Here is a 121,896-nt window from a genome sequence, read left to right on the forward strand (position 1 = left end):
GGAGAATCTCCGTGTTGTGCACAGAATTCCAAAATTCCTCCAGGCGCAGGCTTATTATAGGCGCTAAAACCTGCACAGACCTTGAAGGGATTTGAACTTGAAAATAATATTTACTTTTGAGTTATTTTCAGCGACGCAGGTTTTACCCACTTGCATGTCTTTCGCTTTTTTTTTTCACTGGAACCTCGTGCCTTAATTACAGCGCCTCATTCCACCACGACAAATTGTCAGGCATAAGTAATCAATTAAGAGGAGAAATACGGAGCAGGACTTAGAACACCTTACTTATCTTTTTTATACTTAATCAACGAGAGGTGCGAATTTCTGCTGCCCACACAGATGCATGGAGACACGGAGGATATTAGAAATGTCAGTGGATGATTAATTATCACATGTATCGGGTATAGCTGAATTGATACTAACTATGACAAAGGGATTGTGGTGAAGGGTCTTCTGTAATCTGGTGAAATGATGATGTGTGCTAAACTTTCACACACCTGTAACCACTCTATTATCACCCTCTGCGGCCTGCTTTCTGTTTTCCTGTGTGCAGATAAACACATCCTTTTGTTCCTCAGAGCCACAAAAAAGCATTATTATCAAAGCAGACAAAACAAACCATTTTCCTGTATGAGTGTTTTCCGATTACATTTTGAACAGGGAGCAAATTAGGCCGAGGAGACGGCTGCTGATGAGGTGCACGCGTCTGGGTGCCAGGTGCTTTGCATATCAGAGAGGTGCTGTTATGAGGTGAGCCTAGCGTGCATGCGTGCGTTCGTGGATGGGATGACTGAATGAGGGCCGACACAAGCTCAATGCAAATACACACCTATGCAGTAGCAAGAAGGTGGAAAGCGCTCAGATGGCGATTATGTACTGTTTGACAGCTGGCAGGGAGAGAGCGAATGGTTCCCCATCTCCATTCAACCTGCTCTGTCCCACCATACATATTCAGAAAGTCCAACTGAAGCCATGCCACGTTCGTTAGCAAATGAAAAGTAATTTAGCATGAGAATGAGCTCAACAGGTCACATGGGGACAGTGAACAAATTCCACCCCAGGTCGGTAATTGGTCCAAGACTGGAGAGGAGCAACAATTCAAAGAGGATTTTTGTTGTTGTTAGTGTTGTTGCCTGGATCTACGTCTAAGTCTGAATGGCTGAATGGAACATCTGTTTGCATAATGGAGCCTTTGTTATTAGCCTGAGCCATCTGATATTAAAATCACACAGGCATTGGTTTGCAGCTGGGCATCAGTAAAGCTGTCTTCTCACTTTCCATGCTGCGGGATGATTAGTCGCACACAGTTAGTTTTACTCCTCAACAGAGTTGGTTGAAAGTTGCAACCAAAAGAGCCAGGAACAGTTGAACGATTGATGTCACCTTTGAACCCGGTAACCTCACTCACTTTGGGTCATGTATGGTATGTATGCAAGTATGGGGATGTTTACAGGGTATATGGAAGAAAAAGAAGGCTGAGAAGTGTCTGATACAACATCCATCCATCCATCCATTTTCGAGTGAGTACACTGTCTATACTCACTCATTATCAAACTTTGTCTATGGTTATATTGCCTTATCACTTTCCTAGGTACTTACAATAGGCAAGAAGTACATTTGGAATACAGGAGTTGAACAAACGCATTGCAACTGATGTGAAACGGATGAGGGGTAGGATTAAATAAGCTGTGCTTCTTCCTACTCTTTTTTTGGACATGTATACATGTGAACTGTATTATGTGATGTGCTCCAGTGTAAATTGTGTGCATGTTCAAGATTAATTTAACCATTACTATACTGCATGTCCTCACAAGGGTATGCTGGAGCCTATCCCAGCTGTCTTCGGACGAGAGGCGGGGTTATATCTGATACACACTCAACAAAAATATAAAAGCAACACTTGTTTTTGCACCCATTTTTCATGAGCTGAAAAAAAATGCTACATCAGACCGTGTGTTCATTGTCCATAACATACGCCATAACCCCACCACCACTATGTGCCACTCAATCCACAACGTAGATGCATTTTATTGATGGCATACTGAATGATGAGATCCTGAGGCCCATTGTTATGCCCTTCATCTGCATAGCATCATAGTGCACTGCCCCATGTTGCAAGGATCTGTACGCAATTCATGCTCACCGGACATGTCACCCATTGAGGACGCTCTGGATTGGAGTATACGGTATTTTTGAGGCAAATGGTGGTCACAGTAGATACTGCCAAACCCTCAAACCTAATACAGTGCACATTTTGGAGTGACCAGTCGAAGGCACACCTGTGCAATAATCATTCTGTCTAATCAGCATCTTGATATGTCACACCTGTGAAGTGGATGAATTTTGAATGTTAACTTACACAGATTTGCGAACAATATTTGAGAGACATAGGACTTTCATGTACATAGAAAAAGTTGTAGATCTTTGAAGTTAGCTCATGAAAAATGGGAGCAAAAAAAGTGTATTTATACAGTACAGTATATTTGTTAGGCGTACTTTATCCTGACTTTAATTAATGTATCATTATAATAAAATAAGTAATAAGTTATTGTTTAGTTTATACACTGAATTTATTTGGACGGTCCATTATACAATGTTTCTGTCATTTGTTAGTCTTTTATTTATTTATTATCTTTAATTATTCACATGTACTTTTTCTTTTATTTATTTATTTTAACTAACTTTTTCTGATTTCTTTTTTCCCCCTCTCCTTCATCACTGCATAGGATATATTTGTATCGTTATACATTCTGTGTTTGTTTCTCTCCTTATTAGAAAATGGTAACATTTAAACACAGGAAGTGAACAAACAATCTGAGAAACGCTGCGACACGGAGAAGGGGTAGGATTAAATAAACTCTGCTTCTTCCAACTCCTTTGTGGACTTGCTGAATTGTGCAAGTGCAGCTTGTAAAGCATGCCAGAAACAAAACCATGACTATTACCATTATCTTTCCATTAAATAGAAGGGGTCGGGCGGGCAGGGAAGAACCCACCACCGCCCACCCCCACCTCCCTGCTAACTGTGTAAATACAGGTACGTGTTCATACGGGCCTAGACGCTCTCAGAATGCTGGAGACATCGACATTGCAACTTTCACAGGCGTCATCCTGGTAGAGCATGTGGTTTGCATGTCTGCCTCATAGCCGGGTGGTTCAGGGTTCAAATCTCGGCTGACCTGTGTGGACTCTGCCTGTTCTCCTTGTGCTTGTGTGGTTTTACTCCGGGTACTCCCACATCCCCAAAACATACATGTTATTGTAATTAGAGAATTTAAAATGGTTGTTTGTTAATATACAGCATGCCCTGTATTTGACTGATGGGGTAGACTCCAGCTCACTGTAGAAAATGACCTAGTAAGGTGGTGATTGTGTTTTTGCAAAGAAAGGTGTCATTGTTAGCACATTTATGAGTCCCTGTCCTCCTTCATGTTATATTTGAAAATCCACTGGTGCAAATAGGAATGTAGCAGCAAGCTAACATTAGTCCCAGATGTTCCCTCCAAGTTCAACTCGAGCTCAACAAGACCACTACTGATCAGTGATCAAGATCAACAGCAGTCTTATCCAATTTACACTCACTTTGAGAAGAGACCACGCTCCACTGCTCCCCCCAACACCCCTACAAACCACCTTGTCTTTCTTTGTCCTTTTTTCTCTCATACACTTTTTTATATGTAATCTCTTTGGCCCAAGTTGTCCATGGAGCAGAAAGTCATTAAATGCTGGAGGGGGTGACGGCACAGTGGTGGTTCAGCCTGAAAGAACACAGTCTGTAAAAGCCAGGCCATCGCCACCATGGCTACATGGATTAGCTCATTACAGGCCGCGTGTGCCACAGCAGAAACTGAATACAAAGGGCAGCAGGTGAGGTCCTCAAATGTACCATTTTATTTGCAAGTAACTTTTATTTCACATTTTTCTTATACTTCTGCAGTGCGTTTGCAGTCACTTGCTGAATTCTCACATCCATGATGTCTGCACGATGCGGTTACATCCTGTGCAACAGGGGTCACCAACGTTTTTCCTTGTGAGAGCTACTTTTACAAAATGAAAATGGCCAAGAGCTACTCATTTTTGTAACATTTATTTTCAGAGCTTATTTTAAACCCAAACAAAGCGAATATGCTTGTTTTACCAGAACATGAACAAAATGCTGGTGTCCACAACTCACATTTTGTATTTCAGAATGCATTTCTTTCTACTGTTCTTTCATTATTAACTGAAAACCTGAATGAAAAGCAGGCTTGCGGGCACCTCATGTGGTCGTGGGGGGCTACCTGGTGCCCGTGGGCACCGCGTTGGTGACCCCTGCTGTACAATATATGTCAGAGATGTCTTCATTTTAGAGTATTTTTGTAGTGGTGTAGAATTGTACTGCATCATACTGAGACATAAGCAACATAAATACCGTATTGATCTAAATATAAGACGTACCTGAATATAAGTTGACCCCTCTTTTTCAAGACCTTGTCAAGTACTTTTTTCAAGGCCTGGCCTTCCTCCTCTTGTTGTTTGCATCTTCTGGTGTAGCCGTTGTACTTTTGTTCGTAAAGTAGTCTATGCACAGTCCACAGTGATACCTTAACCTCTGCCCTCTGCAGGTTGCTTCTGATGTCACTGAAAGTTGTTGTAGGGTCTTTCTTTGCATCTCTCACAATGTTTCTGTCATCAGCCGTTGATGTTTTCCTCCGTCTACCTGTTCAACGTCTGTTACTTATATATGTAGTGGAATAGGATGCACCTGGACATAAAACGCACCTGTTTGTCACGTGTTCCAATATTCCTGCTCACATGAAAAATGAGTGCATTCAAACAAAAGGTGCTATTGTCTGGGTTGGATCCAGATGTAGGTACCTGGAAATAAAAGCTGAAATGTTGCTCTCTGGTGTCCTATTCATTTTTGATGTCAAACCCAAGTGTTTTCAGTCTGCAGAAAAAATAAAGTAATTGACCTCACTCTTCTACTACCTTTGGACGGTACTGTGTTCAGGTATTCCATACACAGAATGGTGAAGTGTAGTTCTGCACCATTGCAATATACAACTGAATTATGAACAATAGTGTTAAATAATTACAGCGTCTATCAAGGCTTTCATGTTTTCAAGACAGAATTTGAACAACTTGAGTATGTGGTGTACCTAATGTAGCCAATGAGTACCCTTGGAGTGTATAGACAATATTTACATTAAATTTTCTCCAAATTTGATGCTAAAATCTAGTCGAACGTGCCTGCCAGCAGCTGACATTTCCATGTGCGTATGTGTGTGCGTGTGTATACATTCTGTGTATACATCATTAGGCACACTCCAGAGAGAGCAGCCAGACCAATTACACTCAATTCTCATTTTTTGTCCTCCTCATCCTCCTCCCCTCTTCATGTCTCCTTGCTTCCATCCCTAACACAAAACAAACACACGCAGCCTTTTTAGCAAATTGCTTAATGGATTGCAAATCACTCCGACCCGGCAAAATGAGCTTAATTGAAGCGATGCATCACGTTTGTCGTCTGATTTAAGGGGGACTAATTGTTTTCAATGTAAATTTCAAACATTACTTTTCATGTGTGCTTACAGTGAAGAGGAGCTGGAAAATAGGGGAGGAAGGCCCATACACTGAAATGTTGCAACAACTGAAGTGTTCTACACCACATTCTCTGGTACCTGTGTTAGGACGGAACCCGAATTAGAATCCCTCATCAATCTATTGCTGGGTTTCAACCACGTGACCTGGAACCAGTTTGCATCACTTCTGGTGAACAGACGGGGTGCAAATATAAACATAGGCACTCAGTATGTTTGTATATTTTGGAGATTAACGCAAATAATGGTGCATGTGGTTGAAATTATTTGCTCCAACTGTGTGAGTGTACATGGTGAGATCCACGAAGACATGAAATAGCTGAAAACAAGACGATTGAAAAGTAGAAAAGCTTATCTTAACTGTCAGGCATAATGAAAAAAAAAATGGAAAAAATGCTTCTAACATGTCTATTTGCGTTCTTAAACCAAATCAGTCTGCATGAATACATTGTTGTATGTGTCCTTCATGGTTTCGTCACACTGTTTGGCAAAATGTGATCTCCATCGCCAATGTTCAGCCGGATTTTTCACACTATTTTTGGACTGCTAGAAGCTAGCTAACTAGCAAGCCACACTTCCAACCCCTCCGTGGAGCATTGCTGGACATTCTTCCAGGTGGAACACCTCACAGTTTTAGCCAGGGTGCTGGTCTGGAGTTCAGGAGAACCAGTGTGGAGAGGAGCCAGGGACACCTCGGGGATCCGCATTTGTTTCATCATAGGGCGGCAGTGACCGTGAGGCAGGCCGAAGTGCATACGTGGAGAACCCGCCGGATTCAAGCGTGTGTCAACAACGCAGTCGCTTCACAAATTCCAATATGTGTTGCAGACTTTTCGCCCTCTTTTATAGGCTACTTTTCCATTTTGTTTTCTTGTGACAGAGCAGGCTTTGTAGTCTTTGCGGTATATTTATACTTGTAGTGTTTATTGAATCATTGGGCACTTATAGAGCTGGAACATTTAGATGACGCGGTTTGAGGAAATGACAAATGTACTCTGGTTTCTCCCCGTGCGTGTGTGGGTTTTCTCCGGGTACTCCGGGTTCCTCCCACATCCAAAAACATGCATGTTAGGTTAATTGGTGACTCTAAATTGTCCATAGGTATGAATGTGAGTGTGAATGGTTGTTTGTCTATATGTGCCCTGCGATTGGACCAGTCCAGGGTGTACCCCGCCTCTGGCCTCTCAGCTGGGATAGGCTCCAGCATGCCCCCGCGACCCTAATGAGGAGGAGCGAAATAGAAAAAGAAAGGATGGTGCAGCTAGATAGAACTGCATGCCATCAACCCTACAATATATACTGTATATTCCTGTTTTGCTCAGTTTTCCTTATATCTGCAAAAAGAGCTGTCTTTATTTTAAATGGTTTCTGTTGTAATTAGCATTATTAGTTTGTTCGCTCCCATCATTTTCATGTGATGCTTTTAAAACACAGAATTTATTTTCCTCAGTTAATGATGACAGTAAACCTTTACGAGTCCCCCAGGGGCAAATTCAGTTGTAGAATGATCTAAAAAATAAATAAATAATCAATACATGTAACAGAAATACAAATAACACCGTAGCAAAGCATATTAAGTAACATAAATAAGTAAACAAGGGGTCGTTAAAGTGTCGGTGCTGCTTTTAGAATGACTTACAGTACACATGATGCATTATTTGTATTGTGTAAAGTGTACACCAGCGTGTGTGTGTGTGTGTGTGTGTGATATTGTCTGCAGCAACAAACAAGCATTTGATGTGTGTGTGTGTGTGTGTGTAGGTGTGTGTGTGTGTGTGTGTGTGCTGCGGTCACTTTTCTTTGTAAAGAGGCAGTAGTTCACTGAGTGAAAAAGTCAGGTTTAAGCATATATATATATATATATATATATATATATAGCAAGTAGTTGGAAAAAACAAGTGTCGCTAATCTATTTTGCAAGGAGAGATTGGTGAGAAGCATCATGTCATACCACGTGTGTGTGTGTGGGTGTGTGTGTGTGTGTATGTGTGTGTGTGTGTAGTAGGTGTGTGTGCTGTGATGGCCAATTGAAACCCAGAGCGAGCAGGTTCCCATGACCCTTATGTTCCACACACTGACTGTCAAAACACTCTGCAACATTCAGACCTGTTTACTTGTGTCATCACTTCATTAAACCAGTTTGTACAACTGCAAAAATCTTGACCATGTGGCTTGTTTTGAGTCATTTAAAAAATTGATTTCTATCATGTCTTTTATTATGCAATGTGGTGGTTATTGTTAACAACTGACTGGAGAAGCAATATGTTGTTTTGTTGATGTGTCTATGTTGCACGCATACATGTGCCCGTGCGTGACCAAGTCTACGTTGGGCTTTGAAACTGTTTATTATTTTGAGTCATTCTGTTTACTTCCATGATGAAAGGAAGTGGTTATCAGTGATCACATGAAGGATCTGATACGTCTAAGTTGCATGCTCATATGTGCTGATTAGGTGTGAAGTGTGGCCAAGCACTGCAGGACTGATATCCTTGTGTGAGTGCACCTTAATCGCTTTCATTCCATCAGTCCCCCAGGAGAATTCCCAGCCCGGTTCGATTGGACACACACTCAAAAAGCCAAGACAATTTTATTAATAGCGTAACCTCACATGACAGAAACGCTTCATGGGTAGAATGCAAACGAGCGATGATAATCATTAAGTTGGATGAAACTTTTTGCGCCAAGATTCTTTTGTCAGAAACACTCCACTCTTGTTGTCGTCATCCAAAATCTTCCGTGGTTATCATGTGAAAGGACATGAATATTCATGAGGCTAGAGCAATGAGACACGGTCATATCTTTAAAATATGAATTTCCTAATCAGACCTAATAAATATTTGACTTGTGGAGACTATCTCGCAGATTAATAGATATTCAGCGCTGAATTGTTAATGCAAGGAAGGCTATACAGTATGGCTCGGCCATTAGGAGTCAAGCCATCTCTGTCACATGACGTCAATGTCATTTTGGATTCGTCACATTTTGTCAAAAGTATATTTATTTTTAGCATTCCTCCAATTACCGGTACATTTGCCGACAAATCCGTTGAGGACTTTCAAATCCATGCTTTAGAGCACAACTACACAATACAAGTGTAACGTTTTTGTTAGGGTTTGGACCCCAGATGCAGAGTCAAGATGTTTGTGTGTTTTATTCCCAAGTCTTTTTAATAAGGAAGCGGGAAAAATATTTAATTTTATTTTATTTAATAAGTGCAAAAACCCACAAGGCGATGGTGTTTAACAAAAAATGAACAGAGAATTACACCATGGGAGCATAGGTAAAAAAAAAAAAAAAAAAAAAATAGCAGATGAGCTGGTTGGATGGCAAGGAAGCTGCTAGGCTAACCTAAACTAGCCTAAGTCAAAATATAGCAACCGGTAATCCAAAAAAGCCGAGAGGGAGTCCACGTGTGGATGACAAGGTGGCGTCAGAACAAAGAAAAGGGATTGTTCGGATTTTTTGACATGAAGTTGTACGACATCCTCATTAGCAGTGGACGATTTCAACAGAGACTTACAGCCACATTTGGTCCCCCGACTCCGTTCTGATCGGATTTCCGTGACGAGAAACGCAGTTCTGAAGATGCATCTTCTTCCGCTGTGGAACACACGTAAACAAGATGGCTGTGGCGCTCCGCGACAGTGCGCAGGGATACGGTGGGAGACAAATATAATGCTGAGCGATTTGTGAGGTCTGAATTTTTTTTGGAGGAGGCATTTTTATGATCTCTTTTGAACGCACGTTGTTTTGAGAAGGCAAACTATTTACTTAAATGACCCAGCAACTAAGCAGAACTAAGTTCCTCGTCACAGAAATCCGACCAGAACCGGACTCGCGGCACCAAGTCAGTCCACTGCTGATGGGGATGTCATACAACTTCATGTCAAAAAATTCGAAATATCCCTTTAAATGGGGGGACGAGCAATCAGCATTAGGTGTGCCGAGCCTGCCCGCTTCCAGCCCGCTCAAGGGAGCCACGAGAAGACAACAAGAGCTCTATTAACACCTTTAGAAGACAATACAACTCAGCTTGACTGACACTGTTGGAGAGGTATTAATAACACGCGGTTGTATTTGATAGTGGTCTAGATGCACTGTATCATACTGGGAGCTGTTCCTAATAATGTGGTTATTACACGATTAGCTGCTATTTTTCCTTGAATATCTACAGTAAGGGGATGTTCTCAACTACTTACTTCAAAGCACCTCCATTTAAGCCACATATTTTGTATAATAGGACACAGTAACTTCAAAATGCGGCCAGAGGGAAGATATCTGTATAATTTGTTTTGTAACACCCAAAGTTAGAACCCAAAATGAAAGAAGACCACATCCGGAGTGGAATAAACCAGTGGATTATTCATGTACTTTATTCTAACCACTGCTCAATCCCTTTAGGAAAACCAATGAAGGAAGCAAAGGAGGGGGGTAAAGTAAGGTTATAAAACCAGCCAGTGTGTCACCGTGTGCAGGTATCACAAAGGTAACACCAATCAGACAGAAACCGAAATAGCCCGCAAATGTGTGACCACCAGCACAACAACACAGGACCCCCGTGTGTCTAATATGTGTCTTGTCGTGTATTCAACAACAATCTATCTTGAGAATGTACAGCTAAGGTAACAGAGGTCAAATCAGCCTCCTACTGTTATAGTGGATATCAACATGCTCCATTTCACTTCAAGCAGCATTATGTAGTAATTGTACTTTGAAGTCATGGCTTCAACTTTAAGTTGAAGTTACAGTAGTGTGTCTTTGGTCTTTTCACTAGCTTTGTTGTTTTCATAGCAGTCATTTTGACATAGTGAAACACTCAAAATAGCATCGACCCCCGGTCCTACATTTGTGGGTCTAGCGATTCATACATCCAAACCAACAGGTGGAGCCAAACAACTCCTCTCCATGCAAGGCAGAACTTTTCTTCCCGTCACTCACACATACCATTGACTAGGAGAGATACACACCAGTGCTGATCAATGAAACCGAGTTTAACCAATACAGTTCAATTGCACATTGTGGAGTGTCCTTTCATTATGGCCAACCTAAGGCACATCTTTGCAATAGTTATGCTCTTTAATCAGCATCTTGATATGCCACGTCTGTGAGGTGGTTGAATTATGAGCGCTCATTAAAACAGATTTAGAAGATTTTGAAGACAATATTTTATAGAAAAAGACAGTTTGTGCAGATAGATGAAGTTTTACATATTTGAGTTCAGATCACAGAAAATGGGAGCAAAAACAAAAGTGTTTTTTTTTTAGCTTATTTACCATTTCACATCTGTAGCAGGAGCCTTGCAGCAAATATACAAAATTATTTTAATGGTTTATGTAGAAAATATTAACAACCCTACTACTGTACTAAGGAAATCTCTGTCAAACGTATTTTACTTGACATTTGCCAAATGTGGATGGATTTGAATGTGAAAAGGTGTATAAAAACTAAGCAAGCTACTTAAATGCTATATATGTGGTAAAATTAGACATGGAAGGAAACTGCTGCGACTCCCTGAGCCCTGACACACGAATCAGTGAAGTCAGCCCTCAATCGGGATCAAGGTTACGATAAAAGAGCTTTGCTGTGCTTAAAAGAGCACGCCGCCATGGGCGATGTAAATCAGATGAATGAAATCAGTCGCCCCGCCATCTCCCTCTTCCCCGTCAAGCAAACACATGCATGACTCATGAATTTCAAAAAGTCACAACATCCAATAAATTCTGTGAATAGTCTGCCAATAGTCTCTCTTGCCCCTATAAGCAAACAATAACCTGCTACCCAAAAACATCATACAATCCTTCTCAAGAAGAGAAGAGTTAAAACACAACTTAAAACACATATACGAGAACAACCATAAAAACCTTTAACTTATCAGTATGAGGACTCACGTTATGGAACGGATTGCGCAAAGAGCTCAAACAATGCACTAAAATGAAACAGAACAAGCGGTTAATATTTACAAAGTACAAGGAAGAAGAGTCCTGAACCACTGTGTACAGTACATACAATGCTATGTCTAGCCACTCTTGCACTTAATGCTAACTCTTCATTTCTATGTGAGTACATTGTCTTTACTCACTCATCATCCAACTCTTTCTGTCAACCGTTAAACTTTTCATCAGTTATTATTATATATGTATTATTATTTATTACGACGGTTATGCAATTTATTTGCAGAGATTATAAACCTTGACTCCTATTGCACCCACGGCATCGAGCATTGATGGGAACCCCGACTAACATTCCAATTTTCTCTGGATTGTTCATTTTTTTTAAATTCCGATTCCTCATTTAGATGAACGACCAGCCCAAAAATGACTGCCTAAAACCAACGAACAAGAAGCGTTTGTGTTCATCCATTTCAACCAGTTTCCGGACTTCTTCCAACCAGTCAGGTAAGAAAAACAATAAATTATGTCGATCTTATTACAACATTGAAGCAGCAAACAAATCTACTTTATACTGTGAATAAGGTGGCCAACTCAAATATCCAGCTAACGTAAGGCTGTGTACTTTTCCATACACAATGCTAGCTTTGGCCAGGAAGTTGAAGAACACCAAGTGTTACTCCATTCACTGGACTTGTTTGATATTGTGCATGCAGGTTAGTAGGAACTCAGCAACATGGTTAAGTTACACTTTTTCTATTCTTATCATAAGACAATCTCCAGCACATAAACAACAGGAAATGTGTAATTGTTTTTTCATTAGGTTTTCAAAAATAAAAATAATTTGTGAACGTGTACTCCTACGTAAAGAGACCTCAAAACATTTATGTTCAAGTTCAATGGTTTGACATTTGAAAATAGCCCTGTGAGAAATTCACAGTACAGTCATGCACAAAAAGTTCATATAATGTTTAAAAAATAACGGCGACATACAGACATTTCATCCAAGAACTTTGGTTCGCACCCTCATTAAAACCATGCACACTTTTATGACCCCACCTCTGAAAAGAATCGGAATTCAAGACGAGGAATCAGAATAAGAACCCGAATCGCTCAATTCGCTAATTGTACCACATTGTTAAACTGCCTTATCATTTTCCTACGTATTTAAAATCGGCAAAGAATACATTTGGAATACAGGAAGTGAACAAGTGTATTGTAATCAATGTGAAACAGAGAGGAGGTAGGATTAAATAAGCTACTCCTTTATTGACATGTGGAACTGTGAATTGTACTATGTGATGGATTCTAATGTAACTTGTATGCATGTTCAAAAGAAATTAAACCATTACCATTATATTTACTGCACACCTGTGACGCCAGTTGTGTCTAAGCTGCCATACGATGGAGAATAAAAAACACACAAAGTTGCACCCTGAATGTTCTGCTGAAGTTGGCGAAGAGACAATGAGGAAAAGTTACACTTAAGTCAAATTCTCGCTAAATTCAAAGTGTCTGAGGGTTACTTGGGTTCAGCTCTGTCGCCGTAGTGCCACTCTGTCCCGCCATCCTTTTCCTTTCTCTCCGTTTCATGTGGCAACAAAGCAAATCCAGCAGTATGCAACATTTGGGTTTGGTGCTGCCGTACTTCAAACGCATCACCTCACCTATTCCCTGAACATGTACACCGGAGAAACACACAAAATGCAGAGCTGGATACACACAGATGAGCAGCTGTGCACACACACACACACACACACACATGCGCACACTATAGAGTTGACGAAGAGATACACGTTTGTGTATGCTCTAGTTGAGCTGGAAGCACAACGTTATTTAATTATGACTTGGCAGTCTAGAATGTTGGGGCCTACCTATATTATCTCACACCCCTCACATTTATATATACACTATACACTATAGAAACGAAACTAGGATATACTTTAGAGTAGTCAGAGTACAGCTTGTATAGCAGTATCGATTTATTACTATGCACGAAAAATAAATCAACGCACAGTCATTATTGTCTAAATAGCTGGCAACACAAGTGAACGTGTGTGTCCAAAGTGAATATTATGAATAGTGTGAGCACCATTATTCTGTAGCACTGCCTTAATCCTCCTGGGCATGGAATTCACCAGACTTACCAGGTCGTTGCTGGGATTCTCTTCAACTCCACGTCACTGAGATCCAACCTTCCTTCCACTTGAGGATGCTCCACAGGTGCTCATTTGGGTTCCGGTCTAGAGAAACACATGTCCACTCTGTCACCTTCAGCTTCCTCAACAAGGTGCTTGTCATCTTGGTGGTGTGTTTGGGTTCCTCAGCGTGTTGGAAAACTTCCATGTGGGAAGGGATCATGCGATCAACGGTGGAATTCACATTTGTCTCAATGAATTGTAGCTCCCCAGTGCCGGCAGCACTCATGCAGCCCCAGACCATGACACTTCCACCACCATGCCTGACTCTTGCCTGGGAAGACAAAATTATCTTGGTACTTATTTGTATTGACTGCCATTTAGACCGGTGATTCCCAACCACTGTCCCACATCACATAGTAGTGTGCCATGAGTGATCATCAGGTGTGCCGCAGGATTTCATTTCACTTAATTGCAATCTGTCTATGACAGCGAAGTATAGACAGAACAATTAAATGCTCTTCCAGTGGATGGCAAACCTGTGTATCCACCTGCTGACATTCATACAAAAATGTATTTAGGGTGTAAAGGTTGGGAAACACAACCATGGCTGTGTGTGGAGTCATTTTCAGTGGATCTATACTGTTATACAAGCTGTGCACTACTCTAAAGTATTTGACGGCATAGACATTGACCAAAATAAATGTCTCGGGGTCACAATAGATGATAATATGAACTGGAAATGTCACATTAAAAATATACAACATAAAGTGGCTAGAAATGCCTCAATATTGAATAAAGCTAAATTTGTTCCAGACCAAAAATCACTCCATACTCCCTTCTGTTGTCTGGTATTACCATATCTACGTTATTGTGTGGAGATATGGGGAAACAACTCTAAAAGTACACTACACTCATTAACTATGCTACAGAAAAGGTCAAGCCATAATGCCGCTTACAAACCCTTTATTCCTAAAATCACAATTATTAAAATTTGCTGATATGGTAAACATCCATCCATCCATCCAGCCATCCATTTTCTCCAAACAGCTAAAATTATGCATAAAGCAAACAATAACATGTTACCCAAAAACGTAAACCAATTCTTCTCAACAAAAGAGGAGAAATATGATCTTAGGGACAAATTAAACCTAAAACGCTCATATGCACGGACAACACTAAAAACCTTCAGCATGTCTGTGTGTGGAATCAAGTTGTGGAACGGATTAAGTAAGGAACTCAAACAATGCACCAAAATGAGCGATTTCAAGAAACAGTACAAGCAGTTGATGTTTATAAGGTACAATGAGGAAGACACCTGAACCACTGTGCACATACAATGCTATGTCTAACCAGGCTTACATTGACTACAAACCTTCATTTTCCGTATGTACATTGTCTGTAGTGTACTCACTCACCATCAAACTGGGTCGCTGTCAACTATTTCATCAGCTATTATCCATTTCTTACCATGATAACGTTGGTTGTACATTGAACAAATGTATCGTATGTGGTAGGATTAAATAAGCTTTGCTTCTTCCTACTCCTTGAATTGAATTGTGAATTGTGTTATGTGACAAGCACCAGTGTAATTTGTGCGCATGTTCCAAATGAATTAAACCATTACCATTACCAAACTATATCCACATTTCATTTCTATTGTCCCTTGAGAAGACACCATAACACTGTTTATAATACTTACAGTATAATTGTGTATATTGTAGTAGTGTGTGCATGTTGCTCCTAAAACAGAGCCCCGAAGTTCAGCAAGATATGCAGTCTAAGATTCATGAAGCGCCTCCTGTCTCAAAGACATAACAGTTGCGCTGGGCGAGCACACACAAGGTGGGAGTGAGGGATGAGAGCTAAAATAGTGGAGGGAAAGACAAGGTGAGCTTTGAAATACATCCATCAAGTCCAAATGACTCAGCTTTGTCTGAAATTTAAGCCTCAATGAAAACTCATATAGAAAGGGAACGTAAGCTTGTGGGTAACAAAGGCGGGTGCATATGTTGACATTTTTGGTTTCTGATATTTTAAGACTTTAAAGCTTGCCTCTGCACTGACAAATATTGATGCCTCATGCGAATTCTCTCCAGCCTGCGCTTCAACGTCAGTTCGCCTGTTTACCCTCAAGCTATAAAGCAACACATGCATAAACACACACACACACACACACACACACACAGATGGGCCAGAACGCACAATAAGAAGTCAATGTGTAACACCATGATAGTGAATGTTCTCCTGAGGGATTTGCAACTGAATGCTCCAAAGACAGATACCAGATAAAAGAACGTATTGAACGTATACTTCTGCAACGTATTGATTAGCGAATACTGAAACACTTCAGCGTGCATCTTCTTCAACGCACCCCTGGAAATTTTGCAGCTGATTTGAGTTGTTGGACAAAAAAGGGGCAGACAAAAGGCAAGTTTAAAGGGTCAGGCTGCTTCCGTGCCTTAAAGCAGTGGTTCTTATTATTTTCTGTCATGGCCCCACTGGGAGACAGATTTTTTTCTCTCTTACTATTGATAAACTGCTAATATCGATTTATTTATCTGTTTTGAACAGACTGAACTCGAAACTGAAACCAACGAAATGCAACAAAATGGGGAGCAGTGACGCATACAAGCATATTCAAGAGCAAAATTGCATGCTGAGTACAATAAATTCATCCATGTTGGCAGGTCTGCACTAATATTGAAAGTCCTCCCTGCCTCTCACGCCCCGCCTGACGGTTTACCAAAGCCCCCCAAAGGGGCCCGCCCCACTATTTGAGAAGTACTGCCTTAAAGACATTAGCTGACATATTACGTCCTATTAATAGTTGTGTTTTTTTCATTTCCTTCTCCCAAGTTACAGATCCTCCAACCTCATTGATTCAAATGAACATGCAGATGTAACTGCAGAGTTGCGCTATCAATCTCATTCATGTCCTAATTGGCTGTCCCCTGCAGCCTCTCGCTCGTCGTCGTCCTCAGCATTTTGTGCCACCCTTCTTGTTTGACATCATCCATTCTTTATAGGGCATCATTTTGGATTCTAAGCACTTCCCCTTTTTTATGTAAATGCTGATATGAGTATCTGTCACTTCATGCAAAATCTTTGTGATTAATGTATGCTGCCCCACATATTCGGTTAACATTACACACACTTAGTCCTCATAGCCTGGTAGCGCAGGGTTTTGATCCAAATGGAAAAGCAAGCATGTTGTTTGTTTTGGGCCTTTAGCAGCGTGCTCAACACTTCTGCACTGGAATTCTCAAGGATAAATATGGAGATGCACATTTAAGAGATGTTTTCTTCTAACGTCTCCTATGTAGGAGAAATAGACAATTCCAGTGATCTTTACAACACGTCTGCCAGCACTCTTGGCTTTTTTTGTAGGCCACACTGAGTGTGACTTGTGTGTCAAATTTTAAGTTAATCACGCTTGAGAGTGAAATACAGTTTTTTTTTTTTACATAAAGGGCTTTGGCTTTATGGCACCCCCTATTGGCCGTTTTTTCAACAGCTCATCCAGTATGCTGTATGTCAGTCCACCAAGGCTGCTTACAACACTTAGTAATGATATTATTAAAATACATAACAGAAATGCCACATAAGCTATTGTATATGCACTTAAGACGGTGGCAGGCGGTGCATTTCGTACCTGGTCCTTCATTGGGTACTTAAACGACCCAGTCCATCACTTCATCACCTCTATCGTGTCGAAATCCTACACACCAACAATTTTAATAAATCGCAGTATAACAATGTGTGGCATTACATAGGTGGGGGTTGAATAACGTACAGTGACACCAGTGTGTGGCTGCAGGTGAGCAGCCTTGTGGGTTCTCTGTTTGTTTTTGTTTGGTTTCTCTCGGTTTTTTTTTTTTTCAGACGGTGGACTTAATTGAGGGGAGGAGCTACCTGACAACCCACAGGTGTTTCAGATCAGGACACCCCTTTTTAGTCACTCCTGTGGTGGCAGGAAGGCGTTAGTTGATTACTCCCTGTGACGCACGCCACATGCTACTCATCTTCACCTTCCAAGACGGTTAATTGCCAGCTCCTTTTTATGCGCGGTGCAGTAATACTCTTGCGGTACTTCCCTTTTTTGCCTTCCTGACAGTTTGGTAGCTGCTCCCATTTAGCTATTTAGTTTTACCACCTTAGCCTTTATTTTTTATTGTCTTTTTCATGGTGCCTTTTTGTTGCTTATGTTACTACTGCACCATAGATTTTGGTTGGTGTATATTTTCATTTTGGCCTCTGTGTTCTGCTGAACCGCCATTAAAAGACTATTTTATTTCACTCAATCCTGCTTGTCTGCATTTTTGGAGTCCAAATGACTTTGTGGCGTGACAGTAACAGACCCACTTAACACTTCATCTTCAAATACATTGTCTCTAAATGACTCCGCACCTGTTCTACTCTACACCATCTGGAGCAGTTCACAATCAATATTTATTTAATAACATGACAAAAGCATAGAACCTTTCAATAAAATACACCACACTCACCACTCACTTGTAAGCACTGGTCTGGAAGACTTCCACTGGAAGCGGTGAACAGGCTGACATATATACAGTCAAACCTGTCTTAGCGGCCACCTTTATAGAACAGCCACCTGCCTATAGCAGCCACTGAAAAATCCCCCGCAGCAAATTTACATGTTATAGACCCTGTGTATAGCAGTCACCTGTCCAACGCAGCCAGCGGCCACCCATTTTGTCTCCCTTGGTCAATATCTGACTGCATATAGCGGCCAAATTACCAACTCAAGTAGAAGCTTCATGCACGAAAAAGTTTCGTTTTTCAATCAATGAAGCCGTCGTGTGTAGACTTTAATTACTGAGTCCTAGCTCAGTCACAATCATTCACAAGATCCACACAAACTGTCAGTTGTTCCACATAAAAAAGCCATCTTCTTTTGAGTTTGCTATTTCCTGGTCAAACATGTAACTTTAAGAGCATTTGCACCAAAACATTACCGCAAAGTAGGCTGGGAACAGGACGTGCTCCCAGCGACGCTACAATAAAAAAAAACATACGCTAGCATGCATGCGGCAGCGGGAGCAAAACTGAGTTCGGTTGTACTTAATTGAAGTATTTTAGAATGTACTCACGTTATTTTTCATCAATCCTCATCCACAAATCCATCAAAGTCCTCATCTTCTGTATTCGACGCAAACAAAGTTGTCTTCTTTTCCGTTCGCTACTAGTCTGTTAACTTGTCAGTGTTATTCAGCTCTGAAGCAAAGAAGGAAACTTCTCCTGTTGCTTCTGCCAACTTTATTTATTGAACGCGGCCACCAGACAGCAGCTCAGAACACACACACATCTCTCAGCATCGTTTCTCCTTCCTGCTTGCCCACAAGGCAAAGGTTAAACAAGCCCCACTACATAGCTGTCCCGGCAATGCCTGTAAGAAATGACACCGTTTATTTCCTGGTGTTCACTGGTCAATACTGTAATGCCGCTTGTTGTGGGGAAGGAGAGACTCACGTCGCCGATGCACTTTAATCATTTTATTAACAGCGGAGAACACTGCAGGACTTTACATCCACGCCAACATAAACACACTTCCCAACTCTCTCGAAACTCACAGCTAGCACTTAGCCTAGCTCTCCTGCTCGGGACGCCCACCGTCACTTCCCGTCACTACCTGATGAACTAAAGCTGTAATGACACTCTGCCGTATAAAAAGTAAAATATAAAAAACAAGCGTAAGACATTACTAGCACAGCTTTGTTCTGTCGGTCGTGGATATATTCTATCAGTTAATATTAAGCCTCTAGCTTCCTTTTAGTAAGTAAAAACCTTGGCTATGATTGCACTACATTGTCATGTAGACCTACAAAGTACACTTGGAAGAACAAGAGGTGAATAAATGTATTGCAACTGATGTGAAACTGATGAGGGGTCGGATTAAATAAGCTTTGCTTCTTCCTACTCCTTTTTGGACATGCAAAATTGTGAATTATACTATGTGATGTGCTACTGTTTGACTCATATGCATGTTCAGGATGAATTAAAACCATGAACCATGAACCATGATAATAACAAGCCTAGTAGTGCTGTACAACTTTTATCCGCAGTCCGCAGTGCCCTCTACTGGTCAACATTATTATTACTTTTTTTCCCTTTTTTTCTTTTTTTTCCTCTACTGGTCAACATTCAAACTGGATGCCATCCTGTCTATAGCGGCCACTTTTGCAGACTCCCTCTAGTAGCCGCTATAGACAAATTTGACTGTAATATACCATATTTAAAGTCACTTTTACGTTCATATAACTCACACAGAACAATGAACAACACCATTTCTGTCTCTTCTCTTCATGTTGGAACAGGATCAATTAAGCACTGCGTTGTTCATGTGATGAGACATTCAAGCGCAAGTGTTAGGCATGAGCTTTCAGATGTCAACCAATCGGAGGATGAAAAAATGCTGATGTTACTGTGGACCTTGTGAGGGACATCTGATTGGTTAAACAAACAGTGGCATTGCTAATCGTGTTGAATGTGCCATGGGCCAGCACTACTAATTCTGAAGGCCCTGGGCAGATTAGATAAAGCTGAAATCTGATTGGACAAAAAAAAATCTCACCCATACTGGAAGCAATGCAGCTGGAATACTACAATTTAATTTGTAAATGTAGATCAGTGCTTCTGATAGTGTTTAGGCCAGCAGAGAAGGCCTTGCTGGCCCTGACTGCACACTACTGACTTTAGATCAAATCCAGCAAGGCTGACATCTATGGTTTGGATACCATTTGGAACGAGAATCATTTTTAAAATCACACTTACTAGAGGAGGGACAACACAATGGTGCATTTAAAAATACAGTAATCCCTTCCTATATTATTCGACTTCTAAATAATAATTCATTAAATAAATGACAGCCGTTTCGTGGTTGACCATGGCCTATTATTTGTCCAAAAATATTGAAAGACAAGTTATATGTAGTATTCTGGTCACTCGGCATGAGTAATTTTATGAGAGATGACGTTAGATTAAATTACCTTTCACACTGCTTGGAAACTGACTACTGAGCCAGCACAGCCGAGCCGTCATATCATGGCTTCGATCGAATGAAAATAAGGTTCTCCTCTCATTCCGTGTGGAAGTGGGGGTTTTTTTGGCTTCTTTGTCTTCCTTCACCAGTCCGTTTGAAACACTTAAATTCAAGAGGCTAGCTAGCTAGCTAGCTCAGTAGCTTGCACACCAGCTGTCTGTTATGTCCCTGTACCGATGTGGTGTAAACAGAAAATACTGTAAAGGTGTCTATTGGGGTGTTATTTGATGTCTACTTGGCTCTAATAATGTTAAAACCTGTATTTCGAAAGTCATAAACAGGATTTGTATGTTGTAACTCCATTCCATTTATTAACATTGATTCATATATTGTGGAAATTCATTTATCATGGTCGGGTCCGGAACCAATTAACTGCAGTAAACGAGGGATTATTGGATATATTTTAGAAGCTTTCTTTTTAGCTCGTAAGAAAACACACATCTAAATGGAAAAACTCATTTTTGATTAATTGGATTTACATTCTATCCTATGGGAAAAATTGCCTCTGTTTTCGTACGTTTCAGTTTTTGTCTGACAAAGTCCTATCGAAAAGGTACCACTGTAGCGCAGTACATGCATATGACATTAAAATAAAGTCTAGGATGCCAACACAGTATCACTTATGAAGGATGTTCTTCTTCAGTGTCTTCTTCTACACCATCCCTCCTCACAAGTACACATATGCCCGAAGCGTGCAATTACCTGCGTGCATGTGACTAACTGGTGGCGGTGTCATCACAGAGCTTTGAGGATATTAGCACCAGCAGGAACGTCTGACATCTCAGTGTGTGCCACAGGGCTGTCTAACAGTGCAGAAAATAAAGGCTGGCAAAGTCATCAAGACTCATTTACAGTGTGCTGCTACTAAGTGTTCTATTTTGGACCTGACTCTACCAACTGTGTGCCAGCATGCAAGGTGAATTTACGCTCCAGCCCGGCATGCGTTTAAAACGATCCCCTTGCTGCTAGTAGAGGGAGAATAAGAGGGGGTGCATCCTTTTAAAGTAAGATAAGCACCATATGTACAGTAAATATGGCTCTGCAAACTCCAACCACAGTAATAAACATGTTGTGAAATACAAATACCTCTCTGACCGTGTCAATCAAAATGTTTGTCTTTTTCAAGTGTTTTTGATACTACGCTTACGAGCTTAAGAAATTCATTTGCCATTATGGGCCCATTGCCTCTGGAGAATGCTAGCATAAAATTGCACAGGTAATTAAACAAACACAAGCACAAGGCACATATGGTCTCATCGTGGTGGGACAGAGTGCTTACTATTTAAAAGAAGTAAGACAAAAGAGCTAGGTAAACAAAAGCAGGTGCATGTCAAATCTATTCCAATGTTTTAGTTTTTAAAAATGTTTTTACATGGACAGGGCTTGAAAATCCATGCCAAATTTTCAGCTAAAATGATTGTATTTCACCTTTTCTTATATTTTAGTTGTGCTTTTTAAAGAGGGATTGTAATTCCAGGCCAATTTTCAAGCCAAAATAATTGTCCAGTCGTGCTATGTGTCATTAATATGAGACTGACAGTTTCGACAGCACCGTGGAGCTCAGACATTAGGCAAAGCGCCTCCATTGCCAGGTTCTCACCTGGGCAGCTCCTCAAAGCTCATGGCAGCCTTGGTGGAGAGACCAGAAATAGCAACAAGACACATGGCCAGCACTACTCCCAGAAGAATCTCTTGGCACCATCACTCCTTCATAACTTTGTTTCGTGTGCTATGTTGAGCACGGTGACTCTGAAATGTTGGGAGAGGAAGAGTCAAAGGTGGTCTCCCTGAACAGAATGCTTTGCAACTGCGATAATGAAGCAGATGGGAGATTAATGGACGGGAGGATGATTTTGGTGCTGTTTAAGCACGCTTGCACCCACAGATAACAGAATCTCCTGCCGGATATTGTCGATTAAGAGATAAGATAAAAATAATTGTGCATGAGAGGCAGCCAAGGTGGTGCATGTGTCGTGCAGAAGTATCACACTTTTGCCCTCATTTGGATCACTGTTGGATCATGTCATTAAAGAAACATAATTTCTTATCAGAAAGGACACATTCAATATTAAAAAATGTGATTGTGATGGGGCCCCTCACAATACAAGACATACATACTTACAGTTAATACATGCACACATACATTATAATAGTTGATTTTAAGGGGTGCCACATGTTCATCATGCTTGGTACTGGTACTGGACAGTGGACACGTCTCACAATTGTTTCTGAATAGATTATCATCCCTCAGCCTGACATTCAAGCTACTCTATTCTCTGCTATCATCATCACTGTCATTATCCTAATTTTCACTCCCAGAAATGTCATTTGTGTTGATGAGGATGTGAATGTACAGTATATGCTGTTCATCCAGCAAGCTTGTGTGTGTGTGTGTGTGTGTGTACATTTACTATAACTGTCTGCAACAAGAGATTTTTAGTACAAGTAACTGAAAGACATTTATTTGTGTTTTTTTGCGGCTGTATTCAGTTCACTCCTCGTAATACAACCTAAGCCATCCTCAGTCATCCAGTTTGGTAGTACACTAAGTCCCCAACCAACGAACACAATTGGTTCCAGATGACCGTTCGCATGTCGATTTGTTCGTAAGTCAAACAAAAGGTAATATTACCTATGATATAGGTACTACATGTACGTGTATACATATACAGTATATGTGTATGTATGTAAATATGAGTTTGGATGCAGTAGTAATATGAAACAAGGATAATTAAGGAAAAAAACAATAATAATAAAAATGACATAATAATACGTAATGATAAATGTTATTTACCTTTGAAGAGGAGTGGTCGCGCATACGTCGTCGTGGTGGAGGAGGAGGAGTTATGAATGTTCGCATGTCGGATGTTCGTAAGTTGGGGATCTAGTGTACTCTCATTGGCCGCAACATTCTGTACACCTCCTCAATTGAATGAAGAGCTATAGAAAATACTTCCTTATCTTCCTAATATAGTGGCTACTATATTGCCTTATGCAGTGGCAGGGGGTGTTTATAGTTTTTACTCAAGCACTACTGCGCTATTAGGGGTAAGGCACTTATTCATGTAGAGGTTTTTACATGTACAAATGCAATTTGACCGCAAATAATGACAACAGTGGTACCTCAGTTTCCATGATTAATGTGTTCCAAAAGGTTTCATTTGAAAACCTAAACTTTTTCCCGTAGCAAATAATGTACATACAATCAATCCGTTCCAGACACACGATATGAACAAAAACATATTTTTTTTATATTTTATAGAGAATAATTTGTTTTAAATGCCGAAAATATTGCAAAATGATTATAAATGACAAATGGATGGAGCTTATTGTTGATGTCGGATTCCCGTACATCACCTTTTCTTTATCACAGTGCTGTCACTCGCATCTTTCTTTGGCCCCATGACATTTAGCAGTAATACCATACAAAAATGCACGAACAGTGAAGGCTGAATTATGCTATAGCAATGTCTCCATTTATAGCTCTTCAGCCAGGGCGAGCACTTAAGGTGCAATTCTCCACCAAAGCGCTAGGGGCAGCGTGAGTATCCACAACTCTGTAGTTTCCTTGACTTCCTATTTAGCTTCTGGTGTCGTAGTAAGCGGTGGTGACTGGCCGCATCCACATAAAACTAATGCACTGTTGGTGTTGTAACATTCATTCATTCATTTTCTACGCCGCTTGTCCTTGTTAGGGTCACGGAGGTATGCTGGGGCCTACCCCAGCCAACTGTGGCCGAGAGGCGAGGTACACCCTGGACTGGTGCCAATGACAGGTGTTGTAACATTGACGTTCTGAATTCTGAATGCACCTCCCCGTGAATGTTATTGGTGCATGAATTGGTGCATGAATGTTGTTGTCAATGTTGTTGTGGAGAGGAAGAGATGTGTATGGAGTTTAAAAAAAAAACTCAGAAACACACAAAACATGTTTTACTCAACGATTCACAAACAAACTCAGTGTGGTTTGCAAATACAAGACATCATTCACAAACCAATGCATTTTGTTTTGCAAATAAGAAACATACTGTACCTATCAAACAAATACATCCTGCTTCAGAAACGAGTACAGCATGTTTCACGCATACAACGGAACATATTTCTTCAGTTAAGAAAAATATCCTTCAAGTACACACAAAAATCTTTCAAGTACAACATTTTTTTAAACCCTTGAAGTACAAAAAAGATACACAATTTGAATAGTATAACTATGTAAAAAAAAAAGCAAAATTTAATTCTTTACTCTATTTCTAAATAAAGCCTCTTCAGGGCAGCCGAGCTGTAGATGGGTTGAGTCGATTTTTCACAAGCTGTAGGTAGGCCTGTGACGATAACAAATTTTGCTCAACGATAATTGTTCTACAAATTATTGTAGATAATTGATATTATCAACACATCTTCTTTTGCTCGGTTATACAGTTCAGGATTTGCTTTTTCTGACATGTATGTTCTCCCAGGCAATTCCTACTTTCTGTCAAACATTTGTAACATTTCCCGAAATGTTGCATTTCATTTGCAATGTAGCGAGCAACACTGACTGACTGTCTGGACAAAGGCTTCTTTCCACCTCCGTTTTAGGTGTGCATAAGTTGGTTGCATTCGCCTTCTTCCTTCGTCACTACTTTCGAACAAAAGTACTTTTCGATGAAAAGTGTTCATGCGCTCACCTTGTTCATTCTGTTTAAAACCAAAATATTCCAACACTCGCTCTGTGGTATTTGCCTTAGAAACCATGGCTTTTGTGCCTTCATTCATACTGGCGTATGCTTGCTCACAAGGCTAACTTGCTGCTAGCCAAGATAGCCCCACGTCCACATACTGGGACAAAGCTCATAGCCCATAGGCAGCTGAGAGGAAGGTTCACTCATTCCACTACAGCACCAACGTGCACAGACCGTTGCAGAGTGAACCGTCTTGTCATCCACCAAAACAAACACGCATGCGTGCACATGTCAGTTTATCGAGGCTGGCAAAAATGATCGACTTAGTTTTTTTTATCGTTTGATTATCGATTATTCTAACAGGCCTTGCTGTTTTTGTATCTTTAGAACAACATGTGTGTTTTTGCCTCACATAAGGATTGTGGATGCAGAATTCCAAAAAAAAAGTGCATGTCTCCTTTAAGTCAGCAATGCGTAGGGCGCTTTGCTTGGGCACTCGATTTCATGGAACGATACAGTGCAGAGCATGCACTAGTTTGTTACTTGCAGTACTGTACAAAAACCCAGACAATGTACGAAAACAAGGCATTAGTATTAAAATAGTGTACAGTATATAACAATATAATGTGTATTATAATAGTTCATATATTGTATTATATATTCTACAGCAGGGGTCACCAACGTTTTTTCTTGCGAGAGCTACTTTTAGAAAATGAAAGTGGCCACGAGCTACTCATTTTTGTAGAAATGATTTTCATACCTTATTTCAACTCAAACAAATCAAATATGCTTGTTTTACCAAAACATTCACAAAATGCTGGTATCCACAACTCACATTTTATGTTTCAGAATACTTTTCTTTCTAGTGTTCTCATATTATTAACTGAAAACCTGAATGAAAAGCAGGCTTGCGGGCGCCTCATGTGGTCGTGGGGGGCTACCTGGTGCCCGCGGGCACTGTGTTGGTGACCCCTGCTCTACACTATATGCTTTGGTTAATTTTTGAAGGCTTACCAGTAGTGTTGCTACACAGCCTTACAGATGCCATTCAGATGGTGGTGTCATATCAATAGTAATTACACCCATGTTATGTTTTTTTTTTTTTTTTTTCTCAGGGGGAAACTGGAGGCGTCTATTTGAGGCTCAGTGCATAATTTTCCAAGTGGATGCGCCTTGCGATTAATTGGGGTGAGCCGTACAAAAGCGTGGAGGCCACTATTTAAGGAAATACTAGTACTTCTTTAAATATGAGAGGGTCAAAACATTCAAAACCATTCCCATTGTGCTAGACTGCACGCACAGTAATAAACACGTTCATAATGTCTGTCAAAACAGTTATATTTGTGAAGGCTCTTCTATTAGATTGCTCAGGGGTACCTAATGTTTTGGCCAGTGATTGTAGCAGCAAGTCGATGGTTACTGTATCTTCAGCTGACAACTATATGCTTCATTTTAATAATCATTTTATTACAGTAAAGAAACTATTAAATCATTTATACCTATATGTATTCAGGGTGTATGCTCGCCTCTCACTCAAAGTCAGCTGGGAAGGGCTCCAGCTCACTTGTGACCAGAATGAGGAAAAGTGGTATAGAAAATGAATGAATGGCTGATATTATATATTATGTAATTTTTTAAAAAACTGTACATCTGCTTGCCAGAAGGTGTTGCTGAAAGGAATATTTTCATGGAGGTCAGTGTGACATTCATACGCAGGTGTACTACACACATTTTAAAAACAAAAATTCTGTGACATTCAAGCATCTACTTGGTGCGGCTCCTTGCTCCTGGGAAAAAGAAAAATTAATAGTTTGGTCTTGCGACAAATGAAAACTACTCAGGCGCTCATCACAGAGTTTTCTCATTACAAAAAACAGGACAAGCCTTGGATAAAACATAGTCTCGGTCTGACTCAATTAAAACTCGCCAAACTATGTCAGATAGAACAAAGTGTATGTTTTAACAAGTCAAATATGTGTTTTAAACACGGAGGGAAATTCCCTCATTGGCTGTGTATTGATTTGACTGCAACGTGCACTAGCACTTTGGGACTAAGTCGTCCTTCTTATGGAGACCTCTCAAATAACACACCGTTAAATACGTTAAACAGTTGATGTTCTCCATGTATAATTAACCCCTTAGTATTCTATTTTTTGGGCTAAAAAAAGTTATACTCAAAGTAAATATAAAGCTGTCATTGAACAATTTGGTGTATAGCAGGGGTGTCCAAACTTTTTCCAGCGAGGGCCACACACTGAAAAATGAAAGGATGCAAGGGCCACTTTGATACTTTGTAAACCAACACATGTATATACAAGTATGCAAAGAATCTATATGTAGCTTAAGAAAAAACTGCCTTTCACCTTTGTAATACAGGTGATATGCTAAAAAAAAAGACGTTTCTTCCAAAATAATACAAGTTTATTCTTGTAAAATTGCGACTTTTGTTCTTCATTTGATTATGACTTTTTTTCTTAAGATTTTGACTTTATTCCCGTAAAATTACAGCTGTTTTTTTTCCATCGCTGCTGTTTTGTTTTTTTTTAAATTTGCCAACTATTTCATTTCAGCTTTCCTCTTGTAAATTTTCTTGTTGTAATTATAATTATATATCTTTTACAACAATAATGTATTTTTTCTTTATTTCAACATTGTTACTAACATGATATTTTTCCTCATTTTACAAGTTTATTCTCATTAAATTGCAACTTTTTTCTCATTAAAAAATTGTTCTCTTAATATTTTTACATAACTCTGGTCATATTTCTGCTGTTGATTATTTTTGTATTCTTTCCAAATATTTCAACTTTCTTCCAATATTTTTGACTTTATTCCCATGTTATAGATTTTCCCCCAACCTAAGTTTCCAAAAATAACAACTTTATTCATTGTTTTGCACTTTGAAATACAAAAATACAACTTTTTTTCTGTAATATTTCAACCTCATGTTACTAAAATGACGTTTTTCCTCATAGTATTACTTTATTCTTGTGAAATGATGGCTTTTTTTCCTTGCTAGATTACAACTCTTCTCTTAATATTTTGGTTTTTGATTGATTTTCCCATTTTTGCTGCTGGTGTTGTTTTTTTTTTTTTAGTTTCCTTGTTAAATTGCATTTTTAGACTGTGCTGCAGGCCGCACTTTGGACACCCCTGGTGTATAGGCATAGCTTTGGGCTCCTTTGATAGACAACCAGTTGTCAGAGTGTCTAAATGGTACTGACACTGATGAACAGGAGTTTTAATATGCTGAAAAGAAGGATTTTTTAAAAGTTTGCCAGTATTTTTTCAATGTCATTATCAATGTCTTCAAAATAAATAGTTTGTTGGTATCGACTGGAAAACACAATGGATTCATAGCTTGAGTTTTGACCTAATTTATTTTCAGATTTGACAATGTTACTACAAAAACTTTGTATTTAAGTTAGGATCAGGCGTGCCAAAGGTATTCCATTTGGAGACCTATGGGCACACTTGGTCAGAGTCTTCGACTTAACTCCATGCCAACGAAGCTCCATGGCTTCTTGACACTGGATTCAAAGAAAGTTTTTCATGATTGTTGGTAAAATTAAAAAAAAAACTTCAAAAGGTGCAACATTGATGCACCGTTGACGCACAGGCCTCATTTTTATTTTGTCCTTCATGCAGCCGTTCCTTGCTCTTATGCCAAAAGCCCACCCATCAACCAGCATATCAGTGTTTTGGACCACTGTCAACCTAGCAGGACCTTACAGTATCTGTTGGAATTGAATGCGCTTTTGGAGTATGGTGATACTTAAAGGTGAGTTTCATTCATGTTTATGTCGTGTGTATGCTATGTTCTGTTTTGTTATGTGTTCACAAAGCCTGCAGTTCTGATTGTATCCTGGAGTGGCGTACATCCGTGGATTCTCAGCAGAATACGTTCTCCAATGGCGTATAACACGCCCTGGTATGCCAATAGGGGGCGGTGTAAAACCCTGGTTTTGTCATGAAACTAGTAGACGGGCAGTGAATAACTAAGTAAATAATGAAGTGTCTGAGTGAGAACGTAAGTGCTTGAGTGGGAATAAATGAATCAACGTGTGAGTGAATAAATGTATTTATCAGTGTGAATGGACAAGTGAGTGAATGAATGAACATGAGAATAAATTATCGTAATCACTGCGTAAATGAGTGACTCAATGAGTGAGTAAATGAATTAATATGTACAGTAAATTAGTCAGATTGAACTAGTGAGTTGAATTGAATTAGTGAGTAAATGAATCAATGCAGAAATGAGCGAATGAATAGATTAATTAGTGAAAGAATGAACAAGTCAGTGGGTGAGTAAAAAGTAAGGAGTGTGTGAACATGTGAGCAAATGAACTAGTGGATGCGCAAGTCACTAAGTCACAAAATGAATTAACAAGTGAATCAGTGAATTAATGAATGTAAAAGTGAATGAGTGAGTCAGTAAGTAAATGTATTCATTTTGAATGAGTTTCAGATTGAATGAGTGAAGGAGGAATGGAGTTTGGGAGTGAATGAGTGAAGAAGTCGGTGAGTGAGTGAGTGATGACATGGTGCAGTATGTGTGCATTGATTGGTGATCTCCATGCTGTGCTCCTGCTCTTATTGTCAGAATGCTACTGCAGACCGCCTCATATCATTAATCAATTATTCACCACACGCCTGTTAATGTTTCATGAGTGAGGCTGCTGCGGTCAATTACTAATGAATTGTACGAGTAGTGAGAAAGCTCAGATGAGACCACAAATCACATACTGTACTATACACAGCATTGTGTGTGTGCATACAGTAAATATCTGGAGCGCATGTGTTTGAGTGAACTATAAATGATGGCCTTTCTTTGCATGAAAATTACTTCAGAACTTTCACAGAAAGCAAATGTTTGAATTTTGCTTTTAGATGTGACATGAAACTCGTTACTTAAAAAAAAACAAAAAAAGACAGTCTTAAATGCAGTTTTTAACATCAGCAGATGAACAGGAGACAGGTCAGTGCATGTCCCGTTAAGTGTGTGTGGTCCTGCAGTCTGTTAGCCATGCCTCTGTAAACAAGCTAATTAGTGAGACCTCCTGTTTGGAGACACACAACAGCCCAAAACAATATTACCAACCATATGACACTCCTAAAATGAAATGATCATCGCTTTTACAATGGTATTGCAATGGATGTTCTTTCTACTGGCATTGTTATGTTTCAAATTCATATTTTTACATCTTACACCAGAGGAGGTCTCTGAGAGGCCAAATCAGTCAATGCGCTTCTCCTACCTTCCTATCGCTGTGCTGCAACTCTTATTTGGAAAGACTGTTTACCCAATCCAAGATGTGACACGTATTTGGGGGACAAAGTAACCATTATGGAAAAGAAATAGACAAAACGTATTAAAAAGAAATGTAACTTTCAGTCACTATATTTCATAATTTTGTATCATGTAAGGCTTGAAAACAATGTATGTGGTATATAAGGAAATCACATGTCAACATACCATACCATCCATCCATCCATCCATTCATCCATCCATTTTCCATCATATTCCCATACGCCAACAGAGGCGAGGTACACCCTGGACTGGTCGCCAGCCAATCACAGGGCACATATAGACAAACAACCATTCACACAGCATTCACATTCAAACCTATGGACAATTTAGAGTCTCCAATTAACCTAACATGCATGTTTTTGGAATGTGGGAGGAAACCGGAGTACCCGGAGAAAACTCACGCACACACAGGGAGAACATGCAAACTCCACACTGAGATGCCCAAGAGGAGATTGGAATGCAGATCTTCCCGATCTCATGACTGTGTGGCCAACATACCACCTACATAGTTTTCCCTTGTATGAAAAAAATGCAAAAGTGGCCACATTCTAGAGTAAATCATATAAGCCTTATATGATGCACAATGTATGAAAGTAAGCTAAAAATATATGTTACACCAGTAGAGGGAGACCTGGAGTCCATTCTCCCACATTTCCATTGCAACAGTAATACCATGCGGTCATTTAGTTCCAATATTTTTTCAAGCTAAATGCTCACCGTAACAAGATAACAAGATACTCTAGTTATCAAACTGACATTACTGTACGTTAGTAGGGCAATCCAAACATATTAAATAGGAAAGACATAAGGACACCCAAGTACAGATGTGATGAGATGATAGAAGGCTGGTGAGGAGATGAAGGATGTGGAGGAGGGGGATGCTTGGGTGTGTCATTAATTACCATGTTATGGACACATTCTTGGAAAAAGACAAAATTGATGTTTTCAATATCAGTGAAATAATTCCTGGTAGACGGCAGTAAAATAGATGTTGGGGGGCTGTGACTCCGCACGGTGGCCGAGTGGCTAGCATGTTGGCCACGCAGTCGGGATATCAGGAAGACCTGGGTTCTAGCTCCGCTTGGTCATCTCTGTGTGGAGTTTGCATGTTTTCCCAGTGTGTGCGTGGGTCACTGTTGCCAACTTTTCAGTAAGGAAAGTAGCTGTTGGCTGTCCTAGAAGTCGCTAGATGATGTAATCATCTAATTTGCGTATCATTTGCATGCAATGCTATAAAATGCAGTTGGAAAAAAGCATAATCTCGTAGGAGAGACAAAAAAAGTGAGTAAAAACACCTTAATTACGTTTAGAACTACAAATAAACGTGATTCTTTGTTTGTATAGCTAATATTTTAATTCGGCCGGCGCCTCTCAAAGTTCTCCCATCTCATCTTAGCAATTGAGAACTTTTTAAAATTAGCACAATTGAACAGCGAATAACAGATTATGCTGCGATTTATTCTATGGCTCACATTAACATGACAGATGTGGTTCGTGAGTAGCACACTCTTCTGGTGAATATATGAAATAGCAATTCATTTGCACTTTAAATGCCACATCACCACCCGCCGCTGCTCAGTGAGAACACAAAATGCAGAACAATACGTGCTAAAACTCCCCAGCGACGTCAGAAAAAGTCACTAGATTTGTCACTAGTCGCTTTTGAGAAAATATGTCGTCAAGGGGGGTTGGAATGTCGCCAGATCAAGCAACAAAATCGCCAAGTTGGCAACACTGGCGTGGGTTTTCTCCAGGTACTCCGGTTTCCTCCCACATTCCAAAAACATGCATGTTAGGTTAATTGGCGACTCTAAATTGTCCATAGGTATGAATGTGAGTGTGAATGGTTGTTTGTCTATATGTGCCCTGCAATTGACCAGTCCAAGGTACCCAAAGTCAGCTGGGATAGGCTCCAGCATACCCCCGTGACCCTAATGAGGATAGGCGGCATAGAAAATTCATGGTTGGATGGATGGGCTCTGAGTAAACTTAACTTGGAAATTGTTGCAGATGCTATCTCATCTCATGTTATTCATATTTTTTTTCATAGTCAGGTGACTTCATGTCGAATGCTGGTGCCAGCAACTCATGCAGTGGTTTGTACAGACAAGTAAATAAATAAATAATTATCAGGTTCTCAATAGTATTTCAATTTGGGGGTTTGGGGGGAGTGAAGAAGGTTAAAGTTATGTAGGGGGGACTTGACAGAAAATAATTGAGAGCCACTGCTAGGTCAATGGTGTGTGTGTGAGTGACAGGAAAAAATGCATTGATTCATTGAGGAGAAGTCATTTGGTGCTGCCAGCTGATTTGGATGTAAAACCCTGAATAGAGGACCCGTCTTATTGAAAAGAATACCGTCTTCTGTTGGAGTCAATACAGTATTTAGTACGGATGCTCCGATCAGAGTTTTATGCTACCGATTCTGATACCGATCATTCATGAGTGAGATTGGCCAATACCAATGCTGATCACATGAGTAAATTGCAAATTTTTCAATTATGATGAGTGCTATTAGCCAGGAGCGCCGTATAGGGGGAAAAGTTAGGACAGTTCCAAGGGCCCCTGACTGGTAGTGACAGAGCAGTAGAGGGATAACAGTCACTGATAAAGGCTGGTCATGTAGTCTGATTAACTTATTTTTTGGGGTTATTTGCTTAGCCTTCTGACGGTCATGCATATACGGGCGAGTGATGACTGTCAGCTGCCGTTTGACTGATGCTGCACCGTGAGCCTTGAAAACTCACTTTACTCCGTCAAGTGTTCAATTGTCTTCAACATGCTACCCCCACAAGAGATTTTATCCTGTATTGGAGGATGCAAACTTTACATCACTCTCACAAATAGCGGATAAGTTCCACATGACAGACATGTTTGCTTTGGCTTGCGGCCGCATGCCCACGCCGTGTGAAGGAAAGAGGGAGGGGGACACTATCCAAGACATTAGAGCAGGACACTACACTCTACACAATGTTCTCTGCAGGCTGCAATAATACGAGCCACGGGTGATTTTTGTGATCAGCATTGAAAGGTATTGATCGGAATATGCCGGTCACTTGCTTTTCCGTGGAAATCGGTTGATCCTGATCGGTTGCCGATCGCGCTGAGCATCCCTCTTATTTAGTGTACTTGGCCACATCAAAACTGACCACTTTGACCAAAGTCAGTGAGAGCTGATGGTCAGTACGACTCCACTGTCTCACCAACACTGGGCACACTTCTGAGCGCACTCAGCCTTCTGTGTGCAGCTTCATCTATTACAAGGCCAAGACAAGGAGCGAGGACCATGGGAAATGAAGCATGGCTAATTCTATTAGCGCATGGACACAAACAATCTGTGGGGAATCGGGGAAGGAACCAAAGTCCCAGTGGACCTACTTCCTGCTACATGAACTGAAGCAGTTCATGGCAATGAGGCGAAACATCACATTCCGGCACACATATTGCAGCCCAGTTGTGCCATGTGGGCTTCAAATGGTCCGTTTTTATTGACGATCATCAGTATAACGTGTCTTCCTAAATGATCTCCTGCAATAATGTCTTTCTTTTCCTCATTTTTTTCAGAATTTTTTTTTTTTGTTTGCCCAAGCTGTGTGCCTATCTATGGGGAAAGATTGGGCACAAAGCCCCCTCGCTGAGGGACCCTTATGGGACAAAGCTGGCTTTCTGGGCTTGCTGCATATATGCATGCCATGCAGACAATGAGGCCCTTATTAGAGTGGCCAGCATCTCTCTGAGCCGGAGCGGCAGGGAAGAGGGATGCAGTCGGGGGAAAGCTGTGACTGACACTGTGCTCAAGTGTGTGCATTTGAGAGCGTGTATGCTCTTCCCACCTCATTCTTGTGCTCACGTGTGGTGTGAAGTAGATGCTCTTAGCCTTCTCTGGTCAGTTAGGTAATCAATCACTCTCTCATCTACAGATTTACCATCACTGAAAGTTTCCTTGCACTGCCTGGTGGTGCATAATATCAATACAAGTTTCGTAGTTACAGCATAGAAAACCTCTTTTTGACTTTCACAGATTTTAACATTATTAGAGCCCTGTAGACATGAAACAACACCCCAAAAGTCCCTTTTACACTCCTACCATTGTTTGTTTATATCAAATTGTGCAGTCTACAGTATCACTGCCGGGACATAAGAGATGGCCGCCGCTAGCATAGCAAGCTACTGAGCTAACTAGTTAGCCTCTCCATTTTACTTATTCTAAACTTAAGAAAGTGTTTCAAAGGGAGTGGGGAAGAAGGACAAAGAAGCCCAAAACGTACTACTTCCACACAGAATGAGAGGATAACCTGTTTTTTCACTTGTCGGCTCGGCTATGCTGGTTTAGTAGCTCAGTAGCCAGTCTCCATGGAGTGTGAAAGGTAATGTAAGCTAGTGTTGGGTCTCATAACATTACTGTTGCCTAGTAACCAGAATAGTATGTATAACTTGTCATTCAATATTTTTGATTAATAATAGGCCATAGTCACCCATAGTTTCAGTACTATACATTTGCGCACTTGGTGACTCGTTTGACTTTTTTAATGTGATGGGAATCTCAACATTCTCCTTCATGTTATTGTTAAATGTTTATGATGTGTTTAACATATCACTGCTCTATTCATTTTGTTTTGGCTAACATTAATTGGACATATCACCGTTTCATCAGGCTAATATCACAGAAAAGTATTTTTTTTATTGAATAGTAACCATTTATTACATGTTTTTGGGTGTTTGATATGCTTCATATTTTTTAACAAATACATTTTTTTCCAGTTACATAGATATCATGATGTTGTATTTTTTCCCCCCAAATATAGTGGAAACTGGAAAGTTCAACACTGTGACACAATTTGTTCTATTGTTAAAATCAATTATGATAGAAATAATCTGTTTCAGAGTCAAACAGTCGCCATCGTAAAATATGTTTAAACTGTACAGGTAATATGATTGATAGATAGATAGATAGATAGATAGATAGATAGATAGATAGATAGATAGATAGATAGATAGATAGATAGATAGATAGATAGATAGATAGATAGATAGATAGATAGATAGATAAACACTTTATTAATCAACAAGAGAAATTCACTTTTCCAGCAGCTCTGCAAAAATATCACAATGAACTTAATAACTTAACCACAAAACCTTTGGTGGAGCAAGGCAGTGATAGTAATCTGCCACTGAAACTGCTCTTCTGTTGGGATATGGTGCTGGTTGTCCATGATGGAAAGCAGCCTTCTCACTTTCCTTTGCTCTGCCACAAATGTCAGGCTGTCCAACTCAGTGCCAATGACAGAGCCTGCCTTCCTCACCAGTTTGTCCAGGCGTGTGCCGTCCTTCTTCTTGAGGCTGCTCCCCGAGCACACTACTGCATACAGGAGGACGCTAGCTACCACAGTCTGGTAGAAGATCTGTAGCAGCTTCTTGCATACATTGAAGGATGCCAGCCTTCTGAGGAAGTATAGACGGCTCTGCCCTTTCCTGCACAGAGCATCCATTTTGGCAGTCCAGTCCAGTTTATCATCCAGACGCACTCCCAGCTATAAGTGCATAAAGAAGTTAACCATTAAAATGTCAAAAAGAAAGATGTTAAAAACAATAAAACACTTTCTTCAATCTCAATTTCTGCTTGATTGTTACTGCGGTCTTATCTTATGCTTATGCTTATGTACATTTACATACGGGCTCCCATAAATTAATTAAAAACTTAATTATGGTCCTTAAACACAGGACGATAACTAGTTACAGTGCAATGCGCCGTCCACAATATTAGTTGCATTTCTTTCAATCGTTTTCCTGCTGTGGCCATCACTACGGATAAAAATTGTATTGTCGCGTCTACCCGGACATTGTAACGATGACGAGGAGGCGGTCGATCAACAATCGCTTTTTTACAAAAACAAAACAAGCCAATGTCATCTGAACCATCTGCATACACAGTCAGGACACGTTCACAGATGGTCAGAAATCACAAAACAATATTTTACACATAACTGCCAGGTTCCTGATTCTCTGAAAGTAACAGCAGGGTAATCGTCTTATTATTGAGATGTAAAGGTCACCAGTGCTTTGGCTTTGTATTCTTGTATTTAGTGTTTGTTTGAAGTTCTTCGTGTGTTCTGGGTACAATGTGAGTGTCTTAAGAGTTAATTTAGGTATAATTTAGGTGTAAGACCCAACTTACAACAAAACTTGACTTACATCACACTCAAGGAACGGAACCCGTACGTAACTCGAGGACCGCATGTTTAAGTGCTAATGTACATTAAAACATGTTTTTTGATTGATCTTTTGATTACAAATGACAACACACAGAACAGCTCGTCAGCCGCTTGAGCTACCAGTAGCGGTGGGTGGAAGATGAGGTTCCACTCTATATACAATAGCCCTATCACTGTTGTCAGAATATTAAACTGTTGTTGAGTTAATGTGGGTTTCAATCCCCCTTAGTGTCCCACACTGCATTTTGATAGAAGACATGAGCAGCTGAGAAAGCCAGTGACCTCTGCCTCCTGTAATCACACAAGTGCACAGAAAAAGAGTTGGCAAAAGCAGCATGCTTTAAGCCTTTAGCTGCAATCAGAAAGTGCTCCAAGCAAGCTACTCAGACAGTGTATCTGTATGCACTTGACTAACTTTACAATACAGAAATCAGGCCTCTCCACAGTACGTGAGTGTGTGTGTGCGTGCGCGCGTGTGTGTAGAGCGAGGATGCTCTGTGACTCAATCATGCATGAAGAGGATTTTCTGTTCAATCGGCACTGCAGACTTGCATACTTGCATTCTAATGACTCTGTGCGCATAATCATACAAACAAGTTCAAATCCACAGATTGCGCGTGCGTGTGCCTTCATGTGCTGTTGTCAGGCCGCATGCATGCATTCCACAGCTCTCAGCGCAGAGTTGGATGACTTCAGCCTTCAGATTTCAGACTGTGTTGTCATTTGTGAGGGTGGTTTAGCTTTGGATGCTCTGCTCTAAATCTGTGCAAACAAATGGCAGGTTTGCATGCATGCACGTTTCTTTGCTGTACTGACAGCATGAATATTTATGTGTTTAAAACATGACACTAAAAGGCTCTAATTCTGTAATTCTATTTTTTTTTGTCATTTTTAGTGGACTTGCAAAAGGACAGATGGATAAATATGGAGATGTGAGAGCCGTCCTTCACTCACTCACTACTTGTGTTGTTGATCAGAGTGGTAAACATGTGCAATGTGTGTGTCTGCATGTGTATGTGTGTGAGTATGGGGGGTGAATGGCTAAGTTTTCGTTTTATCCAATAAAAATGTCTTCTTGCAAGATCGATTGTTGTTGCTAGGAGACTGAAGCATCCTTTGGCAACGGGCTACAGCTCACCACGTCTGTTGTTTCTTCCCCCCCTCTCTCGCTCTCTCCCATATTCACACACTCTCACACAGACACACACTTTCTCTCTCTTTCTCTCTCTCTCGCTCACACACACACAGCATCATCCTCTCTCTCAGCGCGACTCCTCCGGGGGATCGGGAGTAGACGCTCAAACTTCCAGCAGCTTCCCATTTGTGCACAACCTTTGAGAGGGGATCCACGACGACGACAACAAGGTGGGTAAAAACCAACAACATGTTCCTCACCTGTGTGTGTTACTCTTACATGTTTGTTTGTTTAAAGAGAAAAGAAATGAGTCATTTAGCGGGTGTTGAACTTTGCTTCAAATGTGTGGATCTCCTTATGCGATGCTTCTACTGGTAGCTGGATTAGGTGATGAAGAGACCCACTTTGCAATCTCTGCATGATAACGAAGGTGAAATGATGCAGTCATGTGCCAGGAGAAGTTCTTTGGCTTTAGACAGAAGCACACGTTCTGCAGTTTTTTTTGTTATTTCTTCTGGGATTGTGGAGACATGCATACAGGTGGATCATCTGATAACTGCATGTGGTCCTGATACAACAAGCCTAGGAGTGCACCAATCCTTTTTTAGGGAGAGGGTGGGGGTGCAATTAAAAGTGCAGACGGAGCAAATTTTGCATTAATAGGGATGGCTCTCGATGTGTTCTGTTATGGAGGCTTAACTTTTCCCCTGCGAGTGGCTGATTAGCGCTTAGTTAAGGTGTTGCACATTTAAGTTGCAGTGACCAAAAATGTACTGTATGCTCTGCCTGCAGAGAGGTGTGTCTTATTGTGTGACCTTGCATTCTCCTCATACCCTTAAAGTACTTTATAGAAATGCAAATTCTGATTTTATTACATAGTATGGTTAAGGCCACAACATTAGGTATGCTGAATATAACAAATATATTGTTTTCTCAAAGTCTGTCAATCAAAACTGAGCATTATCATATTTGTAAAGGCTGTTTAATATGCTTAATAATGCTTAATACACAGTGCAGGTGTAATGTGAATGTACAGTATGCCACATTGAGCACCAGTAAATATGAAAACTCGTCTTCAAATAACATATAGACTGTATTTCTCTATAAAACATAAGTAAGACAAATTGATAAAATACATAATCAATTATAAAGCTTCTCTGTCTTTAGTCACATTTTTTTGATGCAATATTTTTTGTATTGGAATTTGGCAGGTGTACCTAATGTTGTGGCCTGCGAGTATATGCATAGAATATTATTTTTGTGCTTTGTGTGATTTCCTACTAATATGCATTTTTTGATGGTATGTCTGATATAATGATATTTCTGTGTTATATACTCATACAGTATATACAGATTTAAATACCCTAGTACATGTTTTATTTGATTATTTTATTAGTGCGGTAATGGTGGGTCAAACAAAGTGGAGGTGTGGGTGGTCAAACCTTAAAGACACCTTTGTGTTCTGCATAAATGTGTTGTTAGTGTGTGTGTGCGTGTACTCAAAGGCTGTGTATTTATGTGAGGAGGCGAGTCTGCAACATGGCCTTGTGTTTCAGCATTTCTGTGCAAGTGAATATGCTTACATGAGCTCCTGTTTGAGCACCTTGGTGTGTGTATGTGTGTGTCTAAATGGCCTTGTAGCTTCCACACAGCACCTCTCTCTGGACTGCGTGCAGTACACAGCTACATGCACAGCAGTGGAAAAGAACCCAAAGCAGTTTGTTACAAACTTTTGGAAGGTTTTGCATCATGACTATCCAGGTTTTTATAGTGAATTCGAGTACATTTGTGTTCTGAAGGAATACATGCTGCAGAAACCAAATTGCACAGGAATACTGTTTATTGTGTTTACAAGAAAGGAAAACCTTTCATGACATGGTCTCGACTGCAAATACCCCACCCCCGTGCACAGAAATAGTCCATCCATCTATTTTCTATGCTGCGTAACTTAATTAGGGTCGCGGGGGTATGCTGGAGCCTATCCCAGGTACACCCTGGACTGGTCGCCAGCCAATTGCAGGGCACCATTCACACTCACATTCATACCTATGGACAATTTAGAGTCTCTGGTTAACGTAACATGCATGTTTTTGGAATGTGTGAGGAAACCTGAGTACCAGGAGAAAACCCACGCACGCACGGGGAGAACATGCAAACTCCCCACAACATGCTAACCACTCGACCACTGTGCGGCCCAACAGTAATAGTGCATCCTTAAAATTGTTTAAACACGATTTTTGGAGCAACTCAAGGTTTTGTGAGTTAGTAGTTTTGTGCAAGCTCCTCAGATCATGTGACGCCTCCAATGGTGTATGGCTTCTGAAGTAAGCAATGGGCTGGGACAGGCGTAATGACCAACTTAATGGCGCACAATAGCTACTGTAGGCTATATGGAGGAGAAAGAAGTGCATATACGGTCATACACAGTTTATACAAATGCAACATTCAGTTCAGTAGTTTTACGTAACTAGTACAATGGGATGCATTTGATTCTCTTTTTTTTTGCCGGGGGGGGGGGGTAATATGCATCTGAAGTTGGACAAAATAGTTTGGCTTTTCCACCACACTGATTCCAAAAGAAGAACCAACCTCAAGATTTGTTATTCAAGTTCAGTTAAGTTAATTATGTGCAATATTAACAGTTTCACTTATTTTTACACTTGCATGTAGGCCTGTCACGATAAATCGATAATTATGAGGCCCTCGATAAATTGCTCGTCTCTCTGTGCCACACAAACTGAATGACAAGAGGGTTCACTCTGCATCTGTCTGTGCGCATAGGTCCCATAGTGGAATGAACGGAGAGAGTGGGGTAGTAGCTAGTAGCGGGGCTACTAGCTACTACCCTACTGCCCTACAACCAGTTAGCTTTGTGAGCCAGCATACACTTGAATGACGGAACAAAAGCGATAGTTTTTATGGTGAATTCCACAGCCGCAGTGTGGGAATATTTTGGTTTTAAGCAGAATGAACACGGTGAACACATGAACGTCGACGACCGACAAGGACAGTTTTCTCAACTGGGAAAAAAAAAATATTGATGGAGGTGCTCAAGCAGCGGAGCCTTCGTCCCGACAGTCAATGGTTACTGACGCGTTTGGTCAGCAAATATAAACAAAACAGTACAAAATGGGGTGCACTCACAGACAGTGTCGCTGGCTTTATTGGACAAACATACATACAAGCAACTTCTATGTCAAGCTAATGTCTCGCACAGGTACACCATACACTATACTTGAGTACCATCTAGTGGTTCAAATGTGAATTACACCTCTCATGAAAATAATTAAAGAAAAAAATTGTCTCACAAATTGTTGCCAGTAATATCAAATATCGACGGTAATTTGTAGCACAATTATCGACCAGCAGAATTTGTTATTGTGACAGGCTTACAAGCATGACAGTTGACATTCATATGACATGAAGTTATATCTGACCAACATCTTAGGAGAAAAATATACCTGAAACAATCGCTTTCATGCGGTGTAGAGGCTGTGCTGTGTGTTGGTCTGGATAGTGATGCAGGAAAGTGTGTGTTGGAATTGAGCGCTGCTGTTGGCGTTTTAAGGTTGCCAATAAAGTTTCAAAAGTGCGTTAGCCTCTGTGTGCACTTGTTGCAGATGGCTTAGTTTGCATTAATTTAGCACCAAAATGAGACGATGACAGCTACTTAGTTTTTTGGTCCGGTCACTAGCGTTTATGCATTCCTAGTGATACATAATACGCAAGTGGTTAACTTCTTTTTAGACTTGTGTGACACTTACAAATGTTAAAAAGAGGCACAAATGGATTGCATTATTGTTTGGTCAGAAAGTGAACTTATTTTTACAACTTTTTATTGTGACGGTTTTACCCTGGAAAAGATTAATTCCATTTCCATGATTATTTCCTATGGGGAAAATATAAATCAGAGTTAAATTGTGTGTTGACTGTATTTGTGTGTGAATGCTGAGATGCTACCACTACACTGAAAAGGACAGTAATAAACCAAAGCCCTTAAATGCTTGTTAATTCATTGCAGCAGTTCAGATAAATTGCTCTCCTAGTGGCTGTGAGCAATATAGCAATGACGAGCAATATGAAATAGAATCATAGATGTAATAAATGCTCTTGTCACATATACTTTTGACTGCAGTATCATGTTTAAAGGAGCACTCCACTCATTTTGTAAGACGAAGTAAATCATCCTCCAGGTTTAGAGGTTCCACGTGTAAACACTTGTGCATCTTCAACTGTTTTGATACTTATGCCTAATCGTCTGATGCTCTGTTCTTCCTGTAAGCGTTGAAAGTTGTTACTGTCATGCCACTCTAGTGTTAATCAGCAGGCAGCTCCACTGGAATTCCATCTTTAAAACTAATTACCTCTTTTTCCCTTCAAGTCCTTCAAGGCTTCCTCCTCAAGTGCTCGGCTCGTCAGGTTTTTGTGTTGTGATACTTTTGGTGTTGTGCCACTTTGCTCTACGTCGCCACTACGCCAGCCCTTCTGACAGCGTCTTGAGCCTGTTGTAGCACTTCTTTACTTGCAATTCTTTACCAAAGCACTAGGGGCAGTGTTTTCCTGAACGTGAACAACCACAACTCTCGTTCAGTGGTGCCAATTTGTTGCTAAATCTGGCGACATTCCAAACCCTCTGGGAGACATATTTTCTTAAAAGCGACTAGCGACAAATCTAGCTACATTTTCTGGCGGCGTTGGAGAGTTTTCTGGTATTTGGGGAAAGCACGAGAAAGTGAAAGCTTGTATTGATTTGCAGTTTGTTTTCTCACTGAGCAGTAGCAGGTGCTCGTGAGAGGTCTGGTCAACCCACAAAGTAGTCACAAGCCGTCAGCTCCCGCTGCACACTGAGAGCATAGTGGAGCTCCACGTATCCATGAATCACGCACGCTCAAAGCGCGATGCCAGCAGGGTGGATGTCACCCTGTTTTACAGAGCGAGATCTAAAACGTAAATGTTTCTTAATCGTCATTAAATTACCACTCAAGCCTCATTGGGACTCAATGATGAGGTCACTTACCTCTCGGTGTGTCAGAACGTGTGATGGGAGAACGATGTGTGATAAGTTAAGCAAGTAGTCCCAACTACAAGATAAAACGTGGGGGCTGGAGGTGAGTCCGGATGTAATTATTACGCTGTCTAGACTTTGAGAATTGCTGGCCGAGATAAAATATAAAAAATATATATATTTTGATGAAGTGATGGCCAATATTAAATTATCAAACTAAGAATCAAGTTTACTTGTAGTTGTACACATAATTAAGGTGTTTTTACTCACTTTTTTTGTCTCTCCTACTAGGTTCTGCTTTTTTCCTACAGTATCTGTTACAACATCATATGCAAATTAGCCGTTGACGCCATCTAGCGACTTCTGGCGACTTCTAGGACAGCCAATACCTGCTTATCATACTAAGGAGTTGGCAACAGTGCTCTCCTTGACTTGCTGTCGCGCAAGTGAACATCCAGATCGTTGTTGGAGTTGGAACTAATCAATGTGGAACATCAGTCACTTTTATTGTACACGTTGTTCCAAATCTGTTCATATTTACGTCGTATTTATATAACTGCTCATATTTACAAATTGCATACTTCTTTGCTGAGACGCTCCTCAAGCTGCGCCATTGTTACTTTTGTTTTGCCGGACTTTTTCGCAGGAGGGAAAAAACAGAAATTATGTGCTAAAAAAATGCAGACCAAAAGCAGCTCTGCAGTCCACGTCGCCATTGACGCGAGGTTGCTTGTGCCGGCGCATTGACATTGTAGCATAAGGAAGCCTTAATGAAGAGAGAGAGCAAAGTGCCTGAAGATCACTGCTGCTTCCGTCTCATCCACACACACACACAGAGGGTTAGCCCTGCACCGCCACACCCCCTCCTCTACATTCACAGCCATTCATACACAGACATTCACTCAGTGGATGAGGCGGGAGGAAAGGCCAGTGGGATGTACGCCTGCAATGTCTCTGAGAGAGATCAGACTCTTGAATAAATGATGAACTGAAGGAGAGAAGCTTGGTTCATGTGTCTGTGCGTGCGTGTGTGTGTCGTCATCTGTCAGGTAAATAAGTCTTGAGACATTTGTGGTTTGTTAAACAGTGTCAGAGGGGGAGGCGACAGCTGAGCCTTTGCGTCGTCTGAGAGCTCAGAATTTTGTCAGCTCGCCATGATACTAATTGGACCAAAGGGTGCAGAACTGGGTCAGTGTTTGGGATGAGCAATTATGATAACAACTAGAATCAACACGGGCAGTCTCTTGCATTAGAAATTTGGTTTTGCTGGTAGAGTTTGTGCAAGTGTTTGTCATTTTTACATGATAAATGCATCGATAATATATATTTGTGGGCTGCAGGGATGATGTCAAACAACTGTATGTTTAAAAAAAGAAGAGCGCTATTAATAGTTCATGATTAAAGAATAAAGTCATCATTTTAGAAGAAAAAAATGTATGTTAAAAAAATCCTCTTTTTTTCTTGTTAACGCATGGGATTTTTAAAAATATACCATATTTCCCAAAATACAGTAGTAGCCTCCACTGGAATAGACGCCATGATTAGGCGAATTCAATGATTAGCCGGATGAGTCATAAAAAACACAAACAAAAATACTGAAGCCATCAAGTACAATGCCTTTGAATACCAAGAAAAGTGTGATATCAAGGCGATGTATTAATATTATTAATATTATGCATACATTCTAAATTTATATTATTATTATTATACGTTTATACTTTCAAAAATGTTTTTATCTATGCCACTTCTCCTCATTAGGGTCGCGGGGGCATGCTGGAGCCTATCCCAGCTGACTTCGGGCGACAGGCGGGGTACACCCTGGACTGGTCTCCAGCCAAGCGCAGGGCACATATAGACAAACAACCATTCACTCACATTCATACCTATGGACAATTTAGAGTCGCCAATTAACCTAACATGCATGTTTTTGGAATGTGGGAGGAAACCGGAGTACCTGGAGAAAACCCACACACGGCGAGAACATGCAAACGCCACACAGATATGCCCAAGGTCTTCCCGATCTCCAGACTGTGATTGTATGACCAACATGCTATCCACTAGTCCACCGCGCGGCCCAAAATGTTTTTATATACATGTATATTTATATATATATATATATATATTATACACTATTGTCCTCACATACAGTACAGATTAAACTGATAACTGTGGATTCCAGCTGCTAACTTTGATGCTAACCACAAAAGCACCACACTTTGAGCATTGTAAAACGATTCAGATGCATCAGAGTGGGGTGTCTTGGCATCTGCCACTCAGATATTGTAAACGAGTTTCCTGTGCAGTTTTTAAAATTATTTAACGTCATGCGCATATTAGCGTTCATTAATCCAGCCTGCCTAGGTTATTGCTCTGTATTTTCTTTAAAATAGTGTTATTTTGCAAGAAAGAGTTTCTCTTGACTTAGAGTAATATAAATTATTTTATAGAGCATCATTATACTGTATATATATATATATATATATATATATGTATATATATATATATATGTTAATATATATATACATGTATAAATGTTAATACTGTCAATAGACTGCAATTGAGTAAATAAAAACCTATGGCCACTGTATGACGAAATACAGTAGGTGGTCAAATTATGTCATTTTATTATTTCAGATTGTATTATCACATCCACACTGATTATGTCATGAAGAAATTACAGGCACATTAATTGTGTATTTCATTCATTTTCAGTCAGATGTAGAGGTGCGCTGTGACTCACACTCCACTTTGAACCCTCTCAAAGCTTCAACTCAGCTTTTTTCCCTGCTACCAGCCACACACCTGGGAATTACTGTGCATTTGGAGCTATAAATATTTCTGAAATGTATCATGAATAATCATATATACCCTCAGCTTACCAAAAAAAATGAGTGCCATTTTGAAGCAATATGAACTATAATGAAACTCAACAGACAGCAAACCTCCACAGTTTTGTCCACAGTGGATCCTCGCATATTTGCGATTCAGCATCCACGACCCCACCCTCATTTCTTTTTTTTTTTTGTAGCAAAAACCTCCCCATTTGTGCTTTTGGTCTTAAAAAAAAAGGCTTTTTTGCTGAAGACTCATTACCTGCTAGACTTACCCTAAATTGGTAATAATTATGATTATATTAAATTTGTGATAATGTAGCATAAAATGTCAGCATAGTTGTAATATAATAACATAATACTAACAGTAATATTGCATTCTTTGCGAGTTTGAGTGGCACAAGAAATTGTCAGAGGAAAACTTCATTTTGTTTCAAGAAAGTGCTTTTTTATTTGGTGAAAGTAGCTTAGCAAACACTCCCCCATACAGCAACACAGCACAAAAGAACAGAAGGTCATCAACTCAAACCACTATCTCACTTAACACAAACACAAGGCATGCTGGGAAGCCCATGTGCACACTTCCCCAACACGCTGCCTTGTACTTCCTGCTGGTTGCGGCACATCCACAGGAACGGAGCACCAGAAAAAGGTAATGACACTTTTGGATCTGTTAAAGGAAGGAAAAACATTTGCCACACTCGCCATTATTAGAGTGAATGAAGGAGGGACGTCAGAAGCACTGCAAAAGCAGGTTTTAAAGTTTAAAGCGTCAGATCGCGTTGTGCCGTACATATTTTCATCACCATCATCATTGTACGCTGTAGTTCATTCGTGGTGACTACCTGTACATTTTAACATTTTAAATACTTACTAAGGTTGTGATGCAAATTACAGGGCTTACTTAAGCTTGGATTGTTTTATTGTCGTGAGCGAACAATGGTAATGACAGAAATGGGGAGGGTTCTGGAGCTGAATCTAATCTAACAATTACAACAGTCACTTTTATCCTAGTGTCGTAACATACATCAGCTGATTCTGATTATGCAGTGGTTCTCAGCTGGTTTGTCTGTGAGACCCACCATCACCTCCAAAATGACAAGCAGCGACCAAAATTGCTGACATTTTTAAAATAATATTTTTGTATATGTAGCGTGTGGGAAAGCGTCGCTACTACAAGGTTACCCAGCATGCTTTGTGACTTGTAAATATCGGTGTGGTTTTGAGAGTATGTTAGTGTGTAAGTGTAATAAAATCTACATCAAGAGGTTGCCTACAGCCACAGCTGTTAATGCCAATATTGTTGACTCAGTGCTAATTAGAGACCTCTGCGGTTATTTGCTTTTGGAGACTATGCACCAGGCATCTAGGTGGTGAATTGAACAGAGGCGTTAATTGGAGTATTCACGGTACGTTCGTAATGGAAAAGACGTTGGTCAGATTCTGCGCAAGTCAAGTATTCACACCTATGAGCGATTTAGGGGCTCAAAATTATGTGTGAAACAATATACAAAACCTGGCAACATCAAAGCTTTGTCTACCTGCTCCAGCCACTTGCTTTATTTCTTGTCTGTTCATGATGCCATTGTTTACGCTCTTACAATCCATTGTAACCTCCATAGCACCTTGTGTTCTGGCCGCCCGTAGGACAGACTGCAACGGTGTGAACATGAATTAAGCAGGAGCCAGCGGCGCTAGTGCCACGGCTCATTTGAATGATGCTCCATGATAGCTCCCAGGGTCATTACATGACATTTACGTTGATAGATGTCATGCACAGATGGGTAATTCTTCCTTTGACAGGCCAGCCATCATCCACCACTGATGAAATAGTCATCTGATGAATGTGGTCTCTTTTTAGGCAAACCACCAAAATGAAGGAATTCACACTGAATGGAGCTTAAAGTGGAGGACAATGTCAGACAAATTAGGGGCTGGCACATATAACTAACCCAAGCCTTACAAGGCTTGCATTGATGGTCACTTTTTGTGAATAATTAAATGATATTAATTAAATGTTCAAATTTCTAAACATTTTTTCCCATAGGAAATAATTAGAAGTTTCCTGATACAACGTTTTCACTTCCGATATGATACGATTGCAGCCTTGAAAATCGACATGGGCTCTATCTGGGCGCTGCTCGATAGAAGTGCTGGGGCTGATTCTGGAATGGACTGCTTGTATCGGAGTGCTAATATGAAAATGTTAGTTGCAGGCCATTATAATCCAATACTCATTTTTTTGCTGATATTGGGCTGATAACAATATCGGATTGGGACCATCCATATTCTGTGCCGCTTATCCTCACTAGGGTAGCGGGGAGCTTGCCTATGCTGGAGCCTGTCCCAGCTGCCTTTGGGCGACCTCATACCAGTGGACAATTTAGACAATAGACAGTGGACAATAGAGGGTTGCGACATGCATGTTTTTGGAATGTGGGAGGAAGCCGGAGTACCTGGAGAAAACCCATGCACGCATGGTGAGAACATGCAACCTCCACACAGAGATGCCCAACGGAGATTCGAACCCAGATCTTCCAGATCTCTTGACCACTAGGCCACCGTGCAGCCTCGGATTAGGGCATTCCTCAAAATCATGTCAAGTCACTGATTTTGGCTGAAACTGTTGTCATCACAAAATATATATTAACTGTACAGGTAACATTTTAGATAACATTTTCCTGTCATGCAAGCATAGAATTAATTAACCATTATATAATACAAATACAAAATAACACCCCTTTTCACCTCTACACTTGTATTACCCAATGTAGTAGGCATAATAAGACAACATTAGACATAAATAAGACAAAACATAGACTCACACGCATTGGGAGAGTTGTTTTTTCTGGACAGCATACTTCCTGCTGTGGCTATTGTCTCATCAATGTAATTACTGACACCTAAAAGGCCGTAGTCAACCACAAAACAGCAATAATTTATTAATTTATTTTGAAAAAGCATGATAGAGTGAAGCAGCAAAAATGCAACAGCGAAATGGCGAGGGGCGATTGTACATCACTCATTATGATCCAGTGCAGTTGTACACCAGTGCAAGCTACCGCCACAATAATAAACATTTTGTTAAATAAAATGTGTGATAGCTAAAGTAAAACAGTGAACTCCTATTTAAAAATTTACATATCCAATTTGCTTAACACAAAGGAACAAAGCTGCACATATTTGCCATCAAGTATCCCGAATGTGACGGTGAAACAGACTGCTAATGCATAGCTTTAATTAAGGCGCACTTGTTTCTATTGTTGGTTGCTAACATAGCTTTTGACACTCTTCCTCTGTATCTCTAATGAATAGACTCTGCTATTCACATCAGTGCTGCAGCAGTGGCTTCCTGAGTTGTTTAAAAAGGATGCATGTGGAGGAAAGCAAACAAAACAGACCAGCATACTAGGCTGGGTCTTGTGGGCTCTGCTCTCTTAGTGCACTGCGCTCCATCCATCGACCCTGCATGACTGCCCTCAGCTGGATGCGTGTCCTCCACAGCACCCCTGCCTGTTAAAGGGGGTGCAACATGGGAAGAGAAGGAGGTGGATGTGGGGGGTCGGGGCATGCTGTGGTGGTGCCATGGTGTTCAGTTACTTCAGACTGGACAGTGAAATCAGCCTGCTGCTCCAGCTCATATTGTTTATTCTGATTTGGTTGTTTACCCACTTCATATATGTCTCTCTTTAACAGGTGTGGTAATGTTGCTGCATGCCATTTGCCATCTGTTCCTGTCCCTGTCCCTTTTAATTCAGGTAAGACACTGTTTTATGATTGACACGCTTGTAATAAGCAAATATACACTCATAGTCTACGCGTGTTTTATGTGTTTCATTAAACAATTGTCTTAGCTTAGTAGGGTGTCACAAGACACCCAACTCACCAGACGAGGCGATCCACGAGATTGGGTTCATGAGTCGAGACGAGACAAGATTTTAACATTAATTTGAAGAAAAGTACAATGAAAAAATACGACTGGACAAACAGACTTTTATTTTACTGAGTCCAAAAACAATGCAAGTGCGTTTTGAAATGTTTATTGCCCCACAAATTGACACTCAAAGATATTGTCAACATATTTTGAGACCAAATAAACCAATGTTATGATAATATACAATAATAATAATAATAACAATAAATAATGATGATAATAGTAATAATACAGCTCACTGTTTTTTGCTTTTCTACTTGTCTTTGTCTAGGGGCTGTCCAGCTGTCCTTTGATAGTTATAACTAAAACAAATATATAACTAAACAGTATAATGAAAAACATTATATATTTATTTCAAGTAAAATCTTTGTCTTATTATTAGTTATTAGTATCACAATTTTAGCTTTGTGAGGTCTTTTTGCTGTATTTTTCCAATTTGTGGGGTTTTTTGTTTTATTTTATTCCTGCAATGAGCCAGTGTCAACAGATGGCCCCTGCGCCACACTTTGGACACCCATGTGTGTTTTGCCAGGAAGGCGTGTGTGTTCACACCCGAACATCTATGCGGGTTGATCTGACAAATCTTAAGTAAACTTGATCAAATGTAAAATCACTACAGCTTCTGCTTGGACATCAACAAATAACAGAGTGACGCTGTGATCACCGGGGTAGGTTGGATTGCAAGGTGTGCCTAAAGCACTGAATGTGCATTTCCAATGATGCCTTGCACACCGCAACTTCCATATTACTGCATTATCATTCTAGTAGCGATGCCATAGTTCACAGTCTGATTGGCTTCTGGCTGCCCTGTTCTCACGATACAGCTTTTCTTCTAACGAGAAATCTCATCACGCTTTAATCGTGTGACGAGATCTCTTGACACCTCTATAGATTAGCATAGACTCTAACTAGGCAATACTATTCCAATGACACACTTTGTCTTGACTTAATGGTGATGTATTGTTCTTCACGTCTGAAGCATCGAGCTATAGAAATGAAAACACTACAAATCATATCAATCAAATCATCAAATAACTAATGACCTATCACATGATCAAACATGTATATATTTTTAAGAACATAAGGTAATATAATAATAATATGTGTGAGTACCAGGAAGAAAAGCTCTGACTCGATTAGGAAAAGTGGTTTGGTGCAAGCTATTGGTTTGCATAAATGGATCTCTAGACCCCGAATATAAGACTGTTTTTGAGACTCAGAGTCTTTTCTAGGGAAGAAATACCAACTTACACAAGTAAATGCTGTACATTGCAGACGTTTGCAATATTTGCCCACTCTTTTTTGCAATGGCTTTCACAATCTGTCAGATTGCAAGGGCATCTCATGTGTGCAGGTCACCCCACACATTTTCAATTGGGTTTTTTCCGGAAAAAAACATATTAGGCAGGAAAAAAAGAATGTGTTTACATGCCCCATTTTTACCTGATTTGCATGCTGTTTAATTAAAAGAAACATGCAGTGTCACATTACTAAAAGTTGCCTCATTTTGATAGCACAGTCAGATAGGTCCCTCCGCGTCCAGCCTTTATGCTAAGCTAACCGTCAGTTGGCTCCGCTTGCTTCATATTTAAATGATGACATCTCAATCAATGCTCTCCTGGCGCTTTGCAGATCCAGAGCAGGAGAGAGAGAGAGAGAAACCCAAACACGTGTTGAAGCATTTGTTTAAAGTCCACACCTGTGTGTTTGCATTTGCATTTTATAAATGGCACAGAGGGTTTTTAATACCATAGTACTTTACAATTGTAAAACTAAACAAAATCCAATACACCTGTATACAAGTATGCAAAAGGAAAAAGTGTTACTTCTCATTTCACATTTTTATTATTTTATTTTGTTATTAATGACTTTAACAAATTCACCATTCACCATAATGCCATTTGTCGTTATCACCTTGATAAATTTCATAAGATCAATTTAGAGCAAATTTGCCTGTGGATTTTGTAGAATTTTGCACAAAAACTACAAGATTGTGTTGAGTATAAATCAGGTTTGTTTGTGTCAGAATGCTTCACTTTTTTAGTGGTTAATTTTTGATTATTCACAGAAAGGAGAGGAGAATTAATCCATTCGTCTAATATAGCAAAGGAAAGTTTTGGATGTAGTCTAACTTTGAAACAAAGGGCTCAACAATAACTCAATGGTGGAAGTGCACTTTCACGTTATTTCTGCACGGTCTGCAATATTTTTGTTCATCGGGAAAAAAGTATGGTTTCCTGGCATGTACTTTGCTTTGCTCTTGTAACTAGACACAGTGTTTGGGTATTTTCCAAGACGTTCTAATGAAGCAAGCGTTCAATTTCAGTGAACAAAAGAACGCCGGGAGATACTATTTTGGCCATTTCTAGGAAATGATTTCATGCGCACTGCTCAAGAGAGGCCTCTTATTAGAGTCCCAGCTGCGTAAATATACACTTTTATATAACAGCGCACACATCTGCATCTAAGCGCTGTTACGTAAAATTAAACACAGCATATGCTCGTCCTTGTTTGCAGCATTCTCCCCAGACCCGTCTGAGAACAATGGATGTTACTTTTGATATTGTTTGTTTCTCTTTTCCCCACTTTCCTTGCAGCCTGTCTCCTCCTGCAAAGATTGGAGTTAATGTTCGTATCATCAAATAAATGTCAACTTGCCTCCTGTGGGATTCTGTCAGGAAGGCAAATCTTCTCCACTTGATAGAGACGAGAGCAACTTCATCATACAAATCGTGCTCAAAATGTTATTAGCGCCACGCTTCTGTCTGTAATTATCATTCATCTAGGTGTCCTCAACATTCCCGACATCTGTTGAAGAAAAGAGGGAGGTAGCAAGACATAGAAATAGTCTGCTTTTAGGTCAACTCCTGAGAGAAGCAGAGGTGTGGGTGGGGGTGGGGGCGCTGTTTGTCTTTACGCGTGTGTCATATTACAGAGTAGAGTGGTAAAGATATGGCAGCTGCCTGAAGAAAAATCTCAGCTGCCTGCATCCGAGGAAAGCTTTCATCCTCCTACCTGCACACCAAAAGAGGGCGGGGGGCATACACTCTCTCATGTACAAGATGAGAATCAGACCACAGATGCCTGCAATCAACTGAAATTTCACAACAAGCTTGCTGAATTGAATTTCATAATCCAAACCTCAATCCTCTGAGGACTGTTGAGATAGCCTGAGAGACTGTTGCAAAGAAAACCTCTATTTTGTATTTGCAAAAGTGGATATACAGTCAGGGCCGCACGGTGGTCTAGTGGTTAGCATGTTAAGCAGCTTTGTCAAATGATGGGGTGCAAAATGATCCGGACTGTGACCCAGGGGTTGGGCACCCCATCATTTGACAAAGCTGAATCTTGGAATCAATGACTTCTCATGCCCAGTGCATAAAAGGTCAGAATCAATGTTGCGAATGTTGCTGAATTGTATCAGCCACTTCCACACGTGATATAATACACACACAGCACACTCCAATCGGGAAGCTGATCAGATCGATCCATGCTGGCTTGGTTGTCCAGTCGGCATTGTAATCACAGCCCAGTGTAAGTGAAATGTGCAGATGAAGGTCACAATCAGCCAAGGAATCAAAAGGTCAGGTCTTCCCCCCTCCCCCCCACCGAAAATACTAACATTTAGCTGCATCAGCTCTCACATCTGATTTATTGCCTCGGATTGATCACAGCAGAGCCTCCATTCATGTAGTGGTAATTAATGCTTTTGGACCTGAAAGTGATCTTATTCTCAAGAGCAAAACTGTGGGGTCAGCAGTGTTTCTTCTGTAAAGTGTTTCTTCATTCATGTTTATACTCAGTGTTGAACTTGGCTTTACAGAGAGAGATTGCTTCTGCAGTTTGGTTTTTGTCTTCAAATACATGAAAACCTGTTTACGATCTTCTAAATATGGGTTTTAACATTATTAGGACCCTCTGGACATGAAGTAAAACCAATATACTCACCTTTACACTCGTAATATCCATTAAAGTAGATATAATCAGAGAAAATAAGCCATGCCTGATACAACTAAAGGAACATTTGTTTGGACAAATATAATGATGATAACAAATTTAGCTCATAAGAGTTGAATTTAAGAGCTGATATCTAGCAACATCCATGGTTTTCTTGATAATAACCAAAATCACTTAAGTTCTCACATGAATAGCTATAGCATTGTACTGACAAAAAATGTAACTCTTATGAGCTATTTTTGTTGTCATTGTTATATTTGTCCAAACAAAGGTACCTTTAGTTGTATCAGACATTAAAATGAATAAGAAACTGATGAAAGAAGAGTGGTGTAATACTTTTTTACATGACTGTATGTAACCTATACATATGTGACAAATTCAACTGCTTGTGTGTGTTGCAATAAATGTGTTCCGGACATGTGGACAGGAAGTGACGTCGGGGGTTCAGACTTGAGTTTTAGCTGGATTACGGCCACAACAGTATCCCATGTTATTATTATGATGATTATTATTATTGTGCCTGTTGTGATATAATTCAAATCTGCAATACAATCCTGTTGTCTGGAGCTTTTGTGTTTCACCTACTGACACCTAGTAACCTGTGTACAATACTGAACCGCAATATTGAACCGCAATGTGGCAAGGGAAGACTTACCTTAAATAGGGTGTCAGTTTCTGTCTCCTCCTTGCTCAGAGTTGCTCACAGTCACTTCCTTAATCACGCTTAAGCTAAGATTACTTGCTCGGAATTTTTAGGCTAAGTTAGAAGCTTTCTGAGAGGACTCTGAGAAGCTTTGTGAATACGGGCCCTGGTCTTGACTTGGTCAAGCCTCCTCATACAAGTGGTATTGATTCCTTCAAGGCTTGGTCTAGACTTGATGTCAACTCCTCAAAGTCTCAGTCTTGACTTAGTCTGGACCGCTCAAACTCTTGGTCATGATTCCTTAAAGTTTGATCTTGACTTGGTCTGAATTTCTTTGAGTCTTGGTCTTGACCTTGTGCCAATCCTCAAAATCACTAAAGTCTGAGTCCCTGAACCAAACCATAATGCTTGCAAACAGGGCATAATATAAGGAATAAGCCTCCAGTATATTGGATATACAAACTGCCAAAGTCTCCAAACCGCTATTGACGCAATCTTGAGCTAAAAAAAGTTACCTCAGTTGAAGCCACAGGAGACACCATAGCATTTAAAATGTATCCATGACTCATCGATTTACATAAGAAAATCTGTAGAGTGAAAGTGAGTCCATGTCTATTGAAGTATTTCAGTGGTGGTTCATATTAATGAACAGTGCAGTCAAAAAACAGACTGATAGCTTTGATTGAGTCGTGAACTTGGTAGTATCAGATGTCCTTGTTGTCAAACACACACACACTCGCTAGAGGAGAGCGGCAAAGTGTTGCAACAAAGATCAGATTAGAGCAGCTTTTGTGATTGGTGGTATGAGAAGTCTCATGTATCAAGCAGCCATCTGAGCTGGCTTATCCTGATACAACTAGGGGCAAACACACACACACACACAAAACCCACACCCTGAAGAAGAAAGTTTACTGTGTGATCTAAAGGATAGCCGACTGGAGATCAGCAAGGCACAATCTCCAAACAATTCAAAATCCCCTTTAGTCATGGCTGTAAGGCAGATGGAGCAGTCCCTACTCTCTGATATGAAGTACATTATTGTATCTTTAGGGCTGCAATGGCATTGTGGAGGTATCCTCTAAGAGGGTGATTATCAACTGGTGGGTTGGGACCTAAAAGTGGGCTGCGGATGCTTCCTGGGTGGGTCACAGACATCGAGTCAACAATTTTTTATCATTGTTAATGAATTCATTCATTATTAATTAATAATAATTATTACTCAAAAGAGTTGCATGACGGGCCGCACGGTGGCCTAGTGGCGACACAGTCAGGAGATCTGGGTTTGAATCTCTGTGTGGATTTTGCATTTTCTGCCCGTGCGTACGTGCATGGGTTTCTCCGGGTGCTCCGGTTTCCTCCCACATTCAAAAAATATGTATGTTAGGTTAATTGGCGACTCTAAATTGTCCATAGGTATGAATGTGAGTGTGAATGGTGCCCTGCGATTGGCTGGCGACGAGTCCAGGGTGTACCTCGCCTCTCGCCCAAAAGTCAGCTGGGATAGGCTCCAGCATACCCCCGCGACCCTCAAGAGGGTTAAGCGCCATAGAAAATAAAGGAATGAAAGAGTTTTATGATGATCACAGGAACTCAACTTTAGATATTTCACTGTAGAAATAAAAACAATACAATAAAACACCCTTATGTCCACACTATATGCATATAGAGAACATACAAATCCTTAAATCACAATTATTAACATGTGCTAATCTGGTAAACTTTCAAACAGCTAAAATTGCGCATAAAGCAAATAATAACCTGCTGAATTGTAATATGTGATGTATTCCAATGTAACTTGTAAGCATGTTCAAACTAAATGAAACCATGACCATTACCATATAGCACTGGTTATGTACAGTTGGGTAATTGTAGTATTTTAAAGTATTTTATCCCCTGTTTAAGATTACGCCCTTAGTAAGATATAAAAGTGCAGAATGTTTATAGGTTTATTGTAACAGAGTCAGAATGTAATTTTTTAAAAGCACTAAATAAAGCGGTTATGTGCACATAAAACACATAAATTAGTCTTGTCGCTTTACAAAAGTACTCCTAAGGTGAACTTGTCATGCGGATAAAAGGCACCTGTCACAGAAACGTCCATCCAAACCTATCCACCACCACGGGCAAGACCAAAGAGCTGTCAAAGGACCTCAGGAACATACTGTACACCTGCACAAACCTGGAATTGAGTCAAAGACCATCAAGACCATCACCATCAGCTTGGTGAGAAAAAGACCACTCTTAGTGCAATTATTTGTAAATGGAAGAAATACAAGATAACCGTGTGTAGCCATCGCTCAAGAGCTCCATGGAAGAGTTCACCACGTGGAGTAAGGGTGATTCTGAGAAAGGTGAGGGACTCGGCCAGAATTACAGAGGAGCTGGTTAATGATGTCGAGGGAGTTGGGACCACAGTCACCAAGAAAACAGTAAGTAGCATAATTCACTGTAATGGATTGAGATCCCCCTGGGGGTCCATCTCAATGACTTGGAAAAGCCGAACATGACCCCAACATTGTCCCTACTGTCAAACATGGAAGTGGAAACATTCTGCTTTGGCACTATTCGAAGACTTCACTGCATTAAGGGGTGAACAACTACAAGAAATGTCTGACCTGTGCGCTTGCCGAAAAGGGTTTCTCCACCAAGTACTAAGTCATATTTTGCTTGGGGGTCAAATACATATTTCCCTCAATCAATTACAAATCAATTTAGAATCTGGATTCAATGTTATGTTTTCTGGGACTTTTTACATGCTGTCTCTCTCTTTTACAATAAACCTACCCTGAAAATTCTGTTCATATCTTCGTAAGGAGGCGACTTACAAAATGAACAGGAGATCAAATACTTATTTTCCCCACTGTACCTCCTTCTGCTGGCCAATAATGTGTGCTAATTTAGAGGTTATGCTTAGCTCTCCCTTCACGTGAAAGATAGTCCACTTGAAGCTTCGACAGGTCTACTTTGTTTTCTTGAGAAACTCTTCCAAAAGTGTTTCATCCCACAGCTCCTGGCTTCTTTGAGATTGATTCAAATTGTGTTTTCTCTCTTGCAGGACTGATGTCCACATGGTGTGTCCCTCAATGTGCCCTCTTCTCTCCCTGACCATTTCATGGGCCTCAAACCGACCCCCGCTGCTCCACTCTCAAGCCTCACCCTTGGACCCTCACCCTTAATCTTCACCTTTAACCCTTCACCTCATCCACTCCGTCCTCTCCTCTTATTTTGACTTCCACCTAAAAAAAAAACCCTCTCCCCAACCCAAACATGGTTGCCCGTGCTCTTGTTATGGTCATGATGTGTCGAGGCGTCCTGCTGTCCGTTGGAGACCCGCCTCAGTCCCGTCGGGAGATTCGGATTGAGGGCGACCTGGTGCTGGGGGGCCTGTTCCCAGTGCATGAGAAAGGATCCGGGATGGAGGAGTGTGGGCGTGTGAACGAGGACAGAGGGATCCAGAGATTGGAGGCCATGCTGTTCGCCATTGACAGAATCAATATGGACAACACTTTGTTGCCTGGCGTCTCCCTCGGCGTCCACATCTTGGACACATGTTCTCGAGATACTTATGCACTGGAGCAGGTTGGTCTGGACACTTGGAAGACACCACTATGTTTCAAAAATATGCTTTCCAAAATACAAACATAATAATGGTCATTTTTATCAGGTTACCGTATTGACTCAATTGTAAGACGACCCTAAATAGAACTCAACAGTTGAGTAATATTTTTGATATTAGCATCATTAGTTCTTTGTTGTGTCCTAACTTGCCCAACCTTTGACACACTTTGTCAGTGGGTTTCCCCAAATCACTGGTGAATGTGAGTGACAGGAAGAAAAGCTCTGACTCGCTTGGGGAGATGTTGTTTGGCACCACCCGTTGGTTTATGTGTATATATTTGTAGACTATAACTATAAGACAATCTTATATTTGGGTCAATATGGTAATCAAACTGTATGATGCAAATGCAAGGCTTGGCTTTGAGAATATGAACTGTGGTTGTCTTTTAAAAGGCGCTGGAGTTCGTCAGAGCGTCCCTCACCAAAGTGGACGACTCCGAGTTCATCTGTCCAGACGGCTCCTACGCTTTACCGGATGACAGCCCGCTCGCCATCGCCGGTGTTATTGGAGGGTCCTTCAGCAGCGTCTCCATACAGGTAAGACAATTACTGTTACCAGTAAGTTAACCAAGGAAAAATGTCCAGCGCAGGAATGCATCCATATCTGTGTCTCCATATTCAAGCTCTGTGTGTTACCCCAGCGTTTCTTGGCTGTTGTCACAAAGCAGTGTGATTTGCATAGTTTAGCATAAAACCTCCTTCTCCTTTACTCCTCTGTGACTTCACAAAAGCCTCATCCTATCGTGCTTTAAATCCCTCATTTCTCCACCTGTCATCTCCTTAGCCTCGTCTCTTCTTCTCACGTTTTAATGATGCCACCAAGCTCATTTTGTTTGTTTGTATTCCGGCAGGATTGTGCTCCAAGTACCATTACGACTAATAATGATAATAAACTACCAGGCCAAATCACCTTTTATTTGGTGGATTATTACATTTGAATGCATGCGTGTTCATTGACTTATCAGGATGTACGCTGTTAAATAGCTGAGTTCACCGTGGATAAAGGATATGATATATCATCGAGGCTACACTGAAAATAAAAAAATATGTAGTAAAGTTATGACTTTATTGTCGTAAAATTGCTGTTGGGATTTGGGTAACTTATTGAATAGAAATTGGACCCAAAAGCAGACATAGAGGCGAAGTTGTCCCAATAAGCAAAAAGGTAATTTATTATAACAAACCAACACTGAGGAGGATAAAGAACACAAAATTGGTGACCAAAACAAAAGGAGCTAGCCCTGCACAGAAGTAGTAGCACAAACATCCAACAAGAAGAAAACTAGCAAAGGATGCTAGACAAAAATAATTAAAGGGGCTAGTAAAGGGCAAAAGTAGCAAAGAAAAGAGGAGGGCGGAGCAGTGAGGCAGGAAAATAGGAACAAACACTTGGAACAAAGGGCAAACAAAAGTGCAAAGCAGAAAGCAACAAATCAAACTACTAACTAGCACTTGAGAGTCACACAAAAATAGTCAGAGTCAGAACACAAAAATACAGGCACAAGATATCCCGCAAATAAAAGGTATAGGCGGAGCTTAGAATGAAAAACGGAAAATATCCGGCGTCAGACCACATGGGAGAGGAGCTGATAAGCTATCCTAATTGCAAATGGCAGGCAGGTGTGCATCACTGCCCTGCTGACGAACAGGAGAAGGCGCTTCTGCAACAGGAAGTAAAGGTAACGACAGTAAAGACGGCTATACTAAAAAATAAAAGTGCAGGATAGGAAGTGCAGAAACCCAGCATGACTATTTGCGCCTTTTTTCTCATAATATTATGATTTAGTTCTTCTATAATGACTTGACTTCATTCTTTTTTCTTTTATTTTTTCCTTTTCTTTATTTCAATAAAATTACAACATTATTCTCAGAAAATCACAACTTTTTTTCCTCATAAAATATCAAATATTTTTAGGGATGACCGATAATATCGGCCTACCAATTTTATCGGCCCGATATTGGCATAAAAAGGTAATATCGCTTGATATCGGTATCGGGTTTTTCCCTATAATGAAAACCGATAATAAAAAACTGCTGTGTATATGGGCTCCCATACTTGCCGTCATCGAGGCATCCAGCGGCGCCAATACATGGAAATATTTAGTCACGCCCTGTGTTATTCTTTGCAGTAGGAACCGGGCTTGATATGTTGAAAACACCGCAGATAGCACCGACGTTAGCTAACTTGCTAGCTTGTAGCGGCGTGGACACGGTCTCGTTGTCTCTGTTGTCCGACAACATTTTTATTCACTTCAAGGGTCACCAAATGTGGAGATGCGATTCACAACGAGACAGGAGTGGAGGCAGGTGGCACCAATCAGTTTACTCTCCACTGAATTCAACAACAAGCAACAATCCTTTAGCAATAGTTAAGTGGATACAACAAACTCATGATCCGGAAACGGAAGTACACTTGGTAGAGGATGGATGGACGGATGGATACATACATACATACAGTCAAACTTGTCTAGAGCGGCCACTAGAGGGAGTCTGCAAAAGTGGCCACTATAGACAGGTGGCCTCTATAGACAGGTTGGCGTCCAGTTTGAATGTTGACCAGTAGAGGGGAAAAAAAATTTTAAAAAGGGAAAAAAATAATAATAATAATGTCGACCGGTAGAGGGCACTGCAGACTGCGGATAAAAGTTGTACAGCACTACTAGGCTTGTTATTATCATGGTTCATGGTTCATGGTTTTAATTCATCCTGAACATGCATGAGTCAAACAGTAGCACATCACATAGTACAATTCACAATTTTGCATGTCCAAAAAAGAGTAGGAAGAAGCAAAGCTTATTTAATCCGACCCCTCATCAGTTTCACATCAGTTGCAATACATTTATTCACCTCTTGTTCTTCCAAGTGTATTTTACTTTTTATACGGCAGAGTGTCATTACAGCTTTAGTTCATCAGGAAGTGACGGGAAGTGAGCGTCCCGAGCAGGAGAGCTAGGCTCAGTGCTAGCTGTGAGTTTCGAGAGAGTTGGGAAGTGTGTTTCTGTTGGCGAGGATGTAAAGTCCTGCAGTGTTCTCCACTGTTAATAAAGCGATTAAAGTGCATCGGCGACATGAGTCTCTCCTTCCCCACAACAAGCGGCATTACAGTATTGACACACATTGTGCACATTGTCTCACACCAGGAAATAAATGGTGTCACTTGTTACAGGCATTGCCTGGACAGCTATGTAGTGGGGCTTGTTTAACCTTTGCCTTGTGGGCAAGCAGGAAGGAGAGATGATGCTGAGACATGTGTGTGTGTTCTGAGCTGCTGTCTGGTGGCCGCGTTCAAGAAATAAAGTTGGCAGAAGCAACAGGAGAAGTTTCCTTCTTTGCTTCGGAGCTGAATAACACTGACAAGTTAACAGACTAGTAGCGAACGGAAAAGAAGACGGCTTTTTTTGTGTCGAATACAGAAGATGAGGACTTTGATGGATTTGTGGATGAGGACTGATCAAAAGTAACGTGAGTACATTCTAAAAAACTTCAGTTAGTACAACCTAACTCAGTTTTGCTCCCGCTGCCGCATGCATGCTAGCGTATGTTTTTTTTTTTTATTATTGTAGCGTCGCTGGGAGCACGTCCTGTTCCCAGCCTACTTTGCGGTAATGTTTTGGTGCAAATGCTCTTAAAGTTACATGTTTGACCAGGAAATAGCAAGCTCAGAAGAAGACAGCTTTTTTATGTGGAACAACTGACAGTTTGTGTGGATCTTGTGAATGATTGTGACTGAGCTAGGACTCAGTAATTAAAGTCTACACACGACGGCTTCATTGATTGAAAAACGAAACTTTTTCGTGCATGAAGCTTCTACTTGAGTCGGTAATTTGGCCGCTATATGCGGTCAGATATTGACCAAGGGAGACAAAATGGGTGGCCGCTGGCCGCGTTGGACAGGTGACTGTTATACACAGGGTCTATAACATGTAAATTTGCTGCGGGGGATTTTTCAGTGGCTGCTATAGGCAGGTGGCCGTTCTATAAAGGTGGCCGCTAAGACAGGTTTGACTGTACATACATACAGGTATATACATATATACTTCATTGTGTAAATGTCTAAAAAAATATTGTGGGTCACCACAATGTGTTAATTCCATGACAGGAGGTATGTGATGTTAACCATGTCGGAATTGGAAATTGAGAATTGAGAATTGGACAATATCAGCAAATTGGTTATCGGCAAAAAAAGCCAATATCGGACATCCCTAATCTTTTTCTCTTAGCATTACTTATTTTTGTCAAATAAACACTTCTCATGTCATGTTAAAACTTTGTAACATTATGACTTTCTTCTCATATTATTATAGCTTTATTCTTGTAAAAGTTTTTTGTAAAAAAATTTCTTTTGATTTTTACATAATATTCCAGATTTATTATTATTTATTTATTTATTTATTTATTTTTTTTACATTATGATCTTGAAGTACCATCTAATTATAACATTATTCCTGGAAAAGTAGAACATTTTCCATTGTAAAATAACACATTTTATTCTTGTAATATTACAAGGTTTTTTTTTCTTGTAACGTTACAGGTTTTTCACATAAACTTTTTAACTTTCTGACGTAAAACTACAACATTTTTCTGGACTTTGTTTTGCTGATATTATTTTAACTATACTGTATTCGCTTTTTTCTTCTAAAATTACCAGTTAATTCTGTCAATGTTTGAAAAATTCAGACTTTTCCCCTTTTTTCTCATGAAATATTTATTTTAGTCTTGTAATATTTTTAATATTTTCTGCCATATGTTTTCTGTCCATAATACTCCTAACATAGCAGGTATATCAGCTTTAGGAGTGCGCACTTACATCTCCCAGACCACACAGTGGTTAGCTAACCTGCTAACATGTTGGTCACACAGTCGCAGTCAAGAGATCGGGAAGACCTGGGTTTGAATCTCCCTTGGGCATCTCTATGTGGAGTTTGCATGTTCTTGCCGTCCGTGCGTGGGTTTTCTCCGGGTACTCCGGTTTCCTCCCACATTCCAACAAGATGCATGTTAGGTTAATTGGTGACTCTAAATAGTCCAAAGGTATGAATGTGAATGTGAATGATTGTTTGTCTATATGTGCCCTGAGATTGGCTGGAGACCAGTCCAGGGTGTACCCCGCCTGTCGCCAGAAGCCAGCTGGGATAGGCTCCAGCATGCCTCCGCGACCCTAATGAGGAGAAGCGGCATAGAAAATGGATGGATGGATGGACTTACATCGACCCCTCCTGACACTCTGTTTTTTTTGACTGGTTATATGCGTTCAGAGGCCTCCCTCCTGGCTATTTGGAGACTATGCTGACCTCAGCCACCTTTCTTTTTCGTCTTTTCCACCTCCTCCTCCATCCTGGGGCAGCCTTTGTTAACAGCCTTGCTCGGTCTCTTGTTCTCTGTCATGTATAATCAGCCCTTGTTTCCCAGAAATTTTTTCTTATTGGCAACTCTGTGTGTTTTTTTCTTTATGTTATCTGAGGGCAGCGACCCAATTTGTGCTTTTCTTGCTGATCTTGAGTCAGTGAAGTCAATCCAGCTACTCGACCTTCTAAATGAAGCCATCAGCAAACATTTTATGTCGAGTAATTACATAGCAGGTATGACTGGCCCACGCCTTCCTCCTGTACATGTGTGCGTGTGTGTCTGTGTGAGTCCGTGTGTGACTTGCATTTCAAGCAGGAAACACACAGCACCTCTCCACTGCACCATTTTCCCCCCCCTCTTACTTTTTCTTATACGCATCTTTCATAATAGCCCCATATTCCTACAGTATATTTCCATCCCCGCTCTTTGGCTGCTTTCATGAACTCTACATGTATCCCCCCAGACAGAACTCTTAACGGGCAACTGGTCATTGTTCAATGGCAGCTAATGGAGCAATGCAGTTGTAGCGTGACCTTCCCCGACATTTAAATCAATTGCCATCTTGAAATCATAAAACCTGCCCACAATATCATAAGCAGCCATCATCAATGTGTGTGTGACTGTGTATGTGTGGTAGCAACTTGTTCCTGCGTGCATCAGTATATATAACGTGCCTACTAATCTAGTGCATTATTAGTCCAATGAGATTCTGACATGTTGTCAAAACAGCTCATCAACACAGCTGTGAATGAAATGTAGAAAATCTTAGGATGATGCGCTCTAAAAGGATTTAACGGAGACGACTGCAGAATGGCTGTGTGTGTGCTTCATGGTTTGCCTGTCTTCAAGGTAAGGTAATGATATTTCCACCACTGGTGTTCCACTATCTGAGACAAGCCCAAATCCATGGAAAAAGGAAGACTATTGATCCGAATATAGGACAACCACAAATTTTCAAGACATTTCAGTTTTAATATCTGTGAACTAATAAATGGTCGATTGATTGAGTCTTGGATTGCCGACTAAATCTTTGATGACTCTTCGTCACCATTATCTTAAAATTAGTATCATAAATCCTACTCTGATGTTTGATAACTTACCCAACTTGCAATGAGTCTCTTACAGCGCTGTGGAGAAATTTTGGCCCACCCATCTTTGCAGAATTGTTGTAATTCAGCCACATTGGAGGGTTTTCCAGCATGAACCGCCTTTTTAAGGTCATGCCACAGCATCTCCATAGGATTCAGGTCAGGACTTTGCCTGGGCCACTCCAAAGTCTTCATATTTGTTTTTCTTCAGCCATTCAGAGGTGGATCGCTGGTGTGTTTTGGATCATTGTCCTGCTGCAGAACCCAAGTTCGTTTCAGCATGAGGTCACGAACAGACACTCTGTCCAAAAAGTTCACCTTTTGTCTCGTCAGACCACACCGTATTTTGCCAAAGGTCTTGGGGATCATCAATGTGTATTCTGGCAAATTGAGACGAGCCTTAATGTTCTTTTTGTTCAGCAGTGGTTTTCATCTTGCCCAGTGTCTTTCTTATGATGGAGCCACGAACACTGACCTTAACTGAGGCAAGTGAGGCCTGCAGTTCTTTGGTCATTGTTGTGGGGTCTTTTGTGACCTCTTGGATGAGTCGTCTCTGCACCGTTGGGGTAATTTTGGTAGGCTGGACACTCCTGGGAAGGTTCACCACTGTTCCATGTTTTCGCAATTTGTGGATAATGGTTCTCACTGTGATTTGCTAGAGTTCCAAAGCTTTATAAATGGCTTTATAACCTTCTCCAGACTGATAGACCTCAATTACTTTCTTTCTAGGGTGGGGGGGCAACCACGGGGTCAATCATTTTTTCTCACAGGGCCATGTCGGTTTAGATTTTTTCATCCATCCATCCATCCATGCATCCATCCATCCATCCATTTTCTTCTGCTGATGCGGGTCAGACTTCTCGGTCCCCAGCCACCACTTCCAGGTCCACGGAGAGGACACCAAGGCATTCCCAGGCCAGCTGTGAGACATAATCGCTCCACCATGTCCTAGGCCTTCTCCTGGCTGGGCATGCCCAGAACACCTCAATTTCAATTTGGATATTTTTTCTCCCTTAATAATAAAAAGTTTAATTTAAAAACTGCATTTTGGGTTCAGTTGTGTTGACATTGACTGATATTTAAATTTGTTTGATGAAACATCTGAAACATGTAAGTGTGACAAACATGCAAACAAACATGGAAAAAAATAAGAAATCAGGAAGGGGCAAACACTTTTTCACACCACTGTATATACAGCGAGGACTCATTGAAGGGGTTACAAAAGACCTCGCAACAACATCCGAAGAACTGCAGGCCTCACTTGCCTCAGTTAAGGTCATTGTTCATGACTCCATAAGAAAGGCACTGGGGAAAAAACGGCCTGCATAGCAGAGTTCCAGAAAACATCTTGTTGATCCCCAAGACTTTAGGGAATATACTGTGTAGTCTGACGAGACAAAAGTGTGTGTCCCCTTACAACTGGCGTAAAAATAACACCACATTTCAGAAAAAGAACATCATACCAATAGTAAAATATGGTGACGGTAGTGTGATGGTGTGGGGCCGTTTTGCTGCTTCTGGACCTAGAAGACTTGCTGTGATAAATGGAACCATGAATTCTGCTGTCTACCAAAAATCCTGAAGGAGAATGTCCGGCCATCTGTTCGTGACCTCAAGCTGAAACCAACTTGGGTTCTGCAGCAGGACAATGATCCAAAACACACGAGCAAGTCCACCTCTGAATGGCTGAAGAAAAACAAAATGAACACTTTGGAGTGGACTAGTCAAAGCCCTGACCTGAATCCTATTGAGATGCTGTGGCATGACCTTAAAAAGGCGGTTCATGCTGGAAAATCCTCCAATGTGGCTGAATTACAACAATTGAGTGGGCTAAAATTCCTCCACATCGGTGTAAGCGACTAATAGCAAGTTATCGCAAACACTTGATTGCACTTGTTGCTGCTAAGGGTGGCCCAACCAGTTATTAGGTTTAGGGGGCATTCACTTTTTCACACAGGGCCATGTAGGTTTGGATTTTTTTCCCTCACTTAATAAAAAAAAGCTTCATATAAAAACTGCATTTTGTGTTTACTTGTGTTGTCATTGACTAATATTTACATTTGTTTGGTGATCTGAAACAATTAATTGTGACAAACATGCAAAAAAATAAGAAGCTAGGAAAGTAGCAAGCACTTTTTCACACCACTGTATACAGTACATATATACATGTGTGTGTGTGCATGCGTGCGTGTGTGTGCGCGCGCGTGCGCGGTTGTGTGTGTCTGTTTGTGTGTGTATGTGCTCGTCCCACTTTTATCTTCAAATAATCACATTATGCATGAAGCTAATTCCCGTCAGCAGCAACCTTCCGGATTTATATTGACATTTCATCTTTGAATGAAAAAAATACATTAATTAAACGATCATTTATTTATTTTGACACGCTTTTTTACACTCTGTGCTGTTTTGACACTGGGCCAGTCAGTTTTTGATCAAACTTTTATTAGGAGCTTAATTAAAAAGCTCGACACACATCTGCTCTAAATGTAGAGGGTGAAAAGGAAAGAAAACAACTCAAATCAGAACCAATAAAACAGTGTGTTGTAGTACATTTTCATAATATTTTATCTGTTTTGACATTATTGAAACACATCATTAGTTCCATTGTGGGGTGACATTGTGAATACAGATGTCTTTTTCCGTCTAACAAAGACAAGCTCCCAGAAAGAAGCATGGTGGAATTTTCTGGTTGTACTATTTTAGATGCTTTTGGATTTGGTTTTGTTTTTGTCCTCCTTTCTCCCAATGGGCTATATTAGAGAGTTGTCAAGAAACTAAAGGTACACTGCTTGTATTTACTTGAAGTTCTTTATCGTGGGGAATGCCAGCGGCCACTGTTTGCAAATTCACAAAGTGAAATCCACATTGTCAACCAACTAGGGAGCTTTTTCATCATAATAACTCAAATGTCTATTTTGCTTTTGAGATTATCAACCCTTTACTAGTTTTTTTCTGTTGGCATCATCTATTGTGTAACATTAGCTTTTTGCAGTTTTATTTATGCAGTTGAACACCATAAGAGTCATTCTACCAAAAATGTTCTTGATTGGCTGTCGGAAATTTTTTTTTTAATGTACACTAGTTGCCCAATACGCATTGCAGAGTGTTGACATAGCATAGCATACACATTACAAACAAATAAAAACAACCAACTGAAGTCTCTCAATGCCTTCTATCATGTTGCCTCTTTTCTGCTTCCAGGTTGCCAACCTTCTCAGGCTCTTCCAGATCCCCCAGATAAGCTACGCGTCAACCAGCGCCAAACTCAGCGACAAGACCCGCTACGACTACTTTGCCCGCACCGTGCCCCCGGACTTCTACCAAGCAAAAGCCATGGCTGAGATCCTGCGCTTCTTCAACTGGACATATGTGTCTACTGTGGCGTCAGAGGGTGATTATGGTGAAACGGGCATAGAGGCCTTCGAGCAAGAGGCCCGCATGAGGAACATCTGCATTGCCACTTCAGAGAAAGTAAGGCTTCCAAAGTAATTCAGTAGGTCAAGTGTTCATTTCCAGTGTACGTAAAAAGATGAGTAAACTTTTCTCAAAGCTAGACCCTAAAATGTCTTTCATCTGCAGTGTCACACGGATGTATAACCTGGGAGATAACACTGACAATGAATGGGCTACTATGTTTGCAACCGGAGTGGCTTATCCCAATGACTAATGTGCTTTTTTATACAAATAGGATTCATATCACAGTGAACATGTCAACAAAAGCATAGCTCAAATACAGTGGAACCTCCAAACTCAAACACCAATGATACAATTTGGAGTTCAACCATAATTTTAGGATGCCATCACATAAGTGTGCTGGTGATGGCAAATAGAAAAAGTGTAATGATAACCGTAAAACCAGAAATGGAACTGCGACATGGGAAAGTGTGGCAGTGCAAGAACATACTGTAAATACACTTATTATACAGTACACAAAGTGTATCAATTCCATCCATCCATCCATTTTCTTTTGCTTAGCCGGGTCTGGCTCATGAGGGCTTAATCTCAGTAGGGAAGCCCAGACTTCCTGGCCCTCTCTTCCAGCTGCATTGGGGGTACACTGAGGCATTTCCAGGCCAGCTGCGAGAAATAATCCTTCCAGTGTGTCCAAGGTCTACCACTGGGCCACCTCCTGGCTGGGCATGCCCGAAACACCTCATTAGGGAGGCGCCCAAGAGGCATATGGACTAAATGCTCGAGCCACCTCAGCTCACTGGCTGGCGATGTGAAGGAGGAGCGGCTCCTCCTTCACATCTCCTCAGCTCCTCACCCTATCTCTTAGAGTGAGTTCAGCTTAGTGGAGGAAAATCATATCAGTCTCTTGTATCTGCAATCTTGCTCTGTCGGTCACTTCCCAAAGCTGATGACCATAGGTGAGGGTAGGAACATACTGTAGATCGACCTGTAAATGGAGATCTTTGCCTTCTGGCTTAGCTCTCTCTTCACTAGGACGATCCGGTACAGCCACTGACTTACAGCAGACGCTACACCGATTTACCTGTCAGTCTCACATTCCAGCCTTTCTTTACTCATGAACAAGATCCCGAGAACTCTTGAACTCCTCCAGCTGGGGAAAGACAACACTCCAAACCCAAAGGGTGTAATCAACCCTTTTCCGGCATGGCCTCAGATTTGGAGGTGACGAGTCTCATCCCAGAAGCTTTATGCTAAGCTGTGAACTGCCACAGTAAATGTTAAACATCACAGCCTGATGAGGACATCAAGACCATATCATCTGCAAAAGCACAGATGAAATCCTAAGGCCCCGAAACTGGACCCCCTCAACACCTTGGCTGCGTCTACAAATTCTGTCCATAAAATTTATGAACATTATGCGTGACAAAGGACAGCCTTGGCAAAGACACTAAACAAGCTTGACTTACTGCTGGTAATGCTAACCAGGCTCCTGCTCCGGTTGTACAAGGCACCAAGTAGCATGCCAGGAACCCCGTACTCTCGGAGCATCCCTCACAGGACACCGTGAGGGACACGGTTAAATGCCTTATCCAAGTCCACAACACACATGTGGACTGGATCGGCAAACTCCAATGTACCTTCCAGTACACTGGTAAGATCTGGTCCAATGTTCCATGACCACATTGCACCTCCTGTAGCCTTATCTCCAGCACTCAGGAATAGACTTTTGCCGATAGTTCACTCTGCAAACACCTTCTTTCCCTCTTCTTTCCCTCTCCAATACATGTTTGTGCAGGATGTTTTACTTTTTTTTTATTATACAGTGGTTAACATGCAGCCATTAAACCTGCTTGGACCTTTAGGGTTCCTCTGTTACTTTTTACAGTCCAAATGTCAAGTCAGTTCAAATGCTGAGAATGTTTTTTAGAAGACGTTGCAGGATGGGCAGCAGATTCAGAAAAATAAAACATTTCCATTCAACTAAGATCTTCTTTCTCTACAGGTGGGACGTTCTAATGCCAAGAAGTCTTACGAAGCCGTGATCCGCCAACTCCTCCAAAAGCCCAACGCCCGCGTTGCCGTCCTCTTCTTGCGCAGCGACGATGCCAGAGAACTGCTGGCAGCTGCCACGAGGCTGAACGCTTCCTTTATCTGGGTGGCCAGCGATGGCTGGGGGGCACAGGAGAGCATCGTCAAGGGAAACGAAATCACCGCCGAAGGAGCCATCACGCTGGAGCTGGCAGCCAATCCTGTCCCAGAGTTCAACCGCTACTTTCTCAGCTTGAACCCGGATAAAAACTTCCGAAACCCCTGGTTTAGGGAATTCTGGGAGCAACGATTCCAGTGCTCCCTGGGAGGTGGTGGTGGAGGAGAGATGTTGCTGCCCCCATGTGACAAGAATTTATCGATGGACAAGAGCAACTTTGAGCCTGAATCGAAGATTATGTTTGTGGTGAATGCAGTGTACGCTATGGCTTTCGCCCTCCATAATATGCAACGGAACCTTTGCTTCAACACCTCCAAGCTGTGCGACAGCATGAAGGCCTTGGATGGGCGCAGACTCTACAGGGACTTCATCCTTAACGTCAGCTTCCCAGGTAAGACAGCGTGGCAAAACTGAGTCCGAATGCAGGGATTTTAGGATGGAAAATTGAAGTGTGTCCTCATGAAAAACTGTTGTTGGGCTCTTGTTTTCATCAGCCTGAGCAGCCATGATCAGAACATAAAAAGTGCAGAGACAAATCCGCTTAATTTCCATGTATTGTTAAGCACCAGTCTGCTATTGACGACTATTACCCATGACACAGCACTACTAAGTTGCTTTGAGGAATGAGGGCCATGGTTAATCCACGGAGCATATTCTTCTCTCTTGCGCTAATGAGATTGTGTGTGTTATAATAGCTCCTATAGCAGGCTTCCGCTGCATCTGTCAGTCTCAGTGGAGTTGCCAGAGAGGAAAAGGGGGAGGATTGTCTTGACTGACAGATAGCAGTATAAATAAACTGCAGTGTCTCGGGGACTGACACAGGTTTAGAGGTGCTTATTCCTCCACCAAGCGTGACTAGGAGAGGACATCAAAACAGCACTAGGTGGACAGCTTTGCCTTGGCACTCTGGGGAGACTGAGCAAAGGGGGGGCAGGTGGCTGGAGGACAAAGAACTGCCACAATTGCTGTAACTTTCCAGCAAAGTCTGACCGTCTCTTGACGTTCCACTCTCACTTCCTGCTAGTGTACCCACTACAGTGGAACCTCGTTTAGTGTCCAGCCCGGTTAGCGTGTTTTTTGGTTAAACATTTTTTTATAGTTTTACATGCATAAAACAATTCTAAGTGCATATAAATGATGAATGAAAGGGAAAAATGAAAATTTTAGATTATTTTTATCTTCATTGAAGACATCACTGACATGTAGTGGCATAGACATCAACCACCACATTTTGTTTTCAGTCACGTCAAGAATCATGTCTTCATTAATCATTTATATTAGGGGTACGATTCGTTTTAATTTCGATTCGTATCATGATTCGTGGTTGCCGATTTGATTTAAGAAACAATTTTGGTTCATTTAGAACGATATGAATTGATCCAGTAACTTTTCATCCAAAAATTCAATCAGTGTGACTGAAATAAATACCTGGATACCGGACAGTGCAGGTGAAGTGTCCTAAATTTACATAGTTGCATCGATGTAGTGAATTAATTGTATTAATTGTATATGCATTTCAATTTGTTTTATGCATGTAAAACTATAATTGTAAACCCTTAAAAATGTGTTATGTGTTAACATTTTTGGCTTTCTGGAACAGATTAATTTGATTTACATTATTTGTTGTGGAAAAAAATTGTTCGGGTAACATCAGCTTCGGTTAGAGTCGGACCTTCTGGAACGAATTAATGACGCTAACCAAGGTTCCACTGTACTTAATGGCATGGTTCAGATTTTTTGACATGAAGTGGTATGACATTCCCATCAGCAGTGTACTACATAAATAGTGACTCACCCCCCACTTGGTGCCGTGAGTTCAGTTCTGGTCGGATTTCCGTGACGAGGAACGTATTTTCACTTAGTTGCTGGGACATTTAGGTAAAGAGTTTGGCTTCTCAAAACAATGTGCGTTCAAAATCAGACCTCACAAATCGCTCTGCGTTATATTTGTCCCCCGCCGTATCCCTGCGCACTGTCGCCTCTCTATTCTAGTGTGTGAGACAAAGATGCTCACATCTTTTGCGAAGGAGCGCCGCGGTCATCTTGTTTTCGTGTATGTTCCACAGTGGGTGGCTTCATCACATGCACAACAATGAAGGAGGCACTGCAAACAGCAGGTGTTGTTAATTCAGTCTCAACTAGTTTGCTGTCTAAAAAAAAAGTACAACATGATGACAGCTATAGGAAATAACATTGTTCTGTTGAAACAGGAGTTCAGAATATTCTGACAGATTCATGCCATTAAAAATAATGTTATTTAAAATCACTAACAATTGGCTAATTGATTCAAGCTGCATTGTCATATACATGGTAAAAACACAACAGCCACACGTTGCTGAAAATCTTACTTACCTTGTTTCATTTCACACAGAGCTAAGGATAGGACAAAACAAAACTAATAAAATAGGTAGATAACATAATATAAAGCAAGATACATGTCTATACACGCAACAAAAATGTAAACAACACTTTTTTGCTCCCATCTTTCATGAGCTGAACCCAAAGATCGAAATATTTTTTCTATGTAAACAAAAGGCTTATTTCTCTCAAATATTGTTCACAAATCTGTTAATGAGCACTTCTCCTTTGCCGAGATAATTCGTCCAACTCAGAGGTGTGGCATATCAAGATGCTGATTAGATAGCCGTCACGGGTGGCCTCAGCCAATGTGGTGGATCCCATTAAGCAGAGAGGGTGAGGAGTCTGTAACAAAAGTTTATTAACACAAAGCGACTCACAGGGCGCAAGATACAAAAAGAAAACACAAAAAGAACAACAAGTGGGAGCAGAGCAGCACCACAGATCATGACAATAGCTCGATTATTGCACACAGATGCCTTAGGCTGGCCATAATAAAAGGCACAAAATTTGCAGTTTTACTCTATTTTGTGGACACAGAAAAAGGACACAAATAAATCCAGGCATACTGGGTTTTGGAAAGTGATGACTGCAACACAGCACATCAGCGATTATTACATGTGATGACAAAAGCTGAACATTGTCTACTACCTTTAAACTTACTTCTCGTTCCTCCATCACTTGCTATAAACACTAATACCTGCTTATTGTACAGTGCTAATTCAAAAATATATACATATAAAGTGTCATATAATAATGTTGTACATTTAAACAATAAACCCTATATATCAATGACCAAGAGGTGCGTGAACTGCTATTAGCTAACGGTAATTATCACATGAAACACCATTTCATATTCCTACATGTTCACCAATATATCAAAACCAGAATTTTGTACTTCATTAACCTTGAACAATATTATCACACAGACTCACTTACCATCAGTATTGCAAGTTATTGCATTATTTTGACATGCTTAACATCAGCAACAGCAACATGTGACAACAAAAACTGCACATTGTGCACGTAGTGGTTTTCAACTGGTGTGGCTGCTCACCATCATTCTTCAATTACCCAAATTGCGGACATTATTCAATGTAAACTTCTCAAATATCTTATTTATATAATAAATTACATGTATTTATTTAGATTTGAAAAGGACTGTCTTCAACGGTTACGTGGCTGCCTAGAGGGCACAACTTTTGAACGTGTTGCAAGCATTATATCCTGCCGTCTTACATATATATGTGTGTGTGTGTGCGTGTATATTAATATATGTATGTATATATGTTTATATATATGCTGTCAGTCAATTAAAATATTTAATTACGATTAATCACATTTTTGTCCATAGTTAACTCGTAATTAATCCCAATTAATCACAGATATAAAAAAGTTTTTACCTATAATAAGTATCTTATAATAAGTGTACCTTTGAAAGATCATTTTAAAGTTTTTATTTCACCTATCAACATGTGAGTGGATAATATGTTTGCTTCAAGCAAGTTTTTGTTATTAAAAGTTCTGTTTTTTTTAAACAGCTCAACACAGTGGCCCTCAATGTATAAAAAGCAAACACAATGTAGAACAAGTAGACATTGTTCAAGTAAACTGTCCATCACTCAAATATCATTCTCTTCAAGCAAATAATCTCACAAAATATAAATGTGACTGACATTACAAATAAAGGTTTGCAAAACACCCACCAACTAAGTGAAATGTAAACAGGGTGTTAGAAAAATAGATATTGACACATTACAAAAAATAAAGTGCTCAAGAACATCAGTAGTTTACAGAACTCGGACTGCGCCCAAATACTGTAGTGCAGTCAGGGTATAGCTTATACTTCACTAACACTATTTTACAGAGACATATACACACACACACACACACGCAAACACTCTTTTACACACACTTTATCACACTTTTCTTGATCTGGCGACTTCAGCAGCATGGAAGTATGACACCGCGGGTTTTGCAAAATTCGAGTTTTATTCCTTCAGGCCCTTACTGCCATCTCATTGGGCACTATGTGTGTGTTCGCTCACTTCCGCCTTGTTGACACCAAATAGCTGTCCTGCCGGTAACTAGCAGCTCGTAAACCAAATTTTTGTTTGCAGCCGACAGATGGCTCGTAAATAAAAACACACTGCAGTGCTCCAACACATTCTCAAGCTTCTTCAGTTTCTCCATCAGAGTCCAGCAAGTGGCATTTGAGACTTGACTCTGGTGACAATTCAACTCACAGTGACAGGAGATGGATACAAATATATACACACAGTATATATATATATAAAACTCTTCCCTCACCCACCCCCCATCTCCCTTGGTAGGGTGGGTGGCTGTTCATCTCAAGCTCGGGTCCTCTACCACAGTGGTCCCCAACCTTTTTTGACCCACGGACCGGCTTGTGTTCCCACAAATCTCCCGCGGACCAGGGGTAAGGGGGGTGGGTTTCGTACATTATAGCGATCTAATTTATCTTATTTATTATGTATTGTGTAAAACTAAGACATGAATAACATCAAATTAAAAGCCCAAAATGAATGCAGACCCACCATCCACCAGTTCAAGTTCCAGCAAAGTTTTTCCCGAGAGATTATTACATCGCTGTTTGACGTGTGTGGTAAAAGGCAGTGTGCTAGCATGAATTAACTTGAGACAAATGTGCACATTAGCACTCAATAAGTCATCAAAACTTACCTTTATGCATTCCCACATAGTATCAGCATTTGAGACCAAATATGAGGTGAAAGAAAAATGGTAAAAATACAGTAGTAGTCTATCTGTGAGGCATTAGATATAGTTAGCACATGCACAATGGACATGCGTCAAGTGAGACGGATGTAACAGAGAGAATCCGGCCACATTTCAAAATAAAACATAAAAAAATGAAACAATGGAAATTATTTTTTCTTTCTGTGCGGCCCGGTACCAAATAACCCACGGCTCGGTACCGGGCCGCAGCCCGGGAGTTGGGGACCACTGCACTACCAGAGGCCTGGGAGCTTGAGGGTCCTGCACAGTATCTTAGCTGTTCCGAGGACTGCGCTCTTCTGGAATCTGCTGGAATCTTCTGGTATCTGCTGGAGCCACTTCTCCAGTGTGGGGGACACTGCCCCCAGTGCTCCTATGACCACGGGTACCACTGTTGCGTTCACCTTCCAGGCTCTCTCCTGCTCTTCCTTGAGCCATTGGTATTTCTCTACTTTCTCGTGTTCCTTTTTCCTGATATTGCCATCATTGGGGATGGCTACAACCATCACCATGGCTGTCCTCTGCTGCTTATCCATGATCATGATGTCTGGTTGGTTGGCCACAACCATCTTATCGGTCTGTATTCGGAAATCCCACAGGATCTTAGCCCTCTCATTTTCCACCACCCTGGGAGGTGTTTCGCATTGCGATCTAGGTGTCTCCGGGCCATATTCTGCACAGATGTTTCTGTTTCTATACCGGCTCCTTGGTTATGGCGTTCCATGTATTCTTTTCCTGCCAGTATCTTACACCCTGCTGTTCGGTGCTCTTTCAAGGGCCTCTTTGCACAGCCTGCACCTGGGATCCTGCCTGGTGTGGTAGATCTGGGCATCTATTGCTCTGGTGGTCAAGTCCTGCTCCTGTGCTGCCATAATTAGCGCCTCTGTGCTGTCCTTCAGTCCAGCCCTCTCTAGCCATTGGTAGGACTTGTTCAAATCTGCCACTTCAGCTATCTGTCAGTGGTACATCCCATGCAGGGGTTTTTCCTCAAATGATGTTTCCTCCAACTCCTTCTTTTCCAGTTTCCACTGCCTGAGACATTCACTAAGTGCTTCATCTCTTGGGGCCATCTTCCTGATGTATTCATGGAGCTTGAATGTTTCGTCTTGGATAGCGGTCCTGATGCTTACTAATCCTCGGCCTCCCTCTTTGTGCTTAGCGCATAGTCTCTGGATACTGGATTTGGGCAGCTTCCGTGTTTTAACATCTGTGGTCTAAACGTCCTCCTTTGGCCAGCTTATTATCCCAGCAGGGTATCTGATCACTGGCAGGGCATAGCTGTTAATTGCCCGGATCTTGTTCTTGCCATTGAGCTGACTTCGCAGGACTTGCCTTACACGTTGCGGATACTTGACCGTTGCAGATTTCCTCGTGGCCTCTTCATGGTTACCATGTGCCTGTGGTATTCCAACGTACTTGTAGCTCTCCTCATCATCATCAATATATATATATTAGGGATTGCTGATATTGGCTTTTGTGCCGATAACCAATATGGCAATGTTGTCCAACTCTCAATTTCTGATACCGATATCATCCGATACCGATATGTGTAACATGACATATCTCCTGTGGTGGAATTAACATCTAGCTTCTCAACGTGGCTGTAAACAACATTGTACAACATTGTAAAACATCTGCGAACTGCCTGCCATTAGGTTTAGGCTGTGACATTTGTTGAAAAAGTAAATAGATTAGCCATTTACATTTTTTTGATCATCAAAAAGCCCAGGGGCGAAAATGTAGTCTGGACTTCCAAAAGTTTTGTAATTTTCATGTAGGCCTGACACAGGGAACAAAGAAGTTTTTAAGTCCATAGGTTTTTCCCTTGGGGAGTAGCACCCTGTCACTGACAGACTTCTTTGCACACTGATGATGGCCTGCAAAAGGTGGCAGGCATCATCTATGATGGCCAGCAGTTTGTCCAGGGATCTTCTCTCTGCAACCGTCAGGGAGTCCAGCTCAATGCCAATCACACCAACCTATAGTTTTGATTATTATAGTTAATCAATTTATTACATACAAGAATATATACCTATAAAATAACATCCAGTTTTGTATATCATAAATTGTAGCCACACACATACACATGAATAAGCAAACGGACCTTTATGATGGAGGTACACAAAAAATTTAACTCTGAGTCTTGGGTTGTTGGCAGTTAGCAGGTAGCTGTGGCTTTTGGTTTTGAATTGTTGTTTAGCAGGCAATGACTCACTGCCACTGCTGCACATATAGGCTTTTCCATCTGAGCCAAGGTGAGATGAGGTTGAACATGGAGGATAAATACAGCCATCCCCATCTGCAGTGCTCTCTGAAGCAGATGGATAAGCAACAGTGTACAAATGCTCCCATCGTCTTTGATTTAACAAACACAAACATTTGCTCTCTGCATCACAATTTCATCAAACATTGCAAGTAAGACTTAATAATGCAGGAATTGCAGCAATTATTCATTTCTGGGAATGACTTCAGGCATGCATATCATATTTTTGTGAACTGTAAAAAACATGACATGCAATCAAGATGAGTGGCAGTGCTATTCAAACACTTCTTTCACCAAGAATGGAAGACAGGTTTCCCATGCCTTAATTCCATCAACAGTCTTGTTTTTGTCTGTTTTTTTGCTTTAAATGCGTTGCTGTCGATGCACAGTGGGGCTGTATGCTGGAGAGTGTGTTCAGATCCTGCCCTCTTTCTCTTTATCTCGATCTCATCTCGCTGGTTGCTATGGTAATCAAGCCGGCACTATTGCCAATTGTTGAAGTGATCTGGTAGATCATGGGAACCACTCCCTGTGACACCAATATAGATGCATGATGAATCTATAAGAAAACCACACATGTAAAGGTGCTTTTATTGATATTTTAAACAAAGGCAGCTTGTTTTTTTTAACCAGCATTGAATTGCAGACACCCCCAACCCACACACCTCTCCCAGCTATCATTCAAACCACCCACCCACCTCCTCTGATCTGCAGCAAACAGATCTGTATACACTCACACACACATGCACACTGCTCAAATAATGGTGATACATGCATACATGCATACACTCAACACGTGTCTTCCTATCTCTGTGGGGACAAGATTTAGATATTCATAGAGAGGACATTTGATACTTCACTGAAATGCAAGATTAAGGTGTATATAATTACAGCATGGAAGTATTTATTTCGATCCCCCGCTGATCCCCATACAAAGACACTAACAGTCCTATTTTAACTCAGAGACAGAATATCAACAAAGTGGTTAGAATGTTGGCCTCACAGTCAGGAGATCAAGGGTTCTCCACTACAACATTTCTGTTACCCCTTTTCAACTGCAGTGAACTTTAGTGTTGGTGCTGGATTAAGTTCGAGGCCGGGGTGAAACCGTGTTGGCTGTGAACTGACTCCGACACCAGTTTCATTTTCCATTGTCCTGAGGAGCCACAGGGGTTATGCCTCCGGTCAGGAAATAACGGGAAATTTCAAGTGTTGACGTTTTTTCTTTAAATCAAAACACACAACTGACTATAGTCATTGACACTGCACATTATTTACAGGTAAAAATATAAATATAAAGGTGCAAAAATGTAAAAATGAAGGTGCAAAATGCAAAACATTTTAACATAAAGATTGTACGTTGCAGGCTTCGGGTTTGTGGGGAGCGTGTGAGGGGAGGATGATCCATCTCATCGCTATTGTTTTCTGACAGAAAGATTAAAAACAATGAATGCAATGTCTGGCGACATTGCGTGTGAATGCCTGAGCCTAATGAGGGGCGGGGAAACAAAAATGAGCAACAAAATGAATAATAAAAGGAAAAAAAAGGAATACAAATTATATGTGATGTGTAAGAGTGTTCAAGACTATGACATCATGAAATGTAGAAATGTAAAAAACAGCTGAATGAATGATTGCTTTCTGACAGAAAGATAAAAACAGATTAAACCAGAACACTGTTGCACAATAAATGTTACTTCTTACATGACTATAGCTTTATAATGACACTCGTTTGCTGCCGTACACACAGATGAGAAGGGGAGGGTGGCGAGGCTTTCATTCGTTCCACAATAGCAAGCTCGCATGCTAACGTTAACAGCAGGCTAGTATTTACACCCACAACTGTGCTATGAACATGAAATTAAACAAATACAACTTACGGGAGTCCAGGCAGGTCTGACTCGTGCCTGGGTCTTCTTTTGTGACGGCCTTGCGGATTTTGGTGGAGTTATTCACCAGCAAGCTGGTATGCCTCTATAATGTGGCCCAAAACTTTGTCGAGCTTCTCAAAATAAGGCATTACTCTCCTCCGACCACTGCCACCTCTGTCTGGGTCTTTCTTTTGGTTTCTTTAGGCCTTCTTTAATTTCTTAAGTCTCTCAGCTCATTCCCTCGTCTCACCTTCTTTTATATCCTTCCTTTTGTCTCCTGTATCGCAGCACCTTCCTTTCATCTATCGTCGCCGCACCTTTCCTCCTGTACGTTGTTCTGCCTTGTTTTAGACTCCACTCTTCCCGCCGTTGTGTCGCCTATTCTTCCGTGTTATTTATTTTATTTATTTTGTTTATTTTGTTTTAGATGCCACTCTTCCCTCCGACGTATCACCTATTTATTTTGTTATTTATTTTGTTTATTTTGTTTGTTATTTACTTGTTCTAAAGACCAAAAAAAACACACAGCAGCCATCTCGCCTCTTGCGTTCCAGTATTGGCCGGGTTCTCATCGTCATTTCAAATTTCTTCTGCACTTCTTTGGATGTCCAAATGGACAAGAGACAGCGGGTTTCCTCTGGTGTCCATGTTTTCGGAGCGTTTAGAGTTACATTGCAATGTAATAAGGATGAACCCTAACCCTAACCCTAACCCTAATTCGCAGACTTTTTTTGGGTAACCCTGCCCACCTCGTTATGCAAATGGTTCGCTCACTCGGCCCAGTAAGCTTTAGGAGCCAGAGTTGAACCAAAAAAGACAGCTTCAGTTCGAACCAATTGTGGAACCATGACAATGGAAAAGCAAAGCTGTGAGAACCAGCTCCAAAAAAGCTCTGAACCAGTCACAGTGGAAAAGGTGTGGAGTTTTCTCCAGGTACCTCAGCTTCCTCCCACATCCCAAAAACATGCATTTCATTGGAAACTAAATTGTCCGTAGGTGTGAATGTGAGTGTGAGTGGTTGTCTGATTCTGAAAAAGGTGAGGGATCAACTCAGAATTACACAGGAGGAACCAATTCATGATCTCAAGGGAACTGAGTCCACAGTCATCAAGGAAACCATAGGTAAGACACTTTGAGTTGGACAGCCTTGAAACCTTCTGGATTTGGAGACTTCATGTTCTTTTCTGGAATGTTCCGTCTCTCTCTGTTAAAATAAACCGACCATAAAATGATGGAGTCTTTTTGGAAGGGGGTGAATCATTATTTCTCCCACTGTAGCTGTGACAAGGGACCAGGGAAGACTTTTGTCAAGTAAAGGTCCACACAAGTAGTGAAGTACAGCCGTGTGTGTGTGCATGTGTGTGTGAGATGTATTAGCAGAGGCGGTGTGCCTTCAGGGCCATATTGAGCAGTGAGCTTACTGCGACGTTTAGATGCTAGAGAACAACCTTCATCACTCCGTCTCCCTCCTCATCCCCTCCTCCGTCTCTGTCGCTCTCCATCTCTTTTTCTGTCTCTCTCTCTCTCTCTCTCTCTCGTCCTTCTATCCCTTCCACATCTCTCGGTCTCTCTCCTCTTTCACACTCCAAAAGTGTTCTCTCGTTCCACATTCGAAAACAGCACATCCCACTCAGACTTCACAAGGTTTCTTTCCTGCCTTCACCACCTTTCTGCGTCAGTCTGCTCATTGACTCCTTAACTTCTCCTCATCCCCCAGTCCATCCATCCATCCATTCACCTAGTTCTATTGAATTCTCCAACTAAAGGTGGACCTATATCTGTTATGGGGGCAGGACATACGTTTCTTTTGCTGCTTTCTGTCTTTTCACTTCCTTCCTTTCTTTGCCCTTATCTTGTCTCTCAGCTCATTCCCTCCTCTCAGCTTCTCATATATCCTTCCTTTTGTCTCCTGTATCTCAGCACCTTCCTTTCAGCTACCGCCGCCGCACCTTTCCTCCTATACGTTGCTCTGCCTTGTTTTAGACTCCACTCTTCCCGCCGACGTGTCGCCTATTCTTGCCGCGTGGCCCAGCGTTTGATCCCCGGGGGATGGAATCCGCAGGGATAACAAATATAGCGAATGTGATCTGAGTGTGTGCGTATTTGTGACGTATGAGTGCATCCCTGCATCCATATCTGTAAGTGCACAGGGATGTGTGCATGTGTCCCTTTTATGCTCTTCCCGGTGGCCACAGGTGTGGTAAGGTCAGCAACTCTCTGAAGGAAAAAAAGAGAGCTTTTGTCTATGAAAAGGTGGTCAGTGTTGTATGCGTACAGAACAGTAGACGCGCCAACACAACACAGTTGTTCTCATTTCAAAATAAGGTTTTCAATAGGAAATAATGTAAAGTCAATTCATTTGTTGCTGTCATAAACCTTTCATTAACTGTCGAGGCAATGTTTTGTGTAGAAATTCAAAATTCATAACTGTCCTACAAGTATAAAGAGATGTTAACCACTGTAAAAAACAAAAATAAAATAAAGTAAAACTACTCACATTGCAAAAAGTGACTACTGTAAGAAAAAGACTATCTGAAAGTTAGTTTTGCTTTTGTATGTTAATAATAAGTAATATACACTTTTGTATACATAAAACATTATATACATTATATACATTACACTAGGTCCCCAACTTACGAACATCCGACTTGCGAACATTCGCGGATACGAACACAAGCCGACTGGTCTATATTTTATTTTGTTTTGCCTTGTAGTCGCTCCATCAGTATTTATACTGCTACTGTACATGCTCGACAAGTAGAGGGCACTGTGACACTGCTAATGGGACCAACAGAGGAAGAGTTAGACGCTGGGCAGAGAAAGCTACCGTAAATGCAAAGCTAAATTGTAGCTGTATGATACAACCCGGACAGAGCGTGTGATTAAAGTTTATGAAGAGTTAATAGGCCTGCTTAATTCTACACCACCCACAGAACACTACCTCTTTTAGAAGAGTCTAACGACGACGATGATTTTTACTTTTTTCAATAACTCCTCCTCCTCCTCCACCACAATGACGTATGCTCAACCACTCCTCGTCAAAGGTAAATAACATTTATCATTACGTAATATTATATCACTTTTATTATTGTTTTTTCATTAATTATCCTTTATTTAATATTACTACTGCATCCAAACTCATATTCACATACATACGCATATACTGTATATGTATACACGTACATGTAGTACCTATATCATTGGTAATATTACCTTTTCCCCTACTTAAGAACAAATCAACTTGTGAACGGTCGTCTGGAACCAATTCGTAATTCGTGTTCGTAAGTTGGGGACCTAGTGTATATACACTTTTATATACATAAAAAGTCAAAAAAGAGGCTGGCAGGCATCATTTGCATCCTCACTAAAATGACACGATGATGGTTTGAACTCCCAAGTTTGTTTGACTTTTGAGACTTTTGACTTTTGACTTTGGTTGAACTCTGAATTGTACTACTTCTTGGGTGTTTGACTGTATTTCCATAACCAGATTACAGTGTAGTCCTATGGAAAACCATATTTGGTCACTTAAAGGTAATCGAAGCGTGTGTACTGTTAATGATTGTTTCACAACATATCATTATGATATATTCTTTATTTTCTACCTTGTATTATTAGGACTCTCTTGTATTTTAGTGATACATACTGCAGCATATTTCTGTACATTTCTGTATGTTATCTATCTACTTCTAAAGTGGAACCCTGATTTTCATCATTAATCTGTTCCAAAAGGTCTGACAGAAAACCAAAACGTGCAAAAAGCAGTGTTTGTTTTTTTACAGCGTATTAACGCTTTTACAGGCCAAGCCTGGCCCTTTAAGAAGAATTGCGTTGTGGTAAGTCGAGTGTTGTAGTTCTGTGCTTTAGCACGAGGCAGCGGCATCTCTCTATTCTCTCTCTTCTGTCTGCACTGCCCATTGTCTTCTGCGTCCTGATTGGCTGTAGGCCATTGTCAATCTCCTCCGTCCGTCTCCTGTTGTGGTCATGGCTACCAAACTAGCTAACCTTGTGAGGTGCTTGCTGCTTGTGAGCGCCAATACTGTAAACAATAGAAGAAACAGAAGAAGCTAACCGTATGGGGAAAATACGACGGCAGGAGCAGTATGTTTAAACAAGGATATACAAGGAAATACATATAGATGACAAATTAAATGATTAAATGAACATTTAACATGACTTTTACACTTACTGAAGACTAGCAAACACAAGGATGAGTCGAGGGAGGAGGAGAGGGGACGGAACAGCCATGCAGATGCTGTTTCATTTTAATCCGTTACAAACATAACCTTAAAGTGTAAACGGTTAGAGATGTATACTTGCTCACTTGAACTTGAACTTCAGCAGCAGGTACAATCATCATTACACACACTGTCCCGTCCCATTATCTGTTATGTGGTGCTGTTAAGCCGGTCTCCTTGCAACCTGCATTAACAGACGCTATCTTTGTACTTTGTTACAAGTTCTTTCTTGAATTCAGTAGTGTTTTTCACCTTCTTTATCAAAGTTCTGGCACTTGCAACATTTTTTGCGGCCGCCCTAAATAAAAAAAAGTGCAGACTCCACTAACACTCAGAAATACGCACTTCAACGCCTCGTCAGAGCATGACGCAGTGCTGGAAAGGAGATACAGATGCAGAGTTGTTCATCGTTCTGTGTGCGTTCTATGAACAAATAAACCACCCACACACACATAATAAAGATGATTTCAGGATTCCCTGGCCGGAATCTTTCTATAGTGTCCCCTCTCTAAAAGAACCACTTTCCATTCTTTACAGAGACTGAGTCACCAACGTGTGGATGCCTTGTTGAGCACTGAACTAGTTTGCTAGGCGCACTGTTTGACAGTACAAAAAACAAGACATTGTGTCAAAAACTGAATCCTACGAAAACCAGGGTGTATGAAAACCAAGGTTCCATTGTATATCTATCAATATCTGTAATGTTTCCAAATATTTTACTGAATGCCCTATACATGATACAACCTGGTGTATGATAATGTTATCTATTCTCTCGTTTAATCATCGTTTCAGTGTTCGGTCCTACAAAGTAAAGTTTTCACTCTTCTCAATGAGTCTCCCTACCTTAATCTCCTCTCTCACTTTTAGATTACTTATTCCAGCCAAGTTCCTTTGTCATCTCTCTCATTCTCTCTCTCTCTCTGCCCTCTTTTAATACCCACAATCCCCCCTGGGCACGACTTAGCCTGACATGCTCAAGAACATAATTAATTACACATTCTGAATGGAAAATCCTCTTTTCACCACACCCCTAATCTGGAATAATAAGCACTTTTTTCATATTGGATACTTCGGGACATTGTATGCCACTTGCTGGCATGGTCCATGAATTTTGACACTGTGTCCTAAATTAACATTCCTCAGATATGATGACCTAAATTATTCAGTCCTTTTTACCTTTGGAACCACCAGCTCCACTGAGTTTCACGCAGCCTTTAAAATGTGTCATTCCCTTGTTAGCACCACACTTGAGAGCAACACAAAATGTATAAAAGCTTAGAGACTCATATGACTCCATGGTCCTAAATAAATTAAACTTGTTTAGGCATGCTTTTTAAAAACAAATAAAGGTAAGGGGCAGAACAAAGTAAATACAGCTTTTTCGTCTCTGGGCAGTGAGGAAAGTCACGATTAGCCATTTGGGGTGGGACTAGCGCCATCTGCAAGCATTATTAAGCTTTGCAGCTCTTCTCCTCAATGTCAACTCACATTGTATGTTTGTGTTTGCTGTATTGTCATGGCTATGCACTGTTGTTTGAAGGGGACATATGGAAAACTGACTTTTTAATTGCTTGTATGCACTTACTCTATATGGGTCTTTGGAGTGCTTGCCCAACCATCAAGTGTGAAATTACACAACCAAGTCGTTTTTAATGAGCTGCCCATGTCAGAAAATGTGTCAGCAAGACATTCCGATTTACTGGGGATTTTGACATAGCAATCCGGCTAATTTACATAAAACCACCCTCACATCGAGTTTCTTCACCCATGACTACTATCATGAGCGAAAGTCCACCTTTGTTTTTCCTTTAAAAGTGACTATGTAGAACCACTATCATGTTCAAGCCAAACACTAAGCAGAGCTGCAGTATTGTTGGCTATTGTTGATATTGTCACACATGTTATCATGTTATCATCTCCCAGCCACAAAGGAAATCAGAGCAAAGAGAAAACATTTTATTTACGATAGTTAGCCATTCCTGTGGGGGCTCCATAGCTTGGTTGGGAGCACACAGAAGCGACGTCTGCCATATTTTTATTAATTTAACTGTATTATTATTTATTTATTTATCATTATCATTTTTATTATTATTGTTATTTTTTTATGTAACAAGGTTGGTGCTGTTGTGATGTGGGATCTCTTTTTCAAGGGACAACAAACACATACAGTAGTTACAGTTCATAATCAGTAGAAAAATAGGTGCAAAAATGTATATAACATATAAGAATTACTCATACTCATCAATCAGTGTTTGTAACTGTAACTATTTGTAACTGGAAGTTTGTTCCAGACTTCAGGAGCCGGATACTCGTTTTAGACAAGTATCCTTAATGGATAATGCATTTTTGCCGAGTACGAGCATGAAACGAGTGCAGCTCGTCATTATCCGTAATCGTCCATCCATCTTCTATGCTGCTTATCCTTACTAGGGTCGCGGGTATGCTGGAGCCTATCCCAGCTGACTTCGGGCAAAATGCGGGGTACACCCTGGACTGGTCGCCAGCCAATGGCAGGACACATATAAACAAACAACCATTCACACTCACATTCATACCTATGGACAATTTAGAGTCGCCAATTAACCTAACATGCATGTTTTTGGAATGTGGGAGGAAACCGGAGTACCTGGAGAAAACCCACGCACTGACTGTGTGGCCAACATGCTAACCACAAGGCCACCGTGCGGCTATCCGTAATCGTGATGAAGGAAAATCCTCACTGGGTAGCTACTTATGTATTCACTCTTCACGCTCTGTAATTGGCCAGTCACACACTGCGCCCGCCCCTCCCTAGACAGACTCCCTTCAGCCAGAGAGGAGTACTGGTGCATTTGACAAGATAGCTGTAAATGTCTCCTGTTGCGTCGGTCACTGCAGGTGTTTTTTTTTCGGTCTGCTTGCTTCTAATTTAACTCTAACATGGGTATACAACACCCTCTACTGGTAAATACAATAACAGACACATGCAACGGATCACTCTAAAACACCACAAGGACGCAGAACACAATGCGCTGTTAAAAAAAAAGAGCACTTTACAAAAATCCGCAATAGAGCGAATCCGCGAAAAGGTGAACTAGGATGTAGAGAGGGAACACTGCATTAGACAGAACAATAAACGTTTGAAAAAGCTATGTGAAGAAATTATCAAAAGAAAAATAATACACATTAACAGTTTCCAGATATTAAGAGTATACTAAAAAGTGCATGGATGTTGTGAAGGTGAAACAGGGGACAGTAAGATGCTGGATGGTGTTCAAAGTGTCTCTAATTAAGTCCTAATGTGGCTGTGTGACTGTCTCATCCCTTGGCCTCCAGTCGATGCGTTGTAGAGCCATATGGCCGTTGGGACAAAGGTGTTTCTGAGTCTGTTGGTGGAGCAGGTCAGAGGCAGCAGCCGAGTGCTGAACACATTTCTCTGCCCAATGAATGTGTTGTGCAGCGGGTGAAGGACATTTTCCAGGATGGACAGGGGTTTGACCAGAGTCCTTTTTCAGAGGATTCAGCTCTGTGCCTACCACCAAGCCAGCTCTCCTAACAAGTCTGTCCAGTTGAGCAGCACAGCATAAACAGTGGCCACAACAGACAGGTAGAACATCAGCAGTAATTTTTTGCAGCTGTTGAATGACCTCAACATCCTCAGGAAGTACAGACAAGTCTGTCGTTTCCCGTGGATAGTGTCCAGGTTGTCTGACCAGACCAGCTTGTCATCCAGCTGCAGTCCTAAGTACTTACTGTATAGTAAGTACTCCTGACCACCTCCAAACCCTCAATGGAGTATCAGTGATACCTTAGGGTATGTTGACCAAATTATGTCATAAACATGGTATTAAGGCACCTAGGAACGCTTTCATTTTGAAGAAAAATGCATAATAAGTCCCTTATGATTATATTGCTTGTTTATTTGTAGTTGCAGTCACAGTCTCATAGAGGAAATTAGTATGTTAACCAAAGTAAAAGCTACATCATAATGGGGTGCAAGATCACACCATTTTATTTTGTTTAAGAGGGTTCAGGGTTAGAACATCACTTCTGACAGCTGGCATGGGGATTTAGTTGAAAGCCTCACACTGTGATTGATCCTCACATTTAACACAGCATTGGGCGGTGTTGAGAAAGTGGCAGCTATCAGTCAAGGTCCTGAGCCTCTTGTGTCAGCTCCCTGCAGCCATCAGGGGAATTTTGGTGGCCTTCACCATGCCATTCTCTCATATGCAGCTTTTGTGATTACGCCACATCAGCAAGGTCATTGGTATTAGTTGTTAGAAGGAGTCACCAGTCCCCGGAGTCCATAATGCTTGCTTGATGTCATCTACAAATGTCCTCAAATGGGACTTTAGGCTAGTGTCATTATCTCCTTAGTCATCATTATACACATAGTGCTAATAAGGCTTCTGCTCACATCTATGATTCTAATAAGGTGTAGTTATGGTAATTAGTGGCCAACTGTTATGTGTGTGTATAAGGAGGAGGGCCGAGCTTGTCTTATTGCTTTGTGTTATTAACAGACTTTATTATCTGCCAACTTGGCAATATAATGGATTCATATCTCCTCCCTCGTCTGATGATATTATCAGCACTTCTTTAAATCATTTTCATTTAGCTGTCACCAAAACATTTATCCCCAAACTCCAAAATAGACTTGACAAGTAAAATTTCCTGTGATGGGAGACACGGGGGGTGAGAAGGACAGATAGAGGGTTATGTTGTCTGCATGATTTATGGATTTCATAAACTCAAACTCCCTCCGCCGCTACCTGGCTTGCCGTTCTTCTCTGAACTCACTGATCTTTTGCAACAGTAGCTTAGATTTAAATGTAAGCACAACTAAGAGCAGAGGATCCAAAACAAGAGATGCATCAAACATTCTGCTTTGACAAAGATAATAATGCTACGTGGTGTGATGGTGTGGGAGTGCAGCACCAGGAGGTGTTTCTAATAATTTTGTTTACCTTGCCACATAAGAGGGACAAAATATTAGAAACATCCTGTGGTATGTTGCAGTGCAGTTCTGCAGCGCTCTAAATGACATCATAGTAATGAAGAATTGTTGTCTTTGTCAAAGAAAACCTCTAAAGGTTGTGTTCTGTCTCTCACGTTGCAATGAGCATTACTACCACCCACTTGACGGGAGTGGAGATAATGTACAGAGGGCTACCATGGAACTGGAGCAGGCTTGCCTGCAAAGTTCACATTTTTTCAGTGTTGCTGTTCAGTAAAAACGGCACCGGCACAGAATGGAGGAATTGACACAACCCAGCAATTTTCCATCTTTAGAGGTAGTACACTCTTGATCAAAATTTTAAGACGAGCTGAAAAATTGCAAGAATTCACATTTTCCACTCTTGGACCTTAAGAAGATTTTTAAATAGAGCTTCAAAGTGCAAAAAGAAAAAAAAACAACCTTTAAAATGAAACAGGCTGTTCATCAGCTGTCAAACGTTGAAGACCTTAGCTCAAAAAAAACCCGAAATCCCCCTAAAATAGAAATAAAAGGTTCAAAAAAGGACTCGGTAATGAGTAGCTGCGCCATTCTTGTTAATCCCCTGAAAGATTTGTTTGGGCATGCTTGACACCAGCGTTTCCAGGAGGCTAGTAAGAATGTTGCTCCAGGTGTTGAAGATGGTTTCATGGAGAGCATCCACTGTCTGGAACCGATGTTGATTTCTGTAAACTTCCCTTGCTATCCGTCCCCTAATAAATGTTCTAAATTGGATTTAGATCAAGACTGGTCCAAAAGAGTGATGTTATTAATTATTTGTCAGGCGGGCACTGTGAACTGCAGAGTTCTCCTGCTGAAAAACCCAGTCATTACCACACAGACGAGGACCTTCAGTCATGAGGGATGCTCCCTGCAACATCTCCACATAGCCATTGCACAACTTGAAGCTCCATTGTTTCATAAAAGGAGAAAGTGCCCCAGATCATGATGGCGCCCCCTCCACTATGCCATGTGGAAAACATCTTAGGTCGGATCTCCGTGTCATGCCAGCAACGTTGGAAGCCATAAGGACCATCAAGGTTACATTTTTTTCTCACCAGAGAATAAAACCTTCTTTCATCATTCAGTGTCACATGTTTGGTGCTCTCGTGCAAATTCCTAATATGCAGTTTTGTGGCGTTGAAGGAGACGAGGCCTTTGAAGACGTTTTTTGTTCTTCAAACCCTTCAACCCTTCAACCCTTCAACAGGTGCTGTCTGATGGTTATTGGACTGCACTGTGCACCAGTAACAACCTTCCTTTGGGCCGAGGATCGTCCCGTGTCTTGATGGCCAGCCAATCGGATCCTCCGTCTCATGGCCGATGACATTTTTTCCAGAGGAGGGATGGTGCCTGTTTGCAAGGATATTATGCAATGCCAGGGCTGAAGTGTGAGGGTTAACACCATCTTCCACACTGTTGTGTTGAAAGCAATTTTCACTATTGAGGCAGGCTTGATACCTGGTTACAATAATCCTGAGGCCCATTTCACACTTTCTGTCTCAGTTCTGGATAAACACAGACTGACGGGAAGACGAGTCAGTTTTTCATCTTTAGGCACTGTCAACATGGAAACATTCCTGGGAATTTTTTTTTGGTGGGATGGAAAAAAACTTGCATTTGCAAATCTATTCCAGCACGTCTATCGAGTAGTTATGGATCTAGCATGCTGACCCCACGTGATCACAACAGCAGTGCTAACAAAGTAGCAAGGAGCAAGACCGACGTAGTCCGTGTGGCAATATTGTGTGGCAGCACCTCTAAAGTCTGAAAAAGACATTGCAGACAATTGCAAAACCACATGCTCAACACGACCAACCCCATCGTGCATCCAAAAAAACAAACCTCCTCCCAGCAATCAACACCGTCCGTAACATTTGCAAAGAGTGACTAAGTGACTTGTTCTTGTGTTGTTTTTTTTTATTGTTCTTAGTTTGAGTACTATCACATTTTTCTAACATTCCACACTAAAAAATAAGTTATAAAAGTATCAATGATTTGTGCTGATATTTGATCGAAGCAATATTGGTATCAGCCAATACTCAAGGCTCCAATATTGGTATCCTATCGGAAGTGAAATCGCAGTATTGGGACACCCCTTTAAACGCCATCTCTATGCGAAAGAAGCATGAGATTGCCTAAAAACCAGTCCTGGGTAGAGTCAGCTGGAATAGGCTCTGGTCCCACTGAACCGGTTACGTGGCGCAGAACACAGTTGGCACGATAGATGTGACAAGTTAGCATATGTCCACATTTTTCAGTGTATACTACTTTTGCCGTTTTCCTGTTCTGCTTAAGAGAGAATCCATTCGCCAGATTAAGCAGAGCATAACAACACATTATCATCAATGCAATGAGGACCAAGGTCTTGTTATATATTCAAGAGAGTATATTAAAGAGAGATGTGTGTTATGAACAAGCAGTACCCTGCACTCTTCACAGCATATCATCATTTGTCAGCAGGGGAGCGACGGCCATGCTGTGTATGAGGAGCACACATTTAAAGGAAAACTGCTCTCATTTTGGAATTTTGCCCATCATTCACAATCCTTATGTAAGACATGAACACACATTTCTGTACCTTCTAAATAAGTAAAAGCAACTAAAAGGAGATGGGACACACCTATGCTGCCTACAAAGCCCCCTATTAAGCACCTCCAAAAACCTCCAACAATGTTTTATGATTTATATCCATGCTGTAACCATGTAGTAGCAGGTACATTCATGATAACATGTAATACTTAACAGTATTTTGCTGTATATTGGTCATCTTAAGCATTATAAGCACTGATGCAATTTGGTTGTAAGCATTTCAAGCACTTCCTTCATGGGTGCATTGATTTCACGTAGAAACATAAAAACAAATGCTACACCGAGCGTTAACTTTTGCAAAACACAGCATCAGCAGGGGCAGCTCCAATATGTAGCGTTACCTTTCGGCAGTGGACTGAGGCATTGTGAGCGCAGCGGTCTGAGCGAGTGTGTGGTGAAGCTAGTCGCTAATCGGGTAGTAGCTAGCCGGTATGGTGTGGCAAGGTGTCGCTATGCATAAAAAGTAGTTCTTCGTCATAACAATGTTAATAATAATAATCATAACATACAGTATATGTAAGTGGAGCGTCGTTGGCAGTTTTTGGAGTTTTTCTCAGAAGGCTTTATAGGCGGAATAGGTTCTTCCAATTACATGCATTCTTAGCTGCATCTTTTTAGCTGTTTTTTGATCTTTAGAACACACCAAAAAGAGAAAGATGTGTGTTCATGTCTCATATAAGGATTGTGGATGATTGGCAAAATTCCAAAAAAGGTGCTGTTTTCCTTTAAGAAGAGAAGAGTGGCACATCACAACTGATTTGCTCTGGTGCTCAAACAACTGAGTGTCAGGTTCCGACATTGCCTTCTTTTTTCTCGGCTCCATAGACCCGTTCCTCCCAGGGTCTTCATTGCTGTTCCAGCATCTCGCTGCCAGTTTTACAATCTCCCCTATCCTCGGGGTAGATGCTAATCCTTTCATAACAACTTGTGTACAAACCAATTTGGCACGTTCAGCAGTGTTGCCTCCCTCATATAAGAAGAGCCCCTGAAGCCAATTCCATCGCTGTGTGGGTAGCCTGAGTGATGCCCGGGGATTGTGTCCTCTGCCTTCATGCCTATATGATTTTACGAGCCGTTTGTTAATGATGCATTTGGTAATAGGTGTTGTCAGATCAGATTTTAAAAGCGGTTATTTTGTCTCAATGTTACCTTAGGGACATTTTGGAGGCTGCTCATACAGACATTTATAGCCTCTTTGCAAACACTTTGGCTTGTGTTCAGTGATGAAAACACCTCAGTGTCTGTTCCAGAGCTGACCATGGCTTATTGTCGCCGTCCTTTAAGAGGCATCAATGACACATCAATGGCTTGATTGTTTGTGATTGTCAGGCCTCTTTTCCACTCATCAATTTCTCTTTTTTTCTATTCAGCCCCGTTCTCCCCCGCGGGCAGTGAAACGGCTGTGAAGTTTGATTCCCAGGGGGACGGCATGGGCCGCTACAACATCTTCAGCTACCAGCGCTCGGGTGATCGCTATGGTTATGTGCCAGTGGGGGAGTGGGCAGAGAGCTTGAGCCTCAACGGCGCTCTGATACGCTGGCCCAGAGAAGCGGTGCCCACCTCTCAGTGCAGCGACCCCTGTGAGCGCAATGAGATGAAGAAAATGCAGGCAGGTGGGAGACTGATTTTTAACATTTAAAATGTACCTTACCAGGGAGCAGTGCCTTTAAAAAAAAATCTTATTCTGGGCTTTTCATGCTTCCCAGGTGAGTATTGCTGCTGGATCTGCACAGCCTGCGAGCCTCATGAATACCTGGCGGACGAGTTCACATGCTCACCCTGTGCTCCGGGTCAGTGGCCCACTGACGACCTGACATCCTGCTATGAGCTTCCTGAGGATTATATTATGTGGGAAGATGCGTGGGCCATTGGTCCAATTACAATTGCCTGTGTAGGGTGAGTGAGAGAGGGCATGCATCCAGAACGGCTCAGTAGTATACCTATTACCGTAATGACCCGGATATCAGACAACCCTCAATTTAAGACAACTGGGGGTGTAACGGTACGCCATAATCACGGCGATTGTGATTATGTATAGCTGTAGAGTTACACATCTAAAGACAAGCACCTTTTCACAATGATCTTGAAATCAGCATCATAACTCGTCCTCTGTTGTACCTGCTAACTTGCTAACAACCTCAGAGACGCCGGCAAGCCAACCGTACAAGTGTTACATGTTCAGATTAGCTCAGATTAGCCCAGAATACCCCAGGACTGCGTGAAAGTGGTCACCTTCATAACCTTTTCCCTGCCATCCAGGTTCATGTGCACGGGCCTTGTATTCTGGGTGTTTATACGACACAATAACACGCCACTGGTGAAAGCGTCAGGCAGAGAACTGTGTTACATCCTCCTCCTGGGCGTCTTCATGTCCTACGCCATGACGTTCCTCTTCCTGGCCAAGCCATCTCCTGCCATCTGTGCCCTGCGGCGACTCGGCCTGGGCACGTCTTTCGCTGTGTGCTACTCGGCCCTCCTTACCAAAACCAACAGAATCGCCAGGATTTTCAGCGGGGTGAAAGACGGGGCGGGGGCAGCGAGGCCGCGTTTCATCAGCCCATCCTCTCAGGTCAGTGAATGCATCGTCGTGTTCATCCATCAGCATAAGAGAGGTGGACGTAAATGTCTGTACTCTCACAGGTCATAACATACTGGTAAATAAATACCTCTCTGGTCATGTCCACCAATATTAAGCATTCTTCTGCTGTTGCTCATCTCAGTTGAATTGTGCAGGTGTACCTAGTGAAGTGTCTAATTTGTTTTCAGGTGTTCATCTGTCTGAGCCTCATTTCAGTGCAGTTAGTGATGGTGTCAGTGTGGCTGCTGCTGGAAGTTCCCGGCACGAGACGCTTCACCTTACCAGAGCGGCGGCAGACGGTCATCCTCAAGTGCAACGTACGCGACACCAGCATGTTGCTGTCGCTGGGCTACGACGTCCTCTTGGTCATACTGTGTACTGTGTAAGTGGACGGGACCTTCTGCTCTCTTCCAGCTCGTTTCTTCTAATTGGCAATCCAACTGGCTTCCTTCTAGATATGCCTTCAAGACCAGGAAGTGTCCCGAGAACTTCAACGAGGCAAAGTTTATTGGCTTCACCATGTACACCACCTGTATCATTTGGCTGGCTTTTTTGCCCATCTTCTATGTGACATCCAGTGACTACAGGGTACACACACATCTCACCTTTCTAAGCTTATAATTTCACTTCATATAGTTGGTGTTGTATTTATATAATTTAATATTAATTTATTATTTCCTGGTTTAATTCCTTTGTTAAATATTTGAGATTTTTATACTAAATAAAATCAATCTCATGTGCCTTCCTGTCATCTGCAGGTTCAGACCACGACCATGTGTATCTCGGTCAGCCTCAGCGGTTTTGTGGTGTTGGGCTGCATGTTTGCTCCCAAGGTCCACATTATCATGTTTCAGCCTCAGAAGAACGTGACCAGCCACAGGCTCAACCTCAATCGCTTCAGTGTCAGTGGGGCGGCCACCTCGTACGCCTCTCCCGGTGGGTTTACGTGCAGCTAGCTCATTTTCAAAGAGACAGGCGCCTTAGTTATGATGAATGTTCAGGCTGACATACAACCCCGTCCTTGACGCAAACACCAATCTATTTAATCGTGCGTTGCATTATACTGTACAGTGCAACCTCTTAAGATCTAACACAATCTAACACAATCTGTTCTCAGGATCCAGCTCTAATTCGTTCTAATTTTACAGCATTTTCCCCATAGGAACAATGTAACTAGCATGTAAATATCAGCCACGAGAGCAGTAAAGAAATATATCTACAATACCAGGTTTTTTTTCATTGATATTCATTTTGTCTTGCACTGTTTTTAATCTTGCCCATCATCCACAATCCTTATGTGAAACATGACCACACGTCATTCTCTTTTCTATGCGTTCTAAAGAGAGAAAAACAGCTAAAAAACAACTAGCATGTGGGAGCTAACAGTGCACATAACAGGATACATGTATTTTGACTGTAATGCCCTAAAAAAAAAAAAACAATGTTCTATTTATATAACTGACCTGTATATAAGCCAAGCTACAGTGACGTTGTTATTGTAGCAGCTAACACAAAGAACTATTTTTCTGGCGTCGTTGTGCAGCGCCTCATGCCACTACGGAGCACTGTTCAGAACAATGCAATAGGTCGCCACTCTGTACTGACTCGGAAACAAGAACAAGCATATGAACAACTATGAAGAGACAACCAATCTGTAAAGTGTTAGCCCACATTCCATGTTTTGTTTATACACGGCTAGATGGACCGTGTTGGGATATCATATGCTCCATGTATCACAATCGATATCATGGTGACTTACTCAATGGACACTTGTCCGTCTGGTCCGGCTGGTCTGGGGTGTCTTTTCCATTTTTTGTGGGGGGGTAGATGGAAAAAAGTTTCTATCACTGCAGGGTTTGTTCGCTAATAATTCTTTGTTCGGTGTGAAGCAATCTTTTGGTGCAATGTCCTCCTCGACGTACACACGAAGCCTTTCCGTCGATGGTAACACTGTATGCCGCACTCCAGCTCTCACAAAGTCTGCCATGATTAGTAGTAATAAAACAGGCACGCGCTTGACACGCTGCTGTTGTTGACAGAAGTAGCACGAGATGTGAAATGGATGCGCCCAGGAACGAAGTTCCGGTTATGTTTAAAATGATCAAAATACGGCAAAATACTGTAAGTATTACACATTATCATGAATGTACCTGTTAGTGCATGGTCACAACATGGATATAAAACCATAAAACATCGTCGGAGGTTCTTTAGAGGGCTTTATAGTCAAACTAGTTGTGTACCATGATGTGCATTGTTAGCGCCCTCATGCTAACTGTTGCACAGCAAAGGGAAATACATGTGTGCTCATGTGTCACGTAAGGATTGCGCATGATGCGCAAAATTTCTAAAAAGTGCCGTTTCCTTTAAAAAATGTTTTTCCAAAAACAGGTCTTGAAAAAGAGGGGACCTCTTCTATTTGGGTCAATATGGTAGTTTCCAAAAATAATCAAGAAAATATTATGGTAATATGGTAATGGTAATGGTTTAACTTATTTGGAACATGCATGCAAGTTACATTGGCGTGCATCACATAGCACAATTCACAGTTCCACATGACCACAAAGGAATAGGAAGAAGCAAAGCTTATTTCTTACTACTGGCCTCTCCGTTTCACATCAATCACTAAAACATTTGGTCACTTCCTGTATTCCGAATGTACTCTTTACCAATTTTGAAATAACTAGTCTAATGTTTTAGTGTAATACATTTAAACTTTGGTTTTCATTATGTGATTCAACTTTTGTCAAATTTTTTTTTTTTTGTACACTGTCTCAGTTTTATTGCATGTAACAAACTATTCATAGTTCCGTGAAATTTTGTATTGGGTGCCATTGCGAAATAACCCACCATGGGGCCAAAGAAAGTTGCGAGTACCAGCAATTTGATAAAGAATATCTCGCCAGGGGTGTCTAAACTTTTTTTTTTTATTGAAAATGAATACTGAAATCACATACGGAAAATCAAAGGATGCGGGGCGTCGCTTGGATATTTTTAGGTATTTTTTAATTTAGTAAAAAAAAAACAAAAAAAACATGATATATTTTTAAAGACAAGGCTTTGTTTTATTATTAGTTATCAATATCAATTTCAGCCTCTACTTCTCTTTACATTTTGCCTTTTTGGTCTATTTTTCACATTTTTGTTGGGTTTTTTTGTGTTTATTTTATTTTATTTATTTTACTTTAGTGTATTCTTGATTATAAATTTCTTTCATTGTATTTTTACAACGTGCCGCAGGCCAGTAAAAAACAAGCTGCGGGCTGCAAATGGCCCCCGGGCTGCACTTCGGACACACCTGATACAGGAAGTCAGCATCAACAATATTTTGCATTCTTTTCTGCACGTAAAACTGCAATTATTCTCTATAAACTTTAATACCCTTGGTCAAAAAAATGGCCACACGTTTTCGGTTTTCATCTAAACTTTTGGAACAAAAGAGTAACAAGCACCACTGTAGTGTGTTCTGCGTGTGAATGCACGCTCTCACGTCTCAGAACAGCAAACCTCATCAGGTACCTTCAGTGGAACGCTATTTTAAAAAGCACAACATGCTGACGCCGAGAGCAAATCTCCTTCTTTCTCGCTTATTCATTTCTCCTCCGCCTTTTTTCTTGCAGCTTCTGTCAGCGCCCACTACGTCCCGACAGTCTGCAACGGCAGAGAAATTGTTGACTCCACCACTTCCTCTCTGTGACGGACAGAGAGGTCCTGAGTCCAAATACCCCCCCCCCAATTGCGACTGTTAGCCAACATGTACACGTTCTCTCAGCATCGAGCCCCACCTTGCGTAGTGCTGGTACACCTGCACAATGGAATGGAGTATTCGTCGAGCATCATCATGTTTCTTATTGTGTTTGCAGTGGTGTGGAACTGCACTGGCAACTACACTACTGGTTGTTGTCCTTAGATTGTGCAGGTGTACCTAATATTGTGGCCTGTACAGTACACAGTACAATACACAGTGACTCATGTATCGTTTCACCGATGTAGAAAGTGTGTAACTATAATTAAATTATTTTCTAAGGATGTACATACATGGAATTGTTGTAAGTAGACATTCAAAAAGGACAAAAAAACATGTTTTTAGGGGGAATTTTTGGAGCCTTTTGTTTTTGATAGCTTTGTTATGATGTAAATAGACGTTAGGCTTCATGAAGGTAAGGAGAGAGCGTCCCTCGGTGTGTGTGTGTGTGTGTGTGTGTGTGTGTGTGCGTGTGGCGGCACCGTTCGCCTCACCTTGCAATATCCCACTGACTTTTTATTACTATTATTATTCTCATGTTTTTTTAGGTCTCGTTGTTGTAATAATAACAATACAACATTTCTATTGTGTATCTAAACATTTGTACAGTATGACCAGCGGTTGAAACAGCACAACAGTACGAGGGAGGACGTTGGACTGAATGTCTGCACTGGACATGTACAAAAAAACATAACATTTCCATTTTAATGGATGGTGTTTTGCGTCATTTATCTGCATAAACAACATCTTTTTGCAGTCAAATATGTTGCTTTTGATACATTTTTTAAAAACCTCTAATCATAGAATCCCTTTATCTAAATGGCCATAGATGACGACATGTGTTCATTCAAGCAACAAGTGTACACATGCATGTAAAAGACACACTTCAAAGCAACACAAGCGTCCATTAAAGGTCCCCTATTATGCAAAATGTACTTTTTATTTAGGTTATATCTGTAATCTGTGTCCCGAGAGCTTGTTTAGGACCCCCAGTTTATCATCTCTCTCACTTGTTGGCTTTATTTTTGAGAGGAAAGGGCGCTCAAACGGTCTCTTTTAAAGTTCTGGGTTTTCACGACGTCATGAAGGAAAAACCTCCTTCCTCTGACTCGCCCCTACGAACTGTAGATGAACCCGCCCTGTGTATACGCCCACCATTTAACTTGTAAAAAAAAAACACACATCTTAAAATAAAGCCTGGATCTCTGTCAACTATCCATTAGTCAGCTCTAAGTTTCATCATTTTGTTTTTCTTCAGCGAAAAGGCTAACCTAGCATGATGTTGCTGTTAAAATGTGAGTGTGATGTTAGCACCGGAGCTCACACATCGCTATGCTAGTGTTGCTAACGTTTCCGTCCTCCTGTCTCACTTCCACTATAATATTGTATTGTTGTATGTGATATATGGTATCTATTACATCGGACAAGTAGAGTGTACATGTAAAAAGTGGATAAAGTGCACAATAGAGCTTCTTGGAGCCACACACAACAACCAATGTTCATTAGCATTAAAGCTACAGACACACAAAGCGGGGTGTTTCCATTAGGGCTTCTTAAAAGCTTCTAAATATCAGCACCGTGGCTCAATTTTGGACAAAACCCTTCCAATACATTATGGTGGCACGTCAGAGACTTTTACAGTATAATGTGGGACCTTTATGTTCAAATAAATAAGACGTGCTGGGATGAACACATGCCGTATTGGAGAAAGACAGAGCAGTGGTAGCGTATTCTTATTAATCTGATTATTTGTACCCTGTATGTGGTGATGTATGGCAATGTGCCTTAATGTATGTTTGATAGCGCTCCAGGTGGAGATTGTAAGAGGTCACATTTACATGACGACCTGATGACACATGACGCTATGCCAGTTTATTCCCTTTGCATTGATTGTTCACCTGAAGTGTTACAAAGGAGTCCAAAGGTTGACATGCGTTTCTTGACCCCACCCCCCTCCCTTCTACCATCTTGCAATTAAAAGCACATCAAGTGTTCAAATGTGTATGACACTTATCACGCCTGGGGTTTTTTTTTTCTGTTCCATTAAAGAAAAGCCGTTGTCCATGGTTAAGATGGTAGACTTATTGAAGTGTGCGGTGTACTAGTGTGTGTTAAATGTGTTGACAGGCTCAGTGGATAGAGCAGCTGACTCGGGCAGCCAGCCCCGCAAGAGGCTCAGCACAGCGAGCAGAGCACACAGTGTCAGCTGCTCATCCCGCAACATGGCCGCTAACAAAAGAATGTGCACAGTAGAACTTTTAGCTTGCACTCACCAGAACACCATCAAACCCATCAAAGTCTATGTGGAAGCACATTGACCAAACTACCTAACTGACCAAGAAACCGCTACTTAACTCTAAATAAAGAACTTATTCAAATGGTATTGTGTTTTATGACGGTAAAAAAAAACAAAAAAAAAAAACACCCTGACCCTACTGAATGTTTGGGCAACACCGAAAAGAAAAATGAAATCCCAAAATAATAATACAATGAGACAAACGTCGAAATGTTAACATAAGTTGGTAATACAAGTATTTGGAGAAAAAGTCCAAATATTAAGGGAAAAAAATTGTAGGAATAAACTCACTATAGTGCTAGAAAAAGGTCAAAATACTATGAGAAAAAGTCCAAATAAATATTATGGCAAAACAATAATAATAAAAAGGGGAAAACATGTAATGTTACGAGTATAAAGATGAAATATTTTTTTAAAAAATAAGGTCTTGGTAATACAGGAAAAGAGACTAAATATTAGTCTCTAAATAAATAAATAAATATTATCATATTATGTAGAAAATTATCAAAATATTCAAAAATAATAGAATAAAGTGCAAATATTATGAGAAAATATTCAGAAGTACAAATATTCTGAGGGGGGAAAAAAACAGTGTGACTTGAATAAAGTTGAAATTTTACCACAATAAAATCACAATAACACAAAAGAAAAAATAAAGGCTCCAAATATTACATGGAAAAATGTTAGAGGATATGTTATCATAATGTTAGAGGAATAAAGTCATAATTTTAGCTGTAAAGTGGCACGAATAAAGTCTAAGTATTAGGAGAAAAAGGTAAAGAAATAAATTGAAAATGTTACGAGAAAAAAAAAAGATGAAATATTACCAGAAAAAAAATGCTGTAATGCTGCAACGATAACGTTATAATATGAAGAGGGAAAAAATGTCCAATGTTAGCAGAATCAATTAAAAATGTTACACATATATACACACACACATACGATATATTTTCTTACACTTTTATTTCCCGTAGTTATAATGACCAGCTGTCCCAAGACTTTTGTCCGTATTGTAAGAACGGCATGTTTTGATTTTACGTCACAGTTCCCATGAACGTCTTCGCACTTGTAACTTGATGAACGGCTGAATATTAACACGTAGACACCTCTCCTGTGATTATCAGACTAAATGATAGATTTTAAAGAATTTTATGGAGACAAGACGACCTACATAGTTTGTGTGTGTGTGTGTGCGTGCGTGTGTGTGCAGGAGGAAGAAAGAGAGCGCAATGTGGCTCAGCAGAGGGCCGCTGCTTCTGCGGCTTCTGCTGCTGGATTATGTAAAGCGCTCCCACAAGTCAGCGCGCTTCTGTGGAAGCTCAAAGCATCTCACACATTCGCAGTCTTTGTTAGCACAAGGCTTAGCTATTCACGCTCCCACAAAGATGCACCCTGCATGGCAGGTTGCTATGGACAACCAGCGCCACATCCGCTGCCTGCATGGAGAAGGGAGAGTAGGGTGAAGATGAATAAACCGTGGGGAATGCTGGTGATTCCAGCTGGCACTGACTGATGAGATTTGGCTAAGCGAGGTGCTCTGTGCTCCCAGCTCTTAATGGACGCACAAATGGAGCACTTAACCCTCATTCTAGTCTCATTTAGTCTCCGGTCTGGTCTCACACTCTTCCTCTGACCCTTCGTGTCTCATTGCTACCTTCAACCTTTCCTTCTACCAGCTTTGTAAGAGTACGTCTTTCTCACTTTTGTGTGAAATTTGCTGCCCGGTTTGTCTCAGCCAAGCCACACTTGACGTGAAGGACTGCCCAGTGCAGCTCATGCAAACAAGCGGCAGCCTGATGTGAACTGGTGGGAGAACATGACAATGGGGAACCAGACATAAAGATGGCTGTCATAAACCTCTCTGGTTCCACGGCAGCCCGTTTATCTCCTTCCATCTGGGAGGTCTATTAATTGCTTTTACTCATGAACATCCTTTCGACATCCACTTGTTCCTCCATTGAGCCTCAGCCAACTGTCAAGTAAAGACGTGGCTGTGTAGACCCTTTCACGCTGCTTTTGAAAGCTGGCTTCGGAGGTAGTATCGGAGCCCTAACAGAGGCGGAACATTCCTGTGTGGAAGGGAATTGTGCGGAGCGGGGATGCTGTATGGGTGTGACGTTTTAACACCTGACACTCACTTCTGCCGCCCCGTTGTGTTGAAAGCAATTGCTGATTGTTCACCAAGAACTGTTTGTTTGTTGTCTTACCTTTTATTTGTGTACGAAGTACAGTACATCCGTCTCCAGGAAAAGTTCTGGTACTTTGTTGTAAAAGTGTGATCACCTTCTGTTGAGCTTGGATATACACTATGTTGGCTGTTAAGTTCATTTATTCAACAGAGCATAAACATTTTTAATGCATTTGATGTGTTGCTAAATCTAATTCAAGCTGATGGTGCTGTCAAGAAGAAAAAAAAAACGCTGGCTTTTCCTCTCTATGGAAGGACTGCAGCAAGAATAATGACCTTATACCTACATTTAAGATATTACACAGGCTGTAGAAAGCGATGGGAAATAATAAATGTGCTGGTAACATGCTGACGAACAGGAACAGGCACACGACATTCACCATCCAGTGAAGTGCACTCAGACCGTAGGCTCAGCTGTGCACTTAAGCCGAAAAGAGAGATTTGCCACAGTCCCATTGTATTTGATCGGGAAACGGTCTGCGATTTTTACTTAAGAAAATGTTAAAAACAGCTGTAAGACCCTGTTGATGTGTATTTTGTTTTGGGCCAACCTACAATTTTGCAGTTGATCGCCATTAATTCATATAAATTGCCGTTGACAAGCAATAGTTATGTGTTCCGTTTAATAACCAAGCAGACTGTGATGGCGTCCGACAAATAAATAACAAGTAACGAGCCGGTGCTGCTGTCTGTCCCACTCATTCCCCACTCGCCCTCCACCCCCACCTCGCAAAAAAGTAGTTCAGTGAGGGTGTGTGAAGTTCCTCTAAATCTCAGCTAAAATGTAAAAACGCTGACTGCGAGTGTAGATAGATTTGTCCCTTCAGCAACACTGGCAGCCCCTCACAGCCCCCTTTACTCTCCCACACACACACGCACACGCACACGCAGACTCTGTTCACAGTGCGTGTGAGCAAATGTTGGGAGATGCCAGTAAGACTGCTTCTAATCTGCTCCCCAAGTGATGGCACTCCAATTAAACCAGTTACTGGAGAACTGGCCGTCATAGCACAAAGTGATCCAGTTTGAGAGCCCCCACATAACAGGAAAAAGGGAGATAAATGGCGGAAAACATTTTTCAAGCAGTGATGTTGATTTATGGTTTATGTGAACACCGTTGACTCCAATATCTTTATTTAAAAAATAGCAGGTATTTAAAAAATATATATATATGTTTTCCGCCCATTATCTTTGTCCAATTGCAGTAGACTTCGGCTCTGGCCAGGCCATGATCGACCTCTGGTGGTAGGATGTAGTCATTACACAAACATAAAGCCTACTGGATGCCAACGCTTCTGAATTTGCTATAAACGCCATGTAAACGTTGTGAAATTTTGAAACACGCATGGCTGAGTAAGTGGTGGAATTCTGGAATAAACAAGTAAGTTATTAATAGTTAATAATACTAATATTTAGAATTAATAATCCAAACCCTAGTTTGGTCAAACACAACAAATCTAACCTTGGCTGATGGAGATTATTTTAATAAACTAATATTGCAGTAGATTATTAAAATAACTACAATAATATGAATAGAAGCTACCACCATTTAAATGTTTGTAAGTATTTTTTATTATTATTTATTGATTCCTGTATATATCAATATTCATTTTTGTAGTTAACATAGGCCAGTGCCACAGATGGTTTGATTAATTTAAGATATAATACATAATGTATATACAATTATAAAAGATTATAGAATTAACATAGAATTTACAATATTCCTAATATTTGACGATTATACCATGAATTACATGGTCTAAAAATATACTACTGAGCAAAATAAAGTGCGTTTAACTCCTTCAAGACAAAGCAATCAATCTGGGTCCACTTATACATAAATAATTCATAATTTATTTGCAGTACATTGACAGTCAACACCACAACCTTGTCTCCATTGTCTTCATTTTCAGACTGTGTTAACCTCATCGCAATGATTTCACTGAAAAAATAAACAAGAAATAACACACCGATGATGAAATAGGACTTGTATGGCCACAGGGGGCGGGGTGAACACACAAAACACCCACCTCTTAACTAACTTAATAATAAATACAAACCAAATGCTGCGACATAGCTCCCTGTCTTACCCTGAGCTCTTCCAACATTTACAGGAAGTGTCTGTTATGGCGCCACACAGAGTTGGACTGTTCGCTCGTACCCGGCTTTAAGGCCACCATGTATGTAAATGTGTGTGTGTGTATGTGTACACCCAGAAAAGCTCAAAAAAGGTGGGGTAAATGGTTAAAGGGGTCTTCAATCTCCTGAGGCTGACTCACAATTTATTTAACTCCACACCAAAGCTTTGGAACGAGACGAGTTTAGCTGCATGTTTTCATAGCTTTCTCCATTTCCCTAAAATCAAGACACAAAAATCACTTAGTCATGCATTAAAATAAGATCACAGTAAAGTGAAAACAACGCCTCACTCTACTCACTTTGGAAGCTATGGCTTTGAGTTTGCCGAGCAATGACGGCTTCGAGTAGACGACTTCGTCTTCCATGTCCCCCTCATTCTCTCCCTCCATCACGGCACAGCTGTCAGCTCCTGGCATCTCGCACTCCTTGTTGGCAGACATCACCAGGCGGGAGTACTTATATTCCAACCTGGGCCACAGATAAAGACAGTCAACACATGAAGGCGGAGCGAAAATAAACACGAGTAATTGGAAATCTGTGACAGCCAAAAGGAAAAGAATACAGCAGGAGGGACTGGCTCAAAGAATTAAAGTGTGATGAGAAGAGAGTTTGTACAGCAAGGACAAAGCCAAGAGACACTTTATTATGTACATCTATACAATCTAATGATATCCAGTACAAAAGCTGTGCCAAAGATTCTGGCTTTATTTGGATAACAGGCGATAGTTTACGGTTCACTTTTCCAGTGTGTTTTTATTGGGGTCTTGTGGGAGCAGCGACCCACCAGATCCAGTCGTCCCTCGCCACTTTCGCTGCCTCACTCTATCACAGTTTTTCAAAAATATTAATTTTAAAAATCACTGCTGTTTCATGGCTGACTATGGCCTATTATTAGTTTTTTTTAAATGTACATTTTAGCAATGTTCGTGTATTTATTGCCTACATTTTCAAGTATAAAAATGAATGTGGAAATGAACTAAAATACAAATATAAGGCGTTCGGAAGACATGCTATGCTCACCGATTCAAAGCCAAAGGCCTGTGCACGTTTATCTACGCAGAATCATCATCATCATCGAAGAAGTTGCAGTATTCTCACAGGTTAGTGGTTGTGTGTAAGTATAATTTACAAGTGTGTAAGTATTACTACTATATTAGCTTGCAGTAAGCCTATCCAAGGAAACACACCATAGCGTAGGGATACGTACAGTCTGTGTTGTAATGATAAGCAGCATTCTACACTGGTCACTAGGTGGCAGTAATGTTACATTCAGACTATTGTCATTGCAAGAAGTAAAAAATATTTGATACATGAATAATAGGGTCCACGACACGGGACACGATATTGGCCGACAAGAACGAGACAAACGAAAAAATATGAAAATATGATAAATTCTAATGAATTAATTTCTACTACATTACACCCTTCTGCACTCTTCATTTTCATTTATTGGGATTTGTTTATTATTGTCCCAGGCCAAGTGCCCACAAGACAGTTTTTTTCTGAAGAATAAATCTTGTGAAGTTTTAATCTCCCAAGATCTTGTGACACCCCTAATAAATAAGGAATTCTACTTCACTGAAACTCTTATCACAGTCGGGTCTGGAGCCAATTGACCACGACAAATGAGGGATGACTGTATGTTGAAACAAACCTGCTGTGTGTCATGGTTGGCACCCACTTTATAAAGCACAGCATCAGCACTTGCAGGACACGACAGCAGCGCCCAGCAAGTCATTATTTGTCAACTAGTCAGACGGACATAACTTTGGTTGAAATTTGCTGTGATTAACTGTGCTGCATCATACTGAGAAGTGCTTCTGATAATTTGAATTTAAAACCTTACATTAGAAACACACCTTATGCGTTATAACAATAACAACATATTATTACATAAATACCTCTGACAGTGTCAAAGTTGGCCATTATTATTTTTACACAGACCTTGTATTGGTTTTCACTCGCACCTAATAATGTGGCCTGTAAAATATAGGAGGTTAAAGAAAGGGTACCGCTTATTCTTCTTCCAGAAGTAGCAGGTGAGCGAGACGAGGAGCACCGCAGTGAACGCGCCCAGTCCTGCACCGAGCCGCACCCAGAACTCCATTCCTTCGCACGGCACCGTCTTCTTCTCAGGCAAGTTCACACCTCCCATACACACCTTGGGCTCGGTCCACACATACAACAGGTCCTGACCATAAAGATAGTAGTAGCGTGAAGTAAACCTATGTGTAAAATCTAAGCATGAGAGGACTTGATGGGCTTAGTACACAAACCTGTTGTCCTCCCTTGCAGGCTCCCTCTATACGATGGTAGTCCTGCTCCGTGCATGTGGGACAGGCACCAGAGCTCTCCCACAAGAAATTAAAGGTGCAGCCGTCACAGGTTCCTGCAGGGCATGTACTGCAATAGACAAATAGCATACCATCAGTGGATGTCACCACGGCAACCACAAAGTGCTCCGTATAGAATGTATATAGAATGATAGCAATATGGTACCTGGGCACTGAGAGTTCTCCTTTAGTGCTTCTGTCTGGATTACAGCGAACTGTCACCACCGTGCTGCGACCTGATTCACAAGATGAGGTGGGCTCCAAAGACCTAAAACAAATGGTTTGAATTTACACTTTTATGTGGATTTAAGTATTTGGTTGGCTTATCTAATTACATGAGGCAGGGTATTACAAATGCCTTCTAGTGTGCTGCACTGGAGGGGTTTTACACTACAGTCGTCCCTCACCACTTCACGGTTTTAACATTGCTTGCGGTTTTTCAACAATTAACTAATAAACTAGAGAAGCACTCGGAGAGCACAGGCCTCCGCCAAGCGCCACAGGTCCTCCCCCCCATATTGTGATTCACACCAAAATAATAATAATCCTGCATTTTTTGGATCAGTCTTTGATATTTTGTAGGACCTGTTGGAAACTTCTCCTGTGTTTTTTTTTTCCCCCAAGTGCTCTGACCATTTTTTGTGGAGTTACATGCACAAATGCCGAAAATGGTCCTATCTCGTAATGTTAAAGAATCCTTGACTGATCCTTGATTGAATCCTTCATTGATCCGGATCACCCCCAAACCTTAATCAGTTCTTCCATATCCCATTTCTGACAATTCCTGAAAATTTCATCCAAATTCATTCAGAAATGTTCAAGTTTTTTTGTACGCAAACAAAAAAACAGATAAACGCTGGCAAACATAACCGCAGCTCTGCGCTTGCACTTTGCGCAGATGGAGGTAACTAATCAAAGATCACTCTTTTGTGGTTGACTATGACCTATTTTTAGTCAACAAAATATTGAAAGACAAGTTCTAAGTAGTATTCTGGTCATTTGGCATCAGTAATGTTAGTTACATTGATGAGGCATTACCTTACATTACATTACCTTAACACTGCAATGACCCAGTGAAAACGAGTTCTCCTTCCATTCCGTGTAGAAATGGTAAGTTTGTGTCTTCTTACGTTGTCCTTCTTCCCCCACTCCGTTTGAAACCCTTTGTTAAGTTTAGAATTAATAAATTGGAGGCTAACTAGTTAGCTCCGCAGCATGCTATGCTGAGAGCGGCGGCTGTCTCGTGTCACTGCAGTGATACCTTAGCTTACGCATTAGCAATGTGGTGTAAACAAAGAATAAGAGGAGCATGAAGGTAACTATAGGGGTGTTATTTCATGGCTACAGGGCTCTAATAATGGTAAAATCTGTACTAAGAAAGTCCTAAATATGTTTTCTATGCTTCAACTACAAAAATGATGATGAACGAGGGACAACTGTACTGCAAACTGCAACCACAACATTGAATACATTGTTAAATCAATGATTGTCCAACTTTTTACACCAAGTCCCACCTCAGCCTCGCTGTTTAGGCTTAAATCCATGGTTTGTACTCACAGGTAATTAGCTTGTCACATGTAATAAGAGTTTATAGAGTGAAACAACAATATTGCAGCAATGGAAATATTTATTTGAATGTATTTTTAATTTAAAATCTCTACCCCTAGACAGAGCCTGCGTACCACCAGTGGTACTCGTACCATAGTTTAAGAATCGGTGTGTTAAATGAATACTTCTCAGTGTCAATAGAAACTCACCTTGACAAAAACAACAACAAGAACTAAATTATATTTCATTGGATTGTGACGGTGTACCTACTGTTGTGGCCTGTGACTGTATGTAAAGAATTAACGGTTGTACGCTTCTTTTTCTAATATTTCTGGATTGTATGGTATATGGTGCACTAAAGCAGTTTTACAAGACACTATCATATCACAGCAATGCTGACTTTTTTTACATTTTGAACGGAAAAGGTCAACATTTCATGCTTCAGACATTAATCAGGAAAAAAACTGCCTAGAAAATACTAAACACACACTAATGCCCTTGAGAAATTTTAGGGTGAGAAGAGAAATGAGTTTACCGGAAGAAGAAGTTGACATCTGGGACTTTCTTGGAGGTCTGGGGGTACAGCTCTGGTCTTGCCCGAATACCTTCATGTGTATTTTCGACTGTTGTGCCTGTTAAATGACATTCCCACATCAAATTCATTGCTATCATTTACAGCAAAGCCTGCTGTATGGTCCAAAGGTGGTTGAATCCATTCTGTATGGCGGCTCTGTTGCTCACCGAGGAATGTGTCAGCCAGGTTGATGGACTGTGAGGTGAGTGCCGTGTTGAAGCCTCGTCCACTTGCTGGTATTACTGTTGATTGACAGATGAAGGTCTTGACAGCGTTAGCTCCTTCGCCTCTCTCGCTCTGAGAATCGCTGATGGATAGGTCCGTCACGTTGTCTTTGCATAAGGCCAACTGGTCCTTAAAAGGAGACGTAAACAGAGTCAAGGTAATGTGAAAAAGGTTCGCTAAACCGCATGTGTAAGATTTCACCTCACCTGTCCTCCACACAAGCTGATATTGAACAGGTGGAAGTACTTGGTTCCTTTGGAAGTGAAGCTCGGCCCGTTCATCAGTGTTCCCACTGAGCCAAGTGAGCTGAAGTCAAAGGTCAGAGTGAGGTTGCCGTCTGTGTGGGTGAAGTGACAGTCGCTGTAACATAAACGGTGGTCCTGGAAGAGAAGGGATGTGGTTGTGTCAGACAATGACTATAGAGGCTGGACCATGGTTATTTCTTCCACAAACTGATGTTTATTACATTCAGTGTGTATGTGAATATGATATATGATGTGTATAATATGTAGGACAGACAGCATAAAGGACAGACGTGTATGTGAAAGAACATACAGTATATGTTTACATTTAGGATAGTATATACAGTAAGTACAGCTGGAGGAAAAAGCATGTGAACCCTTTGGAATTTCTTACATTTCTGCATGAACTACCACACAATTCTATGTTTTCATATTTTATCGAAATGAACATGTAAGCATTCACAGGACAGGGAGGAAAAAGCAAGGGAACCTCTAAGCTACCGATTTTCCAAGAGTGGAATACTGTTGCTTTTTGAGAGTGATATGAATTTTGCACCCTACAAAACATGCCGTGAAAAAGTCTCAAGCAAATAACCCGAAAAATAATTGAATTCATCTGACATTTAGGTGACCATCCTCTGACATCGGGTTTGCCGACAGCTCTCTCACTTGGAGCCCCACTGCAGGATACGTGGAAGTCCTGCTAGAACGCCATCAAACTATGTACTCTCACATCAAAACTCTGCTCAATGAAGGCGTCTCATCCTCTGTGAATTTCACATAATATGTTCTCTTGAAGGCCGCACGGTGGTCTAGTGGTTAGCATGTTGGCCACACAGTCACAGTCAGGAGATCGGGAAGACCTGGGTTTGAATCTCCGTTGGGCATTTCTGTGTGGAGTTTGCATGTTCTCCCCATGCGTGGGTTTTCTCCAGGTACTCCGGTTTCCTCCCACATTCCAAAAACATGCATGTTAGGTTAATTGGTGACTCTAAATTGTCCATAGGTATGAATGTGAGTGTGAATGGTTGTTTGTCTATATGTGCCCTGCGATTGGCTGGCGACCAGCGAGTGTACCCCACCTGTCTCCCAAAGTTAGCTGGGATAGGCTCCAGCATATCCCCTTGATTCTAATGAGGAGAACCGGCATAGAAAATGGATGGATGTTCTCTTGAAAAAGTAAGTCAAATATGTTTCTGTCTAAATTGATTTTATGGTTCCCTTTTTCATATCATATAGCCAATAGCAGGGGGTCACCCCCTTTATATTTTTTTTAATAATTACCTATTTTTTGGGCCCCCTGGCAGTCAGGGAACCTTGGAATTGTCCTAACCTTTCCCCCTTATGCAGCAACCCTGGCCAATAGCGCTCATCATAAATACATTTTAAAATGTACACTTAATCTATGTGATTGATATCGGTCCATTTCACTCATGGATGATCTGTATCGGAATTGGCAGCATAAAACCCTGAAGGTTTTTAACCTTTTAACCCTAGTATTGGTTACATATTCACCGATATTGATTAAGTGGTGATACGTCATAATCGGCCAGATTTATCAGCAGGCCGATTATGACGATAGTAAGTAAAATAAGAAACTGGCTCGTACATTATGTGTATGTGAAAAGACAAACAGAGATTTACATTGTGTTCATCTGAAAGGGCAGATAGACACACAAGCCAACAGATATGTGTTAGCCTGTATTCATGTGACTTTGATAAGCTAGACCCCAAATCCAAACTAACCTTGCTGCTCTGGCTGCCTGGTCCACAAGGTTTGCAGGCTTCCGGACCAGGTGTGGCCTGTGAGACGAGGTAGGTGTTCCGAGGACACTCTGTACACTGGCTGGTATGTGGGTCTATGTAGTGACCCGGTGGACACGGCACACAGGCGGAGCTGGACGGCTGAGTGCTAAGGGCGCAGGCCCGACACTCGGAGGACACCCCGTTCACTGCGTTGCTGACCGTGATGGAGTAAATGCGTGCCACATCATTGACGTAGCGACGAACCTGCAGAACACAGAACTATTAATATAGAGGGCAAGTTTTCTGGTGCTGCGATTGGCTGCCGACCAGTCCAGGGTGTACCCCGCCTCTCACTCGACGTCAGCTGGGATATGCTCCAGCATACCCCCGCAACCCTAAGTAGAATAAGCGGCATAGAAAATGGATGGATGGATGGAAGTTTTCTGGTGTTAAAGATTTCAAGTCGCTAACTGGACTTACATCTGAAGGCGTATTAGTCCTCTGGAAAGCCCATGTGTAGGAAACAGAGGCATTCTTTGTCAGGACGTGTGTGTATGTCTGTCTTGTTTTACTCCTTTCCCATGACTCCACCACTGTGGTGCTCTTCCTGTTAATGTCCTTCAAAAGAAACACATTGAACAAGATAAGATGCAGGAGATAACGTGCTGTTTGAGAAGGAGCATCCCTCACCATCATGAAGTAGAATTCACAGTCTGCGGTGCATAAAGTCTCAAACTCAAATGTAATGCGGCCAAATTCTGCCCCTGACTGACTAGACATCGATGTAGGGAGCCTGGTGGAAGACGCCAAAGAGGGAGACAATCAGACACAGCAGGAACACAGCGCAAACAAGTGATGAACAAGTGTGCTTACTTGAATCCAGGAATATGGACGCTAAGGATGAGGTAATCGTTATCTGAGCTTCCCGCGCCGCTCTGGATATGATCGCCAGCCACTTCCCAACCTAAAAAACATGAATGATTTCAATGAAAGTGCTTGGTTTTGACTCGATTCATTGGTCCAAGTGTAGGGATTGCGTCTCCTCAATATACAAGATACAGACAAAAGTATTGGGACACAAGACAATTGAAATGTACAGCTTTGCAGTTATAACAGCTTCTGCTCTTTTGGGAAGGCTTTCTACAGGATGTTAGACTCTGTTGGAATTTTTCGACAGGGACATATCTGATGCCAGAAGGCAAGTGATCTGCAAGTGATGGGTCATTCGCAAACAAAACAGCTCTTTGAGCCAGCTCCTTGCAGTGAACAAGTCATCGTTTTTTTCTTCATCTTTTCTTCTGTTAAAGCCGCACATGATTGGTCAACAGGCAGTGTCGTGTGTGTGTGTCGATACAAACACTAAGCAGGACGGGGAGAGGGGGGTTACACAACAAGGGGTTTAAGCAACGAACAAAAAAAATCTGAGGAGCCAATTGGGAGCCGTGCTAATAGAAAGATCTTGTGCCTGTTGGTTTATCTGGTTCATCCCAAAAATGTTTGATAGGGTTGAGGTCACGGCCTTTTCCGACCTGTTCCCAAAAATGAAAGCATAGAAATTGTCCTTTTGCCACAAACACTCACCATTCAAGCCGTCACATTTGGAGTTACCCACGTTGAAACAGGAGGTCTTCATGTTAGCAGGAAGAACGTTCCACCATTTGTACTCGTAACCCAAAGTGGGCTCGGTGCCCGCCGGGCACTGCAGACATGCTGAGGATAAAACAATAATGAATGGATTAGCAAAGAGAAGATGAAGAAATAGAAGAGAGAATAGCGGAAGAGCAAGCTCTGTACGTTTCATGCCATCTGAGTAGGTCCCTGGTGGGCAGGGCGAGCAGATGGCTGTTTCGTTGTTATAGAAACCGGGGTTGCAAGGAGGGCAGGGCTCACGCTTGCCACCAGGGGGCAGCTCTTCAGCTCCAGTCACATTCTCAAGGCAGATCTTTGGCTCGATCCATTTATATATGATCTGGGTCTGGAATTACAAAAGAAGGCAAGTAAGGAAACTAGTCTAGAAAGTGATGTTGGAGTTAAAAGGTTAAATATATTTCCTTACCTTGCCCTCATTGTCACAAGCTGTGTGGATGTTGAAATAGTCCTTCTTGGAACATGGCGGTTTGTCCTTACAAACACCTGAGCCCTCATCTTCCATTAAATAAAATAAAATACCACAAGTATCCAACATTATTAAACTTAACTGATGAAAGTATCTTGTGTTTTTGAGTGTACTGTGTATATATACCTGCATATTGGGTGGTGGTGTTGCAGGAAGTGCAGGAACTTGCACCGTGACCCGAGTAGGTGTCCCGAGGGCAGGGTTCGCAAGAGGAGGAGCCCGGGACACGGCTGAATGTCCCCGGCTTACAAGGGAAACACTCCGACGTATAAGCCACCCCTGGAAATCGAAACAGACCAAGACAAGGAAGAGTGATAAATATTTCATTTAGAGAAACAACAAAAAGCGGACAGATGAAAAGAAACGAAGCCAACCTTCTATTTGGATATTTTTCAGCAAGACAGGTTTCACCGCTTTTGCTCCCATAAGAACTCCACCGGTCCTCCAATACATGATGTTGGTGCCAGACTTTAGGTTCACCTTGCATGTTGAACATGAGAGATAAGCTACAGCACGGGTCATATGGAATTAATCTGGAATTTACCGTGTGTGTCGCCCACTCTCCTTGATTGCTGAGCCTAAGCCACTTGGTGTCCACGGTCTGATCCATCTCCTGACACTGATCATTCTGTATCTACAACACAAATAATTGATTTGCGTCTTTAACTCCCACCTCTTAACACACTTAATTACACTTTTGCCTCAGTTTGCGTGTATTCTCCAGTTAGTGTACAATATGGCATGCGTCTTGTCGTGTTCTTAAAACAATGCGTGAGTCCATCTGTTTCCTTTTTTTTTTTTTTTTTTTTTTTTTTTTTAAATCACATCCTTCCTTGTTAGCATCCTATTAGCAAGTGAGCAAATTGGCAACCGGAATTTACGTCACCTGTCTATTATGTCATCAGCAGTTGACTCTCAAAAATTAACACGAAACATGTTTTTATAGTTTTATAATTAGAGTTTTAAATACATAAAACCATGCTAAATACATATAAATGACGAATGAAAGGGATAAATGAACATTTAAGGTTACTTTTACCTTCATTGAAGACTACTGCTCTCACAGACACGATGTGGCGGCAAGACACCACATAGATACCATCTTCCTGTTCTGTCATGACTTATTTCTTGAGTTCAATAAGGTTTCTTACCTTCTTTATCAAAATGCTGGCACTTGCAACTTTCTTCATTTTGGGTTACATTATTGAAGTGAGAAACACTATTGAATTCAAGAAACAACTCATGTCAAAACAGGAAGGTGGTGCTGGTTGATCTCGCTGCCACATCGTGTCTTTGGAGACAGTCGTCAAAATCACATCTTCAATGAAGGTAAAAGTAACCTTAAATGTTCATTCATCCCTTTCATTCGTCATTTATATGCATTTATATGTGTTTTGAATTGTTTTCTGCATGGCAAACTATAATTGTAAAACTATAAAAAACGTGTTTTTGGCTATCTGGAATGGATTAATTACATTTACAGTATTTTTTCTGATTCGGTTGACGTCTGTTTCGGTTAGAGTCAGATTTTCTAGTATGAATTAATGACGCTAACCAAGGTTCCAATGTACATGAGATCCAATAGTGTATAAAAAACTTTTAAAATGTGTGTGCTACTCACAAAGAACTCAAATAGCAGGTTGTTGTCCGGGTACTGGTACTCAAAGCTGACAGATCCCTGCTTCTTCAGATGGACCGCATATATCAGCGAGACCGTACATTCATCCCTGTTGGACTCCAGATAGCTTCCCTGAGGCACCCAAGAAGAACTGCAGAAAAAACATTTTCATCTTCCATGTGGCCCCATTCAGATGTTCCTCATGTGGACATACACACAAGTATCTGATAAAAGTGAGTGAGTGTCAGCAACTATTTATATTACAGTACAGTATATCTTCTCAAAGGGCAATACCATAGAAATAAAACTTGGATATAGCGTACAGCTTGTATAGCAGTATAGCAATACTATCCACTGAAAATAATTGTCTAAATAGCTGTCAACACAAGTGACTATCTAGATAGTTGTGTTATGCCTACAGTCAGGGTTACATGAGTACTGCAGGCACTGGCGAGCTACACGGCATTGAGGGGAACGTTAGAAACAGACTCGAACCCAACTGAGAGCTTGTGGGGCATCCTCAAGTGGGGAGGACGATGGAGAAGCGCAAGGTATCTAACATCCTCCAGCTCCGCCAGTGATGTCCTCATGAAAGAGTGGAAGACAATTCTATTAACAACCTGTGCAGGTCTGGTGACTTCCATGTTCAAAAGGATTAAGGCAGTGCTCGATAACAATGGTGCTCACACTAAATATTGAAACGACCTGTTCACTGTGAAGCTCACTTGTGTTGCCAGCTATTTACCGTCATTACCGGTGTATAGATCGCACCCACTAAATTTAGAGGTTCCCATATAAGCCGCACCAGTGTATAAGCCACACATATCGACATCTTAAAGTGGCATATTGTGGCACGCACGAGTCTGTGAAGACGAGTCAGGTCATAATTTGACAGGAGCCAATCATGAGCTACGAATAAACTCACAACAACCTTTACAACCCATTGGAAATTGCAGGGGGTCATGACTCATTATAACAATCTGACTCATGGTGTCATCTTACAAACATTAAATTTATCACACAGCAGCTAGACTCAAACGTTATAACTCAGAAATATAGAAAAATGTAAAATGAGATATTTAGTGCGCAAAAAGATGTTACACTGAAAGATTTTTTTTTAACTTTTCATACAACAGAACACATCATCAATACGGTGAAACTAACCTGTCTCACGACAGCCTAATCCCAGCTCACGTTCCCTATTAGTGGGTGAACAAGCCAACGCTTGGTGAATCCGTATCAAAATTGAATAGCGTCCTAATTTCGTTAAAACGTCGGCTCTCTCTCTTTCGGTCAGCTGTGTCCTTCAATGGCAGTAGTCCTTCGTGAAGCAGCTATGTTTCCTTGTCTTGACAGCAAATCCAATGCCATCCATCTTCTGTGCCGCTTATCCTCAAATCCGTTGCCTTAACTTGAAAGCGGCATCATATCCAATTCTTTGTGTGTTTTGTATGAACGAAGCTTGTCACTCACTACCGGGTTCACTGAGAATGTACACAACGCATCTACATTCCGGTACAGTAGGTGGCGGTATGTACCTAAATGTTGGTTGTGACCCGCCTAAACAAGAAGAGGAAGAACGGCAGCCCATATGATGTGTATGCCTGTGGAGCTATGTTCATTACGTAAGGTTTACGTAGGGTCAGTTGTGAAATTGAGATGGACAGATACTTTATTCAAATCCAAGAGAACAATGCGGCATTTTATGTTTTGTTTTATATTTTATATGTACAGTATATCAAAGATGTCTGTATGTTGACTTATTTTAAGAGTACAGTAAATCAATACTGCTATACAGTAATCTGGCTGCACGGTGGCCTAGTGGTTAGCATGTTGGCCACACAGTCAGGAGAGCAGGAAGATCTGGGTTCGCCTCTCGAGTTTGCCAGCCAATCGCAGGGCACATATAGACAAACAACCATTCACACTATGGCCACCTATGGACAATGTAGAGTCGCCAATTAACCTAACATGCATGTTTTTGGAATGTGGGAGGAAACCGGAGTACCCGGAGAAAACCCACGCATGGGGAGAACATGCAAACTCCACACAGAAATGCCCAGGGGAGAATCAAACCCAGGTCTTCCCGATCTCCAACTGTGACTGTGTGGCCAACGTGCTAACCACTAGACCACCGTGCGGCCCCTGTTTACAACCTTCTAAATACATTTTTTTTTTAATATATATTATTAGAGCCCTCTACACATGAATTAAAACCTCTATAGTCACCTTTACACTTGTATTACCTAATATAGTAGACAAAATAATAGTAAATAAGCCATAAGACATAAAGAAGACTCAAGTGCTCATGTGTGTTACTACAAATGTGTTCCCTAGGGGAGCTGAGTGGTGGACGGAAAGGAAGTGACGTCAGGGTTCAGAGTTGAGTTTGAGCATGGCGTGGGTTGCAGCTGCAACAGTAGTCCGTGTTTTTATTAGGGATTGCTATTAGGAATTATTGTGCCTGTTGTGTTCAAACCTGCAATAAAGCCTGCTGTTCCTGTTGTTTAGCAATTTCTATGCTTGAAAATGCTTAATTTAGGCAAAAAATAACAAAAAAAATAGGCCACATTCAACCACCAAACAGCATGGTTTATTAAATAATATATTTTTGAAAAAAAAAACGTGACAGAGTGAAACCGTGAAATTTGAACCGCAAAGTAGCAAGGGACAACTGTACAAGCCGCACACTGACTACTCTAAAGAATATCGAAGTTTAATTTCTATAGTATTGTCACCGGAATGATAAACCAGCATTACAGTATTTCTGACGTGTGAGGGGTGTACTCACTTTTGTGAAATACTGTACATTTCCCATTCCATCCCAGTTGTGTCTCACTGCCTCACTACCTGTTGCATGTGATGGTGCCATCTCTGTGAGGACTGTTTTCCAGGGCGGTTGCTAGGCTACTGAATCCCGCAGGCATGGAATCCCATTGGTCAAACCGGATGCCGCTGCCCAGGGAGTAGCTTCCTGCTGCACATCGGGTGCACTCCTGAGCTGACATCTCCAGAAACTCGCCGGCTTTGCATGAAAATGCTTTTGGGTACACAAAAAGAATGTGCATAAAATATCCTGATGAATAAAGCTATTTTGCTCCTACAACATGAAATGATAGAGTGAGGGTAACAGAGGAGTCACTGAGGCATTGATAGTAATGTAATCTTTCCATCCTGTTACACACTGTCACTGCACTTTCTCCGCTCAGCCAGAAAGGTGACAAACAAGCCATACCATAAACCTGCTTAAGGGACACTTATTAAATCATGCACAGTATACGATTTGTTGTCCAGTTGCTAGGAGATGCAGATGTTTTATTGCTGTGAGGATCTACTGCAGAAGTGAAGCATCGGTGATGTAGCACAGGACAAACCTGTTACTGGGAAATCTAACAAACTGGTCCTACCACATCGTACAACATTAGTGGAGTGTTTTTAAGCAGTATTTCCTGCTTTCCACCACCAAACCGTGAGAATGACTCATCATTTCCCACAGAAGTGTCAGTGATATAGCCCTTCAAAATAAGCATTTATTGACTAAATTACCTTGATTGACTATGGACAAAAACAACCCAAATTTATTTTAGATTTTTTTAAGCATAGGAGCGTATCGCTTTAAACTCCTACTTCAATGCCAGTATCATATTGATGTAGCTCCGCTTCCCACAACTAGCATCATGTCATTCTTTTTTTTTACCTAAAACTAGTTGGACTTAATCCAAATTAAGCCAAGTTTGGTACTCCATTGTGTCTTAATTGCATCAAGGTGCAATATATACACAAACACATAATTGACAATTATTATGACCATCCCAAATTCAAACTTACCATTCATGTTTTCAGTGCTTTAGAAGTGAGATCTGTACCAGAAATGTACACATTCTCTGTGCAGTCCTATCATGTTTTACCAACACCATTTGCTGTGTGTGATACTTCTGCATTTATTGGACTTTGCCTTTGGAGTACACCCAGACAGGATGGTCAGGATGTGGCAATGGAAATTCCAAGCCGCTGATAAGGAGGTGATGAGGTGTGCTCTCTTACACAGACATATGCACAACAGACACGTACATAAAGGCGCGCGCGCACACACACTTACTGCACTCTGTGCCGCGCACCGGCTCTGGTAGGCCGATGCAGGTTCCGGGGTTGTGTGGGATGGCTGCTCTCCACCGAGATCCGGAGCTGTCGCATTCTGTGTACTCGTAGTAGTAGTCCCCCTGTAAAATAAAAAATCTTGAACACATACAGTAGACAGAAGGGACTGGCAACATTCGGTACATTTGAACAATCTGATGAGATTCAATACAACATCTATAGATATTACCATATTGATCCGAAGAAGACGGCCCCGAATATACAGTAAGAGAACCCCCTCTTTTTCATATTTCAGGCAAAGTGAAAGACAGCTCTCCAGGTCACAAAAGCTCTGACTCGTTTTACAGTGATTAAGTTATTTTTACATTTGTGTGACAAGTCCGAACAACATGGCATGCAACACAACACATTATGCCTTTATCATTGAAAGATAATGACATTTGAGTTGAGCATTAAAGTGGTGGGGGGTGTGACTGCGAAATGTTATTTAAATAAAAGGGATAGTCTGGATTTTTTTACATGAAGTTGCATGACATCCCCATCAGCAGTGTAGTACAGCAAAAGTGACTTACCCGCACCCCCAATTGGTCCCATGAGTCCAGAAGTCACAGCTGATGCACTACACTGCTGACGGGGATGTCCTACAACTTCATGTCAAAAAATCCAAACTCTCCCTTTAACATGTTACATTATTATTTTTATTTCCATTACTTTTTATGGGAAAACATTTTGTTGTGTACCTTTATACTTGCTGTTGCAGTATGCAAGCAGTAGTGGGCACCTGTACTGCATCCTGATAGGTGTTTCTACAATTTGAGTTTGTTTATTTACATGAGTGTACATGAGTGAGGCAAAATATTAGAAACAGCTCTCGGTATAATGCACGACACCAACACAAACCACAACCACAATAAAGTATTGCAGCGCAAACCTGAGCATAAATTACAGTATCTTTGTAAAGGTAGAATATATTATTTAATCATACAGTGGTGTGAAAAGTGCTTGACCCCTTCTTGATTTCTTTTTTTTTTGTATGTTTGTCACACTTAAATGTTTCAGATCTTCAAACAAATTTAAATATTAGTCAATGACAACACAACTGAACCCAAAATGCAGTTTTTAAGTTAAATCTCTTGTTATTCAAGGGAGAAATAAATAAAAAATCGACATGGCCCTGTGTGAAAAAGTGATCGCACTCTGTTAAAACATTACTTAACTGTGGTTAATTGAGAGTCTGGAAAAAGATGATAAAGCCATTTCTAAAGCTTTGGGACCCCAGCAAACCACAGTGAGAGCCATTCTCCACAAATAGAAAAAAACATGGAACAGTGGTGACTTTTTCCACACAGGGCTATGTAGGTTTGGATTTTTTTCTCCCTTAAAAATAAAGAGTTTCATTTAAAAACTGCATTTTGTGTTCAGTTGTGTTGACTAATATTTCAATTTGTTTGATGATCTGAAACATTTAAGTGTGAGAAAAATGCAAAAAATAAGAAATCAGGAAGTGATTCACGCCACTGTATATTCATGTATTAGATTGTACTGGTGTAGAAGTAGAAGATGCGTCCACCCCCTGAATGTGGGTGTAGATGTTTGCTTTGATGGACAATAAAGATGAAGGTGCTGCACTTGCCATGCTATGCTCACAATACGATGAACCAGTGCTACAAGCAATTACCACTCCTTCGCCCTGGATACACAACATTCCACCCCAATGTCCATGGCAACTGGTTCACATGGTGGTCTGATCAGTGCATGTACAAGTAAGCATTTGCATACTTAGGATCAAATGCACACAAAGAGAACCCCCAAATAGAGGCAGGCAGTGTGACGATTGCCTTTACGGTCTCTACATAGGACCAGTCCGGCACCAGTCTAGCATAAGAGGGAGGTGCTGAGCTGATCCAGACCGAGGGACGGAAAAACCAGTCCATGCAGGAAACTGATAACAGCCTCTCAGCAACACCGCGTGGCCAAGGTCAACACACTGGAGAGGGGCACTGAGTGATGTTAATGTCCTGTTATGGTGATAAACTTTTGAGAATTGCAAGAGTTTTAAAAAGCAAACCGGAAGTGCGCCTGTAAGATAAGATATTGAACGTCAGAAAAGGACCAATCAGTGTTTTCCAATCGATCTCAACCCTGCAATTAACATGGATTGAATGCGATGTTTCCGTCAAATTAATAGGGAATAAAACGTTTTATCGTGTGGCATTGCTCACCTCAGTGCAGGTCCGCTCTTTTCCGGCCCCGTCAATCAGCCTCAGCTTACAGAGGAGGAGAAGGAGAGCCCCACTGGCGACGCACCAAGCCGGCGACCGCATTGTCGATCATGCAAGGGTCACAAACGCTAAATAAGATGGCTCATCAATTGAAATGATATTTGAAGAGGTTAGAAACATTTATCAACACATGATTTCTGGCGTCTCTTTCTTGTGCCAAATTGACAAACTCGCCACCCGCGATTATCCTCCGACAGCGCTCTGGCAGAGATTCGCGTCAGTCAAACCAACAAGAAAAATGTGAAACTTCCTAGTAAAGATTTTCAAAGTAAAGGGCCAGAGTATCACTCAAGCTGCTGTGTTTCATTTTTAGACACTTTTTGTTCATTTTTCCCCGTTTTTTTAATTTATTATAACGTATTCATATCAACATGAGTGAACATCATATCTCACTCCAAAATACTCTCTTTTTGTACTTATTAGAACAATGTCTGCTTTATTTTGAAGGGAAAACATTCACGCGCTCTGAGATACTTCTGGTCATATTTTTAACTTCAATGTGTCTCTAACCACCGGCTCTGACGCGACAATGGCGTCACCAGAAAAAAATATTAACAATAAAGCAATTATCTTCCAACAATGCCAAATAATAAAATATAACATTTACAGCATAATAATAAATAAATTGCAAAAATGTTTAATAATAAAAATAACACATCATTATTACTGTGCATGCATCGCATTTTATATTACAAATTAAAAGCAAATTACATAAGCGTCAATGAAACGAATTTTGAATAAATAAATGTAATTTAATTTATTACACTTGTTGTTGTTGTGGTTTTTAAGGTAAAGTATTTTTTTGTGTTTTGAAGGGTCTACATTTTCCCTAAAAATATTTTTAGATGGATTTTTGTCATCACTCATTGCATTGCATTCCTAAAATTGACCACCAGAGGCCAGAAAAGTCTTGCAAATGCAATCACTACTCAAAGGGACGTACACGCTATCCATTGGGTAAAAAGGATAAAAAAATAGGAATGACGAATGAAATTAGATAACAGTAAGTCAGAAAAATATGATATAAAAAAACGAAACAAGAACAAAGGAGAAAATCAATCACATATTTACCAGGGGTGTCA

At 41.0% G+C, this 121,896-nt stretch overlaps 2 protein-coding genes across 6 annotated transcripts; one reads left to right on the plus strand and one right to left on the minus strand.

Annotated features, from left to right (window-relative positions):
- The first annotated feature begins 38,057 nt into the window (after positions 1–38,057).
- On the plus strand, positions 38,058–99,480 carry grm3 (glutamate receptor, metabotropic 3). 3 transcript variants are annotated; one of them, XM_054775650.1, is made up of 13 exons: positions 38,058–38,220; positions 49,523–49,584; positions 52,358–57,939; positions 58,372–58,515; positions 67,614–67,883; positions 69,829–70,423; positions 92,460–92,702; positions 92,796–92,985; positions 93,349–93,658; positions 93,856–94,049; positions 94,123–94,255; positions 94,426–94,603; positions 97,285–99,480. In XM_054775650.1, the coding sequence occupies exons 3-13, from the start codon at positions 57,628–57,630 to the stop codon at positions 97,359–97,361; spliced, it is 2,646 nt and encodes an 881-aa protein (XP_054631625.1). In that variant the 5' UTR covers positions 38,058–38,220; positions 49,523–49,584; positions 52,358–57,627; the 3' UTR covers positions 97,362–99,480. The 3 variants fall into 3 exon arrangements, with proteins under 3 accessions (XP_054631625.1, XP_054631624.1, XP_054631626.1); XM_054775649.1 differs by having other exon boundaries at positions 57,416–57,939; XM_054775651.1 differs by lacking the exon at positions 49,523–49,584 and having other exon boundaries at positions 57,416–57,939.
- Positions 99,481–103,724: 4,244 nt separating this feature from the next.
- On the minus strand, positions 103,725–121,028 carry elapor2a (endosome-lysosome associated apoptosis and autophagy regulator family member 2a). 3 transcript variants are annotated; one of them, XM_054775646.1, is made up of 22 exons: positions 120,755–121,028; positions 118,534–118,654; positions 117,285–117,474; positions 114,438–114,585; positions 113,361–113,450; positions 113,191–113,296; positions 112,943–113,095; positions 112,757–112,845; positions 112,495–112,675; positions 112,282–112,410; positions 111,574–111,664; positions 111,391–111,493; positions 111,181–111,318; positions 110,701–110,964; positions 108,919–109,092; positions 108,655–108,841; positions 108,449–108,545; positions 106,532–106,633; positions 106,309–106,435; positions 106,045–106,223; positions 104,332–104,500; positions 103,725–104,248 (listed from the first exon to the last, which is right to left on the minus strand). In XM_054775646.1, exons 1-22 carry the CDS (start codon positions 120,854–120,856, stop codon positions 104,180–104,182), a joined length of 3,009 nt encoding a protein of 1,002 aa, XP_054631621.1. In that variant the 5' UTR covers positions 120,857–121,028; the 3' UTR covers positions 103,725–104,179. The 3 variants fall into 3 exon arrangements, with proteins under 3 accessions (XP_054631621.1, XP_054631622.1, XP_054631623.1); XM_054775647.1 differs by lacking the exon at positions 117,285–117,474; XM_054775648.1 differs by lacking the exons at positions 118,534–118,654; positions 120,755–121,028 and having other exon boundaries at positions 117,226–117,371.
- Positions 121,029–121,896: the final 868 nt, after the last annotated feature.

This window comes from Dunckerocampus dactyliophorus, chromosome 5 (genome assembly GCF_027744805.1).
Source record: "Dunckerocampus dactyliophorus isolate RoL2022-P2 chromosome 5, RoL_Ddac_1.1, whole genome shotgun sequence".
Taxonomy (NCBI): Eukaryota; Metazoa; Chordata; class Actinopteri; order Syngnathiformes; family Syngnathidae; genus Dunckerocampus; species Dunckerocampus dactyliophorus.

Excerpts from the sequence above, each read along its gene's own strand:
- grm3 (XM_054775650.1), top strand. The coding sequence starts at position 57,628 with ATGGTTGCCCGTGCTCTTGTTATGGTCATGATGTGTCGAGGCGTCCTG. Across the intron at positions 67,884-69,828 it reads GCATTGCCACTTCAGAGAAA|GTGGGACGTTCTAATGCCAA; the intron begins GTAAGGCTTCCA and ends CTTTCTCTACAG. Across the intron at positions 94,256-94,425 it reads TGACATCCAGTGACTACAGG|GTTCAGACCACGACCATGTG; the intron begins GTACACACACAT and ends TGTCATCTGCAG.
- elapor2a (XM_054775646.1), bottom strand. The coding sequence starts at position 120,856 with ATGCGGTCGCCGGCTTGGTGCGTCGCCAGTGGGGCTCTCCTTCTCCTC. Across the intron at positions 113,096-113,190 it reads GAAAAATATCCAAATAGAAG|GGGTGGCTTATACGTCGGAG; the intron begins GTTGGCTTCGTT and ends TTCGATTTCCAG. Across the intron at positions 106,224-106,308 it reads CCTGCAAGGGAGGACAACAG|GACCTGTTGTATGTGTGGAC; the intron begins GTTTGTGTACTA and ends CTTTATGGTCAG.